Source organism: Patagioenas fasciata, chromosome 39 (genome assembly GCF_037038585.1).
Source record: "Patagioenas fasciata isolate bPatFas1 chromosome 39, bPatFas1.hap1, whole genome shotgun sequence".
In the NCBI taxonomy this organism is placed as follows: domain Eukaryota; kingdom Metazoa; phylum Chordata; class Aves; order Columbiformes; family Columbidae; genus Patagioenas; species Patagioenas fasciata.
Window position 1 is genome coordinate 516,795 of NC_092558.1, and position 118,316 is coordinate 635,110.

The 118,316-nt window shown below is 66.4% G+C and overlaps 4 protein-coding genes and 1 long non-coding RNA gene across 8 annotated transcripts; 2 read left to right on the forward strand and 3 right to left on the reverse strand.

The window, feature by feature from the left end:
* The first annotated feature begins 10,562 nt into the window (after positions 1 to 10,562).
* Positions 10,563 to 96,024, forward strand: SPTBN2 (spectrin beta, non-erythrocytic 2). The gene is made up of 37 exons (XM_071801570.1): positions 10,563 to 10,633; positions 12,789 to 12,982; positions 16,401 to 16,552; positions 19,057 to 19,230; positions 21,188 to 21,279; positions 26,310 to 26,390; positions 27,786 to 27,895; positions 30,495 to 30,607; positions 33,837 to 34,024; positions 35,620 to 35,737; positions 40,004 to 40,162; positions 42,361 to 42,663; positions 46,783 to 46,921; positions 48,775 to 49,651; positions 49,729 to 49,863; positions 52,061 to 52,808; positions 52,887 to 53,089; positions 54,004 to 54,094; positions 56,097 to 56,243; positions 63,023 to 63,286; positions 64,407 to 64,613; positions 66,490 to 66,579; positions 67,802 to 67,857; positions 68,452 to 68,647; positions 68,734 to 68,864; positions 72,337 to 72,541; positions 76,098 to 76,472; positions 79,607 to 79,851; positions 79,935 to 80,073; positions 81,971 to 82,055; positions 82,368 to 82,564; positions 85,595 to 85,779; positions 89,394 to 89,451; positions 89,546 to 89,739; positions 91,351 to 91,524; positions 93,010 to 93,052; positions 95,599 to 96,024. Exons 2-37 carry the CDS (start codon positions 12,817 to 12,819, stop codon positions 95,851 to 95,853), a joined length of 7,095 nt encoding a protein of 2,364 aa, XP_071657671.1. The 5' UTR covers positions 10,563 to 10,633; positions 12,789 to 12,816; the 3' UTR covers positions 95,854 to 96,024.
* Positions 36,810 to 37,293, reverse strand: LOC139826282 (uncharacterized). Its single transcript, XR_011736231.1, has 2 exons — positions 37,177 to 37,293; positions 36,810 to 37,073 (listed from the first exon to the last, which is right to left on the reverse strand). It is a non-coding gene; the product is annotated as an uncharacterized lncRNA (long non-coding RNA).
* A 2,297-nt stretch (positions 96,025 to 98,321) lies between the features above and the next one.
* Positions 98,322 to 105,177, forward strand: LOC136115976 (RNA-binding protein 4B-like). 3 transcript variants are annotated; one of them, XM_065862196.2, is made up of 4 exons: positions 98,322 to 98,405; positions 102,013 to 102,433; positions 103,487 to 104,182; positions 104,751 to 105,177. In XM_065862196.2, the coding sequence occupies exons 2-3, from the start codon at positions 102,022 to 102,024 to the stop codon at positions 104,173 to 104,175; spliced, it is 1,101 nt and encodes a 366-aa protein (XP_065718268.1). In that variant the 5' UTR covers positions 98,322 to 98,405; positions 102,013 to 102,021; the 3' UTR covers positions 104,176 to 104,182; positions 104,751 to 105,177. The 3 variants fall into 3 exon arrangements, with proteins under 3 accessions (XP_065718268.1, XP_065718269.1, XP_065718270.1); XM_065862197.2 differs by lacking the exon at positions 104,751 to 105,177 and adding an exon at positions 102,650 to 102,743 and having other exon boundaries at positions 103,487 to 103,613; XM_065862198.2 differs by lacking the exon at positions 104,751 to 105,177 and adding an exon at positions 102,665 to 102,743 and having other exon boundaries at positions 103,487 to 103,613.
* A 903-nt stretch (positions 105,178 to 106,080) lies between these two features.
* RBM14 (RNA binding motif protein 14) lies at positions 106,081 to 111,365 on the reverse strand. 2 transcript variants are annotated; one of them, XM_065862193.2, is made up of 3 exons: positions 110,920 to 111,365; positions 106,985 to 108,557; positions 106,081 to 106,663 (listed from the first exon to the last, which is right to left on the reverse strand). In XM_065862193.2, exons 1-3 carry the CDS (start codon positions 111,263 to 111,265, stop codon positions 106,456 to 106,458), a joined length of 2,127 nt encoding a protein of 708 aa, XP_065718265.1. In that variant the 5' UTR covers positions 111,266 to 111,365; the 3' UTR covers positions 106,081 to 106,455. The 2 variants fall into 2 exon arrangements, with proteins under 2 accessions (XP_065718265.1, XP_065718266.1); XM_065862194.2 differs by lacking the exon at positions 106,985 to 108,557 and having other exon boundaries at positions 106,470 to 106,663; positions 110,920 to 111,350.
* A 775-nt stretch (positions 111,366 to 112,140) lies between these two features.
* On the reverse strand, positions 112,141 to 116,150 carry CCS (copper chaperone for superoxide dismutase). The gene is made up of 7 exons (XM_065862201.2): positions 116,001 to 116,150; positions 115,785 to 115,857; positions 113,050 to 113,392; positions 112,897 to 112,957; positions 112,743 to 112,820; positions 112,439 to 112,542; positions 112,141 to 112,360 (listed from the first exon to the last, which is right to left on the reverse strand). Exons 1-7 carry the CDS (start codon positions 116,133 to 116,135, stop codon positions 112,177 to 112,179), a joined length of 978 nt encoding a protein of 325 aa, XP_065718273.2. The 5' UTR covers positions 116,136 to 116,150; the 3' UTR covers positions 112,141 to 112,176.
* Positions 116,151 to 118,316: the final 2,166 nt, after the last annotated feature.

Below are 118,316 nucleotides of genomic sequence, written 5' to 3' on the forward strand. Positions count from 1 at the left end.
TCCCCACCACGTCATTGTACCCATCCCATCCCTGTCCCCATCCCATCATTGTCCCCACCACGTCATTGTACCCATCCCGTCCCTGTCCCCATCCCGTCCCTGTCCCCACCACGTCCCTGTCCCCATCCCGTCCCTGTCCCCATCCCATCCCTGTCCCTGTCCCCATCCCGTCCCTGTCCCCATCCCATCCCTGTCCCCTTCCCATCCCGTCCCTGTCCCTGTCCCCATCCCGTCCCTGTCCCCATCCCATCCCTGTCCCCATCCCATCCCGTCCCTGTCCCCATCCCATCCCTGTCCCCATCCCGTCCCTGTCCCCATCCCATCCCTGTCCCCATCCCATCCCTGTCCCCATCCCATCATTGTCCCCACCATGTCATTGTCCCCATCCCATCCCTGTCCCCATCCCGTCCCTGTCCCCATCCCATCCCTGTCCCCATCCCATCATTGTCCCCACCATGTCATTGTCCCCATCCCGTCCCTGTCCCCATCCCATCCCATCCCATCCCTGTCCCCATCCCATCATTGTCCCCATCCCGTCCCTGTCCCCATCCCGTCCCTGTCCCCATCCCATCCCGTCCCTGTCCCCATCCCATCCCTGTCCCCATCCCATCTCTGTCCCCATCCCATCCCATCCCTGTCCCCATCCTGTCCCTGTCCCTGTCCCCATCCCATCTCTGTCCCCATCCCATCCCATCCCTGTCCCCATCCTGTCCCTGTCCCTGTCCCCATCCCATCCCTGTCCCCATCCCATCCCGTCCCTGTCCCCATCCCGTCCCTGTCCCCATCCCGTCCCTGTCCCCATCCCATCCCATCCCTGTCCCCATCCCATCCCTGTCCCCATCCCGTCCCTGTCCCTGTCCCCATCCCGTCCCTGCCCCCACCCTTGTCTTTGCCCCCACCACAACCTGTTCTTGTCCCCAGCCCTGTCCCCATCCCGTCCTTGCCACCAACCCACCCTTGTCCTTATTGCTGTCCCCATCCCATCCTGTCCCCTCCTGTCCCCCTCCTGTCCCCTCGTGTCCCCGTCCCCTCCGTACGTGAAGTGGCAGCTCTGGACCCGCAGCCGCACTCCGGCCAGCGCCCCGGGAGCCTCCGCACTGGGGACAGGGACAGGATGGGGACAGGGACAGGGACAGGGACAGGGACAGGATGGGGACAGGGACAGGGACAGGGACAGGATGGGGACAGGGACGGGATGGGGACAGGGACAGGGACAGGATGGGGACAGGGATGGGATGGGGACAGGGACAGGATGGGGACAGGGACAGGGACAGGGACAGGGACAGGATGGGGACAGGGACGGGATGGGGACAGGGACAGGGACGGAATGGGGACAGGGACGGGATGGGGACAGGGATGGGATGGGGACAGGGACAGGGACGGGATGGGGACAGGGACAGTATGGGGACAGGGATGGGATGGGGACAGGGACGGGATGGGGACAGGGACGGGATGGGGACAGGGACAGGGATGGGATGGGGACAGGGATGGGATGGGGACAGGGACGGGATGGGGACAGGGACAGGGATGGGGACAGGGATGGGATGGGGACAGGGACGGGATGGGGACAGGGACAGAATGGGGACAGGGACGGGATGGGGACAGGGACGGGATGGGGACAGGGACAGGGACGGGATGGGGACAGGGGCAGGATGGGGACAGGGACGGGATGGGGACAGGGACGGGATGGGGACAGGGACAGAATGGGGACAGGGACAGGGATGGGATGGGGACAGGGACAGAATGGGGACAGGGACAGGGATGGGATGGGGACAGGGACAGAATGGGGACAGGGACAGGGATGGGATGGGGACAGGGACGGGATGGGGACAGGGACGGGATGGGGACAGGGACAGAATGGGGACAGGGACGGGATGGGGACAGGGACGGGATGGGGACAGGGACAGAATGGGGACAGGGACGGGATGGGGACAGGGATGGGATGGGGACAGGGACGGGATGGGATGGGGACAGGGATGGGATGGGGACAGGGACAGGGACAGAATGGGGACAGGGACAAGCACGGGGTTGGCATCAGGGACACGGTGGCCCTGTCCCCACCCCTGACCCACCTGTCCCCACCCTTGTCCCCATCCATGTCCCCATCCCATGTCCCCATCCTTGTCCCTGTCCCTGTCCCCATCCCTGTCTCCATCCCATGTCCCCATCCCATGTCCCCACCCCTGTCCCTGTCCCCACCCCTGTCCCCATCCCATGTCCCCATCCATACCCCCAAGGGACGAGCCACCAGCTGTGGGGTGTCCCTGGGGTGGGTGTCCCCAGACCAATGGTGTCCCTGGGGGTGTCCCTGGGGGTGTCCCTGGGGGTGTCCCCGGGGGTGTCCCCCGATGTCCCCCGATGTCCCCAGGTGTCCCCAGGCCTCACCCGTAGGTGTGGGAGGTGACGGTCCCGTCCACGCTGAAGCAGAAGTGAAACTCCACCTGTGGGGAACGGTGTGGGGACCCCCAATGGCCCCTTGTCCCCACATGTCCTGATGTCCCCATATCCCCTGTCCCCATGTCCCCTGTCCCCCCCATGTGTCCCCATGCCCCCTCCATGTCTCCTGTCCCACCCATGTCCCCATGTCTCCCGTGCCCCGTATGTCCCCCCCATGTCCCTGTGACCCCCCATGTCCCCCACATGTCCCCATGTCCCTTGTCCCCCCATGTGCCCACATCCCCCTGACCCCCCACGTCCCCATGTCCCCCTCATGTCCCCCATGTCCCTCAATGTCCCTTGTCCCCCTATGTGCCCATGTCCCCCCATGTCCCCCTGTCCCACCATGTCCCCATGTCCCCTGTCCCCATGTTCCATATCCCCATGTCCTCATATCCCCATGTCCCATGTCCCCATGTCCCCCGTCCCCATATCCCCATGTCCCATGTCCCCATATCCCCATGTCCCATGTCCCCATGTCCCCATGTCCCCATCTCCCCATATCTCCCTATCCCCATGTCCAATGTCCCCATGTCCCCATATCCCCATATCCCCCTATCCCCATGTCCCCTGTCCCATGTCCCCATGTCTCATGTCCCATGTCCCCCTATCCCCTGTCCCCCCATATCCCCATGTCCCCCTGTCCCCATGTCCCCCCATATCCCCATGTCCCCCTGTCCCCATGTCCCATGTCCCCATGTCCCCCTGTCCCCATATCCCCATGTCCCATGGCCCCATGTCCCCTGTCCCCATGTCCCATATCCCCATGTCCTCATATCCCCATGTCCCCTGTCGCCTGTCCCCCATGTCCCCATATCCCCATGTCCCATGTCCCATGTCCCATGTCCCCATGTCCCCCTGTCCCCATATCCCCATGTCCCATGTCCCCATGTCCCCATATCCCCATCTCCCCATATCTCCCTATCCCCATGTCCAATGTCCCCACGTCCCCATATCCCCATATCCCCCTATCCCCATGTCCCCTGTCCCATGTCCCCATGTCTCATGTCCCATGTCCCCCTATCCCCTGTCCCCATTCCCCCCATGTCCCCCTGTCCCCATGTCCCCCCATATCCCCATGTTCCCATGTCCCCTGTCCCCATGTCCCATATCCCCATGTCATCATATCCCCATGTCCCCTGTCACCTGTCCCCCATGTCCCCATATCCCCATGTCTCATGTCCCCCTGTCCCCCTATCCCCATGTCCCATGTCCCCCGTCCCCATATCCCCATGTCCCATGTCCCCCTGTCCCCATATCCCCATCTCCCCATATCTCCCTATCCCCATGTCCCATGTCCCCACGTCCCCATATCCCCATATCCCCCTATCCCCATGTCCCCTGTCCCCCATGTCCCCTGTCCCCCCTGTCCCATGTCCCCATGTCTCATGTCCCATGTCCCCCTATCCCCTGTGCCCCCATATCCCCATGTCCCATATCCCCATGTCCCATGTCCCCATGTCCCCTGTCCCCATGTCTCATATCCCCATGTCCTCATATCCCCATGTCCCCTGTCGCCTGTCCCCCCTGTCCCCATATCCCCATGTCCCATGTCCCCCTGTCCCCATATCCCCATGTCCCATGTCCCCATGTCCCCCTGTCCCCATATCCCCATGTCCCATGTCCCATGTCCCCATATCCCCATATCCCCATATCCCCATGTCCCATGTCCCCATGTCCCCCTGTCCCCATATCCCCATGTCCCCATGTCCCCCGTCCCCATATCCCCATGTCCCCATGTCCCATGTCCCCATATCCCCATATCCCCATGTCCCCATGTCCCCCTGTCCCATATCCCCATGTCCCCTGTCCCCCCCTGTCCCCTGTCCCCTGTCCCCATACCTCGGGGTGCAGCAGGCAGGTCCTGTGCAGGAACCCCCGCAGGGTGACACAGTCGGGTGTCACCGTCCCGGGCGGGGGGCTCAGCTGGGGGGGGGGGGGGTCACAGTCACACAGAGGGGGCCACCCAGCCCCCCCAAACCCCCCCCCCACATCCAGGGGGGTCCCGCTCGGTGACACCAATTAGGGCCACAACCAAGGGACTGGGACCAGTTTGGGGACCCCCCCCGCCCCCCCCCGCAGTGACCCCATTTTCATGCCCCCCCCACCCCAAAAATGAGGCCACCCTGGTTATTTATATCCACCCACCCTAATTGTGGGGCTCCTGAGGGACCCCTGACCCACATTGAGCACCCGCCAAGGTCACCATGGGGAATGGGGACATGGGGGGACATGGGGGGACATGGGGGATAAGGGGGACACAAGGGGACAAGGGCGACACAGGGGATAAGGGGGATATGGGGGACACGGGGGACATGGGGGGACAAGGTGGGACATGGGGGACATGGGGGGACATGGGGGACATGGGGGACAAGGGGGACAAGGGGGACACGGGGGACAAGGGGGACATGAGGGGACATGGGGGACATGGTGGACAAGGGGGATATGGGGGATATGGGGGACATGGGGGGACATGGGGGACAAGGGGGACAAGGGGGATATGGGGGGACATGGGGGACAAGGGAGACAAGGGGACAAGGGGGACATGGGGGGACATGGGGGACAAGGAGGACAAGGGGGACAAGGGGGATAAGGGGGACATGGGGGGACATGGGGGACAAGGGGGACAAGGGGGATATGGGGGACATGGTGGACAAGGGGGACAAGGGGGATATGGGGGACAAGGGGGACATGAGGGGACATGGGGGACAAGGGGGACATGGGGGGACATGAGGGACATGGGGGGACATGGGGGACAAGGGGGACATGGGGGATATGGAGGGACATGGGGGGACATGGGGGACATGGTGGACAAGGGGGACAAGGGGGATATGGGGGGACATGGGGGACAAGGGGGATAAGGGGGACATGGGGGGACAAGGGGCTATGGGGGACATGGGGGACAAGGGGGACATGGGGGGACATGGGGGACAAGGGGGATAAGGGGGACAAGAAGGACAAGTGAGGGGACAAGGGGGTCCCCAATTGTCACCTGGCAGCTCCAGCGCAGCCGCGCGCGGTCCAGGATTTGGTGGCAGCACCGGCCGGGGGGGGGACACGGGACCCCCGGCAGCTCCTGCACCCCCGGGGCGGCTGGGGACACAGGGGGACATGGGGGGACATGGGGACGTGGGGGGGATACAGGGGGGACATGGGGGGACAGGGGGGTTAGGGACATGGGGGGACATGGGGACATGGGGGGACATGGGGACGTGGGGGGGATACAGGGGGGACATGGGGGGACAGGGGGGTTAGGGACATGGAGGGGACATGGGGACATGGGGGGACATGGGGATGTGGGGGGCACAGGGGGGACATGGGGGGACAGGGGGGTTAGGGACATGGAGGGGACATGGGGACATGGGGGGACATGGGGACATGGGGGGCACAGGGGGGACATGGGGGGACAGGGGGGGTTAGGGACATGGGGGGACATGGGGACATGGGGGGATATGGGGACGTGGGGGGGATACGGGGGGGACATGGGGGGACAGGGGGGGTTAGGGACATGGAGGGGACATGGGGACATTGGGGGACATGGGGATGTGGGGGGGATACGGGGGGGACATGGGGGGACAGGGGGGTTAGGGACATGGAGGGGACATGGGGACATGGGGGGACATGGGGACATGGGGGGCACAGGGGGGACATGGGGGGACAGGGACATGGGGGGGACATGAGGACATGGGGGGACATGGGGACGTGGGGGGGATACGGGGGGGACATGCGGGGACAGGGGGGTTAGGGACATGGAGGGGACATGGGGACATGGGGGGACATGGGGACGTGGGGGGGATACGGGGGGGACATGGGGGACAGGGGGGTTAGGGACATGGAGGGGACATGGGGACATGGGGGGACATGGGGACATGGGGGGCACATGGGGGACATGGGGGGACAGGGACATGGGGGGACATGGGGACATGGGGGGACAGAGGACATGGGGGGACATTGGGGGACAGAGGACATGGGGGGACATTGGGACATGGGGGGGATATGGGGGGGACATGGGGGGAAAAGGGAGATGGGGGGACATGGGGACATGGAGGGGACATGGGGGGGATATGGGGGGGACATGGGGGGACAAGGACATGGGGGGTTAGGGACATGGGGGGGACATGGGGGGACAGGGGACATGGGGGGACATGGGGGGGATATGGGGGGGACATGGGGGGTCAGGGACATGTGGGGACATGGGGGGATAGGGCACATGGGGGGATGTGGGGTTCAGGGACATGGGGGGGACATGAAAGAATATGGGGGGGGGGGTACAGTTGGGACCCCCCAGGAGGGTTTGGGGGGGGTTATGGGTTGGGGGGCTATGGGTTTGGGGTCTATGGGGTTTGGGGGGGCTCTGGGGTCCCTTACCCCCCCGCAGCGCTGTGGCATCGACCCCCCAGCTCAGCTCCCCCGCAGCCGCCACTGCAGGACATTGGGGTTCAGGGGGGTCCCCGTTTGCCCCCCGCATCCCCCCCGTGTCCCCCCACCCACCCGTGACGGTGCAGGGGGGTCCCCGTTTCCCCCCCCGCCCACCCACCCGTGACGGTGCAGGGGAGTCCCCGTTTCCCCCCACCCCCCCGTGTCCCCCCACCCACCCGTGACGGTGCAGGGGGGTCCCCGTTTCCCCCCCGCCCCCCCGCGTCCCCCCACCCACCCGTGACGGTACAGGGGGGTCCCCGTTTCCCCCCCGCCCCCCCGTGTCCCCCACCCACCCGTGACGGTGCAGGGGGGTCCCCGTTTCCCCCCCGCCCCCCCGCGTCCCCCCACCCACCCGTGACGGTACAGGGGGGTCCCCGTTTCCCCCCCCACCCACCCACCCGTGACGGTACAGGGGGGTCCCCGTTTCCCCCCGCCCCCCCGTGTCCCCCCACCCACCCGTGACGGTGCAGGGGGGTCCCCGTTTCCCCCCCGCATCCCCCCCGTGTCCCCCCACCCACCCGTGACGGTGCAGGGGGGTCCCCGTTTCCCCCCCACCCCCCCGTGTCCCCCCACCCACCCGTGACGGTACAGGGGGGTCCCCCTTTCCCCCCCACCCCCCCGTGTCCCCCCACCCACCCGTGACGGTGCAGGGGGTTCCCCGTTTCCCCCCCCGCCCACCCACCCGTGACGGTGCAGGGGGGTCCCCCTTTCCCCCCTGCCCCCCCGTGTCCCCCCACCCACCCGTGACGGTACAGGGGGGTCCCCCTTTCCACCCCACACCCCCGTGTCCCCCCACCCACCCGTGACGGTGCAGGGGGGTCCCCGTTTCCCCCCCCGCCCACCCACCCGTGACGGTACAGGGGGGTCCCCGTTTCCCCCCCCGCCCACCCACCCGTGACGGTGCAGGGGGGTCCCCGTTTCCCCCCCCGCCCACCCACCCGTGACGGTGCAGGGGGGTCCCCGTTTCCCCCCCCGCCCACCCACCCGTGACGGTGCAGGGGGGTCCCCGTTTCCCCCCCCACCCACCCACCCGTGACGGTGCAGGGGGGTCCCCCTTTCCCCCCCGCCCCCCCGTGTCCCCCCACCCACCCGTGACGGTACAGGGGGGTCCCCGTTTCCCCCCACCCCCCGTGTCCCCCCACCCACCCGTGACGGTACAGGGGGGTCCCCCTTTCCACCCCACACCCCCGTGTCCCCCCACCCACCCGTGACGGTGCAGGGGGGTCCCCGTTTCCCCCCCGCATCCCCCCCGTGTCCCCCCACCCACCCGTGACGGTGCAGGGGGGTCCCCGTTTCCCCCCGCCCCCCGTGTCCCCCCACCCACCCGTGACGGTACAGGGGGGTCCCCCTTTCCCCCCCGCCCCCCCGTGTCCCCCCACCCACCCGTGACGGTGCAGGGGGGTCCCCATTTCCCCCCGCGCCCCCCCACCCGTGACGGTGCAGGGGGGTCCCCCTTTCCACCCCACACCCCCGTGTCCCCCCACCCACCCGTGACGGTACAGGGGGGTCCCCGTTTCCCCCCGCCCCCCGTGTCCCCCCACCCACCCGTGACGGTGCAGGGGGGTCCCCCTTTCCCCCTCGCCCCCCCGCGTCCCTCCACCCACCCGTGACGGTACAGGGGGGTCCCCGTTTCCCCCCCGCCCCCCGTGTCCCCCCACCCACCCGTGACGGTGCAGGGGGGTCCCCGTTTCCCCCCGCCCCCCGTGTCCCCCCACCCACCCGTGACGGTACAGGGGGGTCCCCCTTTCCACCCCACCCCCCCGCGTCCCCCCACCCACCCGTGACGGTGCAGCGGGGCCGCCCCGCGCCCCCCGCGTCCCCCGTGGCCACCACGGCCACCAGCAGCGCCCCCCGGCTGGGCCGCCCGGTGCTGGGGGGGGGCAGCCCCAGGAGGAGCCGCTCCAGCACCTGCGGGGGGAACCGGCGCGTTGGGGGGGACCCCCCGGGACCCCCAATCCCCACAGGGACCCCCGGGACCCCCCAATCCTCACAGGGACCCCCGGGACCCCCCCAGGACCCCCAATCCTCACAGGGACCCCTGAGACCCCAGGACCCCCCCAGGACCCCCCAATCTTCACAGGGACCCCTGAGACCCCAGGACCCCCCCAGGACCCCCCAATCCTCACAGGGACCCCTGAGACCCCAGGACCCCCCCGGGAGCCCCCAATCCTCACAGGGACCCCTGAGACCCCTGGACCCCCCAATCCTCACAGGGACCCCCAGGACCCCCCAATCCCCCCCATGGACCCCTGAGACCCCCAGAACCCCCCAATCCTCCTCAGGAACCCCTGAGCCCCCCAAATCCTCTTTAGGGACCCCAGGACCCCCCCAATTCTGCTCCGGGACCCCCCAATCCTCCCCAGGACCCCCTGAGACCCCCAGAACCCCCCAATCCTCCTCAGGAACCCCTGAGCCCCCCAAATCCTCTTTAGGGACCCCAGGACCCCCCCAATTCTGCTCCGGGACCCCCAGGACCCCCCAATCCTCCCCAGGACCCCCTGAGACCCCCAGAACCCCCCAATCCTCCTCAGGAACCCCTGAGCCCCCCAAATCCTCTTTAGGGACCCCAGGACCCCCCCAATTCTGCTCCGGGACCCCCCAATCCTCCCCAGGACCCCCTGAGACCCCCAGAACCCCCCAATCCTCCTCAGGGAACCCTGAGGCCCCCCAGCCCCCTCCCAGGACCCCCCCATCACTCCAAGAGCCCCCTGACCCATCAGAACCCCCCCCAAATCTCCCCAGGGACCCCTGACCCCCCAGGACCCCCCCAAATCCCCGGTGAGGGCCCCTGACCCCCCGCACGGCCTCTTCCGCCATTGCCCCTTTTCCCGCCAGCGCCCCCTGGCGGCGCGGAGGAAGCGGGGGGGGCGGCAGAGACCCCGGGAAGAGCCGGTCGCCATGGAAACGGGCGGGAAGGGAAGAGCCGGAGAGACCGCCCCTCCCTCCGCATAGAGCTCCCCTAGGACCCCCCAATCCTGCCCAGGGACTCCTGAGACCTCAGGACCCCCCCTGGACCCCCCAATCCTGCCCAGGGACCCCTGAGACCCCCTAGACCCCCCAATCTTCTCCAGGGACCCCTGAGTCCCCCTAGACCCCCCAGGACCCCCCAATCTTCTCCAGGGACCCCTGAGTCCCCCTGGACCTCCCAGGTTCCCCCACTCTCCCCAGGGACCCCTGAGTCCCCCTGGACCCCCCAGGACCCCCCAATCTTCTCCAGGGACCCCTGAGACCCCCTAGACCCCCCAGGACTTCCCAATCCTCCCCAGGGTCCCCTGAGTCCCCCTGGACCCCCCAGGTTCCCCCACTCTCCCCAGGGACCCCTGAGACCCCCTAGACCCCCCAGGACTTCCCAATCCTCCCCGGGGCCCCCTGAGCACCCCAGGACCCCCCAATCCTCCCCAGCGACCCCTGAGGTCCCCCAATCCTCGCCAGGGCCCCCTGAGCACCCCAGGACCCCCCAATCCTCCCCAGGGACCCCTTAGCCCCCCATTGGTGGGGAGAAACTCCCCCCCCCCCACGTTGCCATGGCGACGCGAGCCGTGCCGTAGCAACCACCCCTCCCTCCGCGCACAGCTCTAGGGAGGGGGCGTTGCCATGGCGACGGGGGGCGGAGCCGTAGCCACCGCCCCTCCCTCCGCGCCCAGCCCTGGGGGGGGGCGTTGCCACGGCAACGTGGGCGGAGTCTCCTCCAGGCCCCGCCCCACGCCCCGCCCACCGGCGCGCCGGCGCGAATGCGATGAGCGGGCGCGGGTTCAGGCGGCTCCGCCGCAGCGCGCAGGTAGGAGCGGGACACGGGGACACGGCGACACGGGGGGGGACACGGCGACACGGGGGGGGGACACGGCGACACGGGGGGGGGGACACACGGACACGCACCCCGCCACGGCCCCCCCGCCCGGCCCCGCACCGCGTCCCCCCCGCCGCCGCGTCCCCGCACCCCCCGCTACTGCGGCAGCCGCTCCGCGCCGGGTCCCCCCCATCCCGGGTGGTCTTGTGTCCCCCCCCAGTGTCGCGTTGTGTCCCCCCCCCCCCCGGGTCGTGTTGTCCCCGCTTTGTCCCCCAGCGTTGTCCCCAACCCCCTCCCGGCGCGGGGGGGGCCGGGGGGGTCCGGCCGTTGATCCGGCACTAAGAGCATTAAAGTGCGGTTCGGGGGGGGGGGACACCGGGGGGGGACACGGGGGGATGGTGGGGGGGGTCGGGGGTCCGTGGGAAGGGAGACGGGGGGGGCTTGGGGGGGTCTGGGGGGGTCCTGCATGGATTGGGGGGGTCACTCTGCATTGGGGGGGTCACTTTGCATTGGGGGGGGTCACTTTGCATTGGGGGTGTCCCACAGAACTTGGGGGGGGTCTCTCTGTATTGGGGGGGGTCCCGCAGAGCTTGAGGGGGGGGTCACTTTGCATTGGGGGGGGTCCCGCAGAACCCGGGGGGGGTCACTTTGCATTGGGGGGGGTCCCGCAGAACTCGGGGGGGGTCACTTTGCATTGGGGTGGTCCCGCAGAACTTGGGGGGGGTCACTTTGCATTGGGGGGGGTCCCGCAGAACTTGGGGGGGGGTCACTTTGCATTGGGGGGGGTCCCGCAGAACTTGGGGGGGGTCACTTTGCATTGGGGGGGGGTCCCGCAGAACTTGGGGGGGGGTCACTTTGCATTGGGGGGGGTCCCGCAGAACTCGGGGGGGGGGTCACTTTGCATTGGGGGGGGTCCCGCAGAACTTGGGGGGGGGGGTCACTTTGCATTGGGGGGGGTCCCGCAGAACTTGGGGGGGGGGGTCACTTTGCCTTGGGGGGGGTCCCACAGAACTCGGGGGGGGGTCACTTTGCATTGGGGGGGGTCCCGCAGAACTTGGGGGGGGGGTCACTTTGCATGGGGGGGGGTCCCACAGAACTTGGGGGGGGGTCACTTTGCATTGGGGGGGGTCCCGCAGAACTTGGGGGAGGGGTCACTTTGCATTGGGGGGGGTCCCGCAGAACTTGGGGGGGGGGTCACTTTGCATTGGGGGGGGTCCCGCAGAACTTGGGGGGGGTCACTTTGCATTGGGGGGGGTCCCGCAGAACTTGGGGGGGGGTCACTTTGCATTGGGGGGGTCCCGCAGAACTTGGGGGGGGGGGGTCACTTTGCATTGGGGGGGGTCCCGTAGAACTTGGGGGGGGGGTCACTTTGCATTGGGGGGGGTCCCGCAGAACTTGGGGGGGGTCACTTTGCATTGGGGGGGTCCCACAGAACTTGGGGGGGGGGGGTCACTTTGCATTGGGGGGGGTCCCACAGAACTTGGGGGGGGTCACTTTGCATTGGGGGGGTCCCACAGAACTTGGGGGGGGTCACTTTGCATTGGGGGGGTCCCGCAGAACTCGGGGGGGGGTCACTTTGCATTGGGGGGGGTCCCGCAGAACTTGGGGGGGGGGGTCACTTTGCATTGGGGGGGGTCCCGCAGAACTTGGGGGGGGGGTCACTTTGCATTGGGGGGGGTCCCGCAGAACTTGGGGGGGGGGTCACTTTGCATTGGGGGGGGTCCCGCAGAACTTGGGGGGGGTCACTTTGCATTGGGGGGGGTCCCGTAGAACTTGGGGGGGGGGTCACTTTGCATTGGGGGGGGTCCCACAGAACTTGGGAGGGGGTCACTTTGCATTGGGGGGGGTCCCGCAGAACGTGGGGGGGGTCACTTTGCATTGGGGGGGGTCCCACAGAACTTGGGAGGGGGTCACTTTGCATTGGGGGGGGTCCCACAGAACTTGGGGGGGGGTCACTTTGCATTGGGGGGGGTCCCGCAGAACTCGAGGGGGGGTCACTTTGCATTGGGGGGGGTCCCGCAGAACGTGGGGGGGGTCATTTTGCATTGGGGGGGGTCCCGCAGAACTCGGGGGGGGTCACTTTGAATTGGGGAGGGGGGGCTGCCACACCCGCCCCGCCCCGTGTGTGACCCCCCCCCCATGGCAGGCCCCCCCCGCACAGTGACGGCCCCCCCATGTTGTCCCCCCCCCCGTACGAGGCCCTGGATCTGCCGCGCCCGTTGGGCGATGGGCGCTGGGCCGGGGGGGGCGCGGAGGAGGAGGAGGAAGAGGAGGAGGGGGGGGGCGATGAAGGCAGCTCCGCCCGGCGCTTCGAGCGCTCCCGCATCAGAGCGCTGGCCGGTACGGGGGGGGCACCCCGAAATGGGGGGGGGGGGGCGGAAAATGGGGGGGGGGTGTCCCGAAAAATGGGGGGGGTAAGTCCCGAAAAATGGGGGGGGAGGTCCCGAAAAATGGGGGAAAATGGGGGGGGGAAGTCCCGAAAAATGGGGGGGAAAAGTCCCGAAAAATGGGGGGAAAATTGGGGGGGGGAGGTCCCGAAAAATGGGGGGAAAATAGGGGGGGGAGTTCCGAAAAATGGGGGGGGAGGTCCCGAAAAATGGGGGGAAAATGGGGGGGGGAGGTCCCGAAAAATGGGGGGAAATGGGGGGGGGGTCCCGAAAAATGGGGGGGAAAAGTCCCGAAAAATGGGGGGGAAATGGGGGGGGAAAGTTCCGAAAAATGGGGGGAAATGGGGGGGGGAGGTCCCGAAAAATGGGGGGGAAAAGTCCCGAAAAATGGGGGAAAATGGGGGGGGAGGTCCCGAAAAATGGGGGGGGAAGACCCGAAAAATGGGGGGAAAATGGGGGGGAGGTCCCGAAAAATGGGGGGAAAATAGGGGGGGGAGTTCCGAAAAATGGGGGGGGAGGTCCCGAAAAATGGGGGGGAAATGGGGGGGGAAGACCCGAAAAATGGGGGGGAAATGGGGGGGGGAGGTCCCGAAAAATGGGGGGGAAAAGTCCCGAAAAATGGGGGGAAATGGGGGGGGAGGTGCCGAAAAATGGGGGGGGGGAAGTCCCGAAAAATGGGGGGGAAATGGGGGGGGAGGTCCCGAAAAATGGGGGGAAATGGGGGGGGGAGGTCCCGAAAAATGGGGGGGAAAAGTCCCGAAAAATGGGGGGGAAATGGGGGGGGGAGGTCCCGAAAAATGGGGGGAAATGGGGGGGGGGTCCCGAAAAATGGGGGGGAAAAGTCCCGAAAAATGGGGGGGAAATGGGGGGGGGAGGTCCCGAAAAATGGGGGGGGAAAGTCCCGAAAAATGGGGGGAAAATGGGGGGGGAAGTCCCGAAAAATGGGGGGGGGGAAGACCCGAAAAATGGGGGGAAAAGTCCCGAAAAATGGGGGGAAAATGGGGGGGGGAGGTCCCGAAAAATGGGGGGGAAAAGTCCCGAAAAATGGGGGGAAAATGGGGGGGGAAGTCCCGAAAAATGGGGGGGGGGAAGACCCGAAAAATGGGGGGAAAAGTCCCGAAAAATGGGGGGAAAATGGGGGGGGGAGGTCCCGAAAAATGGGGGGAAAATTGGGGGGGAAAGTTCCGAAAAATGGGGGGAAATGGGGGGGGAGGTCCCGAAAAATGGGGAGAAATGGGGGGGGGAGGTCCCGAAAAATGGGGGGAAAATGGGGGGGGGAGGTCCCGAAAAATGGGGGGAAAATGGGGGGGGGTCCCGAAAAATGGGGGGGAAAATGGGGGGGGGAGGTCCCGAAAAATGGGGGGAAAATGGGGGGGGGGAGGTCCCGAAAAATGGGGGGAAAATGGGGGGGGGTCCCGAAAAATGGGGGGGAAAAGTCCCGAAAAATGGGGGGGAAATGGGGGGGGGAGGTCCCGAAAAATGGGGGGAAAATGGGGGGGGGTCCCGAAAAATGGGGGGGAAAAGTCCCGAAAAATGGGGGGAAAATGGGGGGGGGGGTCCCGAAAAATGGGGGGAAAATGGGGGGGGGAGGTCCCGAAAAATGGGGGGAAATGGGGGGGGGAGGTCCCGAAAAATGGGGGGGGAAAGTCCCGAAAAATGGGGGGAAAATGGGGGGGGAGGTCCCGAAAAATGGGGGGAAAAGTCCCGAAAAATGGGGGGAAAATGGGGGGGGGGGGGTGTCCCGAAAAATGGGGGGAGAAAGTCCCGAAAAATGGGGGGAAAATGGGGGGGGGAGGTCCCGAAAAATGGGGGGAAAATGGGGGGGGGAGGTCCCGAAAAATGGGGGGGAAAATGGGGGGGGGAGGTCCCGAAAAATGGGGGGAAATGGGGGGGGTGGTCCCGAAAAATGGGGGGGAAAAGTCCCGAAAAATGGGGGGGAAATGGGGGGGGGACGTCCCGAAAAATGGGGGGAAAATGGGGGGGGGAGGTCCCGAAAAATGGGGGGGGAAAGTCCCGAAAAATGGGGGGGGGAGGTCCCGAAAAATGGGGGGGAAAAGTCCCGAAAAATGGGGGGGAAATGGGGGGGGGGAAGTCCCGAAAAATGGGGGGAAAATGGGGGGGGGGAGGTCCCGAAAAATGGGGGGGGGAGGTCCCGAAAAATGGGGGGAAATGGGGGGGGGGAGGTCCCGAAAAATGGGGGGAAAATGGGGGGGGGAAAGTCCCGAAAAATGGGGGGAAAATGGGGGGGGAGGTCCCGAAAAATGGGGGGAAAATGGGGGGGGGAAGTCCCGAAAAATGGGGGGAAAATGGGGGGGGAGGTCCCGAAAAATGGGGGGAAAATGGGGGGGAAAAGTCCCGAAAAATGGGGGGAAAATGGGGGGGGAGGTCCCGAAAAATGGGGGGAAAATGGGGGGGGAGGTCCCGAAAAATGGGGGGGAAAAGTCCCGAAAAATGGGGGGAAATGGGGGGGGGAGGTCCCGAAAAATGGGGGGGAAAAGTCCCGAAAAATGGGGGGGAAATGGGGGGGGGGAAGTCCCGAAAAATGGGGGGAAAATGGGGGGGGGGAGGTCCCGAAAAATGGGGGGGGGAGGTCCCGAAAAATGGGGGGAAATGGGGGGGGGGAGGTCCCGAAAAATGGGGGGAAAATGGGGGGGGGAAGTCCCGAAAAATGGGGGGAAAATGGGGGGGGAGGTCCCGAAAAATGGGGGGGAAATGGGGGGGGAGGTCCCGAAAAATGGGGGGAAAATGGGGTTAGGGTTAGGGTTAGGGTTGGGGGGGGGTCTTTGGGGGGTGTATTAGGGGGTCTATTTGGGGGGGTGCATTAGAAGGGGTCTTTGGGGGGGGTTTTTGGGGGTGTATTAGGGGGGTCTATGGGGGGGTGCACTAGGGGGGGTCCTTGGGGGGGGTCTCTGGGGGGTGTATTAGGGGGGTCTATGGGGGGTGTATTGGGGGGTCTATGGGGGGTGTATTGGGGGGGTCTATGGGGGGTGCATTGGGGGGGGTCTATTTGGGGGGATCTCGGGGGGGTGTGTTAGGGGGGGTCTATGGGGGGTGTATTAGGGGGTTCTATGGGGGGGGTCCTTGGGGGCTTCTCTGGGGGGTGTATTTGGGGGGTCTCTGGGGGGGTGCATTGGGGGAGTCTCATGGGGGGGGGTCTCTGTGGGGGTATTTGGGGGGTCTTTGGAGGGGTCTCTATGGGGGGGTGCATTAGGGGGGGTCCTTGGGGGGGGGTCTCTGGGGGGTGTATTAGGGGGGCCTATGGGGGGCGTATTAGGGGGGGATCCCGGGGGGGGTCTTGGGGGGGTCTCTGGGGGGGATGGGGTCGGGGGGGGTCCCCCACGTGACTCCACCCCCCCCCCCCCCCCCCACAGACGAGCGCGAGGCGGTGCAGAAGAAAACGTTCACCAAGTGGGTGAACTCGCACCTGGCGGGGGGGCCCTGGCGCCTGGGGGACCTGTACAGCGACCTGCGCGACGGGCGCCTGCTGCTGCGCCTGCTGGAGGAGCTGTCCGGGGAGACCCTGGTGAGCTTCCCCGCCCTGGGGAGACCCCCACGGGACCCCCGCGGCATGGGGGACCCCGCATGGGAACCCACAACATACAGGGACCCCCCAAAAATGGGCGCCTAAACGGGCATCCAAACAGGCACTCAGTTGGACACCCAAATGGGACCCCCAGGGTGGGGTGGCTGCTGCGGCGCCTGCTGGAGGAGGTGGTGGGGGAGACCCCGGGGAGCGGGACCCCCCCAAACCCCCCATGGGGACCCCCAGGATACAAACCCTGGGGAGTGGGGACCCCCCCGGCATGGGGACCCCCCCGTGGGAGCCCACAACGTACAGGGACCCCCCAAAAATGGGCGTTCAAACGGGCACCCAAGCAGGCACCCAAATAGGCACCCAAATGGGACCCCCAGGGCCAGGTGGCTGCTGCAGGTGCTGTGGGGGAGACCCTGGGGAGTGGGGACCCCCTATGATCCCCCCCAAACCCCCATGGGAACCCCCAGGATACAGACCCTGGGAAGTGCGGACCCCCCCCAGCATGGGGACCCCCCCATGGGACCCCCCGAGATACAGGGACCCCAAAAATGGGCACCCAAATGGGACCCCCAGGGCCAGGCGGCTGCTGCAGGTGCTATGGGGGAGACCCTGGGGAGTGGGGACCCCCTATGATCCCCCCCAAACCCCCATGGGAACCCCCAGGATACAGACCCTGGGGAGTGGGGACCCCCCCCAGCATGGGGACCCCCCCATGGGACCCCCCCGAGATACAGGGACCCCAAAAATGGGCACCCAAATGGGACCCCCAGGGCCAGGCGGCTGTTGCAGGTGCTATGGGGGAGACCCTGGGGAGTGGGGACCCCCTATGATCCCCCCCAAACCCCCATGGGAACCCCCAGGATACAGACCCTGGGGAGTGGGGACCCCCCCGGGACCCCCCCAGCATGGGGACCCCTGGGACCCCCAAACCCAGAACCCCCTTCCCCTGACCCCCCCCGACCCCCCATTCCCTGGGACCCCCAGACCCCCCTTCCCCAGCACCTCAATACCTGGGTGACCCCCCCCATGACCCCCAAACCCCCCAAAACCCCCTTCATGGGACCCCCAGGACCCCCAAGCTCCCTCCCTGAGACCCCCAGACCCCCCATATCCCCATGGGGGGTCCCCAACCGTGTCCCCCCCACCCCAAGGGCCGGATGCGCATCCACTGCTTAGAGAACACAGAGCAAGCGCTGCAGCTCCTGCACCCCAAAGCCCCCAAAACCCCCCAAACCAGCACCCCCAGACCCCCCCAAACTCCCCAGACCCCCTCAAACCACCTCAATGGGACCCCCAGACCCCCCAAATCCCCATGGGGGGTCCCCAACCGTGTCCCCCCCATTCCAAGAGCTGAATGCGCATCCACTGCCTGGAGAACGTGGAGCAAGCGCTGCAGCTCCTGCACCCCAAACCCCATCTCTGGGACCCCCAAAACCCCCCAAGCCCCCTTCATGGGACCCCCAGGACCCCCAAACTCCCTCCCTGAGACCCCCAGACCCCCCAAATCCCCATGGGGGGTCCCCAACCGTGTCCCCCCCATTCCAAGAGCTGAATGCGCATCCACTGCCTGGAGAACGTGGAGCAAGCGCTGCAGCTCCTGCACCCCAAACCCCATCTCTGGGACTCCCAGGACCCCCAAAACCCCCCAAACCCCCTCCCTGAGACCCCCAAGAACCCCAAAATCCCTCCTTGGGACCCCCAGGCCCCATGGGGGGGTCCCCAACCGTGTCCCCCCCCAACCCAAGGGCCAGATGCGCATCCACTGCTTAGAGAACACAGAGCAAGCGCTGCAGCTCCTGCACCCCAAAGCCCCCAAAACCCCCCAAACCAGCACCCCCAGACCCCCCAAACTCCCCAGACCCCCTCAAACCACCTCAATGGGACCCCCAGACCCCCCAAATCCCCATGGGGGGTCCCCAATCGTGTCCCCCCCATTCCAAGAGCTGAACGCGCATCCACTGCCTGGAGAACGTGGAGCAGGCGCTGCAGCTCCTGCACCCCAAACCCCATCTCTGGGACCCCCAAAACCCCCCAAGCCCCCTTCATGGGACCCCCAGGACCCCCAAGCTCCCTCCCTGAGACCCCCAGACCCCCCATATCCCCATGGGGGGTCCCCAATCGTGTCGCCCCCATTCCAAGAGCTGAATGCGCATCCACTGCCTGGAGAACGTGGAGCAAGCGCTGCAGCTCCTGCACCCCAAACCCCATCTCTGGGACCCCCAAAACCCCCCAAGCCCCCTTCATGGGACCCCCAGGACCCCCAAACTCCCTCCCTGAGACCCCCAGACCCCCCAAATCCCCATGGGGGGTCCCCAATCGTGTCCCCCCCATTCCAAGAGCTGAACGCGCATCCACTGCCTGGAGAACGTGGAGCAGGCACTGCAGCTCCTGCACCCCAAACCCCATCTCTGGGACCCCCGGGACCCCCAAAAACCCCAAAACCCCTCACCCCCAGACCCCATGGGGGGTTCCCTGATCGTGTCCCCCCCCAGCCCAAGCCCAGCAAGGGCCGGATGCGCATCCACTGCCTGGAGAACGTGGAGCAGGCGCTGCGGTTCCTGCGGGAGCAGCGCGTGCACCTGGAGAACGTGGGGTCCCACGACATCGTGGACGGGAACCCCCGCCTCACGCTGGGGCTGCTCTGGACCATCATCCTGCGCTTCCAGGTGGGTGCTGGGGGGGTCCCGGGGGTGCCATGGGGGTCTTGAACCAACCATGGGGGTCTTGAACCAACCACGGGGGTCTTGAACCAACCATGGGGGAATTGAACCAACCATGGGGGTCTTGAACCAACCACGGGGGTCTTGAACCAACCACGGGGGTCTCGAACCAACCATGGGGGTCTTGAACCAACCACGGGGGTCTCGAACCAACCATGGGGGTCTCGAACCAACCCTGGGGGTCTTGAACCAACCATGAGGGTCTTGAACCAACCATGGGGGTCTCGAACCAACCACGGGGGTCTTGAACCAACCATGGGGGTCTTGAACCAACCATGAGGGTCTTGAACCAACCTTGGGGGTCTCGAACCAACCACTGGGGTCTTGAACCAACCATGGGGGTCTCAAACCAATCCTGGGGGTCTCGAACCAACCACGAGGGTCTCGAACCAATCCTGGGGGTCTCGAACCAATCCTGGGGGTCTCGAACCAACCCTGGGGGAATTGAACCAACCACGGGGGTCTTGAACCAACCACGGGGGTCTCAAACCAACCCTGGGGGTCTCAAACCAACCACGGGGATCTGGAACCAACCACGGGGGTCTTGAACCAACCACGGGGATCTTGAACCAACCATGGGGTTCTTGAACCAACCATGGGGATCTTGAACCAACCATGGGGATCTTGAACCAACCACGGGGATCTTGAACCAACCATGGGGTTCTTGAACCAACCATGGGGTTCTTGAACCAACCATGGGGATCTTGAACCAACCCTGGGGGTCTCGAACCAACCATGGGGGTCTTGAACCAACCATGGGGGTCTCGAACCAACCATGGGGTTCTTGAACCAACCATGGGGATCTTGAACCAACCATGGGGGTCTTGAACCAACCATGGGGGTCTCGAACCAACCATGGGGGAATTGAACCAACCCTGGGGGTCTCGAACCAACCATGGGGGTCTCGAACCAACCATGGGGGTCTTGAACCAATCCTGGGGGTCTCGAACCAACCCTGGGGGTCTTGAACCAACCACGGGGATCTTGAACCAACCATGGGGGAATTGAACCAACCCTGGGGGTCTCAAACCAACCATGGGGATCTTGAACCAACCACAGGGGTCTCGAACCAACCTTGGGGGAATTGAACCAACCATGGGGGTCTTGAACCAACCATGGGGGTCTCGAACCAACCATGGGGGTCTTGAACCAACCATGGGGGTCTCGAACCAACCATGGGGGTCTTGAAATAATCCTGGGGGTCTCGAACCAACCACGGGGGTCTTGAACCAATCCTGGGGGTCTCGAACCAACCCTGGGGGTCTCAAACCAACCATGGGGGTCTTGAACCAACCCTGGGGGTCTCAAACCAACCATGGGGGTCTTGAACCAACCACAGGTGTCTTGAACCAACCACGGGGGTCTTGAACGAATCCTGGGGGTCTCGAACCAACTCTGGGGGTCTCAAACCAACCATGGGGGTCTTGAACCAACCCTGGGGGTCTCAAACCAACCCTGGGGGTCTTGAACCAGCCATGGGCGTCTCGAACCAACCTTGGGGGAATTGAACCAACCATGGGGTTCTTGAACCAATCCTGGGGGTCTTGAACCAACCATGGGGGTCTCAAACCAACCCTGGGGTTCTTGAACCAACCCTGGGGATCTTGAACCAACCATGGGGTCCTTGAACCAACCATGGGGTTCTTGAACCAACCATGGGGGTCTTGAACCAACCCTGGGGGCCTCGAACCAACCCTGGGGGCCTCGAACCAACCCTGGGGGTCTCAAACCAACTACGGGGATCTTGAACCAACCACGGGGATCTTGAACCAACCCTGGGGGTCTCGAACCAACCATGGGGGTCTTGAACCAACCCCAATGATTTTGCCCCGACCCTGAGCGTTTCCCTCCCCCGGGGGGTGTTGGGGACCCCCCCTCACCCCAATTTCGTGCCCCCCCCCAGATCCAGGACATCAGCGTGGAGAGCGAGGACAGCAAGGAGAGGAAATCGGCCAAGGACGCGCTGCTGCTCTGGTGCCAGATGAAGACGGCGGGGTGAGATTTGGGGGGGTCCGGGGGGGTTTTGGGGTGCTGGGGGGTCCTGGGTGGTCTTGGGGTCCCGGGGGAGTTTGGGGGTCCTGGGGGGTTTGGGGGGTCCTGGGGGTTTGGGGGGTCCTGGGTGGTCTTGGGGTCCCAGGGGGTCTTGGGGTCCTGTGGGGTTTTGGGGGTCCTGGGTGGTCTTGGGGTCCCGGGGGGGTTTGGGGGTCCTGGGGGGTTTGGGGGTTTCTGGGGGTTTTGGGGGTCCTGGGTGGTCTTGGGGGGTCCTGGGGGTTTGGGGGTCCTGGGGGGTTTGGGGGGTCCTGGGGGTTTTGGGGGTCCTGGGGGGTTTGGGGGGTCCTGGGGGTTTGGGGGGTCCTGGGTGGTCTTGGGGTCCCATGGGGGTTTGGGGGTCCTGGGGGGTTTGGGGGGTCCTGGGGGTCCCGGGGGTTTTGGGGGTCCTGGGTGGTCTTGGGGTCCCATGGGGGTTTGGGGGTCCTGTGAGGTTTGGGGGGTCCTGGGGGTTTGGGGGTTTTGGGGGTCCTGGGTGGTCTTGGGGTCCCAGGGGGGTTTGGGGGTCCTGGGGGGTTTGGGGGTTTCTGGGGGTTTTGGGGGTCCTGGGTGGTCTTGGGGTCCCAGGGGGGTTTGGGGGTCCTGTGGGGTTTGGGGGGTCCTGGGGGTTTGGGGGTTTTGGGGGTCCTGGGTGGTCTTGGGGTCCCAGGGGGTTTGGGGGTCCTGGGGGTTTGGGGGATCCTGGGGGTTTGGGGGTTTTGGGGGTCCTGGGTGGTCTTGGGGTCCCAGGGGGGTTTGGGGGTCCTGGGGGTTTTGGGGGTCCTGGGGGTTTTGGGGGTCCTGGGTGGTCTTGGGGTCCCAGGGGGGTTTGGGGGTCCTGGGGGTTTAGGGGTTTCTGGGGGTTTTGGGGGTCCTGGGTGGTCTTGGGGTCCCGGGGGGGTTTGGGGGTCCTGGGGGGTTTGGGAGTCCTGGGTGGTCTTGGGGTCCCAGGGGGGTTTGGGGGTCCTGGGGGGTTTGGGGGTTTCTGGGGGTTTTGGGGGTCCTGGGTGGTCTTGGGGTCCCAGGGGGGTTTGGGGGTCCTGTGGGGTTTGGGGGGTCCTGGGGGTTTTGGGGGTCCTGGGTGGTCTTGGGGTCCCGGGGGGGTTTGGGGGTCCTGGGGGGTTTGGGGGGTCCTGGGGGTTTGGGGGTCCTGGGTGGTCTTGGGGTCCCGGGGGGGTTTGGGGGTCCTGGGGGGTTTGGGGATCCTGGGGGTTTGGGGGTCCTGGGTGGTCTTGGGGTCCCAGGGGGGTTTGGGAGTCCTGTTGGGTTTGGGGGGTCCTGGGGGTTTGGGGGGTCCTGGGTGGTCTTGGGGTCCCGGGGGGGTTTGGGGGTCCTGGGGGTTTGGGGGGTCCTGGGTGGTCTTGGGGTCCCAGGGGGGTTTGGGGGTCCTGTGGGGTTTGGGGGGTCCTGGGGGTTTGGGGATTTTGGGGGTCCTGGGTGGTCTTGGGGTCCCATGGGGGTTTGGGGGTCCTGGGGGTTTGGGGGTTTCTGGGGGTTTTGGGGGTCCTGGGTGGTCTTGGGGTCCCGGGGGGGTTTGGGGGTCCTGGGGGGTTTGGGGGTCCTGGGGGTTTGGGGGTTTTGGGGGTCCTGGGTGGTCTTGGGGTCCCAGGGGGGTTTGGGGGTCCTGGGGGTTTGGGGGTTCCTGGGGGTTTGGGGCTCTCTGGGGGTCATGGGGGGTTTGGGGGGTCTGGGGTTCATGGGGTTTGGGGGGTCATGGGGGTCCTGAGGGGTTTGGGGGTCCCAGGGGGGTTTGGGGGACCCAGGGGTGTTTGGGGTTTAGGGGGGTTTGGGGGATCTTGGGGGGTTTTGGGGGTCCTGAAGATTTGGGGGTGTCCATGGGGTTTGGGGTCCTGGGGGTTTGGGGTACCAGGAGGGCTTGGGGTTCAGGGGGGTTTGGGGGTCATGGGGGTCCTGAGGGGTTTGGGGGTCCCGGGGGGTTTGGGGGGTCATGGGGGTCCTGAGGGGTTTGGGGGTCATGGGGGTCCTGAGGGGTTTGGGGGTCCCGGGGGGTTTGGGGGGTCATGGGGGTCCTGAGGGGTTTGGGGGTCCCAGGGGGGTTTGGGGGGTCATGGGGGTCCTGAGGGGTTTGGGGGTCCCAGGGGGTTTGGGGGGTCATGGGGGTCCTGAGGGGTTTGGGGGTCCCAGAGGGGTTTGGGGGGTCAGGGGGGTCCTGAGGGGTTTGGGGGTCCCAGGGGGTTTGGGGGGTCAGGGGGGTCCTGAGGGGTTTGGGGGTCCCAGGGGGTTTGGGGGGTCATGGGGGTCCTGAGGGGTTTGGGGGTCCCAGGGGGGTTTTTGGGGGTCATGGGGGTCCTGAGGGGTTTGGGGGTCCCAGGGGGGTTTGGGGGGTCATGGGGGTCCTGAGGGGTTTGGGGGTCCCAGGGGGGTTTTTGGGGGTCATGGGGGTCCTGAGGGGTTTGGGGGTCCCAGGGGGGTTTGGGGGGTCATGGGGGTCCTGAGGGGTTTGGGGGTCCCAGGGGGGTTTTTGGGGGTCATGGGGGTCCTGAGGGGTTTGGGGGTCACAGGGGGGTTTTTGGGGGTCATGGGGGTCCTGAGGGGTTTGGGGGTCCCAGGGGGGTTTGGGGGGTCATGGGGGTCCTGAGGGGTTTGGGGGTCCCGGGGGGTTTGGGGGGTCATGGGGGTCCTGAGGGGTTTGGGGGTCCCAGGGGGGTTTGGGGGGTCATGGGGGTCCTGAGGGGTTTGGGGGTCCCAGGGGGGTTTGGGGGGTCATGGGGGTCCTGAGGGGTTTGGGGGTCACAGGGGGGTTTTTGGGGGCCATGGGGGTCCTGAGGGATTTGGGGGTCCCGGGGGGTTTGGGGGGTCATGGGGGTCCTGAGGGGTTTGGGGGTCCCAGGGGGTTTGGGGGGTCAGGGGGGTCCTGAGGGGTTTGGGGGTCCCGGGGGGCTTGGGCGGTCATGGGGGTCCTGAGGGGTTTGGGGGTCCCAGGGGGTTTGGGGGGTCATGGGGGTCCTGAGGGGTTTGGGGGTCCCGGGGGGTTTGGGGGGTCATGGGGGTCCTGAGGGGTTTGGGGGTCCCGGGGGGTTTGGGGGTCATGGGGGTCCTGAGGGGTTTGGGGGTCCCAGGGGGTTTGGGGGGTCATGGGGGTCCTGAGGGGTTTGGGGGTCCCAGGGGGGTTTGGGGGGTCATGGGGGTCCTGAGGGGTTTGGGGGTCCCAGGGGGGGTTTGGGGGGTCATGGGGGTCCTGAGGGGTTTGGGGGTCCCAGGGGGTTTGGGGGGTCATGGGGGTCCTGAGGGGTTTGGGGGTCCCAGGGGGGTTTGGGGGGTCATGGGGGTCCTGAGGGGTTTGGGGGTCCCAGGGGGGTTTGGGGGGTCATGGGGGTCCTGAGGGGTTTGGGGTCCCGGGGGTTTTGGGGGGTCATGGGGGTCCTGAGGGGTTTGGGGGTCCCAGGGGGGTTTGGGGGGTCATGGGGGTCCTGAGGGGTTTGGGGGTCCCAGGGGGTTTGGGGGGTCATGGGGGTCCTGAGGGGTTTGGGGGTCCCAGGGGGGTTTGGGGGGTCATGGGGGTCCTGAGGGGTTTGGGGGTCCCAGGGGGGTTTTCGGGGGTCATGGGGGTCCTGAGGGGTTTGGGGGTCCCGGGGGGGTTTGGGGGGTCATGGGGGTCCTGAGGGGTTTGGGGGTCCCAGGGGGGTTTGGGGGGTCATGGGGGTCCTGAGGGGTTTGGGGGTCCCAGGGGGTTTGGGGGGTCATGGGGGTCCTGAGGGGTTTGGGGGTCCCAGGGGGGTTTGGGGGGTCATGGGGGTCCTGAGGGGTTTGGGGGTCCCAGGGGGTTTGGGGGGTCATGGGGGTCCTGAGGGGTTTGGGGGTCCCAGGGGGGTTTGGGGGGTCATGGGGGTCCTGAGGGGTTTGGGGGTCCCAGGGGGGTTTGGGGGGTCATGGGGGTCCTGAGGGGTTTGGGGGTCCCAGGGGGGTTTGGGGGGTCATGGGGGTCCTGAGGGGTTTGGGGGTCCCAGGGGGGTTTGGGGGGTCATGGGGGTCCTGAGGGGTTTGGGGGTCCCAGGGGGGTTTTCGGGGGTCATGGGGGTCCTGAGGGGTTTGGGGGTCCCAGGGGGGTTTGGGGGGTCATGGGGCTCCTGAGGGGTTTGGGGGTCCCAGGGGGGTTTTCGGGGGTCATGGGGGTTTGGGGGTCAGGGAGCTTTGGGGGTCCTGGGGGATTTGGGGTTCATGTGGGGGTTTAGGGGTCCCAGGTGTTTTGGGGTCCTGGGGGGGGGAAAGGGTTGGGGCCCTGGGGGTTTTGGGCTTTGGGGGTCCCGGGGGGGGTTTTGGGGTCCTGGGGGTTTTGGGGTCCCAGGGGGTTTTGGGGTCCCAGGGTGGGCTTTGGGGCCCCCTGGGGGCGTTTTTGGGGTTGGGGATCCCTGGGGGGGGTTTGGGGGTCTCAGGGGGTCCTGGGGTGGTTTTGGGGGGTCCTGGGGGTGTTGGGGGTCAGCCCCATCTGCCCGCAGGTACCCGGGGGTGGGTTTTGGGGGGTCCATGGGGGGGTTTTGGGGGTCCCGGGGGGTTTTGGGGTTCAGCCCCATCTGCCCGCAGGTACCTGGGGGTGAATGGGGGGATATGGGGGTCCCAGGGGGGTTTTGGGGGGTCCATGGGGGGGTTTGGGGGGTCCCGGGGGGTTTTGGGGTTCAGCCCCATCTGCCCGCAGGTACTGGGGGTGAATGGGGGGATTTGGGGGGGTTTTGGGGGGATATGGGGGGTTTTGGGGGTCCCGGGGGGTTTTGGGGTTCAGCCCCCTCTGCCCACAGGTACCCGGGGGTGAATGGGGGGATATGGGGGTCCCGGGGGTGTTGGGGTTCAGCCCCATCTGCCTGCAGGTACCTGGGGGTGGGTTTTGGGGGGTCCATGGGGGGTTTTGGGGGTCCCGGGGGGTGTTGGGGTTCAGCCCCACGTGCCCCCCGCAGGTACCCGGGGGTGGGTTTTGGGGGGTCCATGGGGTGTTTTGGGGGTCCCGGGGGGTGTTGGGGTTCAGCCCCATGTGCCCCCCGCAGGTACCCGGGGGTGCACGTGCAGAACTTCAGCACGAGCTGGCGGGACGGGCGCGCGTTCAACGCCGTCATCCACCGGCACCGGTCTGTGGGGCGGGGGTGGGGCTGGGGATGTGGGGCTGGGGTGTGGGGCTGGGTGTGGGGCGGGGGTGGGGCAGGGGATGTGGGGCGGGGTGTGGGGCGGGGTGTGGGGCTGGGGTGTGGAGTGATGATGTAGGGCAGGGTGTGGGGCTGGGGTGGGGCTGGGTGTGGGCTGGACTGTGGGGCTGGGGTGTAGACCAGTGATGTAGGGCAGGGATGTGGGGCAGGGATGTGGGGCTGGGGCTGTGGGGCGGGGTGTGGGGCTGGGGATGTGGGGCTGGGATGTGGAGCGGTGATGTAGGGCAGGGATGTGGGGCTGGGATGTGGGGCTGGGGATGTGGGGCTGGGGATGTGGGGCTGGGGTGTGGAGTGATGATGTAGGGCAGTGATGTGGGGTGGGATGTGAGGCAGGGTGTGGGGCTGGGGATGTGGGGCAGGGTGTGGGGCTGGCATGTAGGGCAGTGATGTGGGGCTGGGATGTGGGGTGGGCTGTGGGGTGGAATGTGGGGCAGTGATGTGGGGATGTGAGGCTGGGATGTGGGGCTGTGGATGTGGAGCGGTGATGTGGGGCTGGGGTGTGGGGTGGGATGTGGGGCTGGGGATGTGGGGCTGGGATGTGGTGCTGGGGATGTGGGGCTGGGATGTGGGGCTGGGGTGTGGGGTGGGATGTGGGGCTGGGGATGTGGGGCTGGGGTGTGGGGCAGTGATGTGGGGCTGGGATGTGAGGCAGGGTGTGCGGCAGGGTGTGGGGTGGGGTGTGGGGCTGGGTGTGGGGCGGGGTGTGGAGCTGGAGTGTGGGGCGGGGTGTGGGGCTGGGGTGTGGGGCTGGGGTGTGGAGCAGTGATGTAGGGCAGGGATGTGGGGCTGGGGATGTGGGGCTGGGGATGTGGGGCTGGGATGTAGGGCAGTGATGTGGGGCTGGGATGTGAGGCAGGGTGTGGGGCAGGGTGTGGGGCTGGGGATGTGGGGCTGGGTGTGGGGCTGGCATGTAGGGCAGTGATGTGGGGTGGGCTGTGGGGTGGGATGTGGGGCAGTGATGTGAGGCTGGGATGTGGGGCTGTGGATGTGGAGAGGTGATGTGGGGCTGGGGTGTGGGGTGGGATGTGGTGCTGGGGATGTGGGGCTGGGATGTGGGGCGGCCGTGGTGCAGCTGTGGGGCAGCCATGGGTCGCTATGGGTCGCTATGGGTCTCTATGGGGCTCTATGGGTCTCTATGGGTCTCTATGGGTCTCTATGGGTCGCTATGGGTCTGTCCCCCCAGGCCGGAGCTGGTGCCGGCGCCGTGGGGCAGCAGCGCCCAGCAGCGCTTGCTCAGCACCTTCAGTACCGCATGGGGCGCTATGGGTCTCTATGGGTCTCTATGGGTCTCTATGGGTCGCTATGGGTCTGTCCCCCCAGGCCGGAGCTGGTGCCGGCGCCGTGGGGCAGCAGCGCCCAGCAGCGCTTGCTCAACGCCTTCAGTGTGGCCGAGAAGGAGCTGGGGCTGGCGCCCCTGCTGGACCCCGAGGGTCAGGATTTGGGGGGCCCGGGGGGGTTTGGGGGGGTCCTGGGGGTCCCAGGGGATCATGGGGGTCTGGGGGTCCTGGGGGGTCCCAGAGGGGTTTGGGGGCTCTGGGGGTCCTGGGGGATTTGGGGGTCCAAGGGGGTCTGGGGGTACCAGGGGGTTTGGGGGGTCCTGGGGGGTCCCAATGGGGTCCTGGGGGATTTGGGGGTCCTGGGGAGTCTGGGGGTCCCAGGGGGTTTGGGGGGTCCTGGGGGTCCTGGGGGGTCCCAGGGGGGTTTGGGGGCTCTGGGGGTTTGGGGGGTCCTGGGGGGTCCCAATGGGGTCCTGGGGGATTTGGGGGTCCTGGGGGGTCCCAGGGGGTTTGGGGGGTCCTGGGGGGTCCCAGGGGGGTTTGGGGGCTCTGGGGGTCCTGGGGGATTTGGGGGTCCAAGGGGGTCTGGGGGTCCCAGGGGGTTTGGGGGGTCCTGGGGGGGGTCCCAATGGGGTCCTGGGGGATTTGGGGGTCCAAGGGGGTCTTGGGGTCCCAGGGGGTTTGGGGGGTCCTGTGGGGTCCCAATGGGGTCCTGGGGGATTTGGGGGTCCAAGGGGGTCTGGGGGTCCCAGGGGGTTTGGGGGGGTCCTGGGGGTCCTGGGGGGTCCCAGAGGGGTTTGGGGGCTCTGGGGGTCCTGGGGGATTTGGGGGTCCTGGGGGGTCTGGGGGTCCCAGGGGGGTTTGGGGGCTCTGGGGGTCCTGGGGGATTTGGGGGTCCTGGGGGGTCTGGGGGTCCCAGGGGGGTTTGGAGGGTCCTGGGGGTCCCAGGGGGTTTGGGGGGTCCTGGGGGGTCCCAATGGGGTCCTGGGGGATTTGGGGGTCCAAGGGGGTCTGGGGGTCCCAGGGGGTTTGGGGGGTCCTGGGGGTCCTGGGGGGTCCCAGGGGGGTTTGGGGGCTCTGGGGGTCCTGGGGGATTTGGGGGTCCCAGGGGGTCTGGGGGTACCAGGGGGTTTGGGGGGTCCTGGGGGTCCTGGGGGATTTGGGGGTCCAAGGGGGTCTGGGGGTCCCAGGGGGTTTGGGGGGTCCTGGGGGTCCTGGGGGATTTGGGGGTCCCAGGGGGTCTGGGGGGTCCTGGGGGGTCCCAATGGGGTCCTGGGGGATTTGGGGGGTGATGTGGGGTCCTGGGGGGTTTGGGGGATCCCGAGTGTTTGGGGGGATCCCGGGGGGTGTTTTGGGGGTGTTTTGGGTGTGTTCTGGGGGTGTTGTGGGGGAGTCCCGGAGGGTGTTTTGGGGGTGTTTTGTGGTGTTTTGGGCGTGGTTTTGGGTGTTTTGGGGGTGTTTGGGTGTGTTTTGGGGGTATTTTGGGGTGTTTTAGGGGTGTTTTTGGGTGTTTTGGGGTGTTCTGGGGTGTTTTGGGGGTATTCTGGGGTGTCTTGGGGGTGTTTTGGGGGTGTTTTGGGGGTGTTTTTTGGTGTTTTGGGGTTGTTTTGGGGTGTTTTTGGGTGTTTTTGGGGTATTCCAGGGGTGTGTTGGGGGTGGTTTTGGGGTGTTTTGGGGTGTTTTGGGGGTATTCTGGGGTCTTTAGGGGTGATTTTGGGTGTTTTGGGGGTGTTTTGGTGTGTTTTGGGGGTGTTTTTGGGTGTTTTGGGGGTGTTTTGGGGGAGTCCCAGGGGGTGTTCTGGGGTGTTTGGGGGTTGGTTTTGGGTGTTTTGGGGGTATTTTGGGGGTGTTTTTGGGTGTTTTGGGGGTGTTTTGGTGTGTTTTGGCGTGTTTTGGGGGGTGTTTTGAGGGTGTTTGTTTTTGGGGTATTCCGGGGGTGCTTTGGGGGTGCTTTGGGGGTGTTTTGGGGGTGTTTTTGGGGTATTCCGGGGGTGGTTTTGGGTGTTTTTGGGTGTTTTGGGGTGTTTTAGGGGTGTTTTGGGGGTGTTTTTGGGTGTTCTGGGGGTGTTTTTGGGTGTTTTGGGGGTGTTTTTGGGTGTTTTTGGGGTATTCTGGGTGTGTTTTGGGGGTGTTTTTGGGTGTTTTGGGGTATTCCGGGGGTGTTTTTGGGGTATTCCGGGGCTGTTTTGGGGTGTTTTGGGGGTGTTTTTGGGTGTTTTGGGGTATTCTGGGTGTGTTTTGGGGGTATTTTTGGGGTATTCCGGGGGTGTTTTTGGGTGTTTTGGGGGTGTTTTTGGGGTATTCCGGGTGTGTTTTGGGGTGTTTTGGGGTTGTTTTGGGGTGTTTTTGGGTGTTTTGGGGGTGTTTTTGGGGTATTCCGGGTGTGTTTTGGGGTGTTTTGGGGTTGTTTTGGGGTGTTTTTGGGTGTTTTTGGGGTGTTTTGTGGTGTTTTGGGGGTGTTTTGGGGGTGTTTTTGGGTGTTTTTGGGTGTTTTTGGGGTGTTTTGTGGTGTTTTGGGTGTGGTTTTGGGTGTTTTGGGGTATTTTGGGGTGTTTTTGGGTGTTTTTGGGTGTTTTTGGGGTATTTTGGGGTGTTTTTGGGTGTTTTTGGGGTGTTTTGTGGTGTTTTGGGGGTGTTTTTGGGTGTTTTGGGGGTGTTTTTGGGTGTTTTTGGGTGTTTTGTGGTGTTTTGGGGGGTGTTTTTGTGTGTTTTGTGGTGTTTTGGGCGGTGTGTGTCCCAGCGCCGCCCGCAGACGTGTGCGTGGAGCAGCCGGACGAGCGCTCCGTGCTCACCTACGTGTCCGCCCTCTACCACCGCCTCTCGTCCATGAGCGCGACCGAGAGGAACCGCAGGCGCCTGGGGAAGGTGCGGGGGGACGCGCGGACACGGGGACACGGGACACAGGACAGGGGGACATGGGGACACGGGACAGGGGGACATGGGGACACGGGACAGGGGGACATGGGACAGGGGGACACGGGACGGGGGGACACGGGACATGGGGACATGGGGACATGGGACATGGGGACATGGGACAGGGGGACATGGGGACACGGGGACACGGGACAGGGGACAGGGGGACATGGGGACACGGGGACACGGGACAGGGGACAGGGGGACATGGGACAGGGGGACATGGGGACATGGGACAGGGGGACATGGGACAGGGGACAGGGGGACACGGGACAGGGGGACACGGGACAGGGGGACATGGGACAGGGGGACATGGGACAGGGGGACATGGGGACATGGGACATGGGGACACGGGACAGGGGGGACACAGGATGGATGGACACGGGACAGGGGGACATGGGACAGGGGGACACAGGACAGGGGGACATGGGACATGGGGACACGGGACAGGGGGACATGGGACATGGGGACATGGGACAGGGGGATAGGGGGACATGGGGACATGGGACAGGGGGACATGGGGACATGGGACAGGGGGACACGGGACAGGGGGACACAGGATGGATGGACACGGGACGGGGGGACATGGGACAGGGGGACACGGGACAGGGGGACATGGGACAGGGGGACATGGGGATATGGGACAGGGGGACACGGGATGGACGGACACGGGACAGGGGGACACGGGGACATGGGACAGGGGACAGGGGGACATGGGACACGGGGACATGGGGACACGGGACGGACATGGGGACACGGGACAGGGGGACACGGGGACACGGGACGGACGGACACGGGACAGAGGGACACGGGACATGGGGACATGGGACAGGGGGACATGGGACAGGGGGACACGGGACAGGGGGACATGGGGACACGGGACGGACATGGGGACACGGGACAGGGGGACACGGGGACACGGGACGGACGGACACGGGACAGAGCGACACAGGACAGGGGGACATGGGGATCAGGGACAGACAGACATGGGGATCAGGGACAGGTGGACACAGGACAGGTGGACACAGGCGGACACAGGGACAAGGGACAGGTGGACATGGGACAGACGGACACAGGGACACAGGACAGGAGGACGTGGGGACACGGGACAGGGGGACATGGGGACAGACGGACACGGGGAGGGACGGGCCCAGCAGTGACCCAGGGGGGAGGGAGGAGAGCAAAGTGTGAATGGACGGACAGAGGCAGGACAGACGGACATGGGGCTGGACAGACGGACATGGGGCTGGACAGACGGACATGGGGCTGGAGAGAAGGACAGAGAGCTGGACAGACAGACAAGAGGCTGGACAGACAGATATGGGGCTGGGCAGACAAACACAGGGCTGGACAGACAGACAGGGACAAGACAGACAGACATGTGGCAGGACAGACAGACATGGGGCTGGACAAACAAATACGGAGCAGGACAGACGGACAGAACCCCAGCCAGACGGATGTGGGGCAGGACAGACACACAGAGGGGCTGGCCAGATGGACAGACAGATGGGCCGGGGCGGGGGGGGGGGGGCTGGCAGACGGACAGATGGACAGACAGACAGATGGACAGACGGCCAGGATAAGCCGGGAACGAGCTGTTGGGGGCGGTGAAAAGGGACCCGGGGGTGACCATGAACAAAGGGGTTAATGCAGATATTACCAGGATACACCCGAGGATCGTATACATATATATGTATGTATGTATATAATATATACAGCTATAGTACCCTGAGAACGCCTGAGCTGGGAAGCTAAGCAGGGTCAGCCCCGGTCAGTGCTTGGATGGGAGACCTTATACACAGCCATAGCACCTTGAGAACACCTGAGCTGGGAAGCTAAGCAGGGTCGGCCCCGGTCAGTGCTTGGATGGGAGACCTTATACACAGCCATAGCACCCTGAGAACACCTGAGCTGGGAAGCTAAGCAGGGTCGGCCCCGGTCAGTGCTTGGATGGGAGACCTTATACACAGCCATAGCACCCTGAGAACACCTGAGCTGGGAAGCTAAGCAGGGTCAGCCCCGGTCAGTACTTGGATGGGAGACCGGCCATAGCACCTTGAGAACACCTGAGCTGGGAAGCTAAGCAGGGTCAGCCCCGGTCAGTACTTGGATGGGAGACCTTATACACAGCCATAGCACCTTGAGAACACCTGAGCTGGGAAGCTAAGCAGGGTCGGCCCCGGTCAGTGCTTGGATGGGAGACCATGGAGGCCAATGGGACCTGGGGTGGGTTAGAAGGGGGTGCTCAGTAGGTCAGGGAGGTTCTCCTGCCCTCTACTCTGCCCTTTAAATAGGGTTTAGTTCAGATACTACCAGGATATGCCTGGGGGACACATATATACATGTATATGTGCATATTTATATGTATACATACATGTAGTGTAGCACCCTGAGAACGCCCAGTCTCATGTGATCTGGGAAGCTAAGCAGGGTCGGCCCCGGTCAGTGCTTGGATGGGAGACCACAAGGCCAATGGGGCCTGGGGTGGGTTAGAAGGGGGTGCTCAGTAGGTCCAGAGGGGTTCTCCTGCCCCTCTATGCTGCCCATGGAATAAGGGTTTAGTTCAGGTACTATCAGGATATACTTGAGAAACATATATATATACATATATATATATATATATAGTTATAGCACCCTGAGAATGCTTCATCTGGGAAGCTAAGCAGGGTCAGCCCTGGTCAGTGCTTGGATGGGAGACCATTAGAAGTGGGGTGGTCAGTAGGTCCAGATGGGTTCTCCTGCCCCTCTACTCTGCCCTTGAAAAACGGGTTCAGATACTATCAAGATATACTTGTGGAACATATATGTATACATACATATATACATATATACGCATAAATTACTGCTGTTGTCCGATCTGGGAAGCTAAGCAGGGTCGGCCCCGGTCAGTACTTGGATGGGAGACCGACCATAGGACCCTGAGAACACCTGAGCTGGGAAGCTAAGCAGGGTCAGCCGCGGTCAGTACTTGGATGGGAGACCTTATACACAGCCATAGCACCTTGAGAACACCTGCGCTGGGAAGCTAAGCAGGGTCGGCCCCGGTCAGTGCTTGGATGGGAGACCTGTGGCACACCAATGGTACCTGGGGGGTGGCTTAGAAGGGGGGTGCTCAGTGTATCCAGAGGGGCTGACGGTTGGGGGTGCAGCCCACCCGTGCCACCGTGGTTCCGTGGGGCAGGTTCTGGACGCGGCGCTGGAGGCCGAGCAGCTCGTGGGGCGCTACGAGGAGCAGGCGGCCGAGCTGCTGGGCTGGATCCAGCGCACGGTGCTGGCGCTCACCGACCCGCGGCTGCCGGCGGCGCTGCCGGCGCTGCAGGGGCAGCTCCAGGCCTTCAGCAGCTACCGCACCACCGAGAAACCCCCGCGGTGAGACCCCAAAACCACCCATGGGACCCCAAACCTCCCCAGGACCCCCAAAACCACCCATGGGACCCCAAACCCCCCTGGGACCCCCCTGTGCCCAGGGCTGCAGGTGTGGTTGGGGTCCCATGGTGTGGTTGGGGCCCCATGGGTGTTTGGGGTCCCATGGGGTGTTCTGGGGGGTCCCACAGTGTGGTTGGGGTCCCATGGTGTGGTTGGGGCCCCATGGGGTAACTGGGGGGTCCCATGGGGTGTTCTGGGGGGTCCCACGGTGTGGTTGGGGTCCCATGGGTGTTCGGGGTCCCGTGGGGTGACTGGGGGGTCCCATGGGGTGTTGGGGGTCCCGTGGGGTGACTGGGGGGTCCCACGGTGTGGTTGGGGTCCCATGGGTGTTCTGGGGGGTCCCACGGTGTGGTTGGGGTCCCATGGGTGTTCAGGGTCCCGTGGGGTGACTGGGGGGTCCCATGGTGTGGTTGGGGTCCCATGGGTGTTCAGGGTCCCGTGGGGTGACTGGGGGGTCCCATGGGGTGTTCGGGGTCCCATGGGGTGTTCTGGGGGGTCCCATGATGTGGTTGGGGTCCCATGGGTGTTCTGGGGGGTCCCACGATGTGGTTGGGGTCCCATGGGTGTTTGGGGTCCCGTGGGGTGACTGGGGGGTCCCACGATGTGGTTGGGGTCCCATGGGTGTTCGGGGTCCCATGGGGTAACTGGGGGGTCCCACAGTGTGGTTGGGGTCCCATGGGTGTTCGGGGTCCCATGGGGTGACTGGGGGGTCCCATGGGGTGTTCTGGGGGGTCCCACGATGTGGTTGGGGTCCCATGGGGTGTTTGGGGTCCCATGGGTGTTCTGGGGGGTCCCATGGTGCGGTTGGGGTCCCATGGGTGTTCGGGGTCCCGTGGGGTGACTGGGGGGTCCCATGGTGCGGTTGGGGTCCCATGGGTGTTCAGGGTCCCGTGGGGTGACTGGGGGGTCCCACGGTGTGGTTGGGGTCCCATGGGTGTTCGGGGTCCCATGGGGTGACTGGGGGGTCCCATGGGGTGTTCTGGGGGGTCCCACGATGTGGTTGGGGTCCCATGGGGTGTTTGGGGTCCCATGGGTGTTCTGGGGGGTCCCATGGTGCGGTTGGGGTCCCATGGGTGTTCGGGGTCCCGTGGGGTGACTGGGGGGTCCCATGGTGCGGTTGGGGTCCCATGGGTGTTCAGGGTCCCGTGGGGTAACTGGGGGGTCCCACGATGTGGTTGGGGTCCCATGGGTGTTCGGGGTCCCGTGGGGTGACTGGGGGGTCCCATGGTGTGGTTGGGGTCCCATGGGTGTTTGGGGTCCCGTGGGGTGACTGGGGGGTCCCATGGGGTGTTTGGGGGTCCCGTGGGGTGACTGGGGGGTCCCATGGGGTGTTTGGGGTCCCATGGGGTGACTGGGGGGTCCCATGGGGTGTTTGGGGTCCCGTGCGGTGACTGGGGGGTCCCACGGTGTGGTTGGGGTCCCATGGGTGTTCGGGGTCCCGTGGGGTGTTTGGGGTCCCGTGGGGTGACTGGGGGGTCCCATGCGGTGTTTGGGGTCCCGTGGGGTGCCTGGGGGTCCCACGGAGCCGCTGTCCCCAGGTTCACGGCCAAGGGTGCCCTGGAGGTGCTGCTGTTCTCGCTCCAGAGCCGCATGCGCAGCAACAACCAGCGCGTCTGGGTGCCCGGGGACGGGCGGCTGCTCGCCGACATCAACAGGGTGGGGACACGGGGACACGGGGGGACACTGGGGACGCTGGGGGACACGGGGACACGGGGGGACATGCGGGCATTGGGGATATGGGGGACATTGGGGGACATGGGGACATTGGGGATACGGGGACATGGGGGACACGGGGACATTGGGGATATGGGGGGGACATGGGGACATTGGGGAACATGGGGGACATGGGGGGACATTGGGGATATGGGGGGGACATGGGGACATTGGCGGACATGGGGGACATGGGGGGACATTGGGGATATGGGGACATTTGGGGACATTGGGGGACATGGGGGACATGGGGGGACATTGAGGATATGGGGACATGGGGGATATTGGGGGACATGGGGGACATGGGGGGACATAGGGGATATGGGGACATGGGGACATTGGGGAACATGGGGGACATGGGGACATTGGGGAACATGGGGGACATGGGGGGACATAGGGGATATGGGGACATGGGGGGACATTGGGGGACACGGGGACATTGGGGATATGGGGGGGACATGGGGACATTGGGGGACATGGGGGGACACTGGGGAACATGGGGGACATGGGGACATTGGGGGACACGGGGACATTGGGGATATGGGGGGGACATGGGGACATGGGGGACATGGGGGGACATGGGGACGTTGGGGATATGGGGACACTGGGGGATTTGGGGATATGGGGACATTGGGGGACTTGGGGACATGGGGACATTGGGGGACTCAGGGTCACTGATGTCATTGGGGGACACCAGGGACACAGGGACATGGGGACACTGGAGACACAAGGGTCTCTGGGACATCAGGGACATCGGGGGACATTGGGGGACATGGGGACACTGGGACATGGGGGACACCATGGACATTGGGACATCGGGGGACTTGGGGACACCAGGGACATGGGGACACTGGGGACATGGGGGACACGGGGACATTGGGGACACAACAGGGGACATCACGGCAGTGGGGGGGGTGGGCACAGTGCCTGAGCCTGGCAGTGGCTGGAGAAGGCGGTGACATCGTGGTGACATTGCGGTGACATCAGGGTGTCAATGCAATGACATCAGGGTGTCAAGTCGGTGACATCGGGGTGACATTGGCTGTCAAGGCGGTGACATCCGGGTGTCAAAGTGGTGATGTCAGCGTGTCAAGGTGGTGACATTGTGGTGACATCAGGGTGACAAGGTGGTGATGTCAGGTTGTCAAAGCGGTGACCTGAGGGTGACAAGGTGGTGACATCAGGGTGACATTGGCTGTCAAGGCGGTGACATCAGGGTGTCAAAGAGGTGACACCGGGGTGCTGAGGTGGTGACATCAGGGTGTGAAGGCTGTGACATTGGCTGTCAAGGTGGTGACATCGGGGCGTCAAAGAGGTGACATCAGGGTGACATTGGCTGTCAAGGTGGTGACATTGGGGTGGGAAAGTGGTGACATCAGGGTCACCTCTGTCCCCCGTGTGTCCCCTGGCGTGGGCGGGGCTGGAGCGGGCGGAGCTGGCGCTGTCACCAGGTGGTGTCACCAATGGTGTCACCGATGTCACCGGGTGGTGTCACCGATGGTGTCAGTGGTGTCACCGGGTGGTGTCACCGATGTCACCGGGTGGTGTCACCGATGGTGTCAGTGGTATCACCGGGTGGTGTCACCAATGTCCCCCGTGTCCCCAGGCGTGGGCGGGGCTGGAGCGGGCGGAGCTGGCGCTGTCACCGGGTGGTGTCACCGATGGTGTCACCGATGTCACCGGGTGGTGTCTCCGATGGTGTCAGTGGTGTCACCGGGTGGTGTCACCGATGTCACCCATGTGTCCCCAGGCGTGGGCGGGGCTGGAGCGGGTGGAGCTGGCGCTGTCACCGGGTGGTGTCACCGATGGTGTCACCGATGTCACCGGGTGGTGTCACCGATAGTGTCAGTGGTGTCACCGGGTGGTGTCACCGATGTCACCCATGTGTCCCCAGGCGTGGGCGGGTCTGGAGCGGGCGGACCTGGCGCTGTCACCGGGTGGTGTCACCCATGTCACCGGGTGGTGTCACCCATGTCACCCATGTGTCCCCAGGCGTGGGCGGGGCTGGAGCGGGCGGAGCTGGCGCTGTCACCGGGTGGTGTCACGCATGTCACCGGGTGGTGTCACCGGTGTCACCCGTGTGTCCCTGTGTCCCCAGGCGTGGGCGGGGCTGGAGCGGGCGGAGCTGGCGCTGTCACCGGGTGGTGTCACCGATGGTGTCACCGATGTCACCGGGTGGTGTCACCGATGTCACCCATGTGTCCCCAGGCGTGGGTGGGGCTGGAGCGGGCGGAGCTGGCGCTGTCACCGGGTGGTGTCACCGATGGTGTCACCAATGTCACCGGGTGGTGTCACCGATGGTGTCAGTGGTGTCACTGGGTGGTGTCACCGATGTCACCGGGTGGTGTCACCGATGGTGTCAGTGGTGTCACCGGGTGGTGTCACCGATGTCCCCCGTGTCCCCAGGCGTGGGCGGGGCTGGAGCGGGCGGAGCTGGCGCTGTCACCGGGTGGTGTCACCGATGTCACCGGGTGGTGTCACCCATGTCACCGGGTGGTGTCACCGGTGTCACCCGTGTGTCCCCGTGTCCCCAGGCATGGGCGGGGCTGGAGCGGGCGGAGCTGGCGCTGTCACCGGGTGGTGTCACCGATGGTGTCACCGATGTCACCGGGTGGTGTCACCGATGTCCCCGTGTCCCCAGGCGTGGGCGGGGCTGGAGCGGGCGGAGCTGGCGCTGTCACCGGGTGGTGTCACCAATGGTGTCACCGATGTCACCGGGTGGTGTCACCGATGTCACCCATGTGTCCCCAGGCGTGGGCGGGGCTGGAGCGGGCGGAGCTGGCGCTGTCACCGGGTGGTGTCACCGATGGTGTCACCGATGTCACCGGGTGGTGTCACCGATGTCCCCGTGTCCCCAGGCGTGGGCGGGGCTGGAGCGGGCGGAGCTGGCGCTGTCACCGGGTGGTGTCACCAATGGTGTCACCGATGTCACCGGGTGGTGTCACCGATGTCACCCATGTGTCCCCAGGCGTGGGCGGGGCTGGAGCGGGCGGAGCTGGCGCTGTCACCGGGTGGTGTCACCCATGTCACCGGGTGGTGTCAGCCATGTCACCGGGTGGTGTCACCGGTGTCACCCGTGTGTCCCTGTGTCCCCAGGCGTGGGTGGGGCTGGAGCGGGCGGACCTGGCGCTGTCACCGGGTGCTGTCACCGATGTCACCAGGTGGTGTCACCCATGTCACCGGGTGGTGTCACCGATGTCACCCATGTGTCCCCAGGCGTGGGCGGGGCTGGAGCGGGCGGAGCTGGCGCTGTCACCGGGTGGTGTCACCGATGTCCCCGGGTGGTGTCACCGATGGTGTCAGTGGTGTCACCGGGTGGTGTCACCGATGTCCCCGGGTGGTGTCACCGCTGTCACCCGTGTGTCCCCGTGTCCCCAGGCGTGGGTGGGGCTGGAGCGGGCGGACCTGGCGCTGTCACCGGGTGGTGTCACCGATGTCCCCGGGTGGTGTCACCGATGGTGTCAGTGGTGTCACCAGTGGTGTCACCGATGTCCCCGGGTGGTGTCACCGGTGTCACCCGTGTGTCCCTGTGTCCCCAGGCGTGGGCGGGGCTGGAGCGGGCGGAGCTGGCGCTGTCACCGGGTGGTGTCACCGATGGTGTCACCGATGTCACCGGGTGGTGTCACCGATGTCACCCATGTGTCCCCAGGCGTGGGTGGGGCTGGAGCGGGCGGAGCTGGCGCTGTCACCGGGTGGTGTCACCGATGGTGTCACCAATGTCACCGGGTGGTGTCACCGATGGTGTCAGTGGTGTCACTGGGTGGTGTCACCGATGTCACCGGGTGGTGTCACCAATGGTGTCAGTGGTGTCACCGGGTGGTGTCACCGATGTCACCGGGTGGTGTCACCGATGTCCCCCGTGTCCCCAGGCGTGGGCGGGGCTGGAGCGGGCGGAGCTGGCGCTGTCACCGGGTGGTGTCACCGATGTCACCGGGTGGTGTCACCCATGTCACCGGGTGGTGTCACCGGTGTCACCCGTGTGTCCCCGTGTCCCCAGGCATGGGCGGGGCTGGAGCGGGCGGAGCTGGCGCTGTCACCGGGTGGTGTCACCGATGGTGTCACCGATGTCACCGGGTGGTGTCTCCGATGTCCCCGTGTCCCCAGGCGTGGGCGGGGCTGGAGCGGGCGGAGCTGGCGCTGTCACCGGGTGGTGTCACCGATGGTGTCACCGATGTCACCGGGTGGTGTCACCGATGTCCCCCGTGTCCCCAGGCGTGGGCGGGGCTGGAGCGGGCGGAGCACGCGCGGGAGCTGGCGCTGCGCACCGAGCTGATCCGGCAGGAGCAGCTGGAACAGCTGGCTCAGCGCTTCCACCGCAAGGCGCAGATGCGGGAGAGCTGGCTCGGGGACAACCGGCGGCTGCTGGCGCAGGTGACACCGCCTGGGGACGTGGGGACGCGCGACACAGTCGCCCTGGGGACACAGGGACGCAGGGACGTGGGGGTCACAGTCCGTGGCCATCCTGGGGACTTGGGGACATGGGAGGCACAGAACAGGGCCACCCACAGTGTCCCCCATGTCCCCCACATCCCCAATGTCCCCTATATCCCCCATGTCCCCAACATCCCCCATGTCCCCTATATCCCCCATGTCCCCCCATATCCACTATGACCCCCACATCCCCCATATCCCCCCATGTCCCCCACATCCCCCCATGTCCCCCCATGACCCCACATCCCCCATATGCCCCCATGTCCCACACATCCCCCATGACCCTCCATATCCCCCATGACCCCCATGTCTCCCATGACCCCCACATCCTCCACGACCCCCATATCCCCCCATGTCCCCCACATCCCCCATTCCCATGTCCCCACATCCCCCATATCCCATGACCCCCATGCCCCCCACATCCCCCCATGACCCCACATCCCCCATATCCCCCCATGACCCCCATATCCCCCCACATCCCCCATGACCCCCACATCCCCCATATCCACCATGACCCATATGTCCCCATGTCCCCCACATCCCCCATATTCCCCATATCCCCCTTGTCCCCCATGACCCCCACATCCCCCCATGTCCCCACATCCCCCATATCGCCCCACATCCCCCATGTCCCCCTGTGACCCCCATGTCCCCCATGACACCCACATCCCCCCATGACCTCCACATCCCCCATGCACCCCGTATCCCCCCATATCCCCCATGACCCCCACGCCCCCCACATCCCCCCGCATCCCCCATGACCCCCACATCCCCCATGTCCCCCACATCCCCCATGTCCCCCATATCCCCCATGACCCCCACATCCCCCATGACCCTCTGTGACCCCCACATCCCCCCACGACCCCACATCCCCCATATCCCCCATGACCCCCACATCCCCTATATCCCCCCATGCCCCCCGATGACTCCCATGTCCCCATGACCCCCACATCCCCCATATCCCCCCACATCCCCCATGTCCCCCACATCCCCCATATCCCCCCACATCCCCCATGTCCCCCACATCCCCCCATGACCCCACATCCCCCATATCCCCCACATCCCCCGTATCCCCCCACATCCCCCCATGATCCCACATCCCCCATATCCCCCATGATCCCCATTTCCCCCCACATCCCCCATGCCCCCCATATCCCCCCACATCCCCCATGACCCCACATCCCCCATGACCCCACATCCCCCCATGACCCCACATCCCCCATATCCACCACATCCCCCATATCCCCCCACATCCCCCATGTCCCCCACATCCCCCCATGCCCCCCGATGACTCCCATGTCCCCATGACCCCCACATCCCCCATGTCCCCCACATCCCCCATATCCCCCCACATCCCCCATGACCCTCTGTGACCCCCACATCCCCCATTCCCCCCACATCCCCCATGACCCCCATGTCCCCCACATCCCCCACATCCCCCATGACCCCCACATCCCCCATATCCCCCATGACCCTCTGTGACCCCCACATCCCCCATATCCCCCCATGACCCCACATCCCCCATATCCCCCCACATCCCCCATGACCCCCACATCCCCCATGACCCCCATGGCCCCCACATCCCCCATGACCCCCACATCCTCCATATCCCCCATGACCCTCTGTGACCCCCACATCCCCCCATGATCCCCCATGACCCCCATGGCCCCCATGTCCCCCACATCCCCCCATGACCCCCACATCCCCCATGACTCTCTGTGACCCCCACATCCCCCACATCCCCCCACATCCCCCATGACCCCCATGTCCCCCACATCCCCCATATCCCCCATGACCCCCACATCCCCCATATCCCCCATGACCCTCTGTGACCCCCACATCCCCCCACATCCCCCATGACCCCCACATCCCCCCACATCCCCCATGACCCTCTGTGACCCCCACATCCCCCATGACCCCCATGGCCTCCACATCCCCCACATCCCCCATGTCCCCCACATCCCCCACATCCCCCACATCCCCCACATCCCCCACGTCCCCCACATCCCCCACGTCCCCCACGTCCCCCACATCCCCCCACATCCCCCACATCCCCCATGTCCCCCACATCCCCCACATCCCCCACGTCCCCCACGCCCCCCTGACCCCTCTCCCCCTCCCCCCCCCCGCTCCCCCAGGCCCCGTTTGGCGCGGACCCGCCCGCGGCGGAGGCGGCGCTGCGGCGGCACGAGGCGCTGCGCGCTGACGTCGAGGCGTACGGCGGGCGCGTGGCGGCGCTGGCGGCGGCGGCGGCGGCGCTGGAGGCGGGGCGGTACCACGGGGCGGGCCGCGCGCTGGCGCGCCGGGAGCGCGTGCGCCGCCTGTGGGAGGAGCTGCGCCGGCTGCTGGCCGCGCGCCGGCCCCGCCTCCTGCGCCACGTGCGCCTGCAGGAGGTGCTGGGAGACGCGCGCCACCTGGCGGCCTGGATGGAGCACATGGAGGTGAGGGGGGGGGGGGGCGACACCCGTGCACCCACGGGTTTGGGGGGGTCTGGGGTGTCACTGTGTCCCCTCCAGGTTTGGGGGGGCCATGGGGGGTCACCCATGCACCCACGGGTTTGGGGGGGCTGGGGTGTCACTGTGTCCCCTCCAGGTTTGGGGGGCCCTGGGGTGTCACTGTGTCCCCTCCAGGTTTGGGGGGGCCATGGGGGGTCACCCATGCACCCCCAGGTTTGGGGGGGGTCTGGGGTGTCATTGTGTCCCCCCCCAGGTTTGGGGGGGCCATGGGGGGTCACCCATGCACCCACGGGTTTGGGGGGCCCTGGGGTGTCACCCATGCACCCCCAGGTTTGGGGGGGTCTGGGGTGTCACTGTGTCCCCTCCAGGTTTGGGGGGCCATGGGGGGTCACCCATGCACCCCCAGGTTTGGGGGGCCATGGGGGGTCACCCATGCACCCACGGGTTTGGGGGGCCCTGGGGTGTCATTGTGTCCCCTCCAGGTTTGGGGGGGCCGTGGGGTGTCACCCATGCACCCACGGGTTTGGGGGGCCCTGGGTGTCACCCATGCACCCCCCCAGGTTTGGGGGGACCATGGGGTGTCACCCATGCACCCCCGGGTTTGGGGGGGTCTGGGGTGTCACTGTGTCCCCCCCCCCCAGGTTTGGGGGGGCCCTGGGGTGTCACCCATGCACCCCCGGGTTTGGGGGGGTCTGGGGTGTCACTGTGTCCCCCCCCAGGTTTGGGGGGGCCATGGGGGGTCACCCATGCACCCACGGGTTTGGGGGCCCTGGGGTGTCACTGTGTCCCCCCCCAGGTTTGGGGGGGCCATGGGGGGTCACCCATGCACCCACGGGTTTGGGGGCCCTGGGGTGTCACCCATGCACCCACGGGTTTGGGGGTGTCTGGGGTGTCACTGTGTCCCCCCCCAGGTTTGGGGGGGCCATGGGGGGTCACCCATGCACCCACGGGTTTGGGGGCCCTGGGGTGTCACTGTGTCCCCCCCCAGGTTTGGGGGGGCCATGGGGGGTCACCCATGCACCCACGGGTTTGGGGGCCCTGGGGTGTCACCCATGCACCCACGGGTTTGGGGGTGTCTGGGGTGTCACTGTGTCCCCCCCCAGGTTTGGGGGGGCCATGGGGGGTCACCCATGCACCCCCAGGTTTGGGGGGCCCTGGGTGTCACCCATGCACCCCCCCAGGTTTGGGGGGACCATGGGGGGTCACCCATGCACCCATGGGTTTGGGGAGCCCTGGGGTGTCACTGTGTCCCCCCCTCAGGTTTGGGGGGACCATGGGGGGTCACCCATGCACCCACGGGTTTGGGGAGCCCTGGGTGTCACCCATGCACCTCCAGGTTTGGGGGGCCCTGGGGTGTCACTGTGTCCCCTGCAGGTTTGGGGGGCCCTGGGGTGTCACCCACGGGGTTTGGGGGTGCCGGGAGGGGTCTAGGGGTGCCAGGGCGGTGCTGGGGGGGGTTTGGGGTTCGCACATGGGGTTTGGGGGTGCCAGGGGGGTTTTGGGGTTCACAGGAGGGTTGGGGATGCCAGGTGGGGTTTGGGGTTCACAGGGGGGTCTGGGGGTGCTGGGGGGGTCTGGGGGTGACCTGGGGTGACCCGGGGTCCTCGCGCAGGGCCGCCTGGCGCAGCCCCCCCAGAAGGGGGTTCAGGGGTGCCCGTGGGGGTGCCTGTCGGGGTGTTGGTTGGGGCGCCCATTGGGGTGCCCGTGGGGGTGCCTGTCGGGGTTCCCCGGTTTTGGGGTGACCCGGGGTTCCCCACAGGGCCGCCTGGCGCAGCGCCCTCCGGAGGGGGTTCAGGGTGCCCATTGGGGTGCCTGTCGGGGTGTTGGTTGGGGTGCCCACTGGGGTGCCCGTTTTGGGGTCCCTGTTGGGGTGCCCATTGGGGTGCCTGCTTTGGGGTGCACATGGGGTGACCCGGGGTCCTCACCCAGGGCCGCCTGTCACAGCCCCCCCAGGAGGTGGTTCAGGGTGCCCATTGGGGTGCCTGTCGGGGTTCCCCGGTTTTGGGGTGACCCGGGGTCCCCCACAAGGCCGCCTGGCGCAGCGCCCCCCGGAGGTGGTTCAGGGTGCCCATTGGGGTGCCTGTCGGGGTGTTGGTTGGGGTGCCCATTGTGGTGCCTGTTTTGGGGTGCTCGTTGGGGTGCCCATTGGGGTGCCCGTTTTGGGGTCCCTGTTGGGGTGCCCATTGTGGTGCCTGTTTTGGGGTGCTCGTTGGGGTGCCCATTGGGGTGCCCGTTTTGGGGTCCCTGTTGGGGTGCCCATTGGGGTGCCTGCTTTGGGGTGCACATGGGGTGACCTGGGGTCCTCACCCAGGGCCGCCTGTCACAGCCCCCCCCGGAGGTGGTTCAGGGTGCCCATTGGGGTGCCTGTCGGGGTGTTGGTTGGGGTGCCCACTGGGGTGCCCGTTTTGGGGTCCCTGTTGGGGTGCCCATTGGGGTGCCTGCTTTGGGGTGCACATGGGGTGACCCGGGGTCCTCGCACAGGGCCGCCTGTCACAGCCCCCCCAGGAGGTGGTTCAGGGTGCCCATTGGGGTGCCTGTCGGGGTTCCCCAGTTTTGGGGTGACCCGGGGTCCCCCACAGGACCGCCTGGCGCAGCGCCCCCCGGAGGGGGTTCAGGGTGCCCATTGGGGTGCCCATTGGGGTGCCTGTCGGGGTGTTGGTTGGGGTGCCCATTGGGGTGCCTGTCGGGGTTCCCCAGTTTTGGGGTGACCCGGGGTCCCCCACAGGGCCGCCTGGCGCAGCGCCCCCCAGAGGGGGTTCAGGGTGCCCATTGGGGTGCCTGTCGGGGTGTTGGTTGGGGTGCCCATTGGGGTGCCCATGGGGGTGCCTGTCGGGGTTCCCCAGTTTTGGGGTGACCCGGGGTCCCCCACAGGGCCGCCTGGCGCAGCGCCCCCCGGAGGGGGTTCAGGGTGCCCATTGGGGTGCCTGTCGGGGTGTTGGTTGGGGTGCCCATTGGGGTGCCCGTTTTGGGGTCCCCGTTGGGGTGCCCATTGGGGTGCCTGCTTTGGGGTGCACATGGGGTGACCTGGGGTCCTCGCACAGGGCCGCCTGTCACAGCCCCCCCAGGAGGGGGTTCAGGGGTGCCCATTGGGGTGCCTGTCGGGGTGTTGGTTGGGGCGCCCATTGGGGTGCCCATTGGGGTGCCTGTCGGGGTTCCCCGGTTTTGGGGTGACCCGGGGTCCCCCACAGGGCCGCCTGGCGCAGCGCCCCCTGGAGGGGGTTCAGGGTGCCCATTGGGCTGCCTGTCGGGGTGTTGGTTGGGGTGCCCATTGGGGTGCCCATGGGGGTGCCTGTCGGGGTTCCCCAGTTTTGGGGTGACCCGGGGTCCTCACACAGGGCCGCCTGGCGCAGTGCCCCCCAGAGGGGGTTCAGGGGTGCCCATTGGGGTGCCTGTCGGGGTGTTGGTTGGGGCGCCCATTGGGGTGCCCATGGGGGTGCCTGTCGGGGTTCCCCAGTTTTGGGGTGACCCGGGGTCCCCCACAGGGCCACCTGGCGCAGCGCCCCCCGGAGGGGGTTCAGGGTGCCCATTGGGGTGCCTGTCGGGGTGTTGGTTGGAGTGCCCATTGTGGTGCCCGTGTTGGGGTGCTTGCTGGGGTCCCTGTTTGGGGTCCCTGTTGGGGTGCCCATTGGGGTGCCTGCTTTGGGGTGCACATGGGGTGACCTGGGGTCCTCGCACAGGGCCGCCTGTCACAGCCCCCCCAGGAGGTGGTTCAGGGTGCCCATTGGGGTGCCTGTCGGGGTGTTGGTTGGGGTGCCCATTGGGGTGCCTGTCGGGGTTCCCCGGTTTTGGGGTGACCCGGGGTCCCCCACAGGGCCGCCTGGCGCAGCGCCCCCCGGAGGGGGTTCAGGGTGCCCATTGGGGTGCCTGTCGGGGTGTTGGTTGGGGCGCCCATTGGGGTGCCCGTGGGGGTGCCTGTCGGGGTTCCCCGGTTTTGGGGTGACCCGGGGTCCCCCACAGGGCCGCCTGGCGCAGCGCCCCCCGGAGGGGGTTCAGGGTGCCCATTGGGGTGCCTGTCGGGGTGTTGGTTGGGGCGCCCATTGGGGTGCCCGTGGGGGTGCCTGTCGGGGTTCCCCAGTTTTGGGGTGACCCGGGGTCCTCACACAGGGCCGCCTGGCGCAGCGCCCCCCGGAGGGGGAGGCGCAGCTGCAGCTGCAGGTGCTGCTGGAGGCCGACATCTCCGCGCAGGCCGAGCGCGTCCGGGCCGTCCGGGACGCCGCCGTGGCCCTGGGCGCCGATACGGGCGGTCAGTGGCACCCCCAGAGCCCCCGGAACCCCCAAATCCCCCCGAACCCCCCTGTGAGCCCACAAACCCCAGAGTGGTCCCCAAACCCCATCTGCTGCATCATCTGGGGTGTCCCCCATTCCCTGGGGTCTCCCCCAACTCCTGGGGTGTCCCCCAGCCCCCCAGGGTGTCCCCCAACCCCTGGGGTGTCCCCAGCCCCCCAGGGTGACCCCCATTCCCTGGGGTCTCCCCCAACCCCTGGGGTGTCCCCCAGCCTCCCAGGGTGTCCCCCAACCCCTGGATGTCCCCAACCCCTGGGTGTCCCCAATCCCTGGGGTGTCCCCCAGACCTTTAGATGGTCCCCAACCCCTGGGGTGTCCCCCAGCCCCTCAGGGTGTCCCCCAACCCCTGGGTGTCCCCAACCCCTGGGTGTCCCCCAACCCCTGGGGTGTCCCCCAGCCTCCCAGGGTGTCCCCCAACTCTTGGGGTGTCCCCAGCCCCCCAGGGTGTCCCCCATTCCCTGGGGTCTCCCCCAACCCCTGGGGTGTCCCCAGCCCCCCAGGGTGTCCCCCAACTCTTGGGGTGTCCCCAGCCTCCCAGGGTGTCCCCCAACCCCTGGGGTGTCCCCCAGCCCCCCAGGGTGTCCCCCAACTCTTGGGGTGTCCCCAGCCCCCCAGGGTGTCCCCCAACCCCTGGGTGTCCCCAACCCCTGGGTGTCCCCCATTCCCTGGGGTCTCCCCCAAGCCCTGGGGTGTCCCCCAGCCTCCCAGGGTGTCCCCCAACCCCTGGATGTCCCCAACCCCTGGATGTCCCCAACCCCTGGGTGTCCCCAATCCCTGGGGTGTCCCCCAGCCCCCCAGGGTGTCCCCCAACCCCTGGGTGTCCCCAATCCCTGGGATGTCCCCCAGACCTTTAGATGGCCCCCAACCCCTGGGGTGGCCCCAGAACCCCAGGATGTCCCCCAACTCCTGTGTGCCCCCCAACCCCTTCAACTGTCCCCCAGACCCCTGAGTGTCCCCAAATCCCCGGGGTGTCCCCAAGGCCCTTTAACTGTCCCCATCACACTGAGTGTCCCCCAGCCCTGGGCCATCCCCCAGACCCACAACCTGTCCCCCAACCCCTGGGGTGTCCCCCGTGTTCCCTGAGTGTCCTCCAGACCCCAGGGATGTCCCCCAACCCCTGGGGTGTCCCCCGTGTCCCCTGAGTGTCCCCCAGACCCCTGGGCCATCCCCCAGACCCACAACGTGTCCCCCAACCCCTGGGGTGTCCCCCAACCCCCTGAGTGTCCCCCAGACCCCTGGGCCATCCCCCAGACCCACAACCTGTCCCCCAACCCCTGGGGTGTCCCCCGTGTCCCCTGAGTGTCCCCCAGACCCCTGGGCCATCCCCCAGACCCACAACGTGTCCCCCAACCCCTGCGATGTCCCCCGTGTCCCTTGAGTGTCCCCCAGACCCCTGGGCCATCCCCCAGACCCACAACCTGTCCCCCAACCCCTGGGGTGTCCCCCGTGTCCCCTGAGTGTCCTCCAGACCCCTGGGATGTCCCCCAACCCTTGGGGTGTCCCCCGTGTCCCCTGAGTGTCCCCCAGACCCCTGGGCCATCCCCCAGACCCACAGCCTGTCCCCCAACCCCTGGGGTGTCCCCCGTGTCCCCTGAGTGTCCCCCAGACCCCTGGGCCATCCCCCAGACCCACAGCCTGTCCCCCAACCCCCGCGATGTCCCCCGTGTCCCCTGAGTGTCCCCCAGACCCCAGGGATGTCCCCCAACCCCTGGGGTGTCCCCCAACCCCCTGAGTGTCCCCCAGACCCCTGGGCCATCCCCCAGACCCACAACCTGTCCCCCAACCCCTGCGCTGTCCCCCGTGTCCCCCCAGACTCCCCTCCCTGCGACCCATCGGCGCTGGAGCGCGCGGCGGCGCTGGAGCGGCGCTTCACCGAGCTGGAGGCGCTGGCCGCCGAGCGCCGGGCCCGGCTGGAGGAGTCGCAGCGCTTGTGGCAATTCCGCTGGGACCTGGGCCAGGAGGAGGCCTGGATGGGCGAGCAGGAGCGGCTGCTCCGCGCCGGCTCCGCCGCCACCGCGAGCCGCGACCTCCCCGGCGCCCTGCGCCTGCTGAGCCAGCACCGCGCCCTCCAGAGCCAGCTGGGCAACCGCGCCGCGGCGCTGGAGCGGGCGCTGGAGCGCGGCCGCGAGCTGGCGGCGCAGGGGGGAGCGGGGGCGGCCGAGGCGGCCGCGCTGGTGCGGGACGTGGAGCGGCGCTGGCGCTCGCTGGTGGAACTGGCGGCCGAGCGATGCCGGAGCATCCAGGAAGCCGCCGGCGCCCTCCAGTTCCAGGCGGAGGCGGCGGAGGTGGCGGCGCGGCTGGAGGACACGCGGCGCCTGGCGGCGGGCGCCGGGGTTGGCCGCGACGAGCACGCGGCGCGGAGCTTGGCGCGGCGGCACCGCGGGGTGCGGGACGAGCTGCGCGGGCACCGCGCCGCCATCGACGCCCTGCGCCGGCAGGCGACCGCGCTGCCGCCCGGCGGGGACGGGGATCCCGGAGCCTCCGCGCGGGTGGAGGAGCTGGAGCGGCGCTACCGGGAGGTGGAGGAGGTGGCCGAGCGGCGGAGCCGGGAGCTGGAGGAGGCGCTGAGGTTCCACGCCATGCGCGGCGAAGCGGACGCCTGCGCGCTGTGGCTGGGCGAGAAGGAGCGGTGGCTGCTGGCCGTGGCTGTACCGGAGCGCATGGAGGACCTGGAGGTGCTGCAGCAGCGGTGAGCGCCACGATGAGCCCCCCCCGGCGCTGTGCGGTGGCCCCGGCGTGGTGCTGAGCGCCACGAATGGCCCGCAGGTTTGAGACGCTGGAGCCGGAGATGAAGCAGCTGGCGTCGCGCGTGGGCGCCGTGAACCGCGCCGCCGAGGAGCTGCTGGGCGCCGGGAGCAACCGGGAGGGCGCCCGCGCCGCCCGCCAGCAGCTCAATGAGAGGTGGGCGCGTGGGGCTGTGCGGTGGGTGCTGCTGGTGGATGGGCTGGGGTCTCCGGGTAGGGGGTGCTCCAGGCAGGGTGACGTTCCGGACAGGATGGTGCTCTGGGCAGGTTGACGTTCCGGACAGGATGATGCTCCGAGCAGGATGATGCTCTGGACAGGATGATGTTCCGGGCAGGATGATGCTCTGGGCAGGTTGACCTTCTGGACAGGGTGATGGTCTGGACAGGATGGTGCTCTGGGCAGGATGATGTTCCAGGCAGGATGATGCTCTGGGCAGGGTGACGTTCTGGACAGGATGGTGCTCTGGGCAGGATGATGTTGCGGACAGGATGACGCTCTGGACAAGATGATGCTCTGGACAGGGTGATGCTCTGGACAGGATGATGCTCTGGGCAGGATGATGCTCCAGGCAGGACAATGCTCTGGTCAGGGTGACGTTCCGGACAGGACGATGCTCTGAACAGGATGATGTTCCAGGCAGGATGATGCTCTGGACAGGGTGGTGCTCTGGACAGGATGATGCTCTGGGCAGGATGATGCTCTGGGCAGGTTGACGTTCCGGACAGGATGATGCTCTGAACAGGATGGTGTTCTGGGCAGGTTGATGCTCTGGACAAGATGGTGCTCTGGACAGGGTGATGCTCTGGGCAGGATGATGCTCTGGACAGGATGATGCTCCGGGCAGGAAGATGATCTGGGCAGGATTATGGTCTGATCAGGACAATGTCCCAGGCAGGTTGACGTTCTGGACAGGATGATGTTCCAGGCAGGGGCTGCTCTGGGCAGGATGATGCCCTGGACAGGATGAGGCTCTGGACAGGTTGATGTTCTGGACAGGATGATGCTCCGGGCAGGTTGGTGCTCTGGGCAGGTTGGTGCTCTGGTCAGGATGAGGCTCTGGACAGGATGATATTCTGAACAGGGTGATGCTCTGGACAGGATGATGCTCTGGACAGGGTGAGGCTTTGGGGCAGGATGGTGCTCCGGACAGGATGATGCTCTGGACAGGTTGACGTTCTGGACAGGATGATGCTCCGGGCAGGCTGGTGCTCTGGGCAGGATGGTGATCCGGGCAGGATGATGCTCCGGGCAGGATGGTGCTCCAGGCAGGATGGTGCTCCAGGCAGGATGATGTCCTGGGCAGGATGATGCTCTGGGCAGCATGATGCTCTGGTTAGGTTGACGTTCTGGACAGGACGGTGTTCTGGTCAGGTTGACGTTCTGGACAGGATGACGCTCCGGGCAGGATGATGCTCTGGGCAGGTTGACGTTCTGGACAGGATGATGCTCTGTGCAGGATGATGCTCTGTGCAGGATGGTGCTCTGGACAGGGTGGTACTCCGGGCAGGATGATGCTCTGGACAGGTTGACGTTTTGGACAGGATGGTGCTCCGGGCAGGATGATGCTCTGGGCAGGATGACGTTCTGGACAGGATGATGCTCTGGGCAGGTTGATGCTCTGGGCAGGTTGACGTTCCAGACAGGATGATGCTCTGAACAGGATGATGCTTTGGACAGGGTGACGTTCCGGACAGGACGATGCTCTGGACAGGATGATGCTCTGGACAGGATGATGCTCTGGACAGGATGATGCTCTGGGCAGGGTGACGTTCCGGACAGGACGATGCTCTGGACAGGATGATGCTTTGGGGCAGGATGGTGCTCCGGGCAGGATGATGCTCTGGACAGGTTGACGTTCTGAACAGGATGGTGCTCTGGGCAGGATGATGCTCTGGACAGGGTGATGTTCCGGGCAGGTTGACATTCCGGACAGGATGATGCTCTGGGCAGGATGGTGCCCTGGGCAGGATGATGCTCTGGGCAGGTTGACGTTCTGGACAGGATGATGCTCTGGGCAGGATGACGCTGTGTGCAGGATGATGTTCCAGGCAGGGTCTGGGTTCTCTGGACAGGATGATGTCCTGGGCAGGATGATGGTCTGGGCAGCATGATGCTCTGGTTAGGTTGACGTTCTGGACAGGATGGTGTTCTGGTCAGGTTGACGTTCTGGACAGGATGATGCTCGGTGCAGGATGGTGCCCTGGGCAGGATGATGCTCTGGGCAGGAGGATGTCGTGGGCAGGATGATGTTCAGTGCAGGGATGGGTCCTCCGCTCAGGCCGATGCTCCGGTCACCTGCGCGTTCCCGTTGCGGTTGCCGCTCCATCCAGGCCCCCATTCCCTGCCCGCACAGGTGGGAGCGCTTCCGCGCGCTGGCCGAGCAGAAGAAGGCGGCGCTGGGCTCGGCGCTGGCGCTGCAGAACTTCCAGCTGGAGTGCGACGAGACGGCCGCCTGGATGCGCGGCAAGACCGACGCCATCGCGGCCACGCGGGGCCTCGGCAGCGACCCCCACGGCGTCGCCGCGCTGCGGCGCAAGCTCTCGGCCGTGCGGCGCGACCTGGACGCCATCCAGGCCAAGCTGCGGGACCTACGAGCCGAGGGGGAGAAACTGGTGGCCCGGCACCCCGCGGAAGCCTCGGCGGTGCCGGCGCGGCTGTCGGCGCTGGAGGGGGTGTGGGACGAGCTGCGCGGCGCGCTGCGGCGCCACGAGGAGGCGCTGGAGGCGGCCGGCAAGGTGCAGGGCGTCCTGCGCGACCTGGCGGCGCTGCAGGGCTGGGTGGCCCAAACCGCCGGCGCCGTGGCCACCGAGGACGCGCCGGCCACGCTGGCCGAGGCCGAGCGGCTGCTGAGGCAGCACGAGGCGCTGGGCGAGGAGATGGAGCGCTACGGCGCCGAGTACCGCGGCGTGCGGGACGCGGGACGGGAGGCCGCGCGCGGACAGACGGACGCGGTGCTGCGGCAGCGGGTGGAGGCGCTGGACGCCGGCTGGGAGGAGCTGGGCAGGATGTGGGAGACGCGGCGCCGGCGGCTGCGCCAGGCCCTGGCGTTCCAGATGTTCCTCCGCGACGCCAAACAGCTGGAGGGCGTAATCGGTACCCAGGTGAGGCGCCGCGGGGACGCGACGCCGGGGCGGGGGACGCGGTGACGGTGACGCCGGTGACGGTGTCGCCGCCCCCAGGAGTACGCGCTGGCGCACGCCGATGTGCCCGGCACGGTGCCGGGAGCCGAGGCCGCCGTCAAGAAGCTGGAGGACGTGGTGGGCGCCGTGGAGGTCGCCGGAGAGCGGCTGCAGGTCCTGGTGGCCGCCAGGGAGAAGTTGGTGGCCGAGGGAAACCCCCGTGGGGAGGAGGCGCGGGAGGCGGTGGTGGCGCTGGAGAGAAGGTGAGGGGCAACCCAAGGCATGGAGTGGCCATGGGGGTACTGGTGTGGCCATGGGGGTACCGGGGTGGCCATGGGGATATCGGTGTGGCCATGGGGGTACCGGAGTGGTCATGGGGGTACTGGTGCAGCCATGGGGGTACCGGGGTGGCCATGGGGGTATTGGGGTGGCCATGGGGGTACCGGAGTAGCCATGGGGGTACCAATGTGGGGTACTGGTGTGGGGGTACTGGTGGAGGCCATGGGGGTATCAGTGTGGCCATGGGGGTACCGGAGTGGCCATGGGGGTACCGGAGTGGCCATGGGGGTATCGGTGTGGCCATGGGGGTACCGGAGTGGCCATGGGGGTACCGATGTGGCCATGGGGGTATCGGTGTGGCCATGGGGGTACTGGAGTGGCCATGGGGGTATCGGTGTGGCCATGGGGGTACCGATGTGGCCATGGGGGTATCGGTGTGGCCATGGGGGTACCGGAGTGGCCATGGGGGTATCGGTGTGGCCATGGGGGTATCGGTGTGGCCATGGGGGTACTGGAGTGGCCATGGGGGTACTGGAGTGGCCATGGGGGTACCGGAGTGGCCATGGGGGTATCGGTGTGGCCATGGGGGTACCGGAGTGGCCATGGGGGTACTGGAGTGGCCATGGGGGTATCGGTGTGGCCATGGGGGTACTGGAGTGGCCATGGGGGTATCGGAGTGGCCATGGGGGTACCGGAGTGGCCATGGGGGTACTGGAGTGGCCATGGGGGTATCGGTGTGGCCATGGGGGTATCGGAGTGGCCATGGGGGTATCGGTGTGGCCATGGGGGTACCGGAGTGGCCATGGGGGTACCGGAGTGGCCATGGGGGTATCGGTGTGGCCATGGGGGTATCGGTGTGGCTGTCACCGTCACCATCACCGTCACCCGGGTCCTCCAGGCACCACGGGAACCGGGAGGCGGCGCAGGAGCTGCTGGAGCGGCTGAGGGACAACCTGGAGCTGCAGAGGTTCCTGCAGAAGGCGGAGGAGGTAACGGGGGAGGAGGAGGAGGAGGGTGGGGTGGGATGAGGAGGAGGATGGGGATGGGGATGGGGATGGGGTGGAATGGGATGGGATAGGATGAGTTGAGATGGGATGAGGATGAGGATTGGGATGGGATGAGGATGAGAATGAGGACGAAGCTGAGAGCGAGGATGAAGCTGAGAATGGAAATGGAGATGGAGATGGGGATGGCATGGGATGAGTTGAGATCGGATGAGAATGAGAATGAGCATGAGGATGAGGATGAGGATGAGGATGAAGATGAAGATGAGGATGGGATGGGTTGAGAGAGGATGGGATGAGGATAAGGATGAAGATGAGGATGGGATGGGATGGGATGGGATGGGATGGGATGGGATGGGATGGGGATGAGGATGAAGCTGAAGATGAGGATGGGATGGGTTGAGAGGGGATGGGATGAGGATAAGGATGAAGATGAGGATGGGATGGGATGGGATGGGATGGGATGGGATGAGGATGAGGATGAAGCTGAGGATGAAGATGAAGCTGAGGATGAAGATGAGGATGGTATGGGCTGAGGGGATGGGATGGGATGGAGATGGGATGGGATGGGATGAGGATGGGATGGGATGAGGATGAAGATGAGGATGAGAATGAGGATGAAGATGAGGATGAAGATGAGGATGGGATGGGTTGAGAGGAGATGGGATGGGTTGAGAGGGGATGGGATGAGGATGGGGATGAGGATGAAGCTGAAGATGAGGATGGGATGGGTTGAGAGGGGATGGGATGAGGATAAGGATGAAGATGAGGATGGGATGGGATGGGATGGGATGAGGATGAGGATGAAGCTGAGAATGAAGATGAAGCTGAGGATGAAGATGAGGATGGGATGGGCTGAGGGGATGGGATGGGATGGAGATGGGATGGGATGGGATGAGGATGGGATGGGATGAGGATGAAGATGAGGATGAGAATGAGAATGAGGATGAGGATGAGGATGAAGATGAGGATGGGGTGGGTTGAGAGGAGATGGGATGGGTTGAGAGGGGATGGGATGAGGATAAGGATGAAGATGAAGATGAGGATGGGATGGGATGGGATAGGATGGGATGCGATGGGATGGGAATGAGAACGAAGCTGAGGATGAGAATGCGGATGAAGCTGAGGAGGAGGATGGGATGGGATGAGGATGAGAACGGGTTTAGATATGTTGAGGATGGGTTGAGATCACATGGGATGGGATCAGGATGAAGATGAGGATGAGGATAAAGCTGAGGAGGAGGGTGGAATGGAATGGGAAGAAAATGGGTTGGAATGGGATGGAATGGGATGAAGATGAGGGTGGGATGGGATGGGATGGGATGAAGATGAGGATGGGATGGGATGGGGTGGGATGGGATGGGATGCAATGGGGTGGGATGGGATGGGATGGGATGAGGGTGGGGATGGGATGGGATGAGGGTGGGGATGGGATGGGATGAAGATGAGGATGGGATGGGGGTGGGATGGGATGGGATGAAGATGAGGATGAGATGGGATGGGATGGCATGAGGATGGGGATGGGATGGGATGAAGATGAGGATGGGATGGGGGTGGGATGGGATGGGATGAAGATGAGGATGAGATGGGATGGGATGGGATGAGGATGGGGATGGGATGGGATGAAGATGAGGATGGGATGGGGGTGGGATGGGATGGGATGGTATGGGATGGGATGGAATGGGGTGGGATGGGATGGGATGAAGATGAGAATGAGATGGGATGGGATGGGATGGGATGAGGATGGGGATGGGATGGGATGAAGATGAGGATGGGATGGGGGTGGGATGGGATGGGATGGGATGGTATGGGATGGGATGGAATGGGGTGGGATGGGATGGGATGGGATGAAAATGGGGATGGGATGGGATGGGATGGGGTGGGATGGGGTGGGATGGGATGGGATGAAGATGAGGATGGGATGGGATGGGGATGAGGACGATGCTGAAGACGAAGGCAGGCGGTGACGGGCGGTGCTGTGGCGCAGCTGGCGCTGTGGATGGAGGAGAAGCTGCGGGCGGCGCAGGACGGGGCGCACGGGGACGCGCGGAGCCTACGCAGGAAGTGCCAGAGGCACCAGGCGTTCGCCGCTGAGCTGGCGGCCAACCGGGGCTGGCTGGACAGCCTGGAGGAGGTGACACCATGGGGACACCGTGGGGACACCGTGGGGACACCGTGGGGGACATGGGGACATGGGGGACATGGGGACATGGGGCCAACCGGGGCTGGCTGGACAGCCTGGAGGAGGTGACACCATGGGGACACCGTGGGGACACCGTGGGGACACCGTGGGGGACATGGGGACATGGGGGACATGGGGACATGGGGCCAACCGGGGCTGGCTGGACAGCCTGGAGGAGGTGACACCATGGGGACACCGTGGGGACACCGTGGGGACACCGTGGGGGACATGGGGACATGGGGACAACCGGGGCTGGCTGGACAGCCTGGAGGAGGTGACACCATGGGGACACCGTGGGGACACCATGGGGACACCGTGGGGGACATGGGGACATGGGGGACATGGGGCCAACCGGGGCTGGCTGGACAGCCTGGAGGAGGTGACACCATGGGGACACCGTGGGGACACCGTGGGGGACATGGGGGACATGGGGACATGGGGCCAACCGGGGCTGGCTGGACAGCCTGGAGGAGGTGACACCGTGGGGACACCGTGGGGACACCATGGGGACACCGTGGGGGACATGGGGACATGGGGACAACCGGGGCTGGCTGGACAGCCTGGAGGAGGTGACACCATGGGGACACCGTGGGGACACCGTGGGGACACCGTGGGGGACATGGGGACATGGGGACAACCGGGGCTGGCTGGACAGCCTGGAGGAGGTGACACCGTGGGGACACCGTGGGGACACCATGGGGACACCGTGGGGGACATGGGGGACATGGGGCCAACCGGGGCTGGCTGGACAGCCTGGAGGAGGTGACACCATGGGGACACCGTGGGGACACCATGGGGACACCGTGGGGGACATGGGGACATGGGGCCAACCGGGGCTGGCTGGACAGCCTGGAGGAGGTGACACCATGGGGACACCGTGGGGACACCATGGGGACACCGTGGGGGACATGGGGGACATGGGGCCAACCGGGGCTGGCTGGACAGCCTGGAGGAGGTGACACCATGGGGACACCGTGGGGACACCGTGGGGACACCGTGGGGGACATGGGGACATGGGGCCAACCGGGGCTGGCTGGACAGCCTGGAGGAGGTGACACCGTGGGGACACCGTGGGGACACCATGGGGACACCGTGGGGGACATGGGGGACATGGGGCCAACCGGGGCTGGCTGGACAGCCTGGAGGAGGTGACACCATGGGGACACCGTGGGGACACCATGGGGACACCGTGGGGGACATGGGGACATGGGGGACATGGGGACATGGGACCAACCGGGGCTGGCTGGACAGCCTGGAGGAGGTGACACCATGGGGACACCGTGGGGACACCATGGGGACACCGTGGGGGACATGGGGACATGGGGCCAACCGGGGCTGGCTGGACAGCCTGGAGGAGGTGACACCATGGGGACACCGTGGGGACACCGTGGGGACACCGTGGGGGACATGGGGACATGGGGCCAACCGGGGCTGGCTGGACAGCCTGGAGGAGGTGACACCATGGGGACACCATGGGGACACCGTGGGGACACCGTGGGGACACCGTGGGGGACATGGGGACATGGGGCCAACCGGGGCTGGCTGGACAGCCTGGAGGAGGTGACACCATGGGGACACCGTGGGGACACCATGGGGACACCGTGGGGGACATGGGGCCAACCGGGGCTGGCTGGACAGCCTGGAGGAGGTGACACCATGGGGACAGCGTGGGGACACCATGGGGACACCGTGGGGGACATGGGGGACATGGGGACATGGGGCCAACCGGGGCTGGCTGGACAGCCTGGAGGAGGTGACACCATGGGGACACCGTGGGGACACCATGGGGACACCATGGGGACACCGTGGGGGACATGGGGCCAACCGGGGCTGGCTGGACAGCCTGGAGGAGGTGACACCATGGGGACACCGTGGGGACACCATGGGGACACCGTGGGGACATGGGGACATGGGGCCAACCGGGGCTGGCTGGACAGCCTGGAGGAGGTGACACCATGGGGACACCGTGGGGACACCGTGGGGACACCGTGGGGGACATGGGGACATGGGGGACATGGGGCCAACCGGGGCTGGCTGGACAGCCTGGAGGAGGTGACACCATGGGGACACCGTGGGGACACCGTGGGGGACATGGGGGACATGGGGACATGGGGCCAACCGGGGCTGGCTGGACAGCCTGGAGGAGGTGACACCGTGGGGACACCGTGGGGACACCATGGGGACACTGTGGGGGACATGGGGGACATGGGGCCAACCGGGGCTGGCTGGACAGCCTGGAGGAGGTGACACCATGGGGACACCGTGGGGACACCGTGGGGGACATGGGGACATGGGGCCAACCGGGGCTGGCTGGACAGCCTGGAGGAGGTGACACCATGGGGACACCGTGGGGACACCGTGGGGACACCGTGGGGGACATGGGGACATGGGGACAACCGGGGCTGGCTGGACAGCCTGGAGGAGGTGACACCGTGGGGACACCGTGGGGACACCATGGGGACACCGTGGGGGACATGGGGGACATGGGGCCAACCGGGGCTGGCTGGACAGCCTGGAGGAGGTGACACCATGGGGACACCGTGGGGACACCATGGGGACACCGTGGGGGACATGGGGACATGGGGCCAACCGGGGCTGGCTGGACAGCCTGGAGGAGGTGACACCATGGGGACACCGTGGGGACACCATGGGGACACCGTGGGGGACATGGGGGACATGGGGCCAACCGGGGCTGGCTGGACAGCCTGGAGGAGGTGACACCATGGGGACACCGTGGGGACACCGTGGGGACACCGTGGGGGACATGGGGACATGGGGCCAACCGGGGCTGGCTGGACAGCCTGGAGGAGGTGACACCGTGGGGACACCGTGGGGACACCATGGGGACACCGTGGGGGACATGGGGGACATGGGGCCAACCGGGGCTGGCTGGACAGCCTGGAGGAGGTGACACCATGGGGACACCGTGGGGACACCATGGGGACACCGTGGGGGACATGGGGACATGGGGGACATGGGGACATGGGACCAACCGGGGCTGGCTGGACAGCCTGGAGGAGGTGACACCATGGGGACACCGTGGGGACACCATGGGGACACCGTGGGGGACATGGGGACATGGGGCCAACCGGGGCTGGCTGGACAGCCTGGAGGAGGTGACACCATGGGGACACCGTGGGGACACCGTGGGGACACCGTGGGGGACATGGGGACATGGGGCCAACCGGGGCTGGCTGGACAGCCTGGAGGAGGTGACACCATGGGGACACCATGGGGACACCGTGGGGACACCGTGGGGACACCGTGGGGGACATGGGGACATGGGGCCAACCGGGGCTGGCTGGACAGCCTGGAGGAGGTGACACCATGGGGACACCGTGGGGACACCATGGGGACACCGTGGGGGACATGGGGCCAACCGGGGCTGGCTGGACAGCCTGGAGGAGGTGACACCATGGGGACAGCGTGGGGACACCATGGGGACACCGTGGGGGACATGGGGGACATGGGGACATGGGGCCAACCGGGGCTGGCTGGACAGCCTGGAGGAGGTGACACCATGGGGACACCGTGGGGACACCATGGGGACACCATGGGGACACCGTGGGGGACATGGGGCCAACCGGGGCTGGCTGGACAGCCTGGAGGAGGTGACACCATGGGGACACCGTGGGGACATGGGGACATGGGGCCAACCGGGGCTGGCTGGACAGCCTGGAGGAGGTGACACCATGGGGACACCGTGGGGACACCGTGGGGACACCGTGGGGGACATGGGGACAGGGGGCCAACCGGGGCTGGCTGGACAGCCTGGAGGAGGTGACACCATGGGGACACCGTGGGGACACCGTGGGGACACCGTGGGGACATGGGGACAGGGGGCCAACCGGGGCTGGCTGGACAGCCTGGAGGAGGTGACACCATGGGGACACCGTGGGGACACCATGGGGACACCATGGGGGACACCGTGGGGACATGGGGACATGGGGGACATGGGGCCAACCGGGGCTGGCTGGACAGCCTGGAGGAGGTGACACCATGGGGACACCGTGGGGACACCATGGGGACACCGTGGGGGACATGGGGGACATGGGGCCAACCGGGGCTGGCTGGACAGCCTGGAGGAGGTGACACCGTGGGGACACCGTGGGGACACCATGGGGACACCATGGGGGACACCGTGGGGACATGGGGACATGGGGGACATGGGGCCAACCGGGGCTGGCTGGACAGCCTGGAGGAGGTGACACCATGGGGACACCGTGGGGACACCGTGGGGACACCGTGGGGGACATGGGGACAGGGGGGACATGGGGGCATGGGGCCAACCGGGGCTGGCTGGACAGCCTGGAGGAGGTGACATGGGGACACTATGGGGACAGGGGACATGGGGACATGGGGACAACCGGGGCTGGCTGGACGGCCTGGAGGAGGTGACACGGGGACACAATGGGGACACCATAGGGACACGGGGACAACCACGGCTGGCTGGATGGCCTGGAGGAGGTGACACAGGAACATGGGGACGCAGGGACACGGGGCCATGGACATGGGGACACAGGGACATGGGGACATGGGGAGATGGGGACACTGTGACACAGGGACATGGAGACACAGGGACATGGGGACAGGGTGACACAGTGACACAGGGACAGGGTGACACGCTGACCCATCCCGCAGGAGGCGCACGGGCTGTTGGTGGGACATGGGGACACTGTGACACAGGGACATGGAGACACAGGGACATGGGGACACAGGGACATGGGGACACAGTGACACAGGGACATGGAGACACAGGGACATGGGGACACAGGGACACAGGGACAGGGTGACGCGCTGCCCACCCCCGCAGGAGGCCTGGCAGCTGTTGGTGGGGCATGGGGACACTGTGACACAGGGACATGGGGACACTGTGACACAGGGACAGGGTGACAGAGTGACACAGGGACAGGGTGACACGCTGCCCATCCCCGCAGGAGGCCTGGCAGCTGTTGGTGGGACATGGGGACACGGGGACACGGGGACATGGGGACACGGGGACACAGTGACACAGGGACAGGGTGACACACTGACCCATCCCGCAGGAGGCGCACGGGCTGTTGGTGGGACAGGGGGACACTGTGACACAGGGACATGGAGACACAGGGACATGGGGACACAGGGACACAGGGACAGGGTGACGCGCTGCCCACCCCCGCAGGAGGCCTGGCAGCTGTTGGTGGGACATGGGGACACTGTGACACAGGGACATGGGGACACGGGGACATGGGGACACAGGGACACAGGGACAGGGTGACATGGGGACAGGGTGACACAGTGACACGGGGACAGGGTGACACGGGGATACAGTGACACAGTGACGCGGGGCTAGGGTGACGCGCTGCCCACCCCGCAGGAGGCCTGGCAGCTGTTGGTGGGACATGGGGACACTGTGACACAGGGACATGGTGACACTGTGACACAGGGACATGGGGACAGGGTGACACGGGGACAGGGTGACACAGTGACACGGGGACAGGGTGACGCGGGGACACGGTGACACAGTGACACGGGGACAGGGTGACACGGGGACAGGGTGACACAGTGACACGGGGACAGGGTGACGCGGGGACAGGGTGACACAGTGACACGGGGACAGGGTGACACGGGGACAGAGTGACGCGGGGACAGGGTGACACAGTGACACGGGGACAGGGTGACACGGGGACAGAGTGACACGGGGACAGGGTGACACAGTGACACGGGGACAGGGTGACACGGGGACAGAGTGACACGGGGACAGGGTGACACAGTGACACGGGGACAGGGTGACACGGGGACAGGGTGACACAGTGACACGGGGACAGGGTGACGCGGGGACAGGGTGACACGGGGATACAGTGACACAGTGACGCGGGGACAGGGTGACGCGCTGCCCACCCCGCAGGAGGCGCGGCAGCTGTTGGTGGGACATGGGGACACAGGGACATCAGGACACGGGGACATGGGGACACAGTGACACGGGGACATGGGGACAGGGTGACACGGGGACATGGGGACACGGGGACACGGGGACATGGGGACTCAGTGACATGGGGACAGGGTGACACGGGGACAGGGTGACACGCTGCCCACCCCGCAGGAGGCCCGGCAGCTGTTGGTGGGACATGGGGACACTGTGACACAGGGACATGGGGACAGGGTGACACGGGGACAGAGTGACGCGGGGACAGAGTGACGCGGGGACAGGGTGACACAGTGACACGGGGACAGGGTGACACGGGGACACTGTGACACGGGGACAGGGTGACGCGGGGCCAGGGTGACACAGTGACACGGGGACAGGGTGACACAGTGACACGGGGACCGGGTGACGCGGGGCCAGGGTGACGCGCTGCCCACCCCGCAGGAGGCCCGGCAGCTGTTGGTGGGACATGGGGACACTGTGACACGGGGACATGGGGACACTGTGACACAGTGACACGGGGACAGGGTGACACGGGGACAGGGTGACACAGTGACCCATCCCGCAGGAGGCGCGCGGGCTGTTGGTGGGACATGGGGACACTGTGACACAGGAACTTGGGGACAGGGTGACGCGGGAACAGGGTGACACAGTGATATGGGGACAGGGTGACACGGGGACAGGGTGACACAGTGACATGGGGACAGGGTGACGCGGGAACAGGGTGACACAGTGATATGGGGACAGGGTGACGCGGGGCCAGGGTGACACAGTGACATGGGGACAGGGTGACGCGGGGCCAGGGTGACGCGCTGCCCACCCGCAGGAGGCGCGGGCGCTGAGCGCGTCCCGGCCGGCGCTGTGCGTCCCGGTGCGCGCGCGGGCGGCGGCGCTGGCCCCGCGCTGGGCAGCGCTGGAGGCGGCCACGCGCGGCACGGCCCGGCGGCTGCGGGACGCGCTCAGCGCCGAGCTGTGCGCCCAGGGCTGCGCCGCGCTGCGCCGGGCGCTGGACGCCATGCACCACCAGCTGCGCCGCAGCCACGCCGGACACGACCTCGGCAGCGTCAGCCGGCTCATCGGCAAACACCAGGTGGGACCTGGGGGGCGTGGGGATATTGGGGGGTATGGGGGGACATGGGGGACGTGGGGGATGTGGGGGATGTGGGGGGTTATGGGGGGCATGGGGATATGGGACATGGGGGGAATGGGGGATATGGGGACGTGGGGATATGGGAGGAATGGGGGACATGGGGAGATATGGAGGACATGGGGGGATATGGGGGGACATGGGGACATGGGGGGAATGGGGACATGTGGGACATGGGGGAATGGGGGACATGGGGGGAATGGGAGACATGAGGGGAATGGGAGACATGGGGATATGGGGATATGGGGGGATATAGGGGGACATGGGGACATGGGGGGAATGGGGACATTTGGGACATGGGGGGAATGGGGACATGGGGGACATGGGGGAATGGGGGACATGGGGGGAATGGGGATATGGGGGACATGGGGGACATGGGGGGAATGGGGTGCCCAGGGATGTGGTACCAGGGATGGGGCGATCAGGGATGGGGGTACCAGGGATGCCCAGGGGTACCAGGGATGGGGTACCAGGGATGCCCAGGGATGGGGTTCCCAGGGATGTGGGTACCAGGGATGCAGTTCCCAGGGATGGGGTGACCAGGGATGCCCAGGGGTACCAGGGATGCCCAGGGGTACCAGGGATGGGGTGACCAGGGATGCCCAGGGATGGGGTACCAGGGATGTGGGTACCAGGGATGCAGTTCCCAGGGATGGGGGTACCAGGGATGCCCAGGGGTACCAGGGATGGGGTGACCCGGGATGCCCATGAATGGGGTACTAGGGATGGGGTACCAGGGATGCCCAGGGATGGGGTGGCCAGGGATGGGGGTACCAGGGATGCCCAGGGGTACCAGGGATGGGGTACCAGGGATGCCCAGGGATGGGGTTCCCAGGGATGTGGGTACCAGGGATGCAGTTCCCAGGGATGGGGGTACCAGGGATGGGGTACCAGGGATGCCCAGGGGTACCAGGGATGGGGTACCAGGGATGCCCATGAATGGGGTACCAGGGATGGGGTACCAGGGATGCCCAGGGATGCAGTTCCCAGGGATGGGGTACCAGGGGATGTCAGGGGTACCAGGGGTGCCAGGACAGGGGGTGCCACGCCGGGTGCCGCGCAGGTGCTGGAGAAGCAGGCGCAGGAGCGGGAGGAGGAGCTGGCGGCGCTGAGCGCGCAGGCAGAGGCGCTGGGCCCCGAGCTGCGGGCGCAGGTGGCGGCGCTGGAGCAGCAGCTGCGGGCGCTGCGGGAGCCCCTGCGGGAGCGCGGCCGCCTCCTCATCGCCTCGCGCCGCCAGCACCGGCTGCGCCGGGACCTGGAGGACGAGATCGTGAGTGGGGACACCGGGGGACACGGGGGGACACGGGGGGACAGGGGGACACAGGGACACGGGGGGACATGGGAACGCAAGGGGACATGGGGACGTGGGGGGACATGGGGACGCAGGGGGACACGGGGACATGGGGGGACACGGGGACATGGGGGGATATGGGGACATGGAGGGACACGGGGACACAGGGGGATGCGGGGACGTGGAGGGACATGAGGACACAGGGGGACACAGGGATATGTAGGGGATACGGGGACGCAGGGGGACACGGGGACGCGGGGACATGGGGGGACATGGGGACACAGGGACACAGGGATGTGTGGGGGATACAGGGTCACAGGGGGACATGGGGACACGGGGGGACATGGGGACACGGGGATGCAGGGACACGGGGGTACACAGGGACACAGGAGGACACAAGGGGACACAGGGGCATGTGGGGGATACAGGGTCACAGGGGGACATGGGGACATGGAGGGACATGGGGAGGCACAGGGGACACAGGGACATGCGGGGGACAGAGGGGCACGGGGGGACACGGGGACACCGGGGGACACAGGGACACGGGGACACAGGGGGACACAGGGACACGGGAGGACACAGGGACGCAAGGGGACATGGGGGGACACGGGGACACAGGGGGGACATGAGGACATGGGGGGACACAGGGGGATGCGGGGACATGGGGGGACACGGGGACACAGGGGAACACAGGGACATGTGGGGGATACGGGGGGACATGGGGAGTCACAGGGGACACAGGGACATGAGGGGACACAGGGGGACACGGGGACACAGGGGGACACGGGGACACAGGGACACGGGGGTACACAGGGACACAGGAGGACACAAGGGGACACAGGGGCATGTGGGGGATACAGGGTCACAGGGGGACATGGGGACACGAGGGGACAGGGGGAGGCACAGGGGACACGGGGACATAGGGGGATGCGGGGACATGGGGGGACACGGGGACACAGGGGGACACAGGGACATGGAGGGACATGGGGACATGAGGGGACATGGGGACACAGGGAGGACATGGGGACACGGGGTGACATGGGGGGACATGGGGACATGGGAGGACATGGGGACACGGGGTGACATGGGGGGACATGGGGACATGGGGGGACATATGGGGACACACAGGGACACAGGGGGACATGGGGGGACACAGGGACACGCAGGGGACAGAGGGGCACGGGGGGACACGGGGACACAGGGGGACACAGGGACGAGGGGACACGGGGACGCGCGGGGGACATGGGGCCATGGGGGGACACAGGGACATGGGGGCCACAGGGGGACATGGGGACAAGGGGGGGCACGGGGACATGGGGGGCACAGGGGTGCGGTGGCACCAAGCTCCTGCTGTCCCCGAGGCCCTGGTGTCCCTGAGCCCTCGGTGACCCTGAGCCACTGGTGACCCTGAACCCTGATATCACTGACCCCCATTATCCCTGAGCCCCCGATGCCATTGAGCCCCCGGTGTCATTGAACTCCTGCTGTCCCCAAGCCCCTGATGTCCCTGACCCTCAGTGTCATTGAGCCCGTGATGTCCCTGAGCCCCCAGTGTCCCCAAGCCCCTGGTGTCACTGACCCCCGATACCCCTGACCCTCCGGTGTCCCCAAGCCCTTGCTGTCCCCGAACCCCCAGTGTCACTGAGCCCTTGATGTCCCTGAGCCCCAATGTCCCTGAGACCTCAGTGGCCCTGAGCCCTTGGTGACCCCAAGTGACCCCGACCCCCGATACCCCTGACCCTCCGGTGTCCCCAAGCCCTTGCTGTCCCCGAACCCCCAGTGTCACTGAGCCTTGGGTGTCACTGAGCGCCGGGTGTCCCCGTTGTCCCCGTTGTCCCCGTTGTCCCCGTCGCAGCTGTGGGTGCAGGAGCGCCGCCCCTTGGCCGAGTCCACCGACCTCGGCAAGGACCTTCCGTCCGTCCAGCTGCTCATCAAGAAGAACGAGGTGTGTCCCCATGTCCCCCTATGTCCCCCTATGTCCCCCTATGTCCCCCCATGTGTCCCCACGTGTCCCCACGTGTCGCCGTGTCCCCATGTGTCGCCATGTCCCCAGATGCTGCAGAAGGAGTTGCAGGGCCACCACCCCCACATGTCCCCATGTGTCCCCATGTGTCCGCGTGTCCCCATGTATCCCCATGTGTCCCCATGTATCTCCATGTATCTCCATGTCCCCATGTGTCCCCATGTCCCCATGTGTCCCCATGTCCCCATGTATCCCCATGTGTCCCCATGTATCTCCATGTATCTCCATGTCCCCATGTGTCCCCATGTCCCCATGTATCCCCATGTGTCCCCATGTATCTCCATGTATCTCCATGTCCCCATGTGTCCCCATGTCCCCATGTGTCCCCATGTCCCCATGTATCCCCATGTGTCCCCATGTATCTCCATGTATCTCCATGTCCCCATGTGTCCCCATGTCCCCATGTATCCCCGTGTGTCCCCATGTATCTCCATGTATCTCCATGTCCCCATGTGTCCCCATGTCCCCATGTGTCCCCATGTGTCCCCATGTGTCCCCATGTATCTCCATGTATCTCCATGTCCCCATGTGTCCCCATGTCCCCATGTGTCCCCATGTGTCCCCATGTGTCCCCATGTATCTCCATGTATCTCCATGTCCCCATGTGTCCCCATGTCCCCATGTGTCCCCATGTCCCCTGTGTCCCTGTGTCCCCCCGTGTGTCCACATGTCCCCTGCACCCTGTGTCCACACGTCCCCCCATGTGTCCCCACGTCCCCCCGTGTGTCCTCATGTCCCCCGCACCTGCTGTCCCCATGTCCTCCCTGTGTGTCCCCATGTGTCCCCATGTCCCCATGTGTCCCCATGTCCCCACATGTCCCCATATGCCCCCATTTCCCCGTGTCCCCATGTGTCCCTATGTCCCCTATATGTCCCCATGTATCCCCATGTCCCCATATCCCCATGTGTCCCCATGTCCCCATATGTCCCCACATGTCCCCACATATCCCCATGTCCCCCCATATATCCCCATGTCCCCATGTCCCTCCATATGTCCCCATGTCTGCATGTGTCCCCATGTCCCCCATATGTCCCCATGTCCCCCCATATGTCCCCATATCCCCATGTGTCCCCATGTCCCCATATGTCCCCATATGTCCCCACATATCCCCATGTCCCCCCATATGTCCCCATGTGTCCCCAGACGCTGCAGAAGGAGCTGCAGGGCCACGAGCGGCGTGTGGAGGACCTGCTGGCACAGCTGGCGGGTGACACCAACACCGATACCAACACCGATACCAACACCGATACCAACACTGATACCAACACCACCACCGACACTGACACCAACACCACCACCGACACCACCACCACCACCACCACCACCGACACCAACACCACCACCACTGACACCAAAACCACCACCGACACCAACACCACCACCACCACTGACACTGACACCACCACCACCACCGACACCACCACTGACACCAACACCACCACCACCACTGACACCAAAACCAACACCGACACCACCACCACCACCACCCCCCCCACCACCACTGACACCACCACCACCACCGACACCACCACCACCACTGCCACTGACACCACCACCGACACCACCACCAACACCAACACCACCACCACCCCCACCACCACCGACACCAACACCACCACCACCCCCACCACCGACACCACCACCACCACCCCCACCACCACTGACACCGCCACCACCACCACCACCACCACTGACACCACCACCACCAACACCACCACCACCACCCCCACCACCACTGACACCACCACCACCACCACTGACACCAAAACCACCACCACCACCGCCACCACCAGCGACACGGCCACCGATGCCGCCGCCGCGGGCGCTCGCCTACGGGCAGCCTGGCGGGAGCTGCGCCTGCAGGCCGAGCGCCGGCACCGGCGGCTGCTCCTGGCGCTGGCCGCGCACCAGTTTTACCGCGACGCCGCCGAGGCCGAGGCCTGGATGGGCGAGCGGGAGCTGCGCATGCTGGCGCAGGACAAGGCCGAGGTGAGCGCGGGGGCGGGGGTCCCGGCGGTGTCACCCCCCCCCCCCATGGCGGTGTCACCCCCTCGGCGGCGCCGTGTCCCCCCCAGGATGAACCGGGCGCGCAGGCGGCGCTGAGCAAACACCTGGTGCTGGAGCAGGAGCTGCGCGACTACGCGCACACCGTGCGGCAGCTGGCGGCGCAGAGCGGGGACATGGCCGAGAGGGGACACCCCGAGAGGTGGGGACACCCACAGCCCCCCTGTGACAGCCCACGGGGGACACGTGTCCCCTGACACCCCACAGCCCCCTGTGACAGCCCACGGGGGACACGTGTCCCCTGACACCCCACAGCCCAACTGTGACAGCCCACGGGGGACACGTGTCCCCTGACACCCCACAGCCCCCTGTGACAGCCCACGGGGGACACGTGTCCCCTGACACCCCACAGCCCCCCTGTGACAGCCCACGGGGGACACGTGTCCCCTGACACCCCACAGCCCCCTGTGACAGCCCACGGGGGACACGTGTCCCCTGACACCCCACAGCCCAACTGTGACAGCCCACGGGGGACACGTGTCCCCTGACACCCCACAGCCCCCTGTGACAGCCCACGGGGGACACGTGTCCCCTGACACCCCACAGCCCAACTGTGACAGCCCACGGGGGACACGTGTCCCCTGACACCCCACAGCCCCCTGTGACAGCCCACGGGGGACACGTGTCCCCTGACACCCCACAGCCCAACTGTGACAGCCCACGGGGGACACGTGTCCCCTGACACCCCACAGCCCAACTGTGACAGCCCACGGGGGACACGTGTCCCCTGACACCCCACAGCCCCCTGTGACAGCCCACGGGGGACACGTGTCCCCTGACACCCCACAGCCCAACTGTGACAGCCCACGGGGGACACGTGTCCCCTGACACCCCACAGCCCAACTGTGACAGCCCACGGGGGACACGTGTCCCCTGACACCCCACAGCCCCCTGTGACAGCCCACGGGGGACACGTGTCCCCTGACACCCCACAACCCCCCTGTGACAGCCCACGGGGGACACGTGTCCCCTGACACCCCACAGCCCCCCTGTGACAGCCCACGGGGGACACGTGTCCCCTGACACCCCACAGCCCAACTGTGACAGCCCACGGGGGACACGTGTCCCCTGACACCCCACAGCCCCCCTGTGACAGCCCACGGGGGACACGTGTCCCCTGACACCCCACAGCCCCCTGTGACAGCCCACGGGGGACACGTGTCCCCTGACACCCCACAGCCCAACTGTGACAGCCCACGGGGGACACGTGTCCCCTGACACCCCACAGCCCCCCTGTGACAGCCCACGGGGGACACGTGTCCCCTGACACCCCACAGCCCAACTGTGACAGCCCACGGGGGACACGTGTCCCCTGACACCCCACAGCCCAACTGTGACAGCCCACGGGGGACACGTGTCCCCTGACACCCCACAACCCCCTGTGACAGCCCACGGGGGACACGTGTCCCCTGACAACCCACAGCCCAACTGTGACAGCCCACGGGGGACACGTGTCCCCTGACACCCCACAGCCCCCTGTGACAGCCCACGGGGGACACGTGTCCCCTGACACCCCACAGCCCAACTGTGACAGCCCACGGGGGACACGTGTCCCCTGACACCCCACAGCCCAACTGTGACAGCCCACGGGGGACACGTGTCCCCTGACACCCCACAGCCCCCTGTGACAGCCCACGGGGGACACGTGTCCCCTGACACCCCACAGCCCAACTGTGACAGCCCACGGGGGACACGTGTCCCCTGACACCCCACAGCCCAACTGTGACAGCCCACGGGGGACACGTGTCCCCTGACACCCCACAGCCCCCCTGTGACAGCCCACGGGGGACACGTGTCCCCTGACACCCCACAGCCCCCCTGTGACAGCCCACGGGGGACACGTGTCCCCTGACACCCCACAGCCCCCTGTGACAGCCCACGGGGGACACGTGTCCCCTGACACCCCACAGCCCCCCTGTGACAGCCCACGGGGGACACGTGTCCCCTGACACCCCACAGCCCCCCTGTGACAGCCCACGGGGGACACGTGTCCCCTGACACCCCACAGCCCAACTGTGACAGCCCACGGGGGACACGTGTCCCCTGACACCCCACAGCCCCCTGTGACAGCCCACGGGGGACACGTGTCCCCTGACACCCCACAGCCCAACTGTGACAGCCCACGGGGGACACGTGTCCCCTGACACCCCACAGCCCCCTGTGACAGCCCACGGGGGACACGTGTCCCCTGACACCCCACAGCCCCCCTGTGACAGCCCACGGGGGACACGTGTCCCCTGACACCCCACAGCCCCCCTGTGACAGCCCACGGGGGACACGTGTCCCCTGACACCCCACAGCCCAACTGTGACAGCCCACGGGGGACACGTGTCCCCTGACACCCCACAGCCCCCCTGTGACAGCCCACGGGGGACACGTGTCCCCTGACACCCCACAACCCCCTGTGACATCCAATGGGGGGGACGTGTCCCTCTGTCCCTCCCACCCCTGTCCCCATCATCTCTTGAGGCCCCATGTCCCCAACATCCCACCCACTCCCCTTGTCCTCCTGTCCCCATCACCTCTGATGTCCCCATGTCCCCATCACCCCTGATGGCCCCATGTCCCCATCACCCGTGCTGTCCCCATGTCCCCCTGTCCCCATCATCCCTGATGTCCCCCTATCACCCTCACCCCTGATGTCCCCCTGTCCCCATCATCCCTGATGTCCCCCTATCACCCTCACCCCGATGTCCCCCTGTCCCCATCATCCCCTGATATCCCCGCGTCCCCCTGTCCCCATCACCCCTGATGTCCCCTTGTCCCCCTGTCCCCATCACCCCCGCTGTCCCTCTGTCCCCATCACCCCCTTATGTCCCCAAGTCCCCCTGTCCCCATCACCCCCTGATGTCCCCCTGTCCCCATCACCCCACTCACTCTCCTTGTCCCCCTGTCCCCATCACCCTGTAAGGTCCCCATGTCCCTCTGTCCCCATCACACCCTGATGTCCCCCTGTCCCCATCACCCCTGATGTCCCCATCACCCCCTTATGTCCCCATGTCCCCATCACCCCTGATGTACCCCTGTCCCATCACTCCTCTTGTCCCCCTCTCCCCATCACCCTGTAAGGTCCCCATGACCCCATGTCCCCCTGTCCCCATCACACTCCGATGTCCCCCTATCCCCATCATCCCACTCGCTCCCCATGTCCCCATCACGCCCCGATGTCCCCCTGTCCCCATCACCCCTGATGTCCCCGTGATGTCCCCCTGTCCCCATCACCCCACTCACTCCCCTTGTCCCCCTGTCCCCATCACCCTGTAAGGTCCCCATGTCCCTCTGTCCCCATCACACCCCGATGTCCCCCTGTCCCCATCACCCCTGATGTCCCACTGTCACCATCACCCCTGATGTCCCCATCACCCCCTTATGTCCCCCTGTCCCCATCACCCCTGATGTCCCCCTGTCCCCATCACCCCACTCACTCCCCTTGTCCCCCTGTCCCCATCACCCTGTGAGGTCCCCATGACCCCATGTCCCTCTGTCCCCATCACACCCTGATGTCCCCCTGATGTCCCCCTGATGTCCCCATCACCCCTGATGTCCCCCTGTCCCCATCACCCCTGATGTCCCCATCACCCCCCGATGTCCCCATCACCCCGCTGTCCCCGCAGCGAGCGGCTGCGCGCGCGGCAGGCGCAGGTGGAGCGGCAGTGGGCGGCGCTGGCGGCGCTGGCCGGCGAGCGCCGGCGGGCGCTGCAGCAGCACCAGCGCCTGTGCCAGCTCAAGCGCGACCTGGACGACCTGGCGCGCTGGATCGCCCAGCGCGAGGCGGTGGCCGCGGCGCAGGACCTGGGACAGGACTACGAGCACGTCACGGTGAGACGGGGAACGACGGCACCGGGGACACCGGGGACGGCTGGGAGGGCGCCGAGCCGGCCATGGGGACACGAGGGTCATGGGGACATTGAGCACCCAGGGTGGGGCTCTTGGGGACACTTGAGCACCCAAGATGAGGCTCTTGGGGACACTTGAGCACCCAAGATGAGGCTCTTGGGGACACTTGAGTGCCCAGGATGAGGCTCTTGGGGACACTTGAGCACCCAAGATGAGGCTCTTGGGGACACCTGAGCACCCAAGATGAGGCTCTGGGGGACACCTGAGCACCCAGGATGAGGCTCTTGGGGACACTTGAGCACCCAAGATGAGGCTCTTGGGGACACTTGAGCGCCCAGGATGAGGCTCTTGGGGACACTTGAGCACCCAAGATGAGGCTCTTGGAGACACCTGAGCACCCAAGATGAGGCTCTTGGGGACACTTGAGCGCCCAAGATGAGGCTCTTGGGGACACTTGAGCACCCAAGATGAGGTTCCTGGGGACACTTGAGCGCCCAGGATGAGGCTCTTGGGGACACCTGAGCACCCAAGATGAGGCTCTTGGGGACACTTGAGCACCCAGGATGAGGCTCTTGGGGACATTTGAGCGCCCAGGATGAGGCTCTTGGGGACACCTGAGCGCCCAAGATGAGGCTCTTGGGGACACCTGAGCGCCCAAGATGAGGCTCTTGGGGACACTTGAGCACCCAAGATGAGGCTCTTGGGGACACCTGAGCACCCAAGATGAGGCTCTTGGAGACACCTGAGCACCCAAGATGAGGCTCTTGGGGACACTTGAGCGCCCAGGATGAGGCTCTTGGGGACACTTGAGCGCCCAAGATGAGGCTCTTGGGGACACTTGAGCACCCAAGATGAGGCTCTTGGGGACACCTGAGCACCCAAGATGAGGCTCTTGGGGACACTTGAGCGCCCAGGATGAGGCTCTTGGGGACACCTGAGCACCCAAGATGAGGCTCTTGGGGACACTTGAGCGCCCAGGATGAGGCTCTTGGGGACACTTGAGCACCCAAGATGAGGTTCCTGGGGACACTTGAGCGCCCAGGATGAGGCTCTTGGGGACACCTGAGCACCCAAGATGAGGCTCTTGGGGACACTTGAGCACCCAGGATGAGGCTCTTGGGGACATTTGAGCGCCCAGGATGAGGCTCTTGGGGACACCTGAGCGCCCAAGATGAGGCTCTTGGGGACACCTGAGCGCCCAAGATGAGGCTCTTGGGGACACTTGAGCACCCAAGATGAGGCTCTTGGGGACACTTGAGCACCGGATGAGGCTCTTGGGGACATTTCAGTGCTCAAAATGAGCCTCTTGGGGACACCTGAGCACCCAAAATGAAACACTTGGGGACACTTTAGTGCCCAAGAAGAGGCTCTTGGGGACACTTGAGCACCCAAGATGAGGCTCTTGGGGACATTTTATAGCTCTTGGGGACACCTGAGCGTGCAAGATGAGGCTCTTGGGGACATTTTATGGCTCTTGGGGACACCTGAGCACCCAAGATGAGGCTCTTGGGGACACCTGAGGGCCCAAGATGAGGCTCTTGGGGGCAAGATGAGGCTCTTGGGGACACTTGAGGACCGGATGAGGCTCTTGGTGACACTCGAGCGCCCAAGATGAGCTTGTTTGGGACACTTGAGCGCCCAGATGAGTCTCTTGGGGACAAGATGAGGCTCCTGGGGACACTTGAACGCCCATAATGAGTCTCATGGGGACACTTTAGCGCCCAAGATGAAGCTCTTGGGGACACTCGGGTGTCCAAGATGAGTCTCCTGAGGACAAGATGAGGCTCTTGGGGACACTTGAAAGCCCAAGATGAGTCTCTTGGGGACAAGATGAGGCTCTTGGGAACACCTGAGGACCGGATGAGGCTCTTGGTGACACTCGAGCGCCCAAGATGAGCTTGTTTGGGACACTTGAGCGTCCAAGATGAGGTTGCTGGGGACACTTGAGCACCCAAATGAGTCTCTTGGGGACAAGATGAGGTTGCTGGGGACACTTGAGCACCCAGATGAGTCTCTTGGGGACAAGATGAGGCTCTTGGGGACACTTGAACACCCAGATGAGGCTCTTGGGGACAAGATGAGGTTCTTGGGGACACTTGAGCACCCAGATGAGTCTCTTGGGGACAAGATGAGGTTTTTGGGGACACTTGAGCACCCAGATGAGGCTCTTGGGGACAAGATGAGGGTCTTGGGGACACTTGAGCACCCAGATGAGGCTCTTGGGGACAAGATGAGGTTCTTGGGGACTAAGATGAGGTTCTTGGGGACACTTGAGCGCCCAGATGAGGCTCTTGGGGACAAGATGAGGTGCTTGGGGACACTTGAGCACCCAGATGAGGCTCTTGGGGACAAGATGAGGTGCTTGGGGACACTTGAGCACCCAGATGAGGCTCTTGGGGACAAGATGAGGTGCTTGGGGACACTTGAGCACCCAGATGAGGCTCTTGGGGACAAGATGAGGTTCTTGGGGACACTTGAGCACCCAGATGAGGCTCTTGGGGACAAGATGAGGGTCTTGGGGACACTTGAGCACCCAGATGAGGCTCTTGGGGACAAGATGAGGGTCTTGGGGACACTTGAGCACCCAGATGAGTCTCTTGGGGACAAGATGAGGTTGCTGGGGACACTTGAGCACCCAGATGAGGTTCTTGGGGACAAGATGAGGTTGCTGGGGACACCTGAGCACCCAGATGAGGCTCTTGGGGACAAGATGAGGTTCTTGGGGACACTTGAGCACCCAGATGAGGCTCTTGGGGACAAGATGAGGTTCTTGGGAACACTTGAGCACCCAGATGAGGTTCTTGGGGACAAGATGAGGTTGCTGGGGACACCTGAGCACCCAGATGAGGCTCTTGGGGACAAGATGAGGGTCTTGGGGACAAGATGAGGTTCTTGGGGACACTTGAGCACCCAGATGAGGCTCTTGGGGACAAGATGAGGCTCATGGGGACAAGATGAGGTTCTTGGGGACACTTGAGCACCCAGATGAGGCTCTTGGGGACAAGATGAGGTTCTTGGGGACACTTGAGCACCCAGATGAGGCTCTTGGGGACAAGATGAGGCTCTTGGGGACACTTGAGCGCCCAGATGAGTCTCTTGGGGACAAGATGAGGGTCTTGGGGACACTTGAGCACCCAGATGAGGCTCTTGGGGACAAGATGAGGTTCTTGGGGACACTTGAGCACCCAGATGAGTCTCTTGGGGACAAGATGAGGTTCTTGGGGACACTTGCGCACCCAAGATGAGGCTCTTGGGGACAAGATGAGTCTCTTGGGGACAAGATGAGGTTCTTGGGAACACTTGAGCACCCAGATGAGGTTCTTGGGGACAAGATGAGGTTGCTGGGGACACTTGAGCGCCCAGATGAGGCTCTTGGGGACAAGATGAGGCTCTTGGGGACAAGATGAGGGTCTTGGGGACACTTGAGCGCCCAGATGAGTCTCTTGGGGACAAGATGAGGTTCTTGGGGACACTTGAGCGCCCACAAGAGTCTCTTGGGGCCATTTCCCCCCATGACCTCGTCCTTCGTCCCCCGCAGCTGCTCCGCGCCCGTTTCCGCGAGTTCTCGCTCGCCACGAGCGGGCTGGGCCAGGAGCGCGTGGACGGGCTGAACGCGCAGGCGGCGGCGCTGGTGGCCGCGGGCCACCCGGAGGGCGCGGCGGTGGCCGAGTGGCAGGACGGGCTGAACGAGGCCTGGGCCGACCTGCTGGAGCTGATGGACACGCGGGCGCAGGCGCTGGCGGCGGCGCACGAGCTGCAGCGCTTCCTGGCGGGCGCTCGGCAGGCGCTGGAGCGGCTGCGGCACCGGGAGCAGCGGCTGCCGGAGGAGCTGGGCCGGGACCTGAGCGCCGCCGAGGCGCTGGAGCGGGGACACCGGGCGGACGAGAGCGACGTGGAGGCGCTGGGAGCGCAGGTGGGGACGCGGGGGGACGCGGAGCGGGGTGAGGGGTGGTGTGGCACAGTGCGGTGCGGTGCGGTGCAGTGCAGTATGGTGCAATACAGTGCAGTACAGTGCAATACGGTGCGGTACAGTGCAGTGCAGTGCAGTACTGTGCAGTGCGGTGCAGTACGGTACAATACGGTGGGGTAAGGTGCAGTGCGGTGCGGAACGGTGCAATATGGTGCATTACAGTGCAGTGCAGTGCAGTACTGTGCAGTACGGTGCAGTGCGGTGCAGTATGGTGCAGTACAGTGCAGTGCAGTATGGTGCAGTACAGTGCAGTGCAATACAGTGCAGTACAGTGCAATACGGTGCGGTACAGTGCAGTGCAGTGCAGTACTGTGCAGTACTGTGCAGTGCGGTACAATACGGTGGGGTAAGGTGCAGTGCGGTGCAGAACGGTGCAATATGGTGCATTACAGTGCAGTGCAGTGCAGTACTGTGCAGTGCGGTGCAGTGCGGTGCAGTACGGTACAATACGGTGGGGTAGGGTGCAGTGCGGTGCAGAACGGTGCAACATGGTGCATTACAGTGCAGTGCAGTGCAGTACTGTGCAGTACGGTGCAGTGCGGTGCAGTATGGTGCAGTACAGTGCAGTGCAGTATGGTGCAGTACAGTGCAGTGCAATACAGTGCAGTACAGTGCAATACGGTGCGGTACAGTGCAGTGCAGTGCAGTACTGTGCAGTGCGGTGCAGTACGGTACAATACGGTGGGGTAAGGTGCAGTGCGGTGCAGAACGGTGCAATATGGTGCATTACAGTGCAGTGTAGTACTGTGCAGTACGGTGCAGTGCGGTGCAGTATGGTGCAGTACAGTGCAGTGTAGTACGGTGCAATACGGTGCGGTACAGTGCAGTGCAGTGCAGTATGGTGCAATACGGTGTGGTACAGTGCAGTGCAGTGCAGTACGGTGCAATTCAGTGCAGTATTCCACAGTGCAGTGCAGTACGGTGCAATATGGTGCAGTACAGTGCAGTGCAGTGCAGTGCAGTACAGTGCAATACGGTGCAGTATTCCACAGTGCAGTGCAGTACGGTGCAGTACAGTGCAGTACGGTGCAGTGCAGCGCAGTACGGTGCAATACAGTGCAGTGCAGTGCAGTACGGTGCAATACAGTGCAATGCAGTGCAGTGCAATGCAGTGCAGTGCAGTGCAGTACGGTGCAATACAGTGCAGTACAGTGCAGTGCAGTGCAGTACGGTGCAATACGGTGCAGTGCAGTGCAGTACGGTGCAATACAGTGCAGTACAGTGCAGTGCAGCGCAATACGGTGCAGTACAGTGCAGTGCAGTGCAGTACAGCGCAGTGCAGTGCAGTATGCTGCAATACGGTGCAGTACAGTGCAGTGCAGCGCAATACGGTGCAGTACAGTGCAGTGCAGTGCAGTACGGTGCAGTACAGTGCAGTACAGTACAGTGCAGTGCAGTACAGTACAGTGCAGTACGGTGCAATACGGTGCAGTACAGTGCAGTGCAGTGCAGTACGGTGCAATACGGTGCAGTGCAGTGCAGTACGGTGCAGTACAGTGCAGTGCAGTACAGTACAGTGCAGTACGGTGCAATACAGTGCAGTACAGTGCAGTGCAGCGCAGTACGGTGCAGTACAGTGCAGCGCAGCGCAATACGGTGCAGTACAGTGCAGTGCAGCGCGGTACAGTGCAGTGCAGTGCAGTACGGTGCAATACGGTGCAGTACAGTGCAGCGCAGCGCAATATGGTGCAGTACAGTGCAGTGCAGCGCGGTACAGTGCAGTGCAGTGCAGTACGGTGCAATACGGTGCAGTACAGTGCAGTGCAGCGCAATACGGTGCAATACAGTGCAGTACAGTGCAATACGGTGCAGTACAGTGCAGTGCAGCGCAGTACGGTGCAATACAGTGCAGTGCAGTGCAGTACGGTGCAATACGGTGCAGTACAGCGCAGTGCAGCGCAGTACGGTGCAATACAGTGCAGTACAGTGCAGTGCAGTGCAGTACGGTGCAATACAGTGCAGTACAGTGCAGTGCAGTGCAGTACGGTGCAATACAGTGCAGTACAGTGCAGCGCAGCGCAATATGGTGCAGTACAGTGCAGTGCAGCGCGGTACAGTGCAGTGCAGTGCAGTACGGTGCAATACGGTGCAGTACAGTGCAGTGCAGCGCAATACGGTGCAATACAGTGCAGTACAGTGCAATACGGTGCAGTACAGTGCAGTGCAGCGCAGTACGGTGCAATACAGTGCAGTGCAGTGCAGTACGGTGCAATACAGTGCAGTACAGTGCAGCGCAGTGCAGTACGGTGCAATACAGTGCAGTACAGTGCAGCGCAGCGCAATATGGTGCAGTACAGTGCAGTGCAGCGCGGTACAGTGCAGTGCAGTGCAGTACGGTGCAATACGGTGCAGTACAGTGCAGTGCAGCGCAATACGGTGCAATACAGTGCAGTACAGTGCAATACGGTGCAGTACAGTGCAGTGCAGCGCAGTACGGTGCAATATAGTGCAGTGCAGTGCAGTACGGTGCAATACGGTGCAGTACAGTGCAGTGCAGCGCAGTACGGTGCAATACAGTGCAGTACAGTGCAGCGCAGCGCAATATGGTGTAGTACAGTGCAGTACAGTGCAGTGCAGTGCAGTGCAGCGCAGTACGGTGCAATACAGTGCAGTACAGTGCAGTGCAGCGCAATACGGTGCAATACAGTGCAGTACAGTGCAGTGCAGCGCAGTACGGTGCAATACGGTGCAGTACAGTGCAGTGCAGTACAGTGCAGTGCAGTACAGTACAGCGCAGTACGGTGCAATACGGTGCAGTACGGTGCAATACGGTGCAATACAGTGCAGTACAGCGCAGCGCAGCGCAGTACGGTGCAATACAGTGCAGTACAGTGCAGCGCAGCGCAGTACGGTGCAATACAGTGCAGTACAGTGCAGTGCAGCGCAATACGGTGCACTACAGTGCAGTGCAGTACAGTGCAGTGCAGTACACTACAGCGCAGTACGGTGCAATACAGTGCAGTACAGTGCAGCGCAGCGCAGTACGGCGCAATACAGTGCAGTACAGCGCAGCGCAGCGCAATACAACCCAGCACGGTGCCCTCCGGCGCGACGCAACACTCCGGGCGTCCCCGCAGGTGCGGCAGGTGCAGGAGGACGCGGCGCGGCTGGCGCAGGCGTACGCGGGCGAGCAGGCGGCCGAGATCCGGCGGCACGAGCAGGCGGTGGCCGAGGCCTGGGAGCGGCTCCGGGGGAGCTGCCAGAGCCGGCGCCGGCGCCTCCTGGACACCGTGGACACGTTCCGGTTCCTGCGCGCCGCCCGCGACCTGCTGCTCTGGACCGACGGCGTCCGCCTGCAGATGGAGGGCCGGGAGCGCCCGCGGTGAGCGGGGTGACGCGCGGTGACCCCGCGGTGACCCCGCGGTGACGGCGCCGCCGCGGCGCTGACGGGGTCGCCGTCCCCAGGGACGTGTCGGGCGCCGACCTGGCGATCAAGAAGCACCAGAGCGTGAAGGCGGAGCTGGAGGCGCGCGCCGATTGCTTCGACGCCTGCGTGGCCGCCGGCACCGCGCTGCTGGGCAGGGGGCACCACGCGGCCGAGAAGGTGACGCCACGGGGCCACAGCACTGTCCCCGTGTCCCCATCCCTGTCCTTGGGTCCTTATCCCTGTCCTTGTGTCCCTATCCCTGTCCCTGAGTCCCTCTCTCTGTCCCCTGTGTCCCCATTCCTGTCCCGATGTCTCTGTCCCCATCCCTGTCCCCATCCCTGCATCCCTGTCCTTGTGTCCCCATCCCTGTCCCCGTGTCCCTATCCCTGTCCCTGAGTCCCTCTCTCTGTCCCCTGTGTCCCAGCCCTGTCCCCATGTCCCCATCCCTGTCCCCATGTCCCTCTCTCTGTCCCTGAGTCCCTCTCTCTGTCCCCTGTGTCCCAGCCCTGTCCCCGTGTCCCCATTCCTGTCCCGATGTCTCTGTCCCCATCCCTGCATCCCTGTCCTTGCGTCCCCATCCCTGTCCCCATGTCCCTATCCCTGTCCTTGTGTCCCTCTCTCTGTCCCTGAGTCCCTCTCTCTGTCCCCTGTGTCCCAGCCCTGTCCCCATGTCCCCATTCCTGTCCCAATGTCTCTGTCCCCATCCCTGTCCCCATGCCTGCATCCCTGTCCTTGTGTCCCCATCCCTGTCCCCATGTCCCCATCCCTGTCCTTGGGTCCTTATCCCTGTCCCTGAGTCCCTCTCTCTGTCCCTTGTGTCCCAGCCCTGTCCCCGTGTCCCCATTCCTGTCCCAATGTCTCTGTCCCCATCCCTGTCCCCATCCCTGCATCCCTGTCCTTGCGTCCCCATCCCTGTCCCCATGTCCCTATCCCTGTCCTTGTGTCCCTCTCTCTGTCCCTGAGTCCCTCTCTCTGTCCCCTGTGCCCCAGCCCTGTCCCCATGTCCCCATTCCTGTCCCAATGTCTCTGTCCCCATCCCTGTCCCCATCCCTGCATCCCTGTCCTTGTGTCGCCATCCCTGTCCCCATGTCCCTATCCCTGTCCTTGAGTCCTTATCCCTGTCCTTGTGTCCCTCTCTCTGTCCCTGAGTCCCTCTCTCTGTCCCCTGTGTCCCAGCCCTGTCCCCATGTCCCCAGCCCTGTCCCCATGTCCCTATCCCTGTCCCTGAGTCCCTCTCTCTGTCCCCTGTGTCCCAGCCCTGTCCCCGTGTCCCCATTCCTGTCCCGATGTCTCTGTCCCCATGCCTGCATCCCTGTCCTTGTGTCCCCATCCCTGTCCCCATGTCCCTATCCCTGTCCTTGTGTCCCTCTCTCTGTCCCCTGTGTCCCAGCCCTGTCCCTGTGTCCCCATCCCTGTCCCCATGTCCCTCTCTCTGTCCCTGAGTCCCTCTCTCTGTCCCCTGTGTCCCAGCCCTGTCCCCATGTCCCCATCCCTGTCCCCATGTCCCTACCCCTGTCCCTGAGTCCCTCTCTCTGTCCCCTGTGTCCCAGCCCTGTCCCCATGTCCCCATCCCTGTCCTTGAGTCCTTCTCCCTGTCCTTGTGTCCCTCTCTCTGTCCCTGAGTCCCTCTCTCTGTCCCCTGTGTCCCCATCCCTGTCCCCATCCCTGCATCCCTGTCCCCATGTCCCCATCCCTGTCCCCATGTCCCCATCCCTGTCCTTGAGTCCTTATCCCTGTCCTTGTGTCCCTCTCTCTGTCCCTGAGTCCCTCTCTCTGTCCCCTGTGTCCCAGCCCTGTCCCCGTGTCCCCATTCCTGTCCGATGTCTCTGTCCCCATGCCTGCATCCCTGTCCTTGTGTCCCCATCCCTGTCCCCGTGTCCCTATCCCTGTCCTTGGGTCCTTATCCCTGTCCTTGTGTCCCTATCCCTGTCCCTGAGTCCCTCTCTCTGTCCCCTGTGTCCCAGCCCTGTCCCTGTGTCCCCAGCCTTGTCCCCATGTCCCTATCCCTGTCCCTGAGTCCCAGCTCCAGGACCCCCATGTCCCCATGTCCCCATGACTGTCCCCATGTCCCCAGATCTCGGAGCAGCTGTCCCAGCTCCAGGAGCGCCGCCGTGACCTCTGGGCGTGCTGGCAGCACAAGATGGACTGGCTGCAAATTGGTGAGGACGGCGGCACCGCGGTCTATGGGGCGCCCCACATTGAGCCGGGGGGTGTGAATGCGCTATGGGGCACAGGGGACGCTCCGCATTGAGCCGGGGGGTGTGAACGCGCTATGGGGCACAGGGGACGCTCCGCATTGAGCCGGGGGGTGTGAACGCGCTATGGGGCACACGTGACGCGCCGCATTGAGCCGGGGGGTGTGAACGCGCTATGGGGCACACGTGACGCGCCGCATTGAGCCCGGGGGCGTGACCGCGCTATGGGCCCACGTGACGCGCCGCTCTGCCCCGGGGTGACGGCGCCCCCTGCAGTGCTGGAGGTGCTGGTGTTCGCCCGCGATGCCGGGGCGGCCGAGGCCTGGCTGAGCCGCCGGGAGCCGCTGCTCCGGAGCGGGGAGCTGGGCCGCAGCGTGGCCGAGGCCGAGCGGCTGCTCCAGCGCCACCGCGGCTTCCAGAGGGCGTTGGGCGCATGGGAGCAGCGATTCGCGGCGCTGGAGAGGCTCACGACGGTGGGGGGGGTGGAAAGGGGGATTGGGGGGCTGGGAGGGGTTTGGGGGGCTGGGGGTTATGGGAGGGGGCTTGGGGGGGTGTGGGGAGGGAGTTTGGGGGGGTTCTCGGGGGGTTTGGGGGGAGGTTTGGGGGGAGCTGGGGGAAGGTTTGGGGGGGCTGGGGGGGTTTAGGGGGGGCTGGGAGGGGTTTGGGGGGGCTGGGGGTTCTGGGAGGGGGCTTGGGGGGGATGGGGAGGGAGTTTGGGGGGGCTGGGGGGGTTTGGGGGGGGCTGAGAGGGGTTTGGGGGGCTGGGGGGGGATGGGGAGGGAGTTTGGGGGGGGCTGGGGGGGTTTGGCGGGGGCCTGGAGGGGTTTGGGGGGCTGGGGGTTCTGGGAGGGGGCTTGGGGGGGGATGGGGAGGGAGTTTGGGGGGGGCTGGGGGGGTTTGGGGGGGAAAAGGAGGGGGGTGGGGGGCTGGGGGTTCTGGGAGGGGGTATGGGGGGGGGTTTAGGGGGGGTCTGGGAGGGGTTTGGGGGGGGTGGGGGTTCTGGGAGGGGGCTGGGGGGGGATGGGGAGGGAGTTTGGGGGAGGGCTGGGGGGCTTTAGGGGGGGCTGGGGGAAAAGGGGGGGGTCTGGGGAGGTTGGGGGGGGTCTGGGGGGATTCGGGGAGGGGGTTGAGGGGGGTCTGGGGGGATTGGGGGGAGTTTGGTGGGGGTCTGGGGAGGTTTGGGGGGTCTGGGGGGAGGTTTGGGGGGGGTTGGGGGGGTTTGAGGGGGGTTTGGGGGGAGGTTTGGGGGGGTTTGGGGGGGTTTGAGGGGGGTTTGGGGGGGTTCGGGGGGGGCTGGTGTGTTTGGGGGGGTCTGGGGGGGCTCTGGGGGGAGGTTTGGGGGGAGTCTGGGGGGAGGTTTTGGGGGGGTCTGGGGAGGTTTGGGGGGGTTGGGGGGGTTTGTGGGGGTCTGGGGAAGTTTGGGGGGGTCTGGGGGGGTTTGGGGGGTCTGGGGGATCTAGGAGGGGTTTGGGGGTCTGGGGGGCCCTAGGGAGGGAGTTTGGGGGGGTTCAGGGGTCTGGGGGGGTTTGGGGGCTCTGGGGGGGTTCGAAGGGGTCTGGGGGGGTTTGGGGAATCTGGGGGGCTCTGGGGGGGTTGGGGGTCTCTGGGTGGGTTCGAAGGGGTCTGGGGGGATTTGGGGGGTCTGGGGGAGTTTGGGGGCTCTGGGGGGGTTCGAAGGGGTCTGGGGGGGTTCGGGGAGTCTGGGGGGCTCTGGGGGGGGTTTGGGGGCTCTGGGGGGGTTCGGGGGATCTGGGGGGGTTCGGGGAGTCTGGGGGGCTCTGGGGGGGGTTTGGGGGCTCTGGGGGGGTTGGGGGTCTCTGAGTGGGTTCGAAGGGGTCTGGGGGGATTCGGGGGGTCTGGGGGGCTCTGGGGGGGGTTCGGGGTCTCTGGGGGGGGTTTGGGGGCTCTGGGGGGGTTCGAAGGGGTCTGGGGGGGTTCGGGGAGTCTGGGGGGCTCTGGGGGGGGTTTGGGGGCTCTGAGGGGTTTGAGAGGGTCTGGGGGGGTTTGGGGGATCTGGGGGGGTTTGGGGGCTCTGGGGGGGTTCGGGGGGCCTGGGGGGGTTTGGGGAATCTGGGGGGCTCTGGGGGGGGTTTGGGGGCTCTGGGGGGGTTGGGGGTCTCTGGGTGGGTTCGAGAGGGTCTGGGGGGGTTCGGGGGATCTGGGGGGGTTTGGGGAATCTGGGGGGCTCTGGGGGGGGTTTGGGGGCTCTGGGGGGGTTGGGGGTCTCTGGGTGGGTTCGAAGGGGTCTGGGGGGGTTCGAGGGCTCTGGGGGGGTTCAAGGGGGTCTGGGGGGCTTCGGGGGGTCTGGGGGGGTTTGGGGGCTCTGGGGGGGTTTGGGGAATCTGGGGGGCTCTGGGGGGGGTTTGGGGGCTCTGGGTGGGTTTGAGAGGGTCTGGGGGGGTTCGGGGGCTCTGGGGAATCTGGGGAGCTCTGGGGGGGTTCGGGGTCTCTGGGGGGCTTCAAGGGGGTCTGGGGGGGTTTGGGGGGGTCTGGGTGGGTTTGGGGGCTCTGGGGGGGTTTGGGGAATCTGGGGGGCTCTGGGGGGGTTCGGGGTCTCTGAGTGGGTTCAAGGGGGTCTGGGGGGGGTTGGGTCTTCTGGGGGGATTCGAGGGGGTCTGGGGGGGTTCGGGGGGTCTGGGGGGGTTCAAGGGGGTCTGGGGGGGTTTGGGGAATCTGGGGGGCTCTGGGGGGGGTTTGGGGGCTCTGGGGGGGGTTCGAAGGGGTCTGGGGGGGTTCAGGGGCTCTGGGGGGCTCTGGGGGGGGTTTGGGGGCTCTGGGGGGGTTCAGAATCTCTGGGTGGGTTCGAAGGGGTCTGGGGGGGTTCGGGGTCTCTGGGGGGGTTCAAGGGGGTCTGGGGGGCTTCGGGGGGTCTGGGGGGGTTTGGGGTCTCTGGGGGGGTTCAAGGGGGTCTGGGGGGCTTCGGGGGGTCTGGGGAGGTTTGGGGGCTCTGGGGGGGTTTGGGGAATCTGGGGGGCTCTGGGGGGGGTTTGGGGGCTCTGGGTGGGTTTGAGAGGGTCTGGGGGGGTTCGGGGGCTCTGGGGGGGTTCAAGGGGGTCTGGGGGGGTTTGGGGGCTCTGGGGGGGCTCTGGGGAATCTGGGGGGCTCTGGGGGGGTTCGGGGTCTCTGGGGGGGTTTGGGGGCTCTGGGGGGGTTCGAAGGGGTCTGGGGGGGTTCAGGGGCTCTGGGGGGGTTTGGGGGGGTTCGGGGTCTCTGGGGGGGTTTGGGGGCTCTGGGGGGAGTTTGGGGGCTCTGGGTGGGTTCGAGGGGGTCTGGGGGGGTTCGGGGTCTCTGGGGGGGTTCAAGGGGGTCTGGGGGGCTTCGGGGGGTCTGGGGGGGTTTGGGGGCTCTGGGGGGGTTTGGGGAATCTGGGGGGCTCTGGGGGGGTTCGAGGTCTCTGAGTGGGTTCAAGGGGGTCTGGGGGGGGTTGGGGCTTCTGGGGGGGTTCGAGGGGATCTGGGGGGGGGTCTGGGGGGTTTTGGGGGGGCTGACCCCCCCGCCCCCAGCTGGAGGAGCGCGAGCGGCGCCGGCGGCAGGGGGAGGAGGAGGAGGAGGAGGAGGAGGAGGAGGGGGCGGCGAGGAAGAGGAGGAAGATCCCCACACCCCCCCCCGCGCAGCCCCAGCCCGGGGGGGGCCCCCCGGCCCTGCCCCCACCCAGCCAGGATGGAGGGGACAGCGGGGACACCCTGCGGTGAGCGGGGGGGGGGACGGGGGGACATGGGGGGGGACATGGGGGGGACATGGGGGGGGACATGGGGGGGACATGGGGGGGGACATGGGGGTCTGGGGGGGACATGGGGGGGCATGGAGGGGACATTAGGGGGCTGGGGGGGACATGGGGAGGGGACATGGGGGTCTGGGGGGGACACAGGGAGGACAGGGGGAGGGGACATGGGGGGGCACATGGGGGTCTGGGGGGGACATGGGGGGACATGGGGAGGGGACATGGGGGGGCACATGGGGGTCTGGGGGGGACATGGGGGGGCATGGAGGGGACATTAGGGGGCTGGGGGGGACATGGGGAGGGGACATGGGGGTCTGGGGGGGACATGGGGGGACATGGGGGCCCACTGGGAAATGGGGGGGACATGGGGGGGATCATGGGGGTCTCGGGGGGAGATGGGGAGGGGGGCATGGGGGGACATGGGGAGGGGACATGGGGGTCTGGGGGGGACATGGAGGGAAATGGGGGGCACATGGGGGTCTGGGGGGGACATGGGGGGGCATGGAGGGAAATGGGGGGCACATGGGGGTCTGGGGGGGGACATGGGGGGGCATGGAGGGAAATGGGGGGCACATGGGGGACATGGGGGGGCATGGAGGGGACATTAGGGGGCTGGGGGGGACATGGGGAGGGGACATGGGGGGCACATGGGGGTCTGGGGGGGACATGGGGGGGCATGGAGGGGACATTAGGGGGCTGGGGGGGACATGGGGAGGGGACGTGGGGGTCTGGGGGGGACATGGGAGGACATGGGGGGACATGGGGGGCCACTGGGAAATGGGGGGGGACATGGGGGGGATCATGGGGGTCTCGGGGGCAGATGGGGAGGGGGACATGGGGGGACATGGGGAGGGGACATGGGGGTCTGGGGGGGACATGGAGGGAAATGGGGGGCACATGGGGGTCTGGGGGGGACATGGGGGGACATGGGGGGGACATTTGGGGGCTGGGGGGGACATGGGGAGGGGACATGGGGGTCTGGGGGGGACATGGAGGGAAATGCAGGGCACATGGGGGTCTGGGGGGGACATGGGAGGACATGGGGGGGACATTTGGGGGCTGGGGGGGACATGGGGAGGGGACATGGGGGTCTGGGGGGGACACAGGGGGGACATGGGGAGGGGACATGGGGGGCACATGGGGGTCTGGGGGGGGACATGGGGGGGCATGGAGGGGACATTAGGGGGCTGGGGGGGACATGGGGAGGGGACATGGGGGTCTGGGGGGGACACAGAGGGGACATGGGGAGGGGACATGGGGGACACATGGGGGTCTGAGGGGGACATGGGGGGACATGGGGAGGGGACATGGGGGGGCACATGGGGGTCTGGGGGGGACATGGGGGGGCATGGAGGGGACATTAGGGGGCTGGGGGGGACATGGGGAGGGGACATGGGGGTCTGGGGGGGACACAGAGGGGACATGGGGAGGGGACATGGGGGGCACATGGGGGTCTGGGGGGGACATGGGGGGGCATGGAGGGGACATTAGGGGGCTGGGGGGGACATGGGGGGGACATGGGGGGACATGGGGGGCCACTGGGAAATGGGGGGGACATTGTGGGGATCATGGGGGTCTCGGGGGGAGATGGGGAGGGGGACATGGGGGGACATGGGGAGGGGACATGGGGGTCTGGGGGGGACATGGAGGGAAATGGGGGGCACATGGGGGTCTGGGGGGGACATGGGAGGGCATGGAGGGAAATGGGGGGCACATGGGGGTCTGGGGGGGGACATGGGGGGGCATGGAGGGGACATTAGGGGGCTGGGGGGGACATGGGGAGGGGACATGGGGGTCTGGGGGGGACACAGTGGGGACATGGGGAGGGGACATGGGGGGCACATGGGGGTCTGGGGGGGACATGGGGGGGCATGGAGGGGACATTTGGGGGCTGGGGGGGACATGGGGAGGGGTCATGGGGGTCTGGGGGGGACATGGGAGGGACATGGGGGGACATGGGGGGCCACTGGGAAATGGGGGGGACATTGTGGGGATCATGGGGGTCTCGGGGGGAGATGGGGAGGGGGACATGGGGGGACATGGGGAGGGGACATGGGGGTCTGGGGGGGACATATGGAGGGAAATGGGGGGCACATGGGGGTCTGGGGGGGACATGGGAGGGCATGGAGGGGACATTAGGGGGCTGGGGGGGACATGGGGAGGGGACATGGGGGTCTGGGGGGAACATGGGAGGACATGGGGGGACATGGGGGGCCACTGGGAAATGGGGGGGACATTGTGGGGATCATGGGGGTCTCGGGGGGAGATGGGGAGAGGGACATGGGGGGGACATGGGGAGGGGACATGGGGGTCTGGGGGGGACACAGGGGGGACAGGGGGAGGGGACATGGGGGGCACATGGGGGGCACATGGGGGTCTGGGGGGGGACAGGCGGGGGCATGGAGGGGACATTAGGGGGCTGGGGGGGACATGGGGAGGGGACATGGGGGTCTGGGGGGGACACAGTGGGGACAGGGGGAGGGGACATGGGGGGCACATGGGGGTCTGGGGGGGGACATTTGGGGGCATGGGGGGGACATTTGGGGGCTGGGGGGGACATGGGGAGGGGACATGGGGGGCACATGGGGGTCTGGGGGGGGACATTTGGGGGTCTGGGGGGGACATGGGGGGGCATGGAGGGGACATTAGGGGGCTGGGGGGGACATGGGGAGGGGACATGGGGGTCTGGGGGGGACATGGGAGGACATGGGGGGCCACTGGGAAATGGGGGGGACATTGTGGGGATCATGGGGGTCTCGGGGGGAGATGGGGAGGGGGACATGGGGGGACATGGGGAGGGGACATGGGGGTCTGGGGGGGACACAGGGGGGACAGGGGGAGGGGACATGGGGGGCACATGGGGGGGCACATGGGGGTCTGGGGGGGACATGGGGGGGCATGGAGGGGACATTAGGGGGCTGGGGGGGACATGGGGAGGGGACATGGGGGTCTGGGGGGGACATGGAGGGAAATGGGGGGCACATGGGGGTCTGGGAGGGGACATGGGGGGGCATGGAGGGAAATGGGGGGCACATGGGGGTCTGGGGGGGGACATGGGGGGGCATGGAGGGGACATTAGGGGGCTGGGGGGGACATGGGGAGGGGTCATGGGGGTCTGGGGGGGACATGGGAGGGACATGGGGGGGACATTGGGGGAGCATGGGGGTCTGGGGGGGATGTGGGGGGATATGTGGGTCTGGGGGGGACATGGGAGGGAAAGGGGGGGACATGGGGGGACACTGGGAAATGGGGGGGACATTGGGGGGACATGGGGGTCTGAGGGGGACATGGGGGGACATGAGGGGACATGGGGGGGGACATGGGGGGAAATGGGGGGGACATGGGTAGGAAATGGGGACATGGGGGTCTGGGGGGGACATGGGGGGACATGGGGGGATATGGGGGGAACATGGGGGTCTGGGGGGACATCAGGGGAACATGGTGGGTGTTGGGGGGTCATGGGGACTTGGGATAAGGGGGTGACACGGGGGACCTGGGCAATTGGGGGGGTTCATGGGGGGGCCCAGGGGACACACACAGGGCCGTCCCTGTCCCCCCACCCACCCCCGTGCCCCCCCCAGGACCCCGCAGAGCGGCCCCCGGGAGCCCCCGGCCATCAACGGGCTGGACAGCGCCCAGGTAACACCCCCCCCCCCCCCCAAAATGAGGTGACACCCCCCCCCCCCCCCAAAGAACCAGGGGTCCCCCCCCACCTCTGTGTGTGTGTCCCCAGGTGACCCCGGCGCTGACCAAGGGGGCGCAGCAGGGGGCGCCCGGCGCGGGGGGGTCCCCACGGGGAGGGGCTCCGCCCCCTGACCCCGCCCACGCGGCCACGCTGCCCCCCCCCCGTGGCCCCCCCGAGAGCCTGGAGGGGGCGCTGTGCCGCAAGCACGAGATGGAGGCGCAGGGCAAGAAGGCGTCAAATAGGTGAGGCCACGCCCCCTCCTCCCAGGCCACGCCCCCTCGGACACACCCTCGCGGTCCACACCCCTTTGGCCACGCCCCCTCGGAGTCCACGCGGGCCACGCCTCCCCCACGTGCCACCGCTCGGACCCCGCCCACGGGTGCACGCCCTTCTGAAGCCACGCCCCCATGAGAACGAGCGGTCGTTGGGCCACGCCCCCTCTCCCGCAGGCCACGCCCTTTAAAGGGCCAGGCCCTGTCCCTGCTGGGAGGCTTTTGGGGCGGGGGGGGGGGGGTTTGTCCATCTGTCCGTCTGCACCCCCTTGCAATGGGGCTGGGGCCCCCAGAGATGTGTCCCCCCGTGTCACTGTGTGTCCCCCCCGCCTCACCATGTCCCCCCGTGTCACTGTGTCCCCATGTCACTGTGTGTCCCTCACATGACTGTGTCCCCCATGTCACCGTGTCCCCCCATGTCACCGTGTCCCCCATATCACTGTCTCCCCATATCACTGTGTCCCCATGTCACTGTGTGTCCCCCATATCACTGTCCCCTTATGTCACCATGTCCCCGTGTCACTGTGTGTCCCCTTGTCACTGCATGTCCCCCCCGTGTCACTTTGTGTCCCCCCTTGTCACTGTGTGTCCCCATGTCACTGCATGTCCCCCCGTGTCACTTTGTGTGTCCCTGTGTCACTGTGTGTCCCCCCTTGTCACTGTGTGTCCCCCTGTGTCAATGTGTGTCCCCATGTCACTGTGTGTCCCCCCGTGTCACTGTGTGTCCCCATGTCACTGTGTGTCCCCCCGTGTCACTGTGTGCCCCCCCTTGTCACTGTGTGTCCCAATGTCACTGCATGTCCCCCCGTGTCACTGTGTGTCCCCCCGTGTCACTGTGTCCCCCCATGTCACTGCATGTCCCCCCATGTCACTGCGTGTCCCCCCGTGTCACTGTGTGTCCCCATGTCACTGCATGTCCCCCCATGTCACTGCGTGTCCCCCTTGTCACTGTGTGTCCCCCCGTGTCACTGTGTGTCTCCATGTCACTGCATGTCCCCCCATGTCACTGCGTGTCCCCCCGTGTCACTGTGTGTCCCCATGTCACTGCATGTCCCCCCATGTCACTGCGTGTCCCCCCGTGTCACTGCGTGTCCCCCCATGTCACTGCATGTCCCCCCGTGTCACTGTGTGTCCCCCCTTGTCACTGTGTGTCCCCATGTCACTGTGTGTCCCCCCGTGTCACTGTGTGCCCCCCCTTGTCACTGTATGTCCCCGTGTCACTGTGTGTCCCCGTGTCACTACCTGTCCCCCCGTGTCACTGTGTGTCCCCCCGTGTCACTGTGTGTCCCCCCGTGTCACTGTGTGTCCCCTTGTCACTGCACGTCTCCCCGTGTCGCTGTGTGTCCCCCCGTGTCACTGCGTGTCCCCCCATGTCACTGCGTGTCCCCATGTCACTGCACATCCCCCCATGTCACTGTGTGTCCCCATATCTCTGTGTCCCCCCCAACTCACCACGTCCCCCCCAATCTCACCCTGTTCCCCGCAAGCCGTGTCCCCCCCCACCACCACCCCGTGTCCCCCGCTGGGTGATGCTGTCCCTTGTCCCCCCCCCCCCCCCGGTGACAGTGTCCCCGTCCCCAGGTCGTGGCACAGCGTGTACTGCGTGCTGCGGGGGGGCAGCCTCAGCTTCCACAAGGACGCGCGAGCGGCCGGGGGGGGGGTCCCGTTCCATGGGGAGCCCCCGGCCCCCCTGCCCGGCGCCCGCGCCCACCCGGCCACGCACTACAGGAAACGCAAACACGTCTTCAGGCTGGGGTGGGACACGGGGACATTGGGGACATCGGGGACATTGGGGACAGTGGGGACAGGGGGGGGCACTGGGGATGTGGGGGACACTGGGGATATGGGGGGCACTGGGGATATGGGGGGCACTGGGGATATGGCGGACATGGGGGGATGCTGGGGACATGGGGGACATGGGGGACACAGGGGACATAGGGGATACTGGGGACATGGGGGACACTGGGGACATGGGGGACATTGGGGACATTGGGGACGGGGGGCACTGGGGATATGGGGGACACTGGGGATATGGGGGGCACTGGGGATATGGGGGACATTGGGAATATGGGGGACATGGGGGATACTGGGGACGGGGGGACACTGGGGATATGGGGGACATGGGGGATACTGTGGACATGGGGGAGTGGGGGACATGGGAGATACTGGGGACTGGGGGACACTGGGGACATGGGGGATATGGGGGACATTGGGGACATGGGGGACACGGGGGACATGGGGGACATGGGGGATATGGGGGACATTGGGGACATGGGGGACACTGGGGACATGGGGGACATGGGGGATATGGGGGACATTGGGGACATGGGGGGGCACTGGGGACACAGGGGGACACTGGGGACACAGGGGGGGCGCTGGGGACATGGGGGGGGCGCTGGGGACATGGGGGACACTGGGGTCACGGGGGACATGGGAGGGATGTGGGGGATATAGGGGGATGCTGGGGACATGGGGGACACAGGGGATATGGGGGATACTGGGGACATGGGGGACGCTGGGGACACGGGGACACTGGGGACATGGGGGGGTGCTGGGGACATGGGGGACACGGGGGACATGGGAGGGATGTGAGGGATATGGGGGGATACTGGGGACATGGGGGACACAGGGGATATGGGGGATACTGGGGATATGGGGGACACTGGGGACACGGGGGGGGTGCTGGGGACATGGGGGACATGGGGGACATGGGAGGGACGTGGGGGATATGGGGGGATGCTGGGGACGTGGGGGACACAGGGGATATGGGGGACATGGGGGACATGGGGGATATGGGGGACATTGGGGACACGGGGGGGCACTGGGGACACAGGGGGACACTGGGGACACGGGGGGCGTGCTGGGGACATGGGGGACACGGAGGACATGGGAGGGACGTGGGGGATATGGGGGGATGCTGGGGACATGAGGGACACTGGGGATATGGGGGATACTGGGGACATGGGGGACACGGGGGACATGGGGGTACTGGGGACATGGGGGGGCGCTGGGGACACGGGGGGACACTGGGTACATGGGGGACACGGGGGACATGGGGGCACTGGGGGACAAGGGGGAGGACTCTGGGGGATATGGGGGCACACAAGGGGGACATGGGAGGGATGTAGGAGACAAGGGGGGACATGGAGGGACACAGGGGACGTGTGGGGTACGGGGGGGGACAGGGAGGGACATGGGGGACATGGGGGGACAAGGGGGTGCTGATGCGTGTCCCCCCAGGCTGAGCGATGGGAAGGAGTACCTGTTCCAGGCCAAGGACGAGGTGAGACCGGGGAGGGGACCCTGTCACCCTGTGTCCCCCTGTCCCCCCATCCCCCTGTCACCCCCTGTCCCCCCCATCCCACCTGTCACCCCCTGTCACCCCTGTCCCCCCATCCCGCCTGTCACCCCCTGTCCTGCCCATCCCCCATGTCACCCCTGTCCCCCCGTCACCCCTGTCACCCCGTGTCCCTCCCATCACCCTTGTCCCTCCTGTCCCCCGTCCCCCCGTCACCCCTGTCACCCCATGTCCCTCCCATCACCCCTGTCCCCCCGTCACCCCCTGTCCCCCCTGTCCCCCCATCCCACCTGTCACCCCCTGTCCTCCCCATCCCCCTTGTCCCCCCTGTCCTCCCCATCCCCCTTGTCCCCCCTGTCCTCCCCATGCCCCCGTCACCCCCTGTCCCCCATCCCACCTGTCACCCCCTGTCCCCCCTGTCCCCCCCATCCCTCATGTCACCCCCTGTCCCCCCTGTCCCCCCATCCCTCATGTCACCCCCTGTCCCCCTTGTCCCCCCATCCCTCATGTCACCCCCTGTCCCCCTTGTCCCCCCCGTCCCCCCCATCCCCCTTGTCACCCCCGTCACCCCCTGTCCCCCCTGTCCCCCCATCCCTCATGTCACCCCCTGTCCCCCTTGTCCCCCCCGTCCCCCCCATCCCCCTTGTCACCCCCGTCACCCCCTGTCCCCCCGTCCCCCCCTTGTCCCCCCTGTCCCCCCGTCCCCCTGTATCCCTGTCCCCTCTGTCCCCCCCATCCCCCCTTACCCCCTGTCACCCATTGTCACCCGTCACCCCCGGTCCCCCCCGTCCCCCATCCCCCATGTCACCCCTGTCCCCCCCGTCCCCCATCCCCCATGTCACCCCTGTCCCCCCCGTCCCCCATCCCACCTGTCACCCCCTGTCCCCCCTGTTCCCCCCCGTCCCCCCCCATCCCCCTTGTCCCCCTGTCCCCCTTGACCCCTTGCCCCCCGGGTCCCTCCAGTCTGCCCCGTCACCCCTGTCCCCCCCCCATCTCCCCATCCCCCCCGTCACCCCTGTCCCCCTTGTCACCCCTGTCACCCCCTGTCCTCCCCGTCCCCACTGTCACCCCTTGTCACCCCTGTCACCCTGTGTCCCCCCGTCCCCCCTGTCACCTCCTGTCCCCCCCGTCCCCACTGTCACCCCTTGTCACCCCGTCCCCCCTGTCCGCCCACCCCCCCTGTCACCCCCTGTCCCCCCCGTCCCCCCATCACCCCCTGTCTCCCTTGTCCCCCTGTCCCCCCTGTCACCCCCTGTCCCCCCCACCCCCCTCGTCCCCCCCATCCCCCTGTCCCCCCCATCCCCCTCGTCCCCTCTGTCCCCACCCATCTCCCCCATCGCCCCGTCCCCCCCATTCCCCCATCCCCCCTGTCACCCCTGTCCCCCACGTCCCCCCTGTCACCCCCTGTCCCCCCCATCCCCCCCGTCCCCACTGTCACCCCTTGTCACCCCATCCCCCCTGTCCCCCCACCCCCCCTGTCACCCCCTGTCCCCCCCGTCCCCCCTGTCACCCCTTGTCACCCTGTCCCCCCTGTTCCCCCACCCTCCCTGTCACCCCCTGTCCCCCCCGTCCCCCCCGTCCCCACTGTCACCCCTTGTCACCCCGTCCCCCCTGTTCCCCCGTCCCCCCTGCCACCCCCTGTCCCCCCCGTCCCCCCTGTCACCCCCTGTCCCCCCCGTCCCCCCCGTCCCCACTGTCACCCCTTGTCACCCCGTCCCCCCTGTCCCCCCACCCCCCCTGTCACCCCCTGTCCCCCCCGTCCCCCCTGTCACCCCCTGTCCCCCCCATCCCCCCCGTCCCCACTGTCACCCCTTGTCACCCCATCCCCCCTGTCCCCCCACCCCCCCTGTCACCCCCTGTCCCCCCCGTCCCCCCATCACCCCCTGTCTCCCTTGTCCCCCTGTCCCCCCTGTCCCCCCCTGTCCCCCCCACCCCCCTCGTCCCCCCCATCCCCCTCGTCCCCCCTGTCACCCCCGTCCCCCCCATCCCCCTCGTCCCCCCCGCCCCCCTGTCCCCCCCCTCCCCCCATCCCCCCTGTTCCCCCACCCCCCCTGTCACCCCCTGTCCCCCATCCCCCCCATCCCCACTGTCACCCCTTGTCACCCCGTCCCCCCTGTCCGCCCACCCCCCCGTCACCCCCTGTCCGCCCCGTCCCCCCATCACCCCCTGTCCCCCTTGTCCCCCTGTCCCCCCCGTCCCCCCATCACCCCCTGTCTCCCTTGTCCCCCTATCCCCCCTGTCCCCCCCTGTCCCCCCCTGCCCCCCCCATCCCCCTCGTCCCCCCCATCCCCCTGTCCCCCCTGTCACCCCCTGTCCCCCCCTGTCCCCCCCACCCCCCTCGTCCCCCCCATCCCCCTGTCCCCCCCATCCCCCTCGTCCCCCCTGTCCCCCCCTGTCCCCCCCATCCCCCTCGTCCCCCCCGCCCCCCTGTCCCCCCCATCCCCCCCGCCCCCCCATCTCCCTGTCCCCCCCACCCCCCCCATCCCTCACGTCCCCCCCTGTCCCCCGTGTCACCCGTCCCGTGTCCCCAGGCCGAGATGTCCACGTGGCTCCGGGTGATCCAGGCGGCGGCGGCGGCTCCGGTGCCGCCGTTCCCGGGGGGAGGGGGCACCCCGGGGCGGGGGGGGAAGGGGGTGACGCGCGCGCGCAGCCTGCCCCCCGCCCCGCCCCCCCCCGCCGGGCCCCGCGGCCCCCGCGACAAGGACAGGGACAGGGACAGGGACAGGGACAAGGACAAGGACAAGGACAAGGACAAGCGCTTCAGCTTCTTCAAGAAGAACAAGTAGAATCCCGGGGGGGCGGACACGGGGGGGATGGAGGGACGCGGGGGGGGCGGCGCTGGGGGGTCCCCCACCCACTGGCAATGTCCCCATGTCCTGGTGATGTCCCCATGTCCTGGTGATGTCCCCACATCCTGGTGATGTCCCCATGATCCCAAATAAAGCGGCTGTAGAGAATGGAGGGTGCTGAGTGCGGGGGGGGTGGGATGGGATGAGGATGAGGATGAGGATGATGGGGTGGGGATGAAGATGATGAAGATGAGGATTGGGATGGGAGGGGGATGAGGATGAAGATGAGGATGGGATGAGGATGAAGATGATGAAGATGACAGTGGGGTGGGGATGAAGAGGAAGATGGGGATGGGGGGGATGATGATGAAGATGACAAGGGGGTGGGGATGAAGATGACGAAGATGAGGATTGGGATGGGAGGGGGATGAGGATGAAGATGAGGATGGGATGAGGATGAAGATGATGAAGATGACAGTGGGGTGGGGATGAAGAGGAAGATGGGGATGGGGGTGAAGATGATGAAGATGAAGATGGGGATGGGGGGGATGATGATGAAGATGACAACGGGATGGGGATGAAGATGATGAGGATGGGGGTGGGAGGGGGATGAGGATGAAGATGAGGATGGGATGAGGATAAAGATGATGAAGATGACAGTGGGGTGGGGATGAAGATGATGAAGATGAAGATGGGGATGGGGGGATGATGATGAAGATGACAACGGGATGGGGATGAAGATGATGAAGATGAGGATTGGGATGGGAGGGGGATGAGGATGAAGATGAGGATGGGATGAGGATGAAGATGATGAAGATGACAGTGGGGTGGGGATGAAGATGATGAAGATGAAGATGGGGATGGGGGGGATGATGATGAAGATGACAACGGGATGGGGATGAAGATGATGAAGATGAGGATTGGGGTGGGAGGGGGATGAGGATGAAGATGAGGATGGGATGAGGATGAAGATGATGAAGATGACAGTGGGGTGGGGATGAAGATGATGAAGAGGAAGATGGGGATGGGGGGATGATGATGAAGATGACAAGGGGGTGGGGATGAAGATGATGAAGATGAGGATTGGGATGGGAGGGGGATGAGGATGAAGATGAGGATGGGATGAGGATGAAGATGATGAAGATGACAGTGGGGTGGGGATGAAGAGGATGAAGAGGAAGATGGGGATGTGGAAGATGAGGATGGGATGAGGATGATGAAGATGAAGATGACGATGGGGTGGGAACAAAGATGATAAAGATGAAGATGGGGATGGGGGGATGAGGGTGGGATGAGGATGAAGATGATGAAGATGACAATGGAGTGGGGACGAAGACAACAAAGACGAGGATGGGGATGAGGATGATGAAGATGAAGATGGGGTGGGGATGAAGATGATGAAGGCAAGGAGGGGGATGAGGATGAAGATGATGAAGATGATGATGGGGTGGGGACGAAGATGATAAAGATGAAGATGGGGATGTGGGGGATGAGGATGAAGATGATGAAGATGATGATGGGGTGGGGACGAAGATGATAAAGATGAAGATGGGGATGTGGGGGATGAGGATGAAGATGATGAAGGTGACAATGGGGTGGGGATGAAGATGATGAAGAGGAAGATGGGGATGGGGAAGATGAGGATGGGATGAGGATGAAGATGATGAAGATGACAATAGGGTGGGGATGAAGATGATAAAGATGAGGATGGGATGAGGATGAAGATGAGGATGGGATGCAGATGATGATGAAGATAACAATGGAGTGGGGACAAAGATGATGAAGATGAGAATGGGATGAGGATGAAGATGAGGATGGGATGAAGACGATGATGAAGATAACAATGGGGTGGGGATGAAGGTGATAAAGATGAGGATGGGATGAGGATGATGAAGCTGAAGATGTAGACGATGAGGTGGGGACGAAGATGATGAAGACAAGGATGGGGGAATGAGGATGAAGATGAGGATGGATGAAGATGATGATGAAGATAACAATGGGGTGGGGATGAAGGTGATAAAGATGAGGATGGGATGAGGATGATGAAGCTGAAGACGATGGGGTGGGGACGAAGATGATGAAGACGAGGATGGGGGGATGAGGATGAAGATGAGGATGGGATGAAGATGATGATGAAGATGACAATGGGGATAAGAATGGACCTAAAAATGAGGATGGGGGTGGGGTGGGAAGGTTTCCGGAAGTCACTTTGGGACGCACTGGGGGAGGGAACGGGGATCACACCAGTGCTCCCAGTTCGGGGCTCCCAGTTCGGGGCGGGCGCCCCCACCCCCCCACCCGCCACCCATGGTCCGCCCCAACGCCCCCACGGAGCCCGCAATGGACCGCTCCTCCTCCCTCTCTCCCCGCCCCGTGATTGGCTGCGACGCCTCGGTGGGCGGGCCCACCTAGGCCATCCGTAAAGCGCCGGCGGTGGGCGGGAGCGTTTGACGGACAGCGCCGCCGCCCAATGAGGATGCGGGAGGCTGTCGCCCAGCCGGGCTGCGCCGCCGCCATTTTGTGAGGAGCGCGCCGCGGACCGGGCGCAGGTGCGGGCGGCACCGGGAGCGGGAGCGGGAGCGGCGGGGCCGCGGGGAAGGGGACGCGGGGGAGATGGGGAAGGGGAGGCGGAGACGCGGGGGGCAGCGCCGCGGGGGCCGGGCGGGGCGGCCCGGGCCCGGTGCAGGCCCAGGAGCGGCCCCGCTGAGGGAGCCGGAGGCCTCGGGAGGGCCCAGGGAGCAGTGGGGGGGGGTTGGGCTTCAGGGCGGGGCTCCGCCCCCCCGGGAGGGTTTTGGGGCGTTTCTTGATTATTTGAGGAAATGGGGGGGGGGACACACAGAGGATTTGGGGCGTTTCTTGGGGATTTGGGGTGTTGGGGGGCTGTGAACCCCTCAGCAGGGTTGGGGGTCTGGGGGCCCCCTGTGTAGTGATGGGGGGGACAGGGAGCAACAGGGCGGCTCCGACCCCCCCATACAGTGATTGAGGAGCCACAGGGCTGAGGGATGGGGACACAGAGGTTTTGGGGACACACGGCGGCTCTGACCCCCCCATATGGTAACTGGGGAGTCACAATATTGATGGATGGGGGGACACAGAGGTTTGGGGACACAGAGGGGTTTTGGGGACAGACGGCGGCTCTGACCCCCCCCATATAGTGACTGGGGAGCCACAGGGCTGAGGGATGGGGGGGACAGAGAGGTTTTGGGGGTCACAGATTGGTTTTGGGGACAGACGACAGCTCTGACCCCCCCATATGGTGAGCAGGGAGCCCCAGCGGTGAGGGATGGGGACAGAGGGAGGTTTTGGGGACACACGGTGGCTCTGACCCCCCCATATGGTGAACGGGGAGTCCTAGCGGTGAGGGATGGGGGTCAGGGAGCACTGGGGATGGACACAGAGGTTTTGGGGACACACAGTGGCTCTGAACCCCCATATGGTAACTGGGGAGTCACAATAGTGATGGATGGGGGGACAGGGAGCACTGGGGATGGATACAGAGGTTTTGGGGACACAGGGAGGTCTTGGGGACACGAGGTGGCTCTGACCCCCCCATATGGTGAGCAGGGATCCCCAGCAGTGAGGGATGGGGGTCAGGGAGCACTGGGGATGGACACAGAGGTTTTGGGGACACACGGTGGCTGTGACACCCCATATGGTAACTGGGGAGTCACAATAGTGATGGATGGGGGGACAGGGAGCACTGGGGATGGACACAGAGGTTTTGGGGACACACGGTGGCTGTGACACCCCATATGGTAACTGGGGAGTCATGACAGTGATGGATGGGGGGACACAGAGGTTTGGGGATGGATACAGAGGTTCTGGGAACACAGGGAGGTCTTGGGGACACACGGTGGCTCTGACCCCCCATGTAGTGATTGGGGAGCCACATGACTGAGAGATGGGGACACAGGTTTTGGGGACACGCAGTGGCTCTGACCCCCCATATGGTGATTGGGGAGCCACAGTGGTGATGGATGGGAGGACAGGGAGCACTGGGGATGGACGCAGAGGTTTTGGGGACACCTGGCGGCTCTGACCCCCCCATATAGTGATTGGGGAGCCCCAGCAATGATGGATGGGGGGACATAGAGTTCTGGTGATGATACAGAGGTTCTGGGAACACAGGGACGTTTTGGGGGCACACAGTGGCTGTGACACCCCTCATATCGTGATTGGGGAGCCACAGCGGTGATGGATGGGGGGGGACACAGGTTTTGGTGGCTCTGACCCCCCCATATGATGATCAGGGAGTCCCAGCGGTGAGGGATGGGGGGACAGGGAGCACTGGGGATGGACACAGGGGTTTTGGGGACACACGGCGGCTCTGACCCCCCCATATGGTAACTGGGGAGTCACAATAGTGATGGATGGGGGGACACAGAGGTTTGGGGACACAGAGGGGTTATGGGGACAGACGGCAGCTCTGACCCCCCCCCATATAGTGACTGGGGAGCCACAGGGCTGAGGGATGGGGACACAGGGAGGTTTTGGGGACACAGGGTGGCTCTGACCCCCCATATAGTGATTGGGGAGCCCCAGCGGTGAGGGATGGGGACACAGGGAGGTTTTGGGGACACAGGGTGGCTCTGACCCCCCATATAGTGATTGGGGAGCCACAGGGCTGAGGGATGGGGACACAGGGAGGTTTTGGGGACACGCGGCTGCTCTGACCCCCCATACGGTGACCGGGGATCCTGATGTTTGGGGGGGGGGACACAGGTCTGGGGATGGATACAGAGGTTTTGGGGTCGCATGGCGGCTCTGACCCCCCATATAGTGATTGGGGAGTCGCAGCGGTGAGGGATGGGGGGACAGGGAGCACTGGGGATGGACACAGGGGTTTTGGGGACACACAGTGGCTCTGAACCCCCATATAGTGATTGGGGAGCCACAGGGCTGAGGGATGGGGGGGACACAGGGAGGTTTTGGGGACAGATGGTGGCTCTGACCCCCCCATATGGTAACTGGGGAGTCACAGTAGTGATGGATGGGGGGACAGGGAGCACTGGGGATGGATACAGAGGTTTTGGGGTGACAGGGAGGTTTTGGGGACACACAGCAGCTCTCACCCCCCATATGGTGAGCAGGGAGCCCCAGCAGTGAGGGATGGGGGGACATAGAGTTCTGGGGATGGATACAGAGGTTTTGGGGACACACGGCGGCTCTGACCCCCCCATGTAGTGATTGGGGAGCCACAGGGCTGAAGGATGGGGACACAGGGAGGTTTTGGGGACACATGATGGCTCTGCCCCCCCCATATGGTAACTGGGGAGTCACAGTGGTGATGGATGGGGGCACGCAGAGGCTTCGGGGATCACAGGGAGATTTTGGGGACACGTGGTGGCTCTGACCCCCCATATCGTGATTGGGGAGCCACAGCGGTGATGGATGGGGGCGACACAGGTTTTGGGGACACAGGGAGGTTTTGGGGACACACAGCAGCTCTCACTCCCCATATGGTGAGTAGGGAGCCCCAGCAGTGAGGGATGGGGGGACAGGGAGCACTGGGGATGGACACAGGGGTTTTGGGGACACACAGTGGCTCTGAGTCCCCCATATGGTAACTGGGGAGTCACAGTTGTGATGGATGGGGGGACACAGAGGTTTGGGGACACAGAGGGGTTTTGGGGACAGACGGCGGCTCTGACCCCCCCCATATAGTGACTGGGGAGCCACAGGGCTGAGGGATGGGGGGACAGAGAGGTTTTGGGGGTCACAGATTGGTTTTGGGGACAGACGACAGCTCTGACCCCCCCATATGGTGAGCAGGGAGCCCCAGTGGTGAGAGATGGGGGGACAGGGAGCACTGGGGATGGACACATAGGGGTTTTGGGGACACATGGCGGCTCTGACCCACCCCATATAGTGACTGGGGAGCCACAGGGCTGAGGGTTGGGGACACAGGGAGGTTTTGGGGACACAGGGTGGCTCTGACCCCCCCATATGGTGAGCAGGGATCCCCAGCAGTGAGGGATGGGGGTCAGGGAGCACTGGGGATGGATACAGAGGTTTTGGGGACACGTGGCGGCTCTGAACCCCCATATGGTAACTGGGGAGTCACAATAGTGATGGATGGGGGGACAGGGAGCACTGGGGATGGACATGGAGGTTTTGGGGACACGTGGCGGCTCTGACCCCCCCGTCCCGCCGCAGACCGCCACCATGGTGAAGCTGTTCATCGGGAACCTGCCGCGCGAGGCGACGGAGCAGGAGATCCGCTCGCTGTTCGAGCAGTACGGGAAGGTGCTGGAGTGCGACATCATCAAGAACTACGGCTTCGTGCACATCGAGGACCGGCTGGCGGCCGAGGACGCCATCCGCAACCTGCACCACCACAAGTTGCACGGCGTGTGCATCAACGTGGAGGCCAGCAAGAACAAGAGCAAGGCCTCCACCAAGCTGCACGTGGGCAACATCAGCCCCGCCTGCACCAACATGGAGCTGCGCGCCAAGTTCGAGGAGTACGGCCCCGTCATCGAGTGCGACATCGTCAAGGATTACGCCTTCGTGCACATGGAGCGGGCGGAGGACGCGGTGGAGGCCATTCGCGGGCTGGACAACACCGAGTTCCAAGGTGACGCACGCCGGGTCGGGGCTCCCGGTGTTCCCGGTGTCCCCAGGTGGTGGTTTTGGTCCCGCGCGGGCGGGACCTTGCTGCGATTTCCCCTCGCTGCGATTCGGCGCGAACGGGGTTGATTGTGGCGTTTGGGGCCGCGCCGGCGCTGCTGCGGCAGCCGGGGTTTGGGGCTGGGCCGGGGAGGCCGGGACTGACCCATCTCTGATTAACCAGCACGGCCGCTCGCAGGAGGATCCCGCCGGCGACGTCCCGACCCTCGTGCCGACGGCCGCCGCGCCCGGGGCTGCCCCCCGCCCTTGTAGCCTTGGTAAGAGGGTGCCGGAGGCGCCGGATCCGGCGGCGCTCGCTCGGGCTCTCGGCGTGCCGGCTCCCGGACGAGATGCGGCGCGGGCGCTTTGGCAGCCGTCGCCGCGCGGACGCGACACCGAGCGTCCGGATTCACGGCTGAGCCGCGGCGGCACCAACGGCGAGCGGGTTCCCCACCTGGCAGCCGGGTGGGCGCTCCGGTGTAGCACCGCGCTCGGCCCTCCGGGTTCCCACGGGGGTTTCGGCAAACCCCACCACCCAAATCCCAGGCGTTCCCCAAACTCCAGCCGGGATGGTGCGGCTGCTTCCGGAGCTGCGCTTGGCTTTCCCGGTGCCGCGGTTGCCCAGCGTTGCATCCCTCGTGCTGCTGCACCGAGCATTTTCTGGCGCGACGCTTTGCCGTTGATGCGGCGTGGCCGGCTGCTCTCCAGGCTGCCGTGGCAGCGCCGCGGTGTGCCGGTTGCCGGTGCAAAGCCGTGGTTGGCTGCGTGCCGGGGTGGTTGGTGGCTCGCTGGTGGGCTCAGCCAGGGTCGGGCAGAGCTCGGTGGTGCCGGCAGAGCCGCGTCCCCAGCAGCACCGTCCCGGTAAGTCGGGCGGCAGCTCCAGCTCGAGCCCGCGGTGGCTCCTCCCGCGCCGGGTCACTCCCCGCACGGTGCCGTCGGAGGCCGCGTGGGCCAGCGCCCGTGGTTGTGCCGCGCTTGCGGTGCCACGGCGTAACCGGCGGCTCTCGCGTCTCTCCCCAAGGCAAGCGGATGCGCGTGCAGTTGTCCACCAGCCGGCTGCGGACGGCGCCCGGGATGGGAGACAAGAGCGGCTGCTACCGGTGCGGCAAGGAGGGGCACTGGTCCAAGGAGTGCCCGGTGGACCGCCCGGGGCAGGTGCCGGACTTTACCGAGGCCTATACCGAGCAGTACGGCGCCGTGCGCACCCCCTACGCCGCGGGCTACGGCGACGCCGTCTATTACGACGAGGCCTACGGCGGGATGGCCGACTACTACAAGCGCTACCGCGTCCGCTCCTACGCCGCCGCCTCGGCGTACGACGCCTACGCCGAGCAGACCATGGCCCAGTACTCCCAGTACGCCCAGTACTCGCAGGTCCAGTCCTCGGCCGTGGCCGCCAGCACCGCCATGGCCGCCCGCATCCCCACCACGCTCGACGCGTACGACCGAGCGCTGCTGCCCACCCCGGGCGCCGCGGCCGCCGTCGCCGCCGCCACCGCCGCCGCGGCCGCCGCCTCCTCCTCCTATTACACGCGGGACCGGAGCCCCCTGCGCCGCGCGGCCGCCGCGGCCGGCACCGTGGGAGAGGCCTACACGTACGAGCGGGGGCAGCTGTCGCCGGTGTCCTCGGTGGCCCGCGCCTCGCTCTACGATGTGCAGCGGTTCGGGCGCGACCCATACGGCGACCGGGCACGGTACTCGGCGTTCTGAGCCCGAGGTGAGCGTGTTAGTGGGTTTGGTGTGTTGGCGTTTGCCGCCTCGTGACCGGCGGTGCTGCTGAGCACCGCAGCAGGGGGGGTCCTGGCTGCTGAGGTGTGGGGTGATACCCCCACCAGCCCTGGTAGTGCCACGGGTTGCGGTGATGTTGCGAGCCTGACCGGCGTCTTGCTGGGCGTTAAAGCCCCGGCACTGGCTCGGTGTGGTTGTGCTGTGGCAATCTGTGCACCAGTTCACGCTGGGGGGTCATTGTCCCTCGGGGCTGGCGTTGCCTTTCATCCGGTGCTGAGCCCTCATGCCGTCCCGGCACCGTCACCGCGGGCAGGGGTTCCTGCAGAGCCCCAGCACCGCAAGCATCCACATCCTGGCCAGGAATGGTGCTCCTGGCCTTTCCTGGTAAACACCGGTGGCAGCCGGGCTGCCACCACAGCGCGTGTCCCTCGGCACTGCCGCGGGGGTCCTGGCGTAGCCACAGCCGCTCTCAGGACGCCGGCAGACCCCCGGCACCCACCGAGGCCCCAGCACGGTCCCGGTGAGGCCCCTGCGCCAACTCTGCTTTTCTCTTCCAGGTAAGATATTTGCGGCTGGACGTCGGGTTCCCGTCGCACCGCATTGGCACCGCGCGTCTCGCGTTCCGCTAACGAGCCGGTCCCTAACGAACGCTCGAGTAGCTCCGCCCCCCGCCCCCCCAGCTTCCCGCTGTCCGGATTTTGCTTTGCAGGTAGTTTGGTGCAGGGTGAGCGGCGCGGCCGTGGCCGCCGCACCAGCTTCGCTTCGCTCGGCCCCGCCAGCGCGGAGCCGCCGCAGCCCCCTCGGCGGTAGTGGCTTTTCCTTTATTTTTGTAAGAGGGTGAACGACCCGCTCGTAGCTTTTTGGTACAAAGCGCCGTAGCCGAATCGCCGCGCCGGCGCCGACCCTGCGGTGGGAGGCCCCCCCCCCCCATTTAGCATCCCCAACCCCCCTTTTCCGGGAAAATAAACTCCAATTTTTCACAAACCCCCCTGGCTCCGGCGCCGGTTCTTTCTCTGGGCTCCATTCCCCACCTCCCCTACCAGATCCTGGAGTTACCAGTGCTGGAGTTACCGGTGCTGCCTATACCTGCCTGTGCTCTGCCCGTGTCCAAGTTGGGGGGCAGCAAAATGTTCCTCCAGCCCCCCCAAGTGACCCCCGGCGCTCACCCCACCAGGGCTCCTGCCCCTCCGTCTGCTAATTAACCTGCCTCATTAGTCCCCATGCTGCTCGTTAGGTAACGAACCGGCCCCTGCGGTGCCTTCCCCGACGTCCCGGCCCTCGGGCTGCGTTTGTGACCGGAGTTCATCAGCAGCCTCCCCCGGGGTGATTCCGCCTCTGCTAATTGCTGCTAATTAATTGCCTGTGTGTGATCACCCATGAGCTGCTCCGGGATGGCTCCTCCTGGGCCCTGGAAAGAGAGGAGAAGCATCAGACCCCGCTCGTTACCGTGGCCGTTAATTAACCCCCACTGCAGTCAAGCACGTCCCCCCACGCTGGCACAACTGCGTTAACCGGGACGCAAATGGCTTTAGTGGCGGCTGCCGCGGCGGAACCGGAGCAAACCCTGCGCTTGTGTCCATGCAGCTGCTCCCAAACCCGGCGTTTCTCACCCCAAACCAGGTTGGCGGGTCGCACTCGCGGGGTGGCGTACGGTCAGTCCGGCACTGCCGGGTCCATCGGTGACGCTCCGGTAAACGCTGCTTGTGCTCCAGATCCGGCCTCTTCCACAGCAGTGGCTGCGGCGCTGGGGGGTGACGGTGCCGCGGTCAGGGACAGACGGACCCAACGGGACGGCCACAAGCGACAGCTGCGGTGCAGCGCCGGTCCCAGCCCCTCACCGGTGCGGCGGTGCCGCTGCCGGGAAAGAACCAGGCGGGAGGCGGTGGGGAAACGGCAGAGCCCAGCGTTTATTGACCGTCGTACAAAACCGTGCCGGGCGTCACGCACTGAAAATGGGGGAAATGAACCCAAACCGGGGGAACTTGTGGTATAAAAGACCGCGGCGGCAACAGGCGCTCGGGTTACGAACTGCAATCAAGTGCCAGCGGTGCCGACGGCTGCGCGTGTGGCGAGCGAGACAGTTCCCGGCGGCACCGCGTGCGTCACCCGCTCCCCCCACGGGAGCGCAGCTCTCAGGCTAAAAACTCGAGAAATAAACCAAAAAGCAGCTAAAAAGAGAACCGTCCCTGCCCCAGGGGTGATCACGGCAGCCGGTGGCGCCGCAGAGAACCGAACACGACCCCCCCGGCGCGGTGCCGTGGCTCAGAGGCGGCGCTGGTAGCCCGAGGGCACGCGGGCGGCGGGCAGGTAGTCGCTGTAGCCGCCCGAATAGCGGCTGTAATCGGCGTGCGGCTCCGGGAGGCGGCGGTAATCCAGCGGGGATTTGGTGGGCGAGCGGCGGTACGCCAGCGGGGAGTCGGCTAAGCGCCGGTAATCCGAGAGGTCGGACAGACGGCGCTCGGAGCCGTACCTGGGCGAGAGAACACACGGCGGTTAACGGTGCGACGGTGGCACCGTGACCCACGCGGGGACGCGCCGCAGCAGCACCGGGCTCCGGGCGGGTGGCGCTGCCGGCACAGCCGCAGCACAACGGGGACAAAGCGCCCGGTGTCCCGTGGATCGGACGCTCGGCGCCGCAGGATGAGCCCCCCACCCCAGTCAAAGCCCCGCTCCCACCCCAGGGAGCCGGTTACCGGCGGCTGCACCGGTGCCCACCCCTGCGCGTTACCGGGAACCGAGCCTGTGTGGCGGCGGGGAGCGCGGCACGCGTCGGGCCGGCGCGGTGCCGTACCTTTTGGCCAAGGCGGAGGATTTTTTGTACGGGTCGTCGTAGGCGGCGCTGCGAGGCGGCGAGAGGCGGGTGCGCTCATAGGGCAGCGCGGCGGCGGCCGGCGGCAGCCCCAGGTATGAAGCCGCCTGCTGCCCCAGCTGGCTGGGCCCGTCGTAGGCGTTGCCGGGCTGGCTCCGGTACGCCAGCGCGGCGGAGGACGGCTGCTGCGCCGGGTAGGACGCGGCGGCCGAGCCGGAGGCCTGGGCCCGGTACGCGGCCGTCAGCGGGGCGGACGCCGGCGCCTTGTAGGAGGCGGCAGCGGCCTGGCTGCTGTAGGACATGGCCAGCGAGGAGGCGGCCTGGGCGCCGAAGGTGACCGAGAGCGCGGCGGCGGCCGACTGGCTGCCGTAGGACGCCGGCAGGTTGGCGGCGGGCTGGGCGCCGTAGCCGGGCTGGGCGCCGTAGCCGGCGGAGAGCGCGGCGGCCGGCTGGGCGCCGTAGGAGGCCGAGTGCCCGGCCACGGGCTGGTAGGCGGCGGTGGCGGCGTGGCCGGTGACGGCCTGGGCGCCGTAGGAGGTGGCGTGCACGGCCACGGCGCCGTAGGAGGCGGAGAGCGCGGCGCCGGGCTGGGCACCGTAGGAGGCGGCGTGGCCGTCCACGGGCTGCGCGCCATAGCCGGCGGCGTGGCTGGCGGTGGCCGCCTGGGCGCTGTAAGACGCCACGTGCGTGGCCACAGCCTGGGCGCTGTAGCCGGCGGTGCCGGTGCCGTAGGCGGCGGCAGAGGCCTGAGCACCGTAGGAGGAGTAGCCGGAGGCGGTTTGCGCCCCGTAGGAGGAGGCCAGCGCGGCGGACTGCACGCCATAGCCGGAGAGCTGGGCGGTGCCGGGCTGCGCGCTATAGGCGCTGGCGGCCTGGCCGCCGTAGGAGCCCAGCGAGTTGGCGTTGGGCTGCGCACCGGCGGCACCGAGGGCCGCCGAGGGCTGGGCACGGTAGGCGTTGCCCAGCGAGGCGGAGGGCTGGGCGCGGTAAGCCGCGGCCACGCCGGTGTTGGGCTGCGGGCGGTACGCCGCGCCGAGGGACGCGGCGGGCTGGGCGCGGTAGGCGGCCCCCAGCGATGCCGAGGGCTGGGCGCGGTAGGCGGCCGGCTGCGCCGTCACCGGGAGCGTGGCCGTGGCGTAGCCGGCACGCGTCGGGGAGCGCCGCAGGGGGCTGCGGTCCCTGCCGAAGTAGGAGGGGGACGTGGGCCGGGCCGGCGCCTCCAGGGCCTCGTACTTGCCGGCGCCGCCGCCGAAGCGCTGCTGGTAATCGTACAGCGAGGAGGCGGCGGCGTAGCCGGCGGCCGCGGGGAAGGCGGCGTCGGGCGCGCGGCGCTGCTGGTCCAGCGGCTCGAGCTTGGGCTGGAACTTCTCGCGGTACTCCAGCCCCGGGCGCTTGCTCTTGTCCGGCGCCGCGGCGGGCGGCGCGGCCGGGCCCTTCTTGTGCGCGTTGGTGGAGAGCTCCACGTTCACCCGCCGCCCCTTCACCTCCTTCCCGTTCAGCTGCTCGATGGCCACTTTGGCGTCGGCTTCGCTCTCCATGTGCACAAAGGCGTAGTCTGAGCGGGCAGGGCGGTGGGGAGAAAAGACACTTCGTTACAGCGGCTTAACGAGCCCCTCGGGCTCGGCCGGAACCGCCTGCGTTGGCTTCCGCCGCGCGATCAACCCGCCGGACCTCACGAGCCCGGCCGCCCGCCCGGCGCAGCCTGCTGTGCGCCGCCTCGCCCCGGTCCCCTCCGGCCCGTCGCACCGGGAAGCAAAGCCAGAGAGAGCCGGAGCCACCGAGGGACAGCGAGTGACACCGAGCGGACAGACAGAGGGGACCGGGAGAAAGGAAGGGGGACCAGGAGAGGGAGGAGAGAGAGGGGGATGAGGAGAGACCAGGAGAAGGGGAACCAGAAGAGGGAGGAGAGAGGGGGGATGAGGAGGAGAGAAGGGGGGGACTGGGAGAAAGAGACGGGGGACAAGGAGGAGAAATGGGGGACCAAGAAAGGGAGAAGGGGGGGGGACCAGGAGGAAGAGAGGACAGAGGGGGGACCAGGAGGAAGAGAGGACAGAGGGGGGACCAGGAGGAAGAGAGGGGGACAGAGAAAGGGAGGAGAGAAGGGGAGAGCAGGAGGAGAGAGAGAGGGGAGAAGGAGGAACAGAGAAAGGGGAGAGAGAAGGGGGGACCAGGAGGAAGATAAGAGGATAGAGAAAGAGAGGAGAAAAGGGGAGACCAGGAGGAAGAAAAGGAAGAAGGAGGGACAGAGGGAAGAGAGCAGGAACCAGGAGAGAGAGAGAGAGGGGAAACAGAGAAAGGGAGGAGAGAGGGGATACCAGGAGGAAGAGAAGGGAGAAGGAGGAACAGAGAAACGGGGGAGAGGAGGGGGACAAGGAGGAGAGAAGGGGGGACAGAGAAAGGGAAGAGAAAAGGGGAGATTGGGAAGAAGAGAGGGGAGAAGGAGGGACAGAGAAAGGGGAGAGAGAAAGGGGGGGAGCCAGGGAGAGAGGAGGGAAGGGAGGACCACGATGGAGAGAGGGGGACAGAGAAAGGGAGGAGAGAGGGGATACCAGGAGGAAGAGAGGGAAGAAGCAGGGACAAGGAAGACAGAGGGGGGACCAGGAGAAAGAGAAGGGGACAGAGAAAGGGAGGAGAGAAGGGGGGACCAGGAGGAAGGGAAGGGTGACAGAGGAAGGAGAGAGGGGGAACCAGAAGGAAGAGAGGAGAGAAGGGGAGGACAGAGAGAGGGGGACCAGGAGGAAAGAAGGGGGGAACCAGAAGGAAGAGGAGCAGGGGGACCCCCAGCCCTGCGGAGCGAGCGTCGGGACGCGGTACCCGGGGGTTCATCCCCCGCCTCGGCGCGACGGGTCCGGGAGTCGCGGGGTCACCGGCGCGGCCCCCCCCGCCCTGCGGCCACGTCACGCGTGTCCCCCAAGCGGGACATTCCAGAGGGAGTTCAGCTGCGGCGAGCGAGCAGAGGCAACGTCCCCCGCCCGGGACACGGGGACTCCCCCAGTAACCGGCACTTTTCGGCTCGTCCACCCGTGCTTTAGGGTCCGTTTGTCCGCGGTGGCGGAGGCGAAGCCGCGGCGGAAGCGGGGAAACGGCTCCAGGGAGCGGGGGCGGAACCGGGGCCCGGGCGGGCCCGGGCGGGCAGAACGCGGGACCCCGGGAGGGCAGAACCGGGGGGTCCCGGGCGGGCAGAACGCGGGACCCCAGCGGCCCCGGATGGGAAAGAACAGGGGGTCCCGGACGGGCAGAACGCGGGACCCCAGCGGCCCCGGGAGGGCAGAACCGGGGGGTCCGGGCGGGCAGAACGCGGGACCCCAGCGGCCCCGGGTGGGGAAGAACGGGGGGTCCCGGGCGGGCAGAACGCGGGACCCCGGGGGCCCCGGGAGGGCAGAACCGGGGGGTCCCGGGAGGGCAGAACGCGGGACCCCAGCGGCCCCGGGAGGGCAGAACCGGGGGGTCCGGGCAGGCAGAACGCGGGACCCCAGCGGCCCCGCGTGGGGAAGAACGGGGGGGTCCGGGCAGGCAGAACGCGGGACCCCAGCGGCCCCGCGTGGGGAAGAACGGGGGGTCCCGGGCGGGTAGAACGCGGGACCCCAGAGGCCCCGGGAAGAGAGAACCGGGGGTCCCCAGCGGCCCCGGGCGGGCAGAACCGGGGGTCCCGGGAGGACAGAACGCGGGACCCCAGCGGCCCCGAGCGGGCAGAACGCGAGTCTCGGGTGGACAGAACGCGACCCCAGCGGCCCGAACGCGGGACCCCAGCGGCCCCGGGCGGGCAGAACGCGGGACCCCAGCGGCCAAAACGCGGGTCCCCAGCGGCCCCGGGCCCCCAGCGGCCCCGGGCGGCCCCAGCGCGGGCCCCCAGCGGCCCCGGTCGCTCGGCGCAGGGCCCGTCGCGGATCCCCCGTTGTGTCCCGGTACCCCGGTACCTTTGACCACGTCGCACTCCACCACGGTGCCGTACTGCTGGAACAGCGAGCGCAGCTCCCCGCTGGTGCAGGCGGCCGACACGTTCCCCACGAAGATCTTGCAGGTGTTGGTGGGCCGGGGCCGGGACGGCTCCACCACGATGCGGCGGCCGTGGAGTTGGTGCCCGTTGAGCTGCGCGATGGCGCGGGCGGCAGCCGCCTCGTCCTGCAGGTGCACGAAGGCGAACTGCTTCATGAGGGCGATGCCCAGCACCGGGCCGGCCACGCCGGCGAACAGCTCGCTCAGCTCCTCGGCCGTGGCCTCCTCGGGGACGTTGCCCACGAAGAGTTTGATGCGGGGGCGCATTTTGAGCGGCGGCGGCGGCACAAAATGGCGGCGGCTCCTCAGAGCGGGGCGGGAACGGCGGCGGCGGACGGCGGCTGCGCGCGCGCCCCCACTGCGCCTGCGCGGCGCCCGCGCCCCGCCCACCCCGCTGCTAACGGCCGGCGAGCTGGCACCGCCCACTCAGTCTCGCCCCGCCCACTCCCTATACCAGGCGCCGCGCTGGCACCGCCCACTCCGTTTCGCCCCGCCTACTCCCTATGCCAGGCGCCGCGCTGGGCACGCCCACTCCGTTTCGCCCCGCCCACTCCCTATGCCAGGCGCCGCGCTGGGCACGCCCACTCCGTTTCGCCCCGCCCACTCCCTATGCCAGGTGCCGCGCTGGGCACGCCCACTTCGTTTCGCCCCGTTTCGCCCCGCCCTCTCCCTATGCCAGGCGCCGCGCTGGGCACGCCCACTCCGATTCGCCCCGCCCTCTCCCTATACCAGGTGCCGCGCTGGGCACGCCCACTCCGTTTTGCCCCGCCCACTTCGTTTAATGGGGCCGCGCTGGCCCCGCCCACTCAGTCTCGCTCCGCCCACTTCGTTTAACAGGCGTTGAACTGGTTACGCCTACTCAGTCTCCCCCCGCCCACTTCCTGTAACAGGCGCCGCGGTGTCCACGTCCAGTCTCGCCCCGCCCACTTCGCTTAACAGGAACCATGTTGGCCACGCCCACTCAGTCTCGCCCCGCCCATCACCCCATTGACCGCCGCCGCGCTGGCCACGCCCACTCAGTCTCGCTCCGCCCACTTCCTTAACAGGCGCCGCGCTGGCCACGCCCTCCCTTAAAGGCGCCGCCGCCGTCCTGGGCGCCGCGGGGACCAGCAGCCCTGGGTCCCCCCACAAAGACGCCGCGGGGCGAGCGATCGTTTATTGCTGAGCTGGGGCGGCTCCTAGAGATGGGGAGATGGGGCCGCCGTGGGGCCGAGGGCCGCCGTGGGGCTGGGGGTCGCCGTGGGGCCGGGGGTCGCCCTGGCGAGGTCCCGCTCCTCCCAGAGCGTGCGGCCGTCGCAGGAGCAGATCCGCTTGGGGTTCTGGAACAGCCCGGCGGCGCGGGCCACCACCCCACAGGCCAGCCTGGGGGGGACAGGGACAGCGGGTGAGTGACCCCACCAACCACCCCCCAGGACCCCCAGATCCCCCCCAAACACTCACCCGGGCCCTGAGTTCCCCGTCACCCGGGACAGGGGGTGGCAGCCCCGGCCCAGGTCGTCCTCACCCGCGGCCACCACCACGGAGCGCCCGATGATGTCCCCAACCTGGTGACACAAGGAGGGGGTCAGAGAGAGCTCAAGGACCCCCCCACAGCCGTGGGGCACAGCCCGGACCCCCCAGAGCTGTGGGGCTGGGGCTGGACCCCCCACTCCGAGCCTGTTGAGCCCCACAAAACAGCCGTGGGGTGCACCCAGACCCCCCCACAGCCACGGGGTGCAGCCTGGACCCCCCCAACCAGCCTCACCCTCAGGCGCGAATCCTCCATGCGGAAGGTGGCTCTGCCCTCAGCATCTGCCCAGATGTTCCCCAAGTCCCCTGCGTGCTGTGGGGGGGACGGGGGGGTCAGGGGGGGGGTCCCAGGAACCCCCCCCCAAAGCCCCCAACCCCCCCCAGCTCACCCGGTGCTCATCCTGGGGTCCCCCGTGACACTCGCCGTCCGGATTGAAGTGGCCGCCGCAGCTTTTTGGGGGGGACACAATGGGGTGAACGGGGGGGGTCCCGGCACCCCCAGACCCAGGGGGGTGTGCAGGTGTGTGTGTCCCCCCCCATACCTGTCACAGGGGTCCGAGAGGTCCCCGAACTCGTGGACGTGGAGCCCGTGGGGGCCCGGGGGGAGCCCCTCGATGGCCCCGTCCACCAGGCAGCGCGTGGGCGAGAGCTGCAGGAACCGCACCAGCCCCCGCGCCACCCCCGCCAGCGCCGCCACCGCCGCGGGGACATCGGCGGGGACCCCCGCGTGCGCCCCCCCCGACTCACCGGCCGGGGTGCCCCCCATCCCCTGCAGCACCGCCGGGCGCCCCAAATCCTCCAGGAGCCGCTGCACCCGCTCGGCCGGCGCCGTCGTCTCCACCAGCACCGCCTGCTCCGGCAGCCGCAGCTCCAGCAGCCGCACGTCTGGGGGGGGACGGGGTGATGGGGGGGGGGCCCCACTCTGGGGGGGGGTCCACAACTCTTTGGGGGATCGCTGAGTCTATGCGGGGGTCCCCGACTCTTTGGGGGGGTCCCTAAGTCTTTAGGGGGAGCCCTGAGTCTTTGGGGCATCCCTGGCTCTTTGGGTGGTCCCCAATACTTTGGGGGATCCCCGACTCTTTGGGGGGTCCCTGATTGTTTGGGGGGTCCCCGACTCTTTGGGGGGGTCCCTAAGTCTTTAGGGGGAGCCCTGAGTCTTTGGGGGGAGCCCTGAGTCTTTGGGGCATCCCTGGCTCTTTGGGTGGTCCCCAATACTTTGGGGGATCCCCGATTCTTTGGGGGGGTCCCTGATTGTTTGGGGGGTCCCTGATTCTTTGGGGGGTCCCCGACTCTTTGGGGGGGTCCCTAAGTCTTTGGGGGGAGCCCTGAGTCTTTGGGGCATCCCTGGCTCTTTGGGTGGTCCCCAGTACTTTGGGGGATCCCCGATTCTTTGTGGGGGTCCCTGATTGTTTGGGGGGTCCCCAACTCTTTGGGGGGGGTCCCTAAGTCTTTAGGGGGAGCCCTGAGTCTTTGGGACATCCCTGCCTCTTTGGGGGGTCCCCAATACTTTGGGGGATCCGTGACTCTTTGGGGAGGGGGGGCTGACTCTTTGGGGGAGTCGCTGACTCTTTAGAGGGGTCCTTGGCTCTTTGGGGGGGTCCCTGGCCCTTTTGGGGGAGCCCTGGCTCTTTGGGTGGTCTCCAATTCTTTGGGGGATATCTGAGTCTATGGGGGGGGTCCCTGATTCTTTGGGGGGAGCCCTGGCTCTTTGGGGGATCTCTGACTCTTTGGGGGGTCCCTGACACTTTGGGGGGGTCACTGGGATGTCACCGCAACTCCAGCAGCCGCACGTCTGGGGGGAGATGGGGTGATGGGGGGGGGGTGAATTTGGGGGGGGTCCATGACTCTTTGGGGGGTCCCTGTGTCTTTAGGGGGAGCCCTGAGTCCTTGGGGCATCCCTGGCTCTTTGGGTGGTCCCCAATTCTTTGGGGGATCCCTGACTCTTTGGGGGGTTCCCTCTTTGGGGGGGTCCCCGACTCTTTGGGGGATCCCTGAGTCATTGGGGGGAGCCCTTGCTCTTTGGGGGATCCCCAAATCTTTGGGGGGTCCCTGACGCTTTGTGGGGTCCCTGACTCTTTGAGGGTGTCCCCGACTCTTTGGGGGATCCCTGACTCTTTAGGGGGGCCCTGACTCTATGGGGGATCCCTAAGTCTTTGGGGGGATCCCTGACTCTTTGGGGGGGTCCCTGATTCTGGGGGGTCCCTGGCTCTCTGGGGGGTTCCTGACTCTTTAGAGGGGGGGTCCCTGACTCTTTGAGGGGTCCTTGGCTCTTTGGGGGGGTCCCTGAGTCTATGGGGGGAGCCCTGGCTCTTTGGGTGGTCCCCAATACTTTGCGGGATCCCTGACTCTTTGGGGGAGGTCCCTGGCTCTTTGGGGGGTCCCTGACTCTTTGGGGGGGTCCTCGACTCTTTGGGGGATCCCTGAGTCATTGGGGGGAGCCCTTGCTCTTTGGGGGATCCCCAAATCTTTGGGGGGTCCCTGACGCTTTGTGGGGTCCCTGACTCTTTGAGGGTGTCCCCGACTCTTTGGGGGATCCCTGACTCTTTAGGGGGGCCCTGACTCTATGGGGGATCCCTAAGTCTTTGGGGGGATCCCTGACTCTTTGAGGGGGAGTCCCCAACTCTTTGGGGGGGGTCCCTGACTCTTTAGGGGGGGTCTCTGACTCTTTAGGGGGGCCCTGACTCTATGGGGGATCCCTAAGTCTTTGAGGGGGTCCCTGATTCTGGGGGTCCCTGGCTCTTTGAGGGGTCCCTGACTCTTTGAGGGCGAGTCCCCAACTCTTTGGGGGGGGTCCCTGACTCTTTAGGGGGGCTCTGACACTTTGAGGGGTCCTTGGCTCTTTGGGGGGGTCCCTGAGTCTATGGGGGGAGCCCTGGCTCTTTGGGTGGTCCCCAATACTTTGGGGGATCCCTGACTCTTTGGGGGGGTCCCTGACGCTTTGTGGGGTCCCTGACTCTTTATGGGCGTCCCCGACTCTTTGGGGGTCCCTGACTCTTTGGGGGGTGTCTCTGATTCTGGGGGGGTCCCTGACTCTTTACGGGGGTCCCCGACTCTTTGGGGGTCCCTGACTCTTTGGGGGGTGTCTCTGATTCTGGGGGGGTCCCTGACTCTTTACGGGTGTCCCCGACTCTTTGGGGGTCCCTCACTCTTTGGGGGATCCCTGACTCTTTGGGGGTCCCTGAGGCTTTGGGGGGCTGTCCCTGATTCTGGGGGGGTCCCTGATTCCGCGGGGGAGGTCCCTGATTCCGGGGGGGGTCCCTGATTCCGGGGGTCTCACCGGGGGCGCCCTCCAGCGCCGCCCGCACGGCGTCCGCGCAGCTCTGGCACCGCATCTGCACCGCGAACTCCAGCTGCGGGGACAGGGGGCGTCAGCACCGCCTGGGGAGCCCCCGCACCCCCAAACCCCGCTGTCCGGGTCCCCCCCACCCCCACCCCCGGTCCCGGTCCCGGTCCCGGTCCCGGTCCCGGTCCCGGTCCCGGTCCCGGTCCTGACCCGGCAGCCGCTCCCGCTGAGCTCCGCTTGCGCCATCGCCACGGCCGCCGGAAGCGGAACCACCGGTCGTCCTGGCGACGGGCCGGAAGGGGAGGGGCGTTGGCAGGGGTGGCGCTTCCGGCGTCGCGTCGCCATGGCAACAGCGCGGTAGGCTGCGGCGTCCCGCGGCACCGGGGGGTTTGGGGGGACATGGGGGGTTTGAGGGGTCCCCGGGGGTTTGGGGGGGACATGGGGAGGTCTGGGGAGGCGGGTGAACGAGCGGAGTGGCCTCCCCGGGTTGCTGATCCGTGACCCCCCACCTGCAGCTCGGGGACCCCCGGTCCCCCCAACCCGGAGCCGCCGACCCCCGCGGGGCTGCGCCGCCCCCGCTCGCTACCGGAACAACCGGGGGGGCCGCTGCCGCCCCCCCGCCGCCTTTCTCCGCTGACACCGCGGCCGCACCGGGATCCCCCGACCCCCGGGACCCCCCCGACCCCCGGGACCCCTCCAACCTCCGGGACCCCCCCGGCTCTCCTGGCCGCAGCGGCGGATCTGCGGGTGCTGACGAGGCGCTGTGCCGGAGGGGAGCGGGGGGCGGCGTGGCCGGGACCCCCCCGGCTGCCGCCGCTCGTGGCCGCGCTCACCCGCCGCACCGGGGCCACCGAGCGGCCACAGCCACTCCGGTCACCGCCGCCCCCGCCACGGGCGCTCCCGCCGCCCCCCCGGCCCCCCGGGCTGTGCCCCAGCGTGGCCCCGGTGCCACCGCCACCGGGACGGGGCTTCCCCGACGCGGTGACGCTGCGGCCGCACCCGGCGCTGTGCGGTGACACCGGGGACACCGCGGCACACGGGGCACCGGAGCCGCTGTCCCTGCGGGCGATCTACCGGGAGCTGTGCCGTGCGCTGCCCGCCGAGCGCCTGCGCTTCGACGGCGACCCCGCGGTGGAGCCGGCGGCGGCCCCGGTGGATCTGGCAGCACCGGAGCCGCAGGTGGCACCGCGGCCACACCGGGACCCTCCCTCCGGCCTCTTCGCCCGGTACCTGCGCCACGTGGCGGCCACCGGCTCCGACTTCCTGGGTGCCACCTTCCACCTGCCGGGCGCCGCCGCCGCCACCGAGCAGCGCGAACCGGCGCCGGTGTCACCCACGGTTCAACCACACCAAGAGGGGCTGTGGCACCCGGTGCAGCCGGACCCTTTGGAGCTGCAGCCGCTGCAGCGGCGCCTCAACCGGCTCTGGACCGCGCTCAGCGTCCCCGACGGCGACCGCGCTGCCATGGCGCTCAAGTACGGCAGCGGCGCGGGGCTGGCGCGGTTACCGGCGGCGCTGGCGGCGTGGGAGGCGGCGGCCGCGGCCGTGGTGCGGCGGGAGCGGCTGTTGGCGCAGCTGGAGCGGCTGGAGAGCGGCGGCACCGCGGGGTCCATCGCCGAGCGCCGGCGGCGCTGCGAGCGGGAGCTGCGGCGGAGCGAGGCGCCGGTGCGGCGGGCGCTGCGGCGGCTCCGCGGGGGCTTCGGGGACGCGGTGACGCTGCGGGGGCGGCCGTACGGGGACAAGATGCGGCGGGACGCGGTGGAGATGCGGTACGCGCTGGCTCAGCGGCGCCGCGCTGCCGCCATGCTGGGGGGGGGCGCACCGCGGGACCCCCCGCCCGGTGACGCCGATGGGGAATAAAGCACCGGGTATGGGGGGGACACGTTTATTGGGTTCATAATTAGGGGGTGAAGTGATAACATGGGGACACCCCCCCGCTTTGGGTGTGTTGGGGACATTTGTGGGGGACAAGGGTGCAAAGTGGGGGGGGGGGTCTCCCTGTGACCCCCCCCCGGGGGGACAGAGCGCCCTGAATTAGAGCACAGAGCCGCCTGTGGGTATTGAACCCCCAGAGATTCAGGGCACCCCAAATTGGGACTCAGAGCCCCAAGTGGGACCCAGAGCCCCCAAATTGGGACTCAGAGGCCCCAGAGATTCAGTGACCCCAAATCAGGACCCAGGACCCCAAATTGGGACTCAGACCCCCCAGATATTCAGAGCCCCCAAATTGGGACCCAGAGACCCCAGATATTCAATGACCCCAAATTGGGACCCTGAGCCCCAATCACAACATGAGGCCCCCAAATTGGGACACAGAGCCCCCAGAGATTCAGAGACCCCTATTTGGGACTCAGACCCCCAAATCACAACATGAGCCCCCCCAAATTGGGACACAGACCCCCCAGAGATTCAGAGCTCCCAAATTGGGACTCAGACCCCCAAATCACAACACGAGCCCCCCCAAACTGGGACCCAGACCCCCCATAGATTCACTGACCCCAAATCAGGACCCAGACCCCCAATCAC

What these genes read in the sequence shown, in the direction of transcription:
- SPTBN2 (XM_071801570.1), top strand. Translation starts at nt 12,817, where the DNA reads ATGTTGTCCCCCCCCCCGTACGAGGCCCTGGATCTGCCGCGCCCGTTG. An exon ending in GAGAGGGGACACCCCGAGAG is followed by an intron (nt 68,865 to 72,336) that starts GTGGGGACACCC and finishes CTGTCCCCGCAG; the next exon opens with CGAGCGGCTGCGCGCGCGGC. An exon ending in GATGGACTGGCTGCAAATTG is followed by an intron (nt 82,056 to 82,367) that starts GTGAGGACGGCG and finishes CGCCCCCTGCAG; the next exon opens with TGCTGGAGGTGCTGGTGTTC.
- LOC136115976 (XM_065862196.2), top strand. Translation starts at nt 102,022, where the DNA reads ATGGTGAAGCTGTTCATCGGGAACCTGCCGCGCGAGGCGACGGAGCAG. An exon ending in GGACAACACCGAGTTCCAAG is followed by an intron (nt 102,434 to 103,486) that starts GTGACGCACGCC and finishes TCTCTCCCCAAG; the next exon opens with GCAAGCGGATGCGCGTGCAG.
- RBM14 (XM_065862193.2), bottom strand. Translation starts at nt 111,265, where the DNA reads ATGCGCCCCCGCATCAAACTCTTCGTGGGCAACGTCCCCGAGGAGGCC. An exon ending in GGAGTGCGACGTGGTCAAAG is followed by an intron (nt 108,558 to 110,919) that starts GTACCGGGGTAC and finishes CTGCCCGCTCAG; the next exon opens with ACTACGCCTTTGTGCACATG. An exon ending in TCCTCCGCCTTGGCCAAAAG is followed by an intron (nt 106,664 to 106,984) that starts GTACGGCACCGC and finishes TCTCTCGCCCAG; the next exon opens with GTACGGCTCCGAGCGCCGTC.
- CCS (XM_065862201.2), bottom strand. Translation starts at nt 116,135, where the DNA reads ATGGCGACGCGACGCCGGAAGCGCCACCCCTGCCAACGCCCCTCCCCT. An exon ending in TCAGCGGGAGCGGCTGCCGG is followed by an intron (nt 115,858 to 116,000) that starts GTCAGGACCGGG and finishes CTGTCCCCGCAG; the next exon opens with CTGGAGTTCGCGGTGCAGAT. An exon ending in GGCGCTGGAGGGCGCCCCCG is followed by an intron (nt 113,393 to 115,784) that starts GTGAGACCCCCG and finishes GTCCCCCCCCAG; the next exon opens with ACGTGCGGCTGCTGGAGCTG.